This window comes from Malania oleifera, chromosome 5, assembly GCF_029873635.1.
Source record: "Malania oleifera isolate guangnan ecotype guangnan chromosome 5, ASM2987363v1, whole genome shotgun sequence".
Taxonomy (NCBI): Eukaryota; Viridiplantae; Streptophyta; class Magnoliopsida; order Santalales; family Ximeniaceae; genus Malania; species Malania oleifera.
In genome coordinates this window covers 102,877,111-103,021,289 of record NC_080421.1, presented here as the reverse complement: position 1 = coordinate 103,021,289, position 144,179 = coordinate 102,877,111, and the positions used below count along the sequence as shown (strand labels likewise).

At 34.5% G+C, this 144,179-nt stretch overlaps 1 protein-coding gene across 1 annotated transcript; it reads right to left on the bottom strand.

The window, feature by feature from the left end:
- Window positions 1–49,354: 49,354 nt before the first annotated feature.
- LOC131156084 (uncharacterized) lies at window positions 49,355–110,014 on the bottom strand. Its single transcript, XM_058109533.1, has 2 exons — window positions 109,804–110,014; window positions 49,355–49,851 (listed from the first exon to the last, which is right to left on the bottom strand). The coding sequence occupies exons 1-2, from the start codon at window positions 110,012–110,014 to the stop codon at window positions 49,355–49,357; spliced, it is 708 nt and encodes a 235-aa protein (XP_057965516.1).
- Window positions 110,015–144,179: the final 34,165 nt, after the last annotated feature.

Genomic DNA, 144,179 nt, shown 5'->3' with positions numbered 1-144,179 from the left:
TTTATTTTCTCTCCTACTTGTCTCTCATTTTTCAGTTTTCTTTTTATTAAACTTTCTAGAAACCTTTTATTTCTTCTGTAGGAGTTTCTTAGTCTCTTAGTAATGAATGCCAACTCATATTGGTCTAAGTCACTTGTTTCACTTTCTTCTTCACTAGTACTATGGCTAGATGCTTTTAGTACTTGACTCACTCGAAAAATGAGTAGCTCGGAAGCTATCCCAAGTATAGGAGTTCTGTCGTGTAATATTAAGCCCAAGGGCTAGATCGTCTCCTCAGGGAATGGGTTTAATCTCAGATTTTACGTTCGTCCAATTGAAAATAAAAATGCACTGAACTTGGTTCAGATTCAGAGTTTTCAAGATTGTTCAATTTCACTTTTGATGAATTAAATGACACGTAATTTAAAACTCTAAACTAACATGCACTAAATAAAAGAAAACAAGAATAGAAACCCTACGTCTACTTAAAGAAACATTGGGACACGCGTTAATAAAAACTGGAAACATAAAACATGGAACTAAAACATGCAAAAATGGAAACTCTAATCTACCTAAGGAAACATCGAAACACGCACTAATTAAAAATGGCAACTTTGGACATGGAATTAAAACACACAGGAATGGAAACTCAATCAACACATACGCACTAACAATCAAACCTTTAATACGGATCAATAATTCAAACCGAGAACTTGAACAAAAATGCAAATACATCAAAAATCTAAACTTTGAATGATGCCGAAAGATAAAAATAAGAACTTTAACAAAATTGAAAAATACGACCTTTGACGAAATTGACCCTAACTAACCCAAGATTCAATAAAAAGACTAAATTTTGGAAAAACAACTTCAAACAAAAATTCTTTTTTTTTTATTATTATTATTTGGCTAGAAGTAAAACAGAATTTAAATTAAAAGAACGATAAATAAATAATTGAAAGAAGCTAAACTAAACTCTACCAATCTAATGACAATATTAATTGACAAATCTCAAATAATCAAGAACTAAACATTGATAAAATAAAATAAAGTAAAAGTACTTAACAATCACTCAAACAAATTTTCAACACTCTATTTAACTAACTAATAATTTAAAAACAAAACACATTCAATTGCAATAAACGGAGAAAGGGAAAAAATGCCATAGCAGATGGTTCTCAGGTTGCTGCTGCTACTGGTTGTGATGGAGACTTTCGGCTACTGTGGAGGAAGGCTTGCTGTGCTCGAATAGGGGGCTACTGTGCTCGTGTTGTTGCAGCTGCAGCGACACACGGCTGCTGGTGTTTCACGGGTTGCAGCAGAGAATGGCTTGGCAGCAGAGTGGAGAAGATGTTGGCTTGCTCTTGGGTGTTGCTGCTGTGTCGTCGAAGGTGGTTGCAGCTGCTGTGTGGAACTGCTGCAGAAGAGTCTCCACTGGAGTGGCTTCGGGGATCTGGTATGGTGTTGCTGTGATGGAGTAGCTTCAGGGAGCGGGTGCTGGCAGCAAAGCAGAGGGAAGCTGAGGGAGTTTAGGGAGAACAAAGAGGGAGAGGAAGAGAGTAGGGGAGAATTCAAGGAGAAAATTAAAATAAAAACAGAGGTTCGGTTGCAGTAGATTGAAGCACAGTAAGAGGGCTCGGGGCAGGGGTTGAAGGCAAGGTAAGGGAGAAACAGACAAGGGAAGGAGAAGAGGGAAGAGAGGAAGAGAAGAGAACAAAGCAGAATTGAAAGAAAAAAAATACAAAACCAAAGAAGAAGAAGAAGAAGAAGAAGAGCAAAGGAGAGGAGAGAAAAGCTTGGTGCGTAGGGCACCCGCTGGGAAAGAGGGGAAGAGAAGAATAAATAGAGATTGGGGAAGAAAGCCCTAGACCCGGATTAGAGATTTGACCCATTTAGAGGACCCGAATTATTATATTTTTTAATTCTCTGTTCATTACAAATTCTGCTCTTCTAAAGCCCGTATCTCACAAAACTCAAAACATGAAAGTTGTAGTTAATCATTTTCTCTTTCTCTAGAAATTTGAATCGTCTCGATTGGAGTTTGAACAGAAAAGTTATACATAAAATACGAACAGGTGTCGATTTTGGTTCCTGGGAATTTTCCTGCGACAAAAAATTACCAAAACTTCATAAATAGTGCAATAAAGTTCAAGAATGATGATTTTGGAATTTTATTAAAATATTGGACAATTTTAGATATTTAATTAAAAATATAAACCGTAAAGCTCGGGTTAAACATCCAATTACGCAATTTTGACGCGTAATCAGTACTATGGATCTTTTATGCTTTCGTTCAAGATTCCTTTCTTTCAAGGCCATTTCATATGTAAGAAGTGAACCTATAAGTTCATCCAAAGAAGTAGTCTTGAGGTTTCTACCTTCCGTGATAGCTGTAGTCTTTGGTTCCCAAATAGAGGGTAGGCGTCTTAGAATTTTTCTGATCATTTCATATGTAGTATAGGTTTTTCCTAAGGCACTTAAGGAGTTTATTATGTGGGTAAATTTGGTGTACATGCTTGATATTGTTTCATCATAATTCATTTTGAATGCTTCATATTTGCTTGATAACATGTCTATCCTATTATCTTTAACATCAACGGTTCCTTCATAAGTTACTGCTAGTTTGTCCCAAATCTCCTTAACTATTTTGCAAGCCATGACTCAGTTAAACTTATTAGCATCTAATGCACAATATAACGCATTTATAGCACTTGCATTTATTTGTAGCATTTTATAATCTGAGTCAGTCATATCTTTTTTTTTTCTTTTGGAATATGTTTTCCATCAACTATCTTAGTGGGGATAAGATTTACATCCATAAGGACTTCCCATGCTTTCCAATCCATGTGTTGGAGATATATTTCCATTCTTTTTTTTCCAGAAGGTATAAATGTGTCAACAAAAGATTGGTGGACGGGTTGAGGATTGTCCTTCCCCGAATGGTGCTACTCCAATATTTTCCATTAGATCTTTTTATAGTTTCTTCTTAAGAATTTCTATAACTAGGCACTGATACCAATTGAAATTAGGAATAACTTCCCAAGAGGGGATGAATTCGATTCTTTTTTATTTTAATAATTTTTGAGTTTTTGCTTAAGATACTAAGAAAAACACAACTGATAATTGATAATCACACTTAAGAATATTGAAATTTAAATTAACAAGCCAATTAATAAAACCAAAGCAATTCAATCACTTAATTAAGAATATTTGTGCTTTTGTTATTTTCCTTGTGAATGTTTACCACCTTCTCTTAATAAGCTCCTGGTATGCACTTCTCTTGATCAAGATTTCCGCAGATTAACCAACGTACTCCATTTTGGGTTTCCGCAAATGGTTAATCAAAACGTACTTTCTAAATAACAAGAGTCTTTGTTTCTTTCTTTCTTTAAAACCTACAACCTGCACTTTTAAATCATACAACACTAGTAAGTACAAAATATAAAGTAAAGAGTTGAGAAAGACGCAACATTTTTACGAGATTCGGCTTCAACACATCCTATGTCCTCGCCCTTGGCAAAACGCCGAAGGGTTCCACTATAGCAGTTCGGTTACCTACTGGAACAACGCCTGTTTACAACCACTCCTTGGCTAAGGCTAGAGCCTGCCTTCTCCAAACAATATACCCTTGTTTGGTCAATGATCCAACAGCCTGGAATCGTACAAAATCTACAAGAGAAATATCAAAAGTTGGTGTACAAGAGAGGCTCACACAAAGAGCAATTTAGTACAAATTCAAATTATGTACTTCAAAAGATAAATATGAACAAACAAATACACTTTTGAAGCTTTACAAGATTTTCACCAAATTCCTTTTCTCCAGGTGAGAAATTAGTAATCTTTCTTCAGGAATTGATGAGCAAGAGTATCATAACAACAATACTTTTAGCTTGCAAGTGAGTGATCAAAGAGAGATTTTGAAAGCAAGAGAACTTGAGAGATTTTCAACGCTTGGTGTATTTTTTTAATTAACATGAACCATGTATTTATAGGCTTTCAAGCAAGCTTCCTTGTTGCAAGAGTTTCCTTAACGAATTTCCCAAGTTGTTAGAAATTTTGGGGTTCAAACTGCTATAATTTAGAAAATAAGATTTTTAAAATTTTTGCTCGTTGAACAGTGTTCAGATGTCTAAGGATTCAAGGTCAGACGTTTGAAGTTCCTGAAACCCTTCAAAAATAGAATTAGATACAGGGTCAAACATCTGAAGATAAGGTTCAGACATCTGAACTGCTACTGTCTCTTTCTATTTTGCTCCATAAAATCTTCAGACGTCTGCACTTAATCTTCAGACGTCTAAAGTAATTCTTCAGATGTCTAAATATGAAGTTCAGTCATCTAAAGTTGTCACTTTAGTCATCTGAATTGAAAAGTTCAGTCATCTAATCTTCCAAGAACCTGTTTTTAGAAAATATTTTTCATTAAAAACTGATTTGCTCTCTTATGATTTATACAAGACTTATTTCAGAATTCTTAAATAGATCTTTAAGTCCACATAATCTCTTTGAGAAGCTTCAAAACATATTTCAAACGATATTTTAGCTTTTGAAATACTTACAAATATGTCTCCTAAGCCTTCATAAGACATGCTTGAGTTCTTTCTCATTCTTTGCTCTTGAGGTTCTTTGAAAAATTTGCTTGATCTTCAAATATCTCAGTTTCTCTTTGGATTATTGAATAGTTATCCCATACTTTGTTCATACTTGATCTTCACTTGAACCACACTTGAACTTTTCTTGAACCATACTTGAACTTTACTTGAACCATACTAGAACTTCACTTGAACCATACTTGATCCATATTTCCTGAAACATAAAAACTCAACCTTTCCAAGTTAAATAATCCTTTCTTTGTTATCACCAAAACCAATTGAAAACCTTGTTAGGTCAACAATGTGCCTTGAACATCCGTTGTCCAAGTGCCATTTATCCATTGACGGAGCAGTGCTAAAGCATACCTACAATGAGGAATTCATTGTGTTAGTCTTTGGAACCCAAATTCTTTTAACTTTCATTGTATTGTCTTTAGTTCCATTATTGACTTTCCATTCTCCTTGAGCTTTAACTTACTTTCTCTTTAGTAGGCAATTGAACATTACATGACCTTTAGTCTTGCACATGTAGCAAGTGGTATGTTCATTTTTGTTGTTTGAAGAGGTACTAGCATAGTGCTTGGCTTCTTTGACAAAGTATCCCATGTATAATTTTTCTCTTTTTATTTTTTTTACCATTATAATTTTTTCCTTCTTTATTTCCATGTAGTCTTTGCTGTCCAATCATTTTTTTCAAAATTTTATTTTCCTTTGGTGAAGTCATATATAATTTTCTCCTTATCCTCTACTAATTTCTTAAGTTCATTTATTTCTAAAATCTTTTTATTCAGATCATCTACATGAGTTTTTCCTAACTCTTGAGTTATTTCATTTACTCCCTCTTCTAACTTTTTAATACAAGAGTCTTTTTCTTTTTCAATGAATTGAAGGATTCAAGTTGCTTCATTAATTTTTTATTTTGATCTTTCAGAGTTATATTTCTCTTAGAAATTTTTATGAATCTTTTATGTAAGGAAAACAACTCATCTTGCAATTCCTTATAGGAAGGCATACTGATAGTTATGGTGCAACCCCAAGAGGGAGGGGGGTGAATTGGGTATTTAAAAATTTGTTGCCTAGGTATATAGATTTTAACAGCAATGTAATTTAGCTAAGGGTTACTCTATACAATCATCAAACACACATACATGTGCAGTAAATGTAGATTGCAGAAATGTAAAGAACACGCACGATATTTTATCAGGGTTCAACCAACAGTGCCTACGTCCCTGCCTTGGCCACACAAGCACAAGGATTACCACTAAAATGCTATTTTAAATGGGTGGAGCGGCACCTATACAATCAGGTGAATTTAAGGGGCTGACCTTAACCGACAACCGGGTTTAAGCCAATTCAGGACTATTCAACCCCTCTTCAGGCCCGTGCCTAGAATACAACCAATATGTATGAAATTGTTTGTACACGGAAATGCGCTTCAACACAAGCAGATGTGCGCACCAATATATCTCAGTCAATAATGCAAGCATGAATGATATGTAAATATGCTCAGTGCTCTAATGTGTGCTAAACACTCAATCACGTATATATTTTCAATCCAGATCTATAGTGTATATCTAAGCAAGATTTGAAACACATTATTTGAATATCACAAAATCAGATTAGGGTTTCAAATATGCTAAGCAAGATAAATCAAACAAAATCAATAGAATATTTCAATGTATAAAGCATAATGAAGTTGTTTGAAGGACTAGCTTTTGTAAAGGATTTTTGCACACAAAATCTAGATTTAGGTAACTTGCAACAATAATGCAAGAACCAAAACCCTTAATTTTTTTCCACACTAGATTTATCAGATGAAATCAGTTGAAGAACTTTAGGCTATACTCTCAAGTAAAATCAGTTAATCAATATATCAAGAGAGAGTATAAGCTAGAGAGATTTAAGCACAATAGCCTTGTAGAGATACTCACAATGCTTAGAGAAAGAGAATGAGGAGTATGTGAGTGTTTGCAAGAAATATTGGACAAATATAGGGTTTTTAGGGTTTTGAGAGCTGAGAGAATTTTTGCCGTAATCCAGTTTGCTAATCCTTGCTAATTAAGACAAGTGAATTGATATATATAGGCAAGGAGGATTTTTTGACCGTTGGGGACACAATGGGTATAATTAGAATTGTTGAAGACATCATTAAGAAAATTAACCCAGTTTACCCCATTTAAAAATCAGTAAAAATTATTTCAACCCGCAAGGTTTGGGTGCCCCGGCCTGAGGTTTAGGTGCCCGAATAGACAGTAAAAAAATCAATTTTAAGAGGTTCGGGTGCCCAAGTTGAGGTTTGGTTGGCTAAATCAAAGTCAATAGCCAAATGTCTAAGGTTCGGGTGCCCGAAGCTAAGTTTGGTTAAACGAACCAGGTAGTTTGATCGCCCGAGCCTCTAATTGAACGTAAACAGATGGTCGCTCGAGTAGTTGAAAAGTGTTATGAGGAGCACTCGGGTGCCTGAGGGAGATATGATCAAAAGAGGTTCGGTCGCCCGAAGCTAAGTCAACATGTTGACTTTGATCGGTCGCCCGAGCCACTTTACACGATATAGGTTCGTTCACCCGAACCCTCTCAACCTTTTCAATTTAAGTTCATATTTTGGCCAAATGTAATTCCCCATATTTGAAGATGATAATAGGGACTTTTGTGCATTTAGAGACCTAAGGACTTTATATTTTATCGAGAAAAGAATCCCTACAGTTTGTGTAGGTACCTAAAGTCCAAATGTGGTCATTTTGAGCATACTTATTTACCATGCATGATGCAAATTGTTACAAGCCATACACTTGCACAATTCATAATAAATTACATCTCAAAATGAAGAAATAATCAAATGAATGCAAAGTACAACACATATATCTTCATTCTTCGGCACAAACACCTCACGCCATCATGATGTCTTTCAGTCGTAAAGCGCGCACAAGGTGAACCTGCATGCAATTCTTAGTACAACCATTAGTACCAAGAGTATTTGTCATAATCAAAACTAGGTGTGACCAATGTGGTCAACAATCTCCCCCTTTTTGACGATGACAAATACTTTATGTAAAAGTGGATTCAGTCAAGAAAGGCTCCCCGCGACTTTATGCATAAGGGTGATTAAAGTAATGAGTAATAAGAGATGGAAGTATAATTAAGCACAATATTACCCACTTTTGTCTCTTCTCCCCCTTTTGGCAACAGCAAAAAGGGTTAAACAACAAAGCGCGAAGGCAAAACACATCAATTAGATATAAGAAGTATATTGGGAAGATTAAAAGTTTTGGCAGCATGTCGTTTGAAAGTAGACTATTCCCAATCATAATTCTGTACTTAAGTGACCTTTTTGAGGTTATAGTGAATAGTATATAGCATGTTTCAATTAATTAACCCAAACAGAATATGCATCGAGGAAGTATTAGTAGCATGCAACACGTCAACAATCTTAATGTTCTATACTCTCGCCAATGGATGATTATGCAAGGATGAGGATTAGTCTTTCATTTGGTTTTCACTCATCCTTTAAAAAATGTTTTAAAGTTAATTTTATCATAATCATCTCTAGTTTCCAAAACAAACATGTATACCCTACGTGTGAGTCTGATACCAATCATTATAACTACGTGGTAGAGAAGATACCAATTGTCTAGTTATAAGGACATATTGTTAGTTTTGAAATGACCATGATATCAAATATAAATTTACCAAGATGTACACATTGATACTAGTTGATATTATATTTTTCAAAAGATATAGCGGTGAATGCAGGATATATATATATATATATATTTGTATATTTATTTTCTCAGAGCCTAATGATTTTGAAATAAAGGACTCCCCCTAAGAATATGCATTTTCTTTATAAATTAACTTTAGAAAAATTCAAATTTTCTTAGAAACGCACTCAAGTTTTAATAAGTTTAGCATTAAGAAAATGATATTAAGTTAAGTGCAAAGGATTCAAAAAAATTTGGCAGCATTTTGTCTAAAAAAGTAAACAAACCATATGAATCTGCTAGTATTCTATATAAATACGCACAACCAGCCCCAAGGAGTTTAATCAAATAATGCAAATAAGACAAGCGCAAGAATTTAGATTTTATGTGTAGATCATATTTGCAAAGCACATCATCTCAATTATTTTGGGCAAATATCTACAGAAAATTCGGCAGCATGCTGTCTGTAAATAGGACATTTCCTAAAATTAACATACACAAAAATGATTCTCAAAAAAGAAGTATTTCAAGAGTAAGGCATGCGAGAACCTATAGACTACCAGCAGACAATTCTCAACCACTGCATCTGCCATACAGGAGGCATTCTATACTAAGCATGTATTTTTACAGAGTAATCATTTAAATACAAACACATGCAAACCAAAGTACTGCATATATATATCATAATCAAATAGGAGAGTCACCATATATATATCATAATCAAACAGGAAAGTCACCATATCATAGTATATGTGTGTGTGTGTGCGGTGAATAGGAACAGACATATAAGCTATTTTAAGTATAGGTACAGAGTCAATAAAAGAAATGTATCTGAATAACATAGATGTTAAAATATGAAGCTGTAGAATGACGGACTAGATCCTCATGAAGCACTCCTAGGTTTCTCCGTCGTCATGGTCATCCTCATCGATATCCTCATCATTCATCTCATGCAGTTGCTCACCAAGGATGTGGAAGTTAGCCCGCACCTCGGACCAGAATTCAGTGAATTAGTTGTAAAAGGAGTCAAGTCTAGCCTGAGAAGAAGATTCCTGCTCAGTCATGGAGACTCAGAACTCTTGAAACGAGGCAAAGAGATCGGTGATGGCTGCCATGATCTCGGCGGTAGATGGTATATGAGGCAGCTCTTGCGGGACCTCCTGAGCTCCCAGTTCTCTCTCATATGTGGTAAGCAACCACATGTTACCAGTCAGCTCGCATCCCATCAAATTTAAGGTGGTGGAATTGAAAACGTCAGATGGTCGTACTTTCTTGATGGTGGCAAGTGATGACCTATTCAGTCTCTCCCTAACAAGTATCCTAGATAAAATCCCACCATAGGGTAAAATGATCCTCTTTCCCATGGTTTTGACAAACATCCACCGTAGGATCAATCTAGGCAAGTCTAGCTTCTTCCTGGTGAAGAGGCACCACATGACAAAGCAGTCCAAGTAGCACACATGATCCCTCGATCCAGACTTGGGCAAAATGTTATAGGAGATCAGGTGGTGTACCACCTTTGCCTCTAAAATCAAGTACCTGTAGCTGGGGGTATAGGTCAAATTAGCTACAGGACGGGCTATTACCAAGTTAACGAAGGTACTTATAGTGAAGTCCTACTCGACTATCTAGGTGGAGGAAGAATCGGGGCAGATGAAGTCGCCACGCTAAATATCAAACGTCTCCGCTAGGTATGCATAATCAAAGTGGGTGTCTGTCTCCAGCACCTTGGTGTAGTAGCCCTAGCCATCCTAGGCAAGGTTGGCATAGAAGAGCCGAACGAGCAGCAGGTACATCCCCCTAGGCTGAAAGGCTATGAACTCGTACCATCCATGATATCGAAACATGTCTAGAACATTGTTGAAGTGGGTTTGCATGAATTCGATATCGAAGATTTTTCCTAGAATGGGATCCTTCAGACGAAACACCCTCTTATATTGTATTTGCTGATCGGGTGTGGGAAACCACTGATCCAATGGAACACCCACGGCAACACGTCTCTCTTCCCTGGCCATGGAAATGAATCTAACAGAAGGTTGGGGAAGGATATGAGAGGAAGAGCAAAGGAGGCTCTCAAAAGTATGGAGACAATGAACCATTTTTCACGGAGAACCATATATATCAGTGCAATTCGGGCAACTGAGCATTTGTTTAGTCACCTGAACATCTTTAATTATGAAGGGTCACTGATTTTGTTCGGCAGCATGAAACAAGGTTCGGTCGGCTAAATTTGAAGCGCCAATTTTGTATTTTCAAGGGTCGGCCTCCTGAAAATATTTTGAACTAATTCAATCGGTCACCCAAAAGTCTCAGTTTGGTAGCCTGAATATATAGTCGGGGACCCGAAGATGGTTCGGCAGCCCGAGCTAATTTGAACACAAAGATTTAGCCACCCGAAATGTGGTCAACGGCTAGGTCAACTTTGTGGTTCAGTCGACCGAAGTACAAATGTACCTAAAGGTTCCGTCCCTCGATTTGGGTCTATTTATTCTTATTTGATCTGTTTCTTGAAGCAAGAGACCCTATAGATTATCTGTAGGGGCTAGGACACTAAAATGGCTTCAAGGTAAGATTAGGGCAGGATTTATGACTTTAATTCCAAATCTCAAAGCTGAACATTGGACTAAGTATGCTTAACGTAATATGTTCGAAGGGGTTAAGCAATTTGAAGTTTAAATGCAAGGCACTCATGCCATGTCCATTTAGGAGAGGACAACTAACAAGAATATTCATTCAAGCCAGATCGGTTTATGCTTCAATTTACATATTGGCTTAATTCTCCAAGATGCTTGGTATGCTTTTGAATGGTGAAAGTACAAGATTTCATATTAATAAGCCCCAAGCCACTATCTAACCTTTTAGAAAATTCTGCACCCTACAGCTAATCCTTACTACTAAGGAAGAGCTATGTGATCATATAATTCCTATTTGAGCAAGTCCTTCCTCTTCTTTCTTAATCACCCATACCATTTTTCTTCCTTTTGTCTTTGATGGGTTAGGAGTTGGTGATTCTTTGACTTTCCATACTTGTTTGGGTTTCACACCTTTTCTTTTAAATGGGCAGTTAAATTTTGCGTGCCCCTTCTTTTTACATAAGATACATGTGGTGTGAGTGTATGGACTAGAGGAGGTACTAGTATAGTATTTCGAGTCTTTTACAAAGTACCCATGTATAGGTTCTTTATTTTCTTATTTTCAATCCCATTATAACCTATACCTTCTTTATCTAAGGTCATCTTTTGTGCACCTAACATTTTATCAAAGTTTTCCTTGCCTCTAGTGAATGTATAGATGATCTTAGATTGGTCTTCTATTTTCTTCTCTAGATCATGAATTTTTGAGTTTTCCAAATTTTTGCAAACATTCTAAAGTTTCAAGAGTTCTTTAGAGATATTGTTTGCTTTACTTTCAAGATCTGCAATCAAGTGATCTTTACTATCATCATTAGAAATTTTAGATTTCAAAATAGTTATCTCATTTTCTAATGATTCATTCTTGCTTTCTAGGCTATTAATTTTTAAAATATTTTCTTTTTCAGCAAGAACTTTAGAGTCACGTTCTTTCATGCATGCTTCATACTTGTTTTCCAAAGTAGAATATTTCTTGTTACATTTAACAAGTAACTTATGAGTCCTGAGATATTCAATTTGCAATTCCTCACAAGCAGGCATGCTTTCACTATTAGTGCTATCATATGATTCAGTATTAGATGCAATATTCAAATCAGCAAAAGAATCATGCTCATATTCATCTACTAAGATAGATGGAACTGAAGTAACCTCATTATTGGTTCAAGCTACATAACATTGGTTACCTTCCTTAAGGTCAGTGGAGGCTGAGTCGCATGAAGAGATGATCCCTTTTTGCATGGATGCACCATATTTCTACTCAAGTTCATCCCAAATCTGCTTAGCACTACTACAAGCCTTATCCTTACATAAAATATTAGAATCTAAAGCATGTGGTAAGGTATTCATGGCATCAAAGTGTAGTTGTACTAAGTCCCCATCATGATCATTCATTTCAAACTTAGATTTAGGAACATCAGTACACCCAATAAACTTCATAGGCACACAATCACCCTGATCAATGACTTTCCAAAATTTCCAATTTAGAGCATTTAAATTCATAGTCATTCTAAATTTCCATACAATATAATCAATACCACAGAATACAGATCGAAGTGTGACTAATCTTCCCTCATAGGAAGGGGATGCACTAACACAAGCCATCTTGATCTTTAACTAAATAACTTCTAAGTCTAAGTAACGAGGCTCTAATACAAATTGATAGTTACGTTGCAACCCCAAGAGGGGGGGTGAATTGGGTATTTAAAAATTTGTTTCCAAGGTATATAGATTTTAACAACAATGTAATTTTGCCTAGGGTTAGTCTATGCAATCATCAAACACACATACACGTGCAGTAAATGTAAATTGCGAAAATGTAAAGAACACGCACAGTATGTTATTGGGGTTTGGCCAACAGTGCCTACGTCCCCGCCTTGGCCATATCAGCACAATGATTACCACTAAAATGCTCTCTTAAATGGGTGGAGCGGGACCTATATAACCAGGTCAATTCAAGGTGTTGACCTCAACCGACACGCCTTAACAGGATGGCGCACCTATTTTTCCTAATCAGGTTTAAACCAATCCGGGACTATTCCACAGGGTTAGTGTCCCTCTTCAGGCTCGTGCCTGGAATACAACTAATGTGTATGAAATTGTTTGTACACGAAAATGTGCTTCAACACAAGCAGATGTGTGCACCAATATAGCTCAGTCAATAATGTAAGCATGAATGATATGTAAATATGCTCAGTGCTCTGATGTGTGCTAAACACTCAATCACGTATATATTTTCAGTTTAGTTCTAGAGTGTATATCTAAGCAAAATTTGAAACACGCTATTTGAATATCAAAAAATCATATCAAGGTTTCAAATATGCTGAGCAAGACAAATCAAACAAAGTCAATAGGATATTTCAATGTATAAAGTACAATGGAGTTGTTTGAAGGACTAGCTTTTGTAAATGATTTTCACACACAAAATCTAGGTTTAGGTAACTTGCAACATTAATGCAAGAACCAAAACCGTTAAAGTTTTTCCACACTAGACTTATCAAATGAAATCAATGGAAGAACTTTAGGCTATACTCTCAAGTAAAATCAATTAATCAATATATCAAGAGAGAGCATAAGCCATAGAGATTTAAGCACAATAGCCTTGTAGAGATACTCACAATGCTTAGAGAAAGAGAATGAGGAGTATATGAGTGTTTGCGAGAAATATTTGACTATTATAGGGTTTTTAGGGTTTTGAGAGTTGAGAGAATTTTTACCCTAATCCAGTTTGCTAATCCTTGCTAATTAAGACAAATGAATTGGTATATATAGGCAAGGAGGATTTTTTGACCGTTGGGACACAATGGGTATAATTAGAATTGTTGAAAACATCATTAACAAAATTAACACAGTTTACCCCATTTAAAAAGCGGTAAAAATTATTTTAATTCGCAAGGTTCGGGTTCCTGGTCTAAGGTTCGGGTGCCCGAATAAACGTATTTAAAAAATTAATTTTAAGAGGTTCAGGTGCCCAAATTGGGGTTCGGTTGGATGAATCAAAGTTAGTAGCCAAATGTCCGAGGTTTGGGTGCCCGAAGCTAAGTTCGGTCGCCCGAGCCTCTAATTGAACGTAAACAGACGGTCGCCCGAGTAGTTGAAAAGTGCTCTGAGGAGCACTCGGGTGCCTGAGGGAGATACATTTAAAAGTGGTTCAGTCGCCCGAAGCTAAGTCAACATGTTGACTTTGATCAGTCGCCTGAGCCGCTTTACACAGCATAGGTTCGGTCGCCCAAACCCTCTCAACCTTTTCAATTTAAGTCCATATTTTGGCCAATTGTAATTCCCCAGATTTGAAGATGATAATGTGGAGTTTTGTGCATTTAGAGACCTAAGGACTTTCTATTTTACTGGGAAAAGAATCCCTATGGTTTGTGTAGGTACCTAAAATTCAACTGTGGTCATTTTGAGCATACCTACCTACCATGCATGATGCAAATTATTACAAACCATACATGTGCACAGTTTATAATAAATTACATCCCAGAATGAAGAAATAATCAAATGAATACAAAGTACAAAACATATATCTTCATTCTTCAGCACGAACACCTCACGCCATCATGATATGTCTTTCAATTCTAGAGCGTGCACAAGGTGAACTTGCATGTAATTCTCAATACAAGCATTTGTACCAAGAGTATTTGTCATAATCAAAACTGGGTGTGACCAATGTGGTCAACACATACTATCAGAAGACTCGTCACAAGACTATTGTAAGATTATGTTGAAGAGTAGTAGGAATTTACCTCTTCACCATTTGCCATGAAGCATATATTTGCCATCTCTTGTCCACTTGATTCATTTTTTATCTCACTGGATCTTGAATCATCCCACGTGCCCTTCATAGCTTCCTTCTTTTTCTTCTTGTTTTTCTTGAGCAACGGGCAGTCCGACTTGATATGCCCTGATTTCTTGCAGTGATAGCATATAGGAGGTTCATTCTTACCTTTATTTTCTTTTCTACTTATCTCTCCTTTTTTTAGATTTCTTTTTGTTAAATTTTCTAAGAAACCTTTTATTTTTCTTATAAAACTTGCTTAATCTCTTAGTGATGAATGCTAATTCATCCTAATCTAAGTCGCTTGATTCACTTTCCTCTTCACTTGAGTTGTTACTAGAGGCTTTTAATGCAATGGATCTTTTATGTTTGGGTTCAGGATTCCTTTCCTTTAAATGCATCTCATAAGTGAGTAGTGAACCAATGAGTTCATCTAGAGAGGTATTCTTAAGGTTTTTACCTTTTGTGATAGTTATAGCCTTTGGTTCCCATATGGAGGGAAGGCCACTTAGAATTTTTCTAATCATTTCGTAGGTAGTATAAGTTTTTCCTAAGGCACTTAGGGAATTGATTATGTGGGTAAATCTGGTGTACATGTTTGATATTGTTCCATCTAAATTCATGTTGAATGCTCCATATTCGCTTGTTAATATATCTATTCTATTTTCCCTAACATCTATTGTTCCTTTATATGTTACTTCTAATTTGTCCCATATTTCTTCAGCCATCTTGCAGGCCATGACCCTATTAATTTTGTTAGCATCTAAAGCATAGTATAAAGCATTTATAGTACTTGAATTGATTTGAAGCATTTTATAATTTGAATCACTCATATCCTTTTTCTCTTTTGAAATCTGTTTTCATCTACTATCTTAGTGGGAATAAGGTCTCTATCCATAACTACTTCCTATGCTTTCCAATCCATGTGTTGGAGATAGATTTGCATTCTTTTTTTAAAAAAATGTGTAGTTATGTCCACAAAAGATTAATGGACAAGTTGAGGATTAGGCCTCACTGAAGGGTGCTACTTCTATATTTGTCATTCGATCTTTTTATCTCTTCTTGTTAGGAATTACTATAACTAGGCTCTGATACCAATTGAGATTGGAATAGCTTCCTAAGAGGTGGGTGAATTAGGATTTAAAAAATTTATTCCCCTTTGTCTTAGTTCTTTTGAGTTATAACAATGATCAAAACTTAAACACAATCACAAAATTTATCTTGAGTAATCACAATCAAAACTATATAATCAATCACTCAATCCTTATAACAATAGCCCTGTATTAATATGAAAATTTGTTGAACTTGTTATAAGCCTTGTATCACAATTATTCTTCTTCCTAATGTTCAGTTTTTAAATAAACTTTCAGATTAATAAGTCAAGGATGATCAACCAACGTAGTCCCTTTCAGTTTCCGCAACCAATGCTGATCAATCCAAAACAAATTACCTTTCCGATCTATTTAACAACCAAACACTCAGAATTGAATTTTAAAGCAACCACACAGATTATATCTTTTGCTGAAAAATAAAGAGTAGGGAAGAGAAAGAAAAAAAATAGGGTTTTACGAGGCTTGGCTTCAACACAGCCTACGTCTTCGCCTTTGGCAAAACCACCAAAGGATTCACTATCACCGTTCCTTTACCAGGCGAAACAATACCAATTACAACACTCCTTGTGTAACGCTAGAGCCTGCCTTCTCCAAACAATATCCCCTTGTTTGGTCTAACGATTCAACACTCCAACCCTCAATCAATCTGTTACAAAGATATAAAACAAGGCGTAAAAGAACTTGCTCCTCAAAAAGCTGATTTGTACAAATTGAAAAACTATGTACTTCAGTAAATTCAAAATATGAATTTTAGAATGGAGCTTTAGAAATTTATCACTGTAGTATCTTTCAATGGATGAAAGAATCAACAATCGATGCATAAACATAGTGAGAAACTCAACAATACTTTAGAGATTTTCGTGAGTGATGAGTGCAATGGAGAACTTTCAGAATTTCAGTAAGCCTTAAGAGAGTATGATAGCTGAATTAATTTCTTGATGTCTAAAATAATGAACCTTGAGGGTATTTATAGATGTAGAAATACTTCTTGCTTGTTCTCCAAGTTTACTTGGAGTAGGGACCAAGTTGTAATTAAATTTAAGCTTCAAATAATTTGAATTCCAAAAATATGCTCGTTGGAAATTTTGAAAAATTTTGTGAGCCAGACGACTGTGTAGTCACTGGAAGTCGTCTGTCCATATATATCATTCATATTTTTCCAAACAGAAAGGCGACAATCACCTATCCTCAGCTTGGTAGTCGTCTGTCACCAGAACAACTCAATTTTATAACAAACTCATAAGGGTGATAGTCTGTTGTCCTCATATTGGCAGTCATTTGTCACTGAATAAAGTTATTTTTAAAAAACACCCAGAAGGTAGGCAGTCGTATGGAAAAACACACATAGATGACTCACTTATCACTGGCAGTCAGTTGTCAGCTGTTTGATAGTCGTCTGTCAGGCTTCTGTAACATGTTTAAACCCTTTCAAAAATATGTCAGTCGTCTGTCATGTAACAGACAGTCGTCTGTCTGCAGACTTATCTTCTTTTAAAGACATTTTTATGTCTCTAATTTTTTCTTAGTTATTCTTGGAGTATAAACTTGTTTAACTTCGAAAAATATGTTCCAAGATTTTAAGACTTCAGATTTCTGAGTGTGTCTTTACCTAATGAGCTTCAATATGAAAATTCATATTTGAATAAACTTAGATTACTTACAAAGCTTTGTTCTAAAAAACAAATGTAAAACTTCTTTGCTTTGAGTCATTTTGATGCTGCTCTTTAATCTTCTAAACTTCTATGAGCTTTCATTATTAATCTCTGGTATTCATGTGTGAATTTCCTTGTTCTTTGATCCTTGTAAGCTTTCATGTCAGGGTATATGATTTTGATCAAATCATCTTTGCCTAGAATAATATCATTTAAAAACATATTAGATAACTTTACTTTGTTGTTATCAAAATCAAGAGTTTGTAAGCCTAACTAGGTCAACAGGAGAGTCTAGTAAAAGAAAGGAGAAGTCAAATGCTCCCACGTGTTACAATTGCAACAAAGTTAGGCACATCAAACCGGACTACCCATTGCTGAAAAAAGAGGCTAACAAAAAGAAGAAAGCCATGAAGGCAGGTACTTCATGGGATAAATTAAGCAGCAGTGACTCAGACTCAGACCGCAGTGACTTAGAGGTTGCGAATTTGTGCTTGATGGCACATGGTGATGAGGTATCGTCCTCTTGTTCTTTATCTTCATATTATTTTTCTAATGAATTTGATTCTGATTGCATGTCTAAGTTTAGAGAATTACAATTTGAATATATTCGTGAATCTAAACTATTGAATAAAATGACCAAAGAAAATGATGATTTGAAAAAGCGATGTGAAAACTGGTTAAAATATTTTGGAATTGCAAAACCCTCTCATGCTTTGATTTTAAAAGAAAAAGATGTGACTATTGTTGAGCTTGAGAGGAAATTAGAGGATAGCTCCAAGATTGTTTTTAAATTCACCGAGAGCAAACGCAATTTTAAAAAACTACCTGGTGCCCAAAGAAATTCTCTAAGTAAAGAGGGTCTAGGTTTTCATGGCGTTGAAAATTTTTGACGACCTAATCTTTACTTGGAACATTTCACACGTGAATCAAAACCTCAAGTCCCACCTAAAGATCCTAAGTGTAAAATGAAATGTTTTAAATGCAAACAAATTGGCCATATTCAATTTGATTGTCCACTTAAAAATAAGCATGCCAAAATTAGAAAAGTGTGGATAGTTAAGGGTGATCCACTTACTAACCCCCATGGACCCAACAAAATTTGGGGACTAGGATCTATTACTTTGTCTATTTTTAAGGTGTGTTTGAGATCTTCATCATCCAAGGACAGGTGGTACTTGGATAGTGGGTGCTCCGGACACATGATTGGCAATAAGGCAAAATTTTTGTCAATGATTCCCAAGAATGGAGGGTATGTGACATTCGACGACAATGCAAAGGGACACATCATCGGTGTAGGTAAGGTTGGTAAGGATCCTTCCCTGATTATTGATAATGTTTTATTAGTTGATGGGTTGAAGCATAACTTATTGAGCATAAGTCAATTGTGTGATAAAGGATATAAGGTATCATTTGAAAATGATGAATGCATAGTTGAAAGTAAATCAGATGATAAAGTACTTTTTACTGCAGATTGCCATGAAAACGTATACCCTACCACCTTTGATAACTTAGCTTCACAACAAGTAACTTGTTTTTCTGCAATAAATGAAGCTAGTTGGTTGTGGCATAGGTGCTTAGGACATGCTAGCATGCACTTATTGTGAAAACTAGTAAGAAAAGATTTAGTAAAAGGCTCGTCTAAAACATCATTCGTAAAAGATAAAATTTGTGTTGCATGTCAAATGGGTAAGCAAATAAAATCAAGTTTTAAGAAAAAGAAATTTATATTTACCACTAGACCACTTGAAATGCTTCACTTGAATTTGTTTGGCCCTAATTCTGTGCGAAGTCTTGGTGGTAAATCATATGTTTTTGTCAATGTTGATGACTTTTCTAAGTTCACATGGGTGTTATTTCTCTCACATAAAAATGAATCATGTGAACAATTTAGTAAGCTTTGTAGGAGAATTCAAAATGAAAAAGGCTATAAGATGACTCATATAAGAAGTGATAGAGGTACCAAATTTAAAAATAAAGGCATAGAAAATTATTGTGACCTAGAGGGCACATCACATAACATTTCTGCACCTAGGACTCCTCAACAAGATGGCGTGGTAGAAAGAAAAAATAGGTCATTATAAGAAATGGGTAGAACTATGGTGAATGTACATAACTTACCTAAATATTTTTGTGTCAATGCCATAAATACTGCTTGTTATGTCATGAATAGGGTGTTGATTAGACCGTTACTTAATAAAACCCCTTATAAGTTGTGGAACAACCGTAAACCTAATATTTCCTATTTTCATGTTTTTGGTTGTACATGCTTTGTGCTTAGGGATAATCTACATCTAGGGAAATTTGATTTTAAATCTGATGAAGGCATTTTCCTAGGCTATGCTCTTAATAGTAAAGCAGATAGGGTTTTTAATAAATGAAAATTTACTGTCATTGAATCAATCCATGTTGTGTTTGATGAATCTAATCCATTTTATAAGAAAGATGATGAAGATAATATTGACATTAGAAAATGCTTAGATAAATTATCTATTGAAAATAATGCAAGTGAAAATTCAGAAGTAAATGATAAATCATTTGAAAATAATGACAATAAAAATGAAGTTCAGGAGTTTCCTAGAAATTGAAGATTCATTAGGAACCATCCTATAGATCAAATCATAGGTGAACCATCCCATGGTGTAGCCACAAGATCTTCCTTGAAGAACCTAGTGAGTCATTCTACTTTCCTGTCCCAAGAAGAACCTAAAAGTATTAAAGAAGCCATAGAGGATGAGTCCTGGGTGATGTCCATGCAAGAAGAACTTAATCAATTTGAAAGAAGCAAAGTTTGAACCCTAGTTCCTAGGCCTAATGATTATACAATTATTGGAACTAAATGAGTATATAGAAATTGTAGCGACCTCCCAGAGCGTGGGTGCTCTGGGGTGGCGAGATAAAAATTATGGTTTAAATTTTTAGGAAAAATGGTGTAATGAAGTCACCACTAATCTTTTAGTGCGGTTAGAAACACATGATTACTACCCAAGTAAGAGTAGAATTGGTCTGCGTAACCAAAGTCGGGAACGGGAGTTCGGTTACACGAGGGGAATGTATTAGCACCCCCTACGCGCTCGTTCTTACGAACGGTACCAAATTAATTACAAAATTATCCCAAAGTAAATTTAAAAGACATTTTAGGTTACTTTTTCTGTGACTTTATAAATACACATGCAAAATAATAAATAAATAATCATACAAAAATAAACATAATATATATATTTCCTTATATCTAAAGATACGTGAAGCCTAAAAGCTCACACCCCTTTTTGAAATCATAGAGATAAAAATCAATAAAATATTTAAGAAAGTACACTCCCAAATTTTGAAATTGTGAAGAAAATTTTTATAGGAAAATACTAGTATGGGAGGTTTTAATATATATTAATAGGATAATAAGTTAAGATATTAAACTATCACAATGCATATAATATTAATAATAACACATATCTACTACCATATTACAAATGTCAAAATAGGTAATAAAATACCATATATATTACAATACTAAAGATACTATAAAAAGTAATACCCTATATATTAAAATACTAAAAATACCGTAAGAGGTAATACTAAATATCCTAAATATACCATATTAAGTAGTACCCTATATATTGAAAAACTAAAAATACTCTAATGAGTAATACTAATGTACTAAAGATACCATAATAAGTAGTACCTTATATGTTAAAATACTAAAAATATCCTAATAGGTAATACTAAATATCCTAAAGATACCATATTAAGTAGTACCCTATATATTGAAATACTAAAAATACCCTAATGATTAATACTAATGTACTAAAGATACCATAATAAGTAGTACCCTATATGTTAAAATCCTAATAGGTAATACTAAATATAAACATAGTAATAATATTGTACTAGATACCATATAAGCCTATAAAAGTTACAATAATCAAGGACACAAAAATACAATAATAATATCATGACAATGATCGAAATTTAATAATATTAATATAAATAATGTTAACATGAAAGCAATCAAATCACTAGTACTTCATAAGCATAAACACCATAGTATAAAAAAAAAATCTAAAAATGATGTCACATACTATACAATAATAATAATGTGCAACTTATCAAAACCCTAAACATAAATATAATAAGAACATCTAATTGAAACACAATAATGACATGGTAACCACATCAAAACCTTACAAATAATATCAAGATAACCATAACCGACACCCTAATATAAAGCCATAAACAATAATATCTCCTAAATACATATATGATAATAATAGCAACATAGCATAATAATAGGATATCCGCGTGATAACAATACATAGCTATATTACATAAGTATGTATATTATAACTATATGAAAATCAATAATAAAATATATACATTCTAACAATACAACATAAAAAGGAACTTACTGTAATAATAAATAAAAAAAATTACGACAAAAATTGATATTTTAAACGTTGGAAAGAGCTCCAACAAAAACCCTACAAAAATGAGAATAACCCAATTAATATTTGCAATGAGACAAAACTACATAAATAATAATAATAATGATAATAATAATAGTATATATATATATATATATATATATACTATTATTATTATTATTATTATTATTATTATATTATTATTATTATTATTATTATTATTATTATTATTATTATTATTATTATTATATGCAGAACATCCTTACCATGAATCAAAGTTTATTTATTTATTTTTTTGTCTTTTTTTTTTTTTTACAATGAAATAACATAGTAGAAAAAAAGAAAACAAATACATGCGAGCGTGTGTGAGCGTATGCGTGTGTGCAGGCTTACCAAGGGACTATGGGGGTCTGGTAGGTGGTCGGAGTATAGCAGGAGGGGTGGTGGCTGAAGGTCAGAGCCATGAGGGTCAGAGCTGATGGGGTTACCAGAGTGTGGTTGTGTTGGTCGGCGAGGAGCGACGGTGTGGTGGTGCTGCGATGGTGGTTGTGTTGCTATGGATGGCCTGGAGTAGCAGCAGGAGACCTCTTCGACTTGGGCAGCGACTTCTGTTTGGGGAGGTTCACGAATGTTCTGTGAGTGGTGGCTGGTGGTCTTCTCGAGTGGCAGCAGACACGGTGGTTGCTAGAGGTGGATCACGGTAGCAGTGGAAGCAGCCGACCGCTGTGGTGACGGCCAGGTGTGCTGATTGATGTGGGTATGGTGTTTGTCGATGGTGACAGTTAGAGCTTCTGCTACTGCTACGCTAGTAGGGTGGTCAGGGACGATGGTGTTGAGGAGTCAGTTTTCCGAAGGCTGGAGTGACGATGACGATGACGACTGAGCCAAAGGATAAGGGTGATTGCGACGGATGCCTGCTGAGCACTAAAGGTTGTGTTGTGAGGTTTTACTGGAGGCAGGGGAAGATGGAGGGAAGAAGCAAAGGCTGCTCTATAGCTGTGTGTGCATGACGATGGATAAAGAGGGATGGTCGTAATGAAAGAGAGACTGAGAGAGAGAGAGAGAGAGAGAGAGAGAGAGAGAGAGAGAGAGAGAAAGAAAGCTCTAGTGATGGAGAGAGAAGGCGAGAATGAGATGGAGGGGAGCAGAGGGTGTGCGGGGGCAATGTTGTAGCAAAAAAATAGGGTTTTTCTTTTCTTTATATGCCCTTGGCTCTCAACTCTTTATGTGTGAATGTGTGTTTTTATAGGGAAAAAGGGAGGTAGAGAGCCTAGGGTTTCCGCCCCTCCCCCCTCTTACTTTCTTATCTTCATTATAATAATAATAATAATTACAATGAGAACAATAATAATAGTAATAATAAAAATAATAATATATAATAATAACAATAATAATAGTAAAATGATCATAACAATAATAATAATTGTAAAATAAAAATAATAAAAATAATAATAATAAAGTAACAATAATAATATTTAAAAATGAAGATAATAATAATAATAATAATAATAATAATAATAATAATAATAATAATAAAGATAATAGAAATAATAATAATAATAACTTTTGTTATATTGGGTCTGGAAAAAAATAGGGTGTCTACAGTTGCCCCTCTTTGTAGGCTTTGTTGTTTCAATATAACGATAGGAACTCTCCTATCTTTTTGTAGCAACAAGCTTGCAAAGATAAAAGACGCGGATTTTGGATTGGGCGAAATATAACAAAAGAGACAAAAATGATTTGTGACAACTGGTTTGTACTAGGTTTGATAGCACAGGAGGATAACTTACACCAAGTGTAGGAACCTGTGCATTCACGGAGGGTGACTTGCACCGGGCGTAGGAACCCAAGAATTCACATAGGGTGACTAGCACAGAGTGTAGGAACCCGATTGTTGACGGAGGATGACTTGCACCAGGTGTAGGAACCCAAGCATTCACAGAGGGTTACTCGCACCGAGTGTAGGAATCCGAGCGTTCACAGAGGGTGACTTGCACCGGGTGTAGGAACTTGAGCATTCACGGAAGGTGACTCGCACTAGGTTTAGGAACCCGAGCATTCTTAGAGGGTGTTTTGCAATGGGTGTAGGAACATGAGCATTCACGGAGGGTGACTCGCAAGAACCCGAGCGTTCACAAAGGGTGACTTGCATTAAGTGTAGGAACCCGAACATTCACGGAGGTTTGCATCGGGTGTAAGAACCCGAGAATTCATGGAGGGTGACTTGCACCAGGTGTAGGAACCCGTGCTATCATGGAGGGTGACATGCATCAGGTGTTGGAATCCGAGCCTTCACGAAGGGTGACTTGCACCGGTTGTAGAACTCATGCTATCATGGAGGGTGACTTGCATCGGGTGTAGGAACTTGAGCGTTCACAAAGGGTAACTTGCACCAGGTGTAGGAACCTGTGCGTTCACAGAAGGTGACTTGCATGGGGTGTAGGAACCCAAGCATTCAAGGAGGGTGACTTGTACCTGGTGTAGGAACCCGTGCTATCGCGGAGGGTGACTTGCATTGAGTATAGGAATGGAGCTTTCATGGAGGGTAACCTGCACAAGGTGTTGGAACCCATGCTATCACGGAGGGTGACTTGCATCCGAGTGTAGGAATCTGAGCATTTACAGAGGGTGACTTGCATCGGGTGTGGGAGCCGGAGCATTCACGGAGGGTGACTTGCACTAGGTGTAGGAACCCGTGCGTTCACGAAGGGTGACTTGTACTTGGTGTGGGAAACCAAGTGTTCGTGGAAGGTGACTTGTAGTGGGTGTAGGAACCTGAGCCAATTGCCCCAGTATTCAAGCATTACTGAAATAAGGGTTGCTTGGACAATGATGAAAAGAAATTTATGACAAAACAAGCATAACTGGATAATGTTATATGATGCATGAATGTTGCTGTCTGTGATGCTAGAATGCAAGGGTGCATGCATGTTGTTTGATGTGATGCCAGAACATGGGGATATGTATGCATGTTGCATGATATGACATGTATGCATTTTTTATTTTTTATTTTGCAATGCATGAAATATATGATAATGCGTGAACTTTCTTTATCCAGTGTGCCTATAATCAACAACCCAATCTCTGACCTTGACCAGATTTTCAAATTTCAAATCCAATATTAATGCCCCTAAATTGGCTCTCTTGAAAGTCAATCTGCCACGATCACTTTTATCTGTCATGTTTTCAATTTCTACTTCTGATAGGAAAGCCCCTAAATTGGCCGCATTAGAGCTAGATATGGAATGCCCCTGTTGCATTTATTTAACGCTAATCTTGGGTAGGTTTTCAATCTACACTCTGATATGAGGGTACTTGAGCATGAAATTGGCCCAAGTCAAATGCATCTATAACTGCCATGTTGTTAAATTCCTCTTGAATAAGCAAATCTCTAAATTAGCTTGCGTGAAATTTATCATGACATTTGCCCTGGTTAGATTGACTGATTTTACCAGCATCGTATATTCCCAACATGGACCTTCTCTACAAGAAGCATACCGGTGATTTCGAAACTTTTCGACTATTTGTCCTCTTTTCAAGCTTGGAAGAGTAAGAAGGTTTTTTTTCTTTTTTTGAAACGAGGAATGATTATGCAATTATGACATCAACTTGTTAAATCAAAAGGTCACTCGCACAAAATAAATGTTTTACCATGTTTCAATGCTATTACAAGGAAAATTCATACCAATATTTAAAAGCCATATTACATTGATGTTAATTTACCATATTGAATGACTGATCTTCTCTTCAACTGCCCCAGTTTTATCGACTACCACTTCTCCCCTTTTTGTCTCATCCTGTTGTGAAACCATTAGAAACTTCTTATGTTTAATCGTTGCCTTTAGTCTAGTCAAGTTCAGTGCATGTTTTGATCTCAAGATGGTTTTCAAAACTCAGGACGAAACGTAGGCTTAAGAATATAGGTTTTCAAAAAAAAAAAGGAAAACTAAGGCTCAAAAATCCTATCCCATAATAACACTTTTTGCCCCAGTTTGAGTTGAGGCACTTTGCAAGATATTGACCGAACTTGTCATTTAAACAAGCTGCATACGTACCTTTGCAAGATCAGGTCATTACATAATTCAGACTCAACATTGAGTCTAGCAAATCATTACAGACAAAAAATATATATACCAATCTGGTCAAAACTTTCATTTGAACCATAATGTAGGCTGGGGTTATAGGTTAAAGAAGAAAAATGTTAAATAAGGCTCAAAATTATCGATTTTATCAAGGGTAATTTGGTCAAAGATCACATATGTAGTATGTCCCTGATTTCTTTCTTTATTTTTGTCTTCTTCTTTTTTTCTCCTTTTTTCTATATCTTTTGCTTTTATTGCTCCTTTTGCTTTTCCTTGGATGAGGGAATTTATGTATTTTATTTGGACCTCATTTGGGACTAATCCTTTTAAAACTGCCCCAGTGTGGGGTGTCATCCTTTGACGGGTTAATAAAGAATTAAATTTTCCAAGATAAAAAAGGCTTACAAGGAATTTCTTTTTTGGTTTTCTTTTGAGTAGTAGAAAAATGGCTTGCCATCATTTCGATAGCCTATTGTTGTCTCATATGACTTGCCAAATGCTAGGAGACCCAACCCAAGTTAAATTTTTGGTGAACTGATTTTTAAGAAAGATGAGTTTAACAATCAAGCTCAAATGGCAAATCAATATTTGGTTCTTTTAGGGATACTGGTAGGCCAAGGATGGCCATTTATCATTTGATCAAAACATGCATAATGAATTGACGTGAAATTCTTAGCACAACATAAGTATTTTACTGAATTCCTTCAAGATTCTTTACTTCTTCACTACATCTGAATTCATAAGGTGAGGGAAATTGTTTCGTCTTCCTCTCCTTCCGCCTCCCGTATTTGGTTTTCAAAATTAACATCGCTTTCTGGCTCATGAATATTGGTATTATCATTTTCCTTATCTTTGCACGAAACATCAACAAACAGATTTTTGGCAACTGAACTCATGACACAAATGATATGAGAAAATGCATAATTCATTTTATTGATGAAAGGGAAATTGTCTAAGACAATAGTGTCGATAGACTCCAAGAAGAAAGGGAATTATCATTACATGAAATAAGCTAGGTAATAAAAAACTTGCCCCTTATGTACGTTTGTTCCTGTGGTCAAAGAATAAATCCATCCATTCAAGCTTCTTACTAGAACTCCAGGATCCATAACTGACATATTCTTTTTCTTGACCTCGGCTCCTAGATCTTCTTACAACATATTAACCATTTCTTTCCCCGTGATTGGGTAGAAGATTCCCCTGGACTTCTGGATGCTTATCCTCGAAGGCTAACGTTCTAGCATCTCTCAATGATTGCACTTTATGCTTAGAGGTCCAAAATTTTTCAATTGAATAACTTGTTGTCTCAACGTGATATTCACATCGAGCATTTGGGTTGTACCACCTTGGGTAAGGGGGTTGTATCAACACTCCAAGTGTAGGTGCAACTAAATGCCTTTCAACCAACTGTGGGAATAATTCTGCATAGGTTATCGAGATATGCTAAATTTCCTTTCTTTTCCTTTGGAGGCATTCCTGGCATCTGTAAGTTACATTGCTCCAAAGTTCATAAAGGACTGAAGGAATCCATGTGCTATTCTACAGCCCTGGGTGCTACGTTACTTGTCCACTTTTTTTCAACCCCTTTCGAAGAACTTTGTCCTAGCCATGTATATTGAACTCCTTTTATTTTGACTGCTTCCATAACCTGCTTTTCGGTGATTCTCAAGTTAGAAAAATTATGAGAAATACCTCTAATTTGGTGGTCAACACCTGGATCTTTGAAAAAGTCATTAATTGAACAAACTGCTTTTCCTTTTTCCACCCGAGGATAACATTGTGTTGTCATTTTTTCTTGATCATTAGAGTACTTGCTCTCCTTCTTTTCCATATTTTGTAAAGTCCGCTTGTCTGAAGCTGTATCATTGTTGTATTGAGCGATAAAAGCGCGAGTTAAATCCTCCCTTGTGCGAATCTTTGCTTGATTATTCCATCTTAGGGCTTCCCTTGTCAAGCTATCTTGGAAATACTAGATGAACAGATTATCATCGCTACAATGTGCAACCATGTTTTGTAAGTATACCCTAAAGTGAGCTAGTGGACATTCTGACCCACTAAATTTATTAAAATTTGGGACTTTAAGCTGTGGGGGTAAGATCAAATTCAGCATCAAACAAGGATTGAAAACATCTGACGAACCAACCATGTTTGCTTTCTACATAGCTTGCAGTGTCCCTTCCATACTTCATTTTCCTGATACACTTCTGCACTAGGTATCTACTCTTTGCCCATTTCTTCAGCTATTCCCTCTTCTTGAATATCAAGATTGATAAAGGGTGCAACTTGGACATTTCTCTCTAGTTGGGGTCTCAGATCCTGAGTTGATAAAATAAATACGTGTAGGCTTAGGCCTAGACCAGCCAACGACTTCATCGGTCATGGTTGGAACAAAGGCTTGTTTTCAACTGCCTGCTTTGGATGTTGTGTAGTTTTGCTCCACGAGGGGGCTGCCACTTCCTTCTGATCCTTAATTTTTCAAACATCTTAATGGACATCTTCATGATTTCGTGCAGAAGATCTTATCTGACCTTCTAGATCCTTCAACATGAGTCTATTTTTTCGTCGTGAATTTAAAAGGATGTATAAAGACCATTATTCCGCTTGCTTTTGGAATACCGGATCTTGATTTCACCACCTTGGCACACTAGTTTTATAGAAAATTTGGATATGATTACCGACTCATTAGAGTTGACTATGCATGCATGGCAATGGAATTGAGCATGGAATGCATGATTAGGTTATACAATGGGTGTTTATGCATGGGTGTAACTAGTGTAAAAGTACATACAAAGAGAGATATGAACATCCATGTAGCCTATCGTGCATGGTTATGTGTGAATTGTATGAATGCAATGTAACTTAAATAACTACTTTGCCAGAATTCTGAAAAAAATCTCTATCGACTAATGAAAGGTTTATAGATGGATCACTAATTCAATTCAATTCCTCCCTCATCCATTTCTTTCCTTGATGATGGTCCATGTACCTTAGATCCTATGAAGGATCAGGTTATGATCTAGGTTTGGGATTAACTCAAGCGAGTCAACCTTTTGGGTTGGTTCAATGTAGGCTTATAGACTTTGATGTGCACTTGGACCTCAGGTGTTTCAAAATATGGGCTTCAAGTTATTTTATGATGGGTTGAGGCCCGAGTTTAAAGAGAGTTGGGCCTGGATTGCTTTAGAAATGTTGCTATGGATTTTTAAGTAATAGATCCGAAGCCTCCTTTTGAAATATGGGTTTGGCCTTTTTTCAAAATCAGGCTCGAGCCTAGTTTTAGAAAAAGGTTGGGTTTGGTTTGTTCTTTTAAAAAAAATTGGGCCTGAGTTATTTGAAAAGGGTTGGGTCGACCCATATTTTAAAATGCTTAGGCCAAGTGCTTTACTTTTTTGAAAGGATAGGCCATGGTCTCATTATTGGTCTTTTCCAGAATAATGGCTAAGTAGTATGCATGTCTAAAATAAATGCAAAATGCATAACACAACACTAAACATATATACAAAAGATACAGATTAAGTTACATGGAGAAGGATGAGGATCCTATCCCAACCCAAGGTAAATACACCTATTTTATAGGGTTTCTTCATGACTCTATCCTAGTTAGGGGAAAACTATGGACAAGTACGTGTGGATAGGCTCTAACCCCTATTAACAAAAAGGTCCCTAGTTTGGAATTCCATCCTCCCCTATAAGGGTCCGAATAAAGCCTGCACTGAGTGAAGTGGTTCGCGGGTCTCATTAAGCTCTGCCACGAAAGGACTGACACTATTTCACTCCTATCTAATCCTAGCAGGGAAAACCTGGGTATAGAGCGTGAAAGTTTATGCATCCAAGTTTAGCTTGATCCCCTACCCCACATGCATGTCATATGCTTATTCACAATTAATTACATGTTTATTCAAGCAACAAAGGAAAGTATTTACAATCAATCACATGCTTATGGAAACCAAATATTTATAATTAACACACATAAGCTAAAAGTTGGAAATAACAATTAATATTCTTAGAAAATTTGGAAAGAAGATATTTACAATTAGTATTCTTATCTAAAAATTTGGAAAGAAAATATTTACAATTAATATTCTTATCTACAAATTTGGAAAGGAAACATTTACAATTAATATTAAAAATTTGGAAAGAAAATATTTACCATTAATATTCTTACCTACAAATTTGGAAAGAAAATATTTACCATTAATATCCCTACCTACGAATTTGGAAAGAAAATATTTACAATTAATATTAAAAATTTGGAAAGAAATTATTTACCATTAATATTCTTATCTACAAATTTGAAAAAAAAAAATACTTACAATTAATGTTAAAAATTTGGAAAAAAAAAATATTTACAATTAATATTAAAAATTTGGAAACAAATTATTTACAATTAATATTCTTATCTAAAAATTTGGAAAGAAAATATTTACAATTAATATTACAAATTTGGAATGAAAATATTTACAATTAATATTCTTAAAATGAGGAGCAACTAAAAGATCTATTAAATTTGAACATGGGATAATTTCTATTTAATTACTGGCTCGACTCTCTAAGTCCCCAGCGGAGTTGCCAAGCTATCGCGATGTCTCAGAGCGGGGGTGCCTCGAGGTGGCGAGATAAAAATTGTGATTTAAATTTTCAGGAAAAATAGTGTAATAGAGTCGCTACTAACCTTTTAGTATGGTTAGAACACATGATTACTATCCAATTAAGGGTAGAATTGGTCTGCGTTACCAAAGTCGAGATCGGGAGTTCAGTTATGCGAGGGGAGGTGCTAGTACCCCTACGCGCTCGTTCTTACGAATAATACCTAATTAATTACGAAATTATCCCACAGTAAATTTAAGAAGCCTTTTAGGTTACTCTTTTGTGAATTTAAAAATACACATACAAAATAAATAAATAAATACTCATACAAAAATATACATGTTGGCCTTACAAGGCTTAATATCCTATTTTAATACTAACAAACAAGTAGAACTTAACATGTTTTGTTTAAGTGATATATTTTCAGGACTCAAGGATAGAACGTTAAAGAATTGATGAAAGCTTGTACTACAAAGAATGAATTCAATATGAAGCTTGAAGCATAGATTCAAAACTTGATTTAAAGATAAATCTTGAAGATCATGAGAGCATGAGGATTAAAGAGAGCTTGATGAAAGCTCAAAGAATGATGAAGCAAGCATAAAGACCTCAAGGAATTCAAGAATTGGAAATTTGAAGGAGTTTATAGGAAATTTCATGTAAGTACTTCAAATAATTTCAATATGGATACATGAAACTCTTAGGCTAATTTATTGGACCTAGATACCTTTAAACATACTTGGAAATTATTTTTATAAGGTCAAAAATTATTTCAAAAAGGTTAGAATCATTTTTGGAATGAAAAACATCAAAAAGAGGATTTTCAAAATGCTGATAATTTTTCTATATCTGCATTGAGGTACATTTTTCTCTATTAAAAACTCTTTATTTTAAAAAGTATTCAACGTGAAAGTTGTAGGATTTTCTCTTAGATTTCATTTAATACTAATATCATCAAATTTGGATTTATAAAGAAAAAGTTATGACTGAAAAACAAAAGGGTGCGCGAAGCTTACAGCAGCATGTGTGCAACCAGTAGACTGCCTAAACAGGACAGGCGCCTGCGTGAACATGACAGGCGACTGCCTTAGTTCTGGCAGGCGATTGCCAAGCTACTGCCCTTGTTGTTTCTTTCAATAATTTCATGGCAGGAAACTGGCGGAATGGGTAGGCGACTGCCACGCGGCTGTTCTGATTTTTCTCATAACGGTCAAATTTTTAAATAAGGTTATTTATGGCTCGAAATTTATGGAATCTTGGGGGATATTTCAACACACTTGGGGACCAATTTACTCACCTTTTAAAGTTTATAAATAAGCCTCAAAGATGATTGAATCAAATAGATCAAGAATTCAAATTCAGCAAAAATTCAAAATCTCTCAAATTGCTCTCAAATTTTCAAGGCTCTCTTTTGATCTCAACTTGCACGAAGCTTACTGAGTTCTTGTTGATTTTACTCACAAAGTTTGTGCTACAATTCTGAAATCTTTCATTCATTGAAAGAATTAAATTTGTGATATACTTCCCTGAGCTTGAATTTGAATATTCATATTGTTATTTACTTTGAAGTATATAGTTCTGAATTGTTGTACTAATCAGCTCTTTTAGGAGCAAATTATTTGTACAAAAATGTTTAATTTTTTTCTTTTAGATTGATGATTCCAAGGGTTGTTCGGATCGTTGGCTAAGTAAGGGGATATTGCTTAGAGAGGCGGGCTCTAGCCTATGTAAGGAGTGACCGAATGAGGGGATATCGTTTGGAGAAGGCGGACTCTAGCCTTAACCAAGGAGTGTTGTAATCGGTATTGTTCCACCCATCAACGGAATTGAACTAGTGAATCCTTTGGTGGTTTTCCAAGGGCGAGGACGTAGGCTGGGTATAAGCCGAACCTCGTAAAAATTTCCGTCTCACTTTCTCTTTCTTTATTCTTTATTTTTAGTACATATTTAAATTGCGTGGATGATTTAAATTGAAAATCAAATATACTACACATATTTGGAAATCAAGTAAACTTAAAGATTAATTTTGATTTGGGTTGTAGAAACCTAAAGGGAGTACGTTGGTGAAACCATATCTTGCGGAAACCATACGGGAATACGTTTCTTGGTTAAACACTCAAAGATAAATTAACTGAAAGTTTATTTGAGTTTTGAATATTTGGAAAGAGTGATTGAATGTTGTATTGAACATCATATTAAGCAAAACCATATATATAGGGCTTGATTAAAATTTATATCTAGGGCTGACTACAAAAGCTTTATTGTGTTTGTGAAAAGATTGTTGAATATTAAATTATATTCTTCACAAGGTTTTCAAATTCATAATCACGGGGCTTATATAAACAAACAAACAATCTCAAGATCTTATATTACCAAAGTGCTAAATACTTTATATCTTGGTTTGGTTGTTTGATGTTTAACTTGTACTTGGCAATTAAATTGATTGTTTGGTTTGAAGATTGTGTTTAATTGATTGGTTGTTTAATTGTATTATTGATTGGATAAAAGAATTAAGTTCTTGTGTGATTGGTGAAATTAAACAAACAAGTTAAAGAATTGGTTAAGTGTTTAAAGAAGTTAAGGATTCTTAAAAGAAGTTAAAAGAAATTTTAAAAGCCAATTCACCCCCCGGTCTTGGGAAGCTATTCCTAATTTCACTTTTCTCTTTCTGCAACCTTAAGGAATTCTAACTCTTTCATTATTCTTTCATTCATATTTTTCAATGAAGTATTTTGTTTAGTTACTTTAATTAGCATCTTATGAACTTTGAATAAATCATTTTGAAGTTCTTCATAAGATGACATGCTCTCATCTTCAGATTCATCACTACAAGAATTATTTAAAGATTTAGATGAGGAGCTTTCCTCACTGTCCCAACCCATGAATCATGTATAAGCAACCTCTTGGTCGCTTGATTTATTCTCTGAACTACTTGTACTTATCATGTCCAAAGTAGTGGGTTTCATGACCTTTTTCTTTTTCTTCTTAGATTCTTTTTTTAGTAGTGGACATTCTGGTTTAATATGTCAAACTTTGTTATTCCTAATTTCAATACATAATATATATTCCCTCAGATCTAAAGGTACGTGAAGCCCGAAAGCTCATACCCCTTTTTGAAATCATAGGGATAAAAATCAAGAAAATATTTAAGAAAGTACCCTTCCAAATTTTGAAATTGTATAGAAAATTTTTATAAAAAAATACTAGTATGAGAGGTTTTAATATATATTAATAGGATAATAAGTTAAGATATTAAACTATCACAATGCATATAGTATTAATAATAACACATATCTACTAAAATATTACAAATGTCAAAATACATAATAAAATTCCACATATATTGTAATACTTAAGATACTATAAAAAGTAATACCCAATATATTAAAATACTAAAAATACCCAAATGAGTAATACTAATGTACTAAAATATCATAATAAGTAGTACCTTATATGTTAAAATATTAAAAATACCCTAATAGGTAATACTAAATATCCTAAATATACCATATTAAGTAGTACTCTATATATTGAAATACTAAAAATACCCTACTGATTAATACTAATGTACTAAAGATACCATAATAAGTAGTCTTATATGTTAAAATCCTAATAGGTAATACTAAATATAAACATAGTAATAATATCGTACTAGATACCATATAAGCCTATTAAAGTGACAATAACGAAGGACACAAAAATACAATAATAATATCATGACAATGATCAAAATTTAATAATAGTAATATAAATAATGATAACATGAGAGGAATCAAAACACTAGTACTTCATAAGCATAAACACCATAGTATAAAAAAAAATCTAAAAATGATGTCACATACTATATAATAATAATGTGCAACTTATCAAAACCCTAAACATAAAGATAATAAGAACATCTAATTGAAACACAATAATGAAATGGTAACTACATCAAAACCTTACAAATAATATCAAGATAACCATAACGGACACCCTAATAAAATGCCATAAACAATAATATCTCCTAAATACATATAGGATAATAATAGCAACGTAGCATACTAAGATATCCGCGTGATAACAATACATAGCTATATTACATAAGTATGTATATTATAACAATATGAAAATCAATAATAAAATATATACATTCTAACAACACAACATAAAAAAGAATTCACTGTAATAATAAAAAAAAAAAATTACGACAAAAATTGATATTTAAACGTTGGAAAGAGCTCCAACAAAAATCCTACAAAAATGAGAATCGCCCAGTTAATATTTGCAATGAGACAAGACTACATAAATTATAATATATATAGAACATCCTTACCATGAATCAAAGTTTTTTTTTTTTTTTTTTTTGGTACAATGAAATAACATAGTAGAAAAAAAGAAAACAAATACATGTGAGTGTGTGCGTGTATGGGTGTGTACAGGCTTACCAGGGGACTTTGGGGGTCTGGCACGTGGCCGGAGTATAATAGGAGGTGTGGTGGCTGAAGGTCAGAGCCGTGAGGGTTAGAGTTGATGGGGTTGCCGGAGCGTGGCTGTGCTGGTCGGCGGGAGCGACGGCATGGCGGTGCTGCGGTGGTGGCTGTGTTGCTGTGGATGGCCTAGAGCAGCAGCGGGTGACCTCTTCGGCTTGGGCAGCGGCTTCGGTTCGGGAAGGTTCATGGATGTTCTTTGAGTGGTTGCCCGTGGTCGTCTCGGGAGGCAGCAGACACGGTGGTTGCTGGAGGTGGCTCACGGTAGCAGTGGAAGCGGTGGGCTGCTTTGGTGACGGCCAACTGTGCTGGTTGAGGTGGGTATGGTGTTCGCCGGCGGTGACGGCTAAGGCTTCTGCTGCTGCTGCGCCAGTAGGGTGGTCGGGGACGATGGTGCTAAGGAGTCAGTTTTCCGACGGCTGGAGCGACGACGACAACGACGACTCAGCCAGAGGATAAGGGCGATTGCGATGGCTGCCTGCTGGGCGCTAGAGGTTGTGCCGTGAGGTTTGACTAGAGGTAGGGGAAGATGTAGAGAAGCAGCAGCGGCTGATTTACAGCCATGTGTGCATGAGGATGGATAAAGTGGGATGGCCGTATTGAGAGAGTGACTGAGAGAGAGAGCTCTGGTGATGGAGAGAGAGAAGGCGAGAATGAGATGGAGGGGAGCAGAGGGCGCGCAGGGGCACAGCTGTAGCCAAAAATAGGGTTTTTCTTTTCTTTGTACGCCCCCGGCTCTGTGTGTGTGAATGTGTGTTTTTATAGGGAAAAAGTGGGATAGAGGGCTTGGGGTTCCCCCTCTCCCCCTCCTCTCTCTTACTTTCTAATAATAATAATAATAATAATAATAATAATAACAACAATAATAATAGTAATATTAAAATAATAATATATAATAATAACAATAATAATAGGAAAATAATCATAACAATAATAATAATAGTAAAATAATAATAATAATAATAAAGTAACCATAATAATATTTAAAAATAAAGATAATATTAATAATAATAATAAAGATAATAGAAATAATAATAATAAAAACTTTTGTTATATTGACTCTGGGAAAAAATGAGGTGTCTACAGAAATAAGAAAGATGAGAATGGGAAAGTAACTAGGAATAAGGTTAGACTAGTTGCCCAAGGTTATAATCAGGAAGAGGTGATAGATTTTGATGAAACATATGCTCCTGTAGCTAAGTTAGAAGTCATTCGTATGCTACTTGCTTATGCCACTTTAAAAAATTTTGAATTGTTTCAAATGGTTGTCAAAAATGCTTTTCTAAATGGCTATATTAATGAAAAAGTATATGTAGAACAACCACCCGATTTTGAAAATCATAAATATCCAGATCATGTTCACCAGTTGTCTAAGACATTTTAAGGATTGAAACATGCTCCTAGAGTTTGGTATGAGAGGTTAAGTGGTTTTCTGCTAGAAAATGGGTTTACTTGTGGCAAGATTGACACTACACTCTTCATCAAAACCAAAAATGATGATATGCTTATAGTTCAAATTTAAGTTAACGATATCATTTTTGGAGCAACTAATGATAAGTTGTGTAATAAGTTTGTCAAATGCATGCAAAGTGAATTTGAAATGAGCATGATGGGTGAGCTTTGTTTCTTTTTAAGGCTGCAAATTAAACAAGCTGAATATGGAACTTTCATATGTCAATCTAAATATGTAAGGAACTTGTTAAAGAAATTTAATATGGAAGATTGTAAAATTCTTGATACCCCTATGAGTTCTTCCATTAAACTTGATAAAGATGAGCAAGGGATCCCTATTGATGTGAAATTGTATCGTGGCATGATTGAGAGTCTTCTATATCTCACTGTTAGTACGTTTGATATTATGTTTAGTGTGTACATGTGTGCTAGGTTTCAAGCCGCTCCTAAGGAATCTCATCTAATAGTAGTTAAACGAATCCTTAGGTATCTAGTTGGAACTAAAGAGTTAGGCTTATGGTACTATTAGCTTTACTGTGATCCCAAGAGGGGGGGGTGAATTGGTATTTTTAAAATTTAACCCCTAGGTATTCCTTCTAACAGCAGTATGTTCACAACCCTATGGTCAATCTAGTGCAAGTAATATAAATATATCAGAATTGTATGAAGCAATTTAATTAACAACACATGCACTAGAAAAACAATAAAGTAAGAGTGACATACAGAAATTTTATCGAGGTTCGGCCAATTTCCTACGTCTCTGCCTTGGCTAACAAGCACAAGGATTGCCACTATAGTTGCTTACTTTAACGGGTGGAGCAGCACCTATACAAACCAGGTCAATTAGTACAGGGCTGACCTTAACCTTTACAACAATACTTACTGGGCTGGATTACCGCCCCCCAGGCCATGCCTGGAATCACTCAGATTTTACAATTAAATGGTACAGATAAAATTGCTTTCAAGTAAAGTTAAGACGTACCCAAATGCGTTCAATCACATAAACCACAATGATTTAGTATGTAAGCTCAATGTGGTCCAATAGTTCAACTCTCAAATATATTTTCTATCAGTGTAATGAGTACATGAGAGTGTCAACAACAATCTATGTATCTCAAAATATTCAATCAAATGTGTTCACACAGAATATCAAGTGAGTTTCAAGTATGTCAATGAGTAGGATGTCTTAATCACGAATATAGTGTATATGCTTGGTTTGCAAAAGTTATGCAATCTTTGTATTCAGCAAATGATATATACTTGAATAAATGTTGCCACAAAGATTAATATAACAAATACAAATATCTTTTCACAAATATATTAATATAGATTCCATAAGATATTTGAGTAAGTTTTAAAATATTTTTGCAGGACAAAACAAATGCAAGCTTCCTAAGATATTGCAATACGAATGCAAAACTCAGAAGCTTAAATAAGTCTTCTTAGGATAGGCTTATGAGCAAAGCCCCCTAAGAATACTTAGGTTTAGCCCTCAATGAAAAATCATTTCAATCACAACCAATGAGAGAGCAAACCTAATTACAAAAAACTCAAGACACTTACAGAGGATTTATGAGCTAGAGAAGGTAAGTTTGAGTGATTTTGAGAAAGATTGTGAGTAGTAGAACATATATTGCTTGAAAGAAAATTTTGGATTTTTGTTTGCTAATCAAGTTTCTAATTTTCCCAAATGAAGGGGTATTTATAGATACCCCAAGAATTATAACCATTGGGGACATGACCGGGATTATTAGAAAAGTTTAATGATGTATTAGCCATTTTAACCCTGTTTTAAAATTATTAACCACGGTAAAAATTCACAGCAAGCTGAGAGTTCTAGTCAACCATAACCATTTCGGTCGACCGAAGTTCATGTGGCTTTGTCGACTGAGACAAATTTGAACTAAGGACTCGGTCGACCGGACGTTCATGTCCAAGACGATTTTTCCATTTTACCGAGGTTTGGTCAACCAGACCATTTTGAACTGAATGGTTCGGTCGACCAGACAATTGATATTTCTCTCGAGGACCCTTAGTTGACCAGATAGTTGGTATTTTATTTTGGCTCGGTTGACCAGGTGGTCAAATTGTTGACCTTAGGAGGTTTTAGTCGACTAAGGGATTTGAACTACAATGGTTCGGTCGATCGGAGCATTGGTCAACCGTTGACCTGGACTTGGGTTCGGTCGACACGGGCACAAATGAATTATAGGGTTCGGTCAATCGGGCTGAGGTCAAATTGTTGACCCAGGCCGAATTCGGTTTACCGGGGTAGAATGAACTGCCAAGGTCGGTCAACCAAAAATGCACAAAGTGTGCATTTTAGTCCTGTTTTGATTCACAAACACCCTATTCAATGTGCCTAACATATATGAGCATGAGTGAGTGTCCTAGGGTCACTTTTGGGTCCTTTTGAAGACACTGAAAATATCCGGTGTCAGTCAACCTTCGGTCGACCAAAGGGAAAACCCTAAGGTCTTTCTAAGGTCATTTTGCATTATGAGCTTACTTATTTAACCACACATGTAGGGTGTGTGATTATTACATACAAGAGCCTTAATTACTATTATAGACCAATTTCACAAATGAAATATATTACAATGTAGAGTAATTAAGTCTTCGATCTCCATTGGCTTTTTGTGCATTAAAATTTGACAGCTGAGGTTCCTGCACATAATCTCAAATACCCATTAGATATAATGACTGTTTGTCATAATCAAAACCGTGCGTGACCTATAAGGTCAACATTCTCCATTGTTTTGATGATGACAAATACAACAAGCAAAAATATAGGGTTAAGCCTAAGAAGGCTCCCCCTCTCAATATGCATCCAACTTATTTTTGAACAAATTCATTGTACCCATTATTTTTGCCCCTTTCCATCTCCCCCTTTTGGCAACAATAAAAAGGGCCATATGAGTTAATAACCTAGGCAATGGGTAAGTATTATAGTTATACATAAAGAATTTTGGAAAGATTTTTAAAAAATTTCGACAAAGTGCCGTTTGTAAATCGGACTTTCCAAAATAAAACCTATAAAAGTGTAACCTATTTGAGTTAAAATATGTCCTTGCAGTTTATCCACAACTACTCAAACAGTTTAGTATGGTCCAATAAGTAAATAAACTTTCAAGATGATCATGAAGTGGCCAAGTTGTGCATCACAAATGATAATCATTATTCATTACATTCAATACGATCATTCAATAGATATATATTTGACATGTACACACAATCAATAATCAACTTTCACAAATTCTAAATCAAGAAGATAAGTCAACAATAGTATTAGTAGCTAAGACTTGGAAAATTTTCATTTGAGAGCTCCCCCTAAATTTATGCAAATTTTGAAACATTTAAGTTTAGGAAGCTTCTCTACTATGCATTAAGCCTAACTCACGTCTAATTTGTATGAACCTATCCTCGGGTAGTGGTTTAGTGAATATGTTAGCCCATTGTTCATTAGTGCATATAAACTCAAGTGCAACATCTCCTTTTTGCATATGATCACAAAGGAAATGATGTCTAATCTTAATGTGTTTAGTTCGTGAATGTGAGATAGGATTTTTGAATATGTTGATTGCACTCGTATTATCACATTTAATAGGTATTGTTTCATAGTGCAATCCAAAATCCACAATTTGTTGTTTCATATAAAGAGTTTGGGCACAACAACTTCCAGCCGTAATATATTTAGCTTCGGCTGTGGATAAAGCAACTGAGTTTTGTTTCTTAGATAACCATGAAACAAGAGATTGTCCAAAGTAATGACAAGTACTACTAGTGCTTTTTCTATCAACTTTACTACCGACAAAGTCAGCATCAGTGTAACTCACAGTCTCAAAGGTAGTATGCTTAGGGTACCAAAATCCTAATTCAATATTCCCAACTAGATTCCTAAGGATTCGTTTAACAGCTTTTAGATGAGATTCCTTAGGGGCAACCTGAAACTTAGCACACATACACACACTAAACACAATATCAGGCCTACTAGCAGTGAGATATAGGAGACTTTCAATCATACCACGATACAATTTTACGTCAACAGAGATTTATTTGCTCATCTTTATCAAGCTTAATGGAAGAGTTCATAGGTGTACCAAGAATCACTACAAAAAAATTGGTTTTTAGTGACGAAAGTATTAGTGACGAATTCAATTTCATCACTAAAAGGTGGTATTAGTGACAGTTTTTAAAAACCGTCATTAATAGTCTAAGCATTAGTGACGGTTTTAGCAGTCGTCACTAATACGACACTATTAGTGACGATTTTAAAACTGTCACTAATACTTTCGACACTAAAAACAGTATGGTAAACAATTTTTGCACAAACATTTTGCCGGAAAAATATTAGCGACGATTCTAGGGTATTAGTGACGGTTTTGAAACCGTCACTAATAGTCTTTTCATTTAAAATTATTTTTTAAAAAGAAATATTTAAGGGTATTAGTAACTGTTTGGGTAACCGTCACTAATAAGGGGTATTAGTGACGGTTTTGAAACCGTCACTGCATGTGTTTTCATTTAAAAAAATTTTAAAAAATAAATAGTTAAGGGTATTAGTGACGATTTTGGAGAACCGTCACTAATAAGGAGGTATTAGTGACGGTTTTGAAACCATCACTACTAGTGTTTTTATTTAAAAATTTTTTTAAAAAATAGTTAAGGATATTAGTGATGGTTTGGGATAACCGTCACTAATAAGATGTTATTAGTGACGATTTTAAAACTATCACTACTAGTTTTTGCATTTAAAAAATATTAAAAAAGAAATAGTTAAGCGTATTAGTGACAATTTGGGAAAACTCTTACTAATAAGGTGGTATTAGTGATGGTTTTGAAACCGTCACTACTAGTATTTGTTTTTTAAAAATTTTAAAAAAGAAATGATTATGGGTATTAGTGACGATTTTGAAGTACCATCACTAATAATAGGGTATTAGTGACGGTTTTGAAACCGTCACTACTACTTTAGACTTTAGTTAACACAAAAAAATCCTAAGGGCCCCTAACTCGCACCACGACTCTTACCCTTTCCTCATCCCTGACCTCTCAGCTCTCACTCTCTCAAATCTCAATCCTCTCCTCTCTTGAGTCACCTCTTCTCTTCCCTGGTACGCTACTACATGCCGAACCTGCCCGTGTTACGAGCCTGCGAAGTGCGAACGATCCCCAGCTCAACTCATCGTCTCCTCCAGGCTCCATGGACCACAGCCACAGGCATCTGTCATCCCTATTCTAATTGTAAGCAGGCTTATCAGGCAGCGACTACGACAATTGACCTGGCTTACCATGTGATTTTTGAACATACCCTTGCAGAGAGGGAGCGTAGGTATCTGTAGGACATTATTTTTCAATGATGCATACTTGATGCAGCTCTAATGGACCTTATCTTACTAATAGAATGCTACAACTACACCCTATCCTATTATACATGAATTTATGTATTGATAATTATGTGTAATTGTTTTGTTAGAAAGTATTAATTTTTTTCCCAGGTGGCTGAGTAGAGTTGAATGCTAGTGATTAGGTGGCCTAGTACATTTCTGTTTATGAATTTGTCAAACTAAAATACTTGTTAGCCATAAAAAATTTGTGAAGCAAATTTTTGGAGGGGCATTTCGGAATAGGGGATAATAGTGTACATTATGGATTTGTCTGTGAGGTTCTGATTGTTGCATCAGTCAACGAAATATTAATTCACATAGATAGTGATGATTGATAATGCTGATCTTAGTTGAATGATGGCAATGTAAAAGTTAGTTCGAATGGAAATAGAGATCATGATGAGGAAATTGGCTAAGACCATTCCGTCCTATAAAATGAAGGCCAATGAATGCACTTGTAAGGTAGATTGGTTTGTTAGAAGTTGAGGTGCCACATGAACAAGAGGAAGGTTGTAAAATACTTGCATCAAGAGTGTGAGAAAATATTTAATTGGTAGATTGCACAGTATGATTGGCAAAAAGACTTCATGTAGTTGTTCCCAAGTTGTTGAGTTTAAGCCTATCTTGAGTTGGGTTGAGTAGATTTCATTAGATGTGACGGTTGAGGATGACTATTGGGGGTTGAATGAAACTCACCACTTAACTAAAGGGTGAAGTGGTCCACTAATAAACACCAAGGTGAAGTGGTCAACTGATAAACCCCTTATTAAGCACTTGGTTTTCTTGTGTGAGTGATGTTGTAATTCCATAATAAAGTTCCCAAGGAGATTGAGTTAGAGGATTTTTTTTTTCTTTTGTGAATTGTTGTAAAAATTAAATTTTTTGCATTCGTTGAAACTTATGTGTAAAAACATATGGCATACGTAGTGGGACATCTGTCACTTATTTCTTTCTCCTATGTACAAGTCTTCATTGTCAAATATTTGATATTTGATGGCTTCAAGGATGAACCGAGCCAACAAAAATGTCATTGCTGCCACTAAAGTCGTTAGCTTTATTCATGTTAGCATTAGCTCAATCAATGCTACACTTGAGGGACCAATGACTTGTAGTTAGTTGCAATCCCTTATCCAACAATTCTAGCGCAAGAAGTACAATCAAGTTCCGCCATATCTCTTGATTTCTTGGTAGGAACAAAGGCTCACAACTTTATCAATTTAGATGCTCCATAATCCTTTCAATACTAGTATGGAGGGAAAACTCCATGTATAAGCAAATTGCTCCCCCTAATCTATTTATATTCTAGGTGATCGAGAGCCTTAGGGATAAGATCATTCATGTAATTTTTATAGCTCATCTTGTAATTAAGGTGATTTCAATTATGAAGATCGATAGAATGACATTTGAAGAAAATTTGGTTTAAATGGAATGAAGGATTTCTTTTTGCATAAAAATTTTGGAAAACAAAGATTTGTCAATTGCAACTCTGTTAAACAAATTTGAGATTTTGAGTCAAAATCCTATTTGTTCACCAAGCTTAACTCTTGTTGTCATGTTATTAGAGCTACAAACGAGCCAAGCTGAGCTGAGTTGTGGTGAGCTCGAGCTCAACTTAAGTTTAAAATTTTATGTTCTAATTCGACTTGTTTAGCATATATATATATATATGTTGAGCTCAGCACAAGCTCAACTTGACTAAAGCTCGTTTCACATATAAATGAGAAGAGCTCAAGCTCGAGCTCCAACTTGGCTAGACTAAAGTTTGTTTCAAACTAATAAACGAACCAAGCCACTAACTAATTAATTAATATAATTTGAGAAAAATATATTTTAAAATAAAAAAATTAAAATTAAATATTTAATGTGATTAGTTTAATATTGAGTTTAAACTAATTAGTTTTGTTGTTATCTAATACATTTTATAAGGTTGTGCAATTTTTTTATTTTTTTAATTTGAAACCATGTCATTTTTTTTTTAGTGGAAGCTCTTAACCACTATTGTACCCATTAATAATCACAAAAAATAAACATTAACCATTAGATAAATAGCCCCCTACCCAATTGCTCCACGTAACACCTAACCCCTTCCTCAAAGGCACTTTATCCAAGAACTCCCAACTAGCTCAATCACGTGCCTTCTCAAAATCAGAAAATCTAATTTGAACACAATGCCCTTTTTCTTTGTACGATGAACATCCTACCACTTCAATGTCTACTAAAAATAGCATACACACTCTCTCCCACAAAAAACACTTTGAGCAAAAGAAATAGTATTACTAAGGAAGAGGTTAGACTTCATGTTCAGAGTCCAGTATTCCAAACTTCAATTCGTGCTGATCGAACTCTGGTACATGTCCAAAATAATAATAGTTTGGAGCTAGAAGTGTTTGAAAAATGGGGAGGTAAGATGCAAAAATCCAGGAGCAACTATGGGAGAGATTGGGGGAGTACATAACTTTATTTTTACATTGCATTTATAATTTTGTAGTTTTTTCCTTATTTTTAAAGTACATGTAATTTATTTATGTATTTTTATCTAAAAATTGAAATTCTCAAAAGGTTTACACCTTAATGACATAAGGCTTATGCCTTGCCTACTAATCATGGGCTTGTTATGCAAAATTAATTATTGTCATTTCATGTGTGCATCGAAGCTTAGACCCGTTCAAGAATGGTTACTATACATTCATGCCTCATCGTACATGTGGGACAAATCAATTGTTAAAATTAAATTGATTATTAGTCATATTATGTAGATCAATAATCAATTGAACATCTCGATTGTTTGTTTCACTTACGATTAGTGATGTTTGTATTTCAACCATTATTGAATTGTCCAATGTGGACAGTTTAGGAAGTTGTATTTACATTCTTGTCATCGTTCACACTTTCATCATTGTCATTATATATTTTGATTCTGTCTCTACTTGTGTTCTCTGGGTGCATAGTGGGGTGTGGTGACAATTTTTTAGTGATGGAAAACTAGCAGATGATATGCACTTCCCCCATCTCTTGTACTTGAAGAGCCATGGGGAGATGCTGCTGAAATTTATAATGACTACGACGAAGGAATTTGAGTGATTGATCGCAATGTAATTGCAACATTCCTGAATGGGATAGGATCCGTACCCTTTAGACGGAAGGTGGATGATTATAGGATTCACAATGCATGCGTCATAAACATTCTGACAATGTAATTAACACCATTTACTTGAACATGTTATAGGGAATTAATGAACATGGATAAGAGTTGGATGAATGCTCGGGGTAGGTTTTTGCTAGAATACGTGAAAGGGGTACATGATTTCATAAAGTTCACGCATCCTCGTGCTGACGGTGCTAGTAGAATAAGGTGTCCTTGCAAGAAATGCCAAAACATAACATTCAAACACATTGATTTGGTCCATTCACATTTATTAGACTTTGGAATGGAGAAAAGATACACAAGATGGGTGTTCCATGGTGAAGATTACGTAGTTCAGAGCGATGATAATGATGATGAAGATGAGGGGGCAAATATAGTAGGTGGTGATACACGTTCAGAAGGGTTAATTGAAATGTTAGGTGACTTACAAAGGGGGATTACAGTGGACATGGAAGACGTCAGTGTGTCGCGTACTGGTGATGAATCTACTTCAGTAGATACCATACTTTGTGATCTTAGTACATTAAATTGATTTGGTAAACCATTTGCTAATCTCGTGAGAGATGCACGAGTGCCTCTATATCCAAACTGTACAAAGTTCTCAAAATTAGAGTTCCTAATAAAGTTGTTTCATCTAAAGACAATGCATGGGTTATCTCAGAGTGCATTCAACATGCATTTAAGCCTCATTAAGGCAGCACTGCCTAATGGTGAAACACTTCCAAAGTTCTTTTATGAAGAAAAGACATACATGCATGAATTGGGTCTTGGTTACACTACAATACATGCATGTTTATATGATTGTGCACTCTTTTATGGTGAACATGAAAATGCGAATGAGTGTCTAGAATGGTGAACCGAGGTATACCACTAATCAGAATAAAGGTAAAAAGATCACCCAAAAAGTTTTGCGATATTATCAATTAATCCTGTGGCTGCAACAATTGTATATGTGCAAAAAGACTGCTATAGATATGAGATGACATAAGGAGAAACATCTTCAAGATGGAAACACCCTTAGCCATCTAGCAGAATCCGAAGCTTGAGTCGAGTTTGATAAAATGCATCCGTGGTTTGTTAGTGTTCCTCACAACATCAAACTTGGCCTTGCTTCAGATGGGTTTAATCCTTTCGGTAACATGAACAACCCGTATAGCATGTGACCAATTAGGATGATGCCATACAATATGTCGCCATGGCAATGTATGAAAGAACCCTTCATTTATATGTCTCTGCTTATTCCTAGATCGAGGGCACCTGGTAATGATATTGATGTTTACTTGAGGCCATTAATTGATGAGTTGAAAGAACTATGGGAAAAAGGAGTGGAAACATTTGATGTTGAAATCGGGACAACATTTTGGATACATGCTGTACTTTTGTGGACAATTAATGATTTCCCCGCCTATGGCAATATGTCGGGCTGGAGCACAAAGGTTACTTAGCTTGCCTAGTGTGTAATAAAGATGCTGGGTCCTTATCCTTAAAGCATGGACGCAAGTTATGTTTTATGTGTCATCGTCATTTTTTACGACCTAGGCATCCTTGGAGGACTCGTGGTGTCAGAAGATTTAATGGAAAACCTAAATGAAGATTGCAACCAAACCGACTAAGTGGGGAAGAGATATTAAACCAGCTCAGGTTGATCAAAGATATGAAATTTGGGAAATCACCTACTAGTAGAAAAAGGAAACGTGCTAAGTGGGAGTTAAATTAAACAAAGAGAAGCATCTTCTTTGAGTTGTCATTATGGAAAGATCTTCCACTGCGCCACAACTTGGACATCATGCACATCGAGAAGAACATTTGTGAGAATGTCATTTGTACATTTCTGAATATAAATGGGAAGACAAAGGACAATGCAAATACTCGTCGGGATATGGAAGATATGGGAATATGGCTTGAGTTGTATCTGATTCGTGATGGGGACAAACTTCTCATGCCATCAGCTTGTTACAAATTTTCGAAAGAAGAGAAGAATAATTTCTTCGAATGGTTGAAATCAGTGAAATTCCCTGATGGATATGCATTGAACATATCTCGATGCATAAGCACGAAGGAATGGAAGATCTTAGGAATGAAAAGTCTGACTGTCACATCCTTTTTCAATGAGTTATGCCCGTTTTCCTTCGTGGACACTTGACCAAAGATGTTCGCTCAGTGCTGATTGAATTGGGGATCTTCTTTCGACAGTTGTGCTTCAAGAAATTGAACATAAATGTATTTGAACGGTTAAAGGAGGACATTGTGATCATACTATGCAAGTTGGAGAACACATTTCCGCCAACATTCTTCGATGTGATGGTCCACCTAGTCGTCCATTTACCAATGGAGGCCATAATTGGAAGACCGATCCAATGTCGTTGGATGTATCCTATTGAGAGGTAAATTATAAAGTCCTACAATGTTCTCGTGATTTCTTTGCTTTTTTTTTTGTGTGTACAAGTCACTAATGCTCTGTAAAATGCACAGGTTTTTATCCACTTTGAAGGGGTATGTGTGCAATAAGGCATGACCGAAAGGTTCAATCATTGAGCATACATTGACAATGAATGTCTTGAATTTTGCTTAATTTATCTACATGATATTGAAACAAGGTTCATTAGTGAGGAGCGAAATGCAAATGTTCATGCTATTAATGTCGAAGATGAAGAACCGAGGAGCTTTATATTTCGAGGAAATGTTCGGCCGTTCGGTGCACGGGTTTACGATTTCATTGATATGGACAACCTACGAAAGACACATTTTTATGTCCTCAATAATTGTGATGAAATTATTCCATATATCGAGTACGTTGTTCAAAACTCCTTACTTTGCATCGTATTTACATATGCATATATACTTAGTTGACATTAACATGTACTATTGTTGCATATAATGAACATAAAGCTAAACTTTTGGCTCAAAATGAAAGGAATGTTGACGAAAGATATAAGAAGGAATTTGTCAATTGATTTGGGTGCTGTGTAAGTAACAACTACTACTTGAGTTCGCTACAATGTACATTTTGAATATTGACGATTTACTCATCTAAAGTCCTTTGTAATTAATAGATGAAAGTCATGTATTATAATAAAGAACCAACAACAAGTAAAGATTTGTATGCGTTGGCATGTGGCCCCGATCAATAAGTTAGCCGCTACAGTGGTTGCATTGTCAATGGCTTACGCTTTCATACGATGTCCCTCAAACTGCATAGAAGAATCCAAAATTGTGGAGTTGCGGTGCTAGGCATAGAAGGAGATGAGGAAATTGACTATTTTGGTGTGTTGGATGACATTATAGAGCTTCACTATGGAGTTAACGGACTTGTCCACATCTTCAAGTATACCTGGTGGGACATTAGCAATAAAAAAAGTGGGATAAATACAAATGCCTACTTTACTAGTATCAATTTTAGTAAAACATGGTATCAAAACGACCCTTTTGTGCTTGTGACGCAGGTAGAACATGTGTTATACCTTAAGGACACAAAATTAAAGGGTGAATGACATGTGGACCAAAAAATTCCTTCTCAAAGTTTGTGTGTTATTACAGAAGTCGCAGATGGGGAGAAGAGTGTTAACGATGATGCTTTCCAAGAAGGTCTGCCATTTGATCCCGTTGCAACGCAATGTGTTAACAATGTTGTCGAGGAAGGATCCGATCCTACACCATTAAATAGGGTGGGTGCCACGGCAGAACACGTTGGAACTGTTGACATTAGAATTGAACGCTCTGTACACGTTGACTTCATCGACAGTGATGAAATTGATGGGGAGGATGAAACTATGGCTAAGTACGGCAGTGAGGAGGAAGACACTCTAGAAAGTGAGGATGATACTGATATTGAGGACGTATAGGGGTTAAGCATGTTATGTTGTCACCGTGTATTTGACATGTGAAAATAAGTGAAAATATATTTACTATGCATCCATCTAATATCCAATCTTTTTATATTTACTTGTCAATTATTTTGTAGACAATGATAGAAAATTAAGTCAGAGAGGAAGTACATGAAAACTATCAAATTCACAACAGTAAAGTATTCATTTCATAACAATGTTCCTGAATTAGCAAACTATTGAAAAAATCAACAAATAGCAAATAGTTCATCAATCTCGCTTAATAAGCATGCACATCCAAACAAACTGCAGCAGCCACGGAAAGAACCCTAGGATAGGTCCTAGCTCGTCTAAAAGCCTCTTATAGTTTTGCCTGAAGCATGAAGAACAAACTAAACCTCATATAAACATCACCAACTCATGCCTACTGTATATGTTGCTCGCCTCATCCTACAACAGAAGATAAGCGGCCACCAGTGCATCTTGAGCTCCATTATACAGTGAGTTATAAATCTTCCCATAAACTTCCCTAACCTTTTTTGCAAGATGGAAAAGCCCCTACAGACAATAGTTCAAGACTGCAGCTGCACCCAAGGCAACCCTCATCCCTTCCATGGCTTCCATGACAGCATTAATAACATGCGGAGAAGTCTCAAATATGTTTGGCCATACATAATTCAGCAAGTGTTTTAAAGCATCCTCACAACCTAAACCAGCCACTCCCAAAGCCATGTTCTTAACAGCAGATGCAGTAGTTTGCCTATGTACCAAATCTCTATCCATGAGAGCATCCTCAAGTAGTGGAGTGACTGCATAAATATAACCTTTACCCATTTCACCAATGTACTCAAAAAGAAAAGAGAGTGATATTAAATCACCATTTTGCACATTGAGTTCTGGTACATGATCCTCATTCATTAATGCTGGAAGTATTGTAGAGGGAGAACATGTTTCTACAACTACTGCAATTGCCACAGTAGTACACACGCGGTTCTGACGCTTCTGCACTTTGAGATTGTTCAATAATGTTGCCAAGACATCTTGTGGTCCAATGGCTTTTGCAATGTAGCCAATCGTGTTCACAGTTGCTCATCGGATACCTTTTTTATGGGCTTTAAGCATCTCAAGAAGTTCAAAAAAAATCCTCATCCATTATCTTGCTGGGACAAATTCAGCCTCACAGTCAGCAATTTGACCAACAAGATCAATACAATTTTCCTGCACCTTCTCATACCAATTCTTCAAGATTGGGGTCAGTCAAGGAAGCAAATCCTTTATTGGAGGAGTCATTTTTTTCATACCAATAACATTGAAAATAGCTTTGAGAGCCCCCAGTATTGATCCGAAAACTTATAGATACTCTTCTCCCAGATATTCATACAAGACAACCCCAAGATGATCCATCAGTTGTTCTTCTTGGCACTATTTCATGACAACAACAATCCTTGAAATAAGATCAGCAACTTTCTGCCTCACCTTAGCACTCTTGTTATTCAAGCGCCACTTAATGGTTCCACAAAGTACAATTCTATGTAAGAATCCAAATGACTTGTGGATTGCTATACTCCTAATTTAGAACCCTATAAGTGTGAGCGTGTTTTGTTATGGTTATGGAAGTTAAACCTAAAAAGAGAGAAAACTTGGGTTTATGACCATTGGTTGTAGGTTTATTGGATATGTAGAACATAGTGCAACTTATAGGTTCCTAGTACAAGATAACAAAGCATGACACATGCAGTCTTTGTGCACAGCGGGTGCAAATGTCAGTATCAAGCATCACAGTTTGCTTGAAGTCCAGCTCAATTTGGATGTCTTGGCTTTTGATTCTTTCAATTCTATTGTTGCCTTCACTTACCTCCCAAAATATTTTCCATGTTATTTTGTACTTGGTGAATGGCGCTATTAGTTGACGACTTTTATTATTATTTTATGTCATTAATTAACTGTTATCAATTTCTTGTGAGGCAGCAAGAAATACCAAAAATTCAGTGAGGCAGCATGCAATCAGTCTTGAAAGGGGCTTTTACTAATAGTGCCTTAAGAGTTTTTTTGCCTCGCAAAGCTAGCCTATTGGCCTTGAGCATATTAGGCTTATCACTAAATTAAGGTATGGATTTTGAGCTGAATAATCCTATACATAAATAGTCCCTACTTCTAAGCTGACTGCAGTCTATCAAGGCTAATTCAACCTTATTAAACTAGCCTATAAATGGTTCTTATTCAAGTCTATTAAATGAGTACAAGCAGTTGAGCCACTCATGAACTGAGCCCATCCATGTTTAGGCTTGGCTTGCTTAGTAAACAAGCCACAAAGTTGGACTTGGGAGTTGCTCCTTTACATAATGAATGAGTTTGAGCGTGCCCTTGTTGAGTAGAGCTTCCAAGTGGCTTGGTTCATTTGCAGCCCTAGCCTCTGCACGCCTTGATTTTTCAGTAATGTTGATTGTATATTTAAAAGTTTTCTTATAGAACCAAGACTTGTATCTTAATAGATAGTTTATTGATTCCCCTGATAAAAAAGAAAGTAAGCATCATCAAATTCTTTTAGCTAGGGTTCCTATAGAAAATGTAATTTGAGCTCTAGAAAATTGCTGTGATTAATATAAACACTACTGAGTTAAGAGATCACACCAAAAAGTAGCACAATGAAGCACACAACATATAGAGTGTTGCACCATCATAACATGTGATGGGAGTTTAAAAGACCTAGCAAAAGATTCAAATACATGACATAAGATGAGTTTGATTAGCTGTTACAACTAGAAATGTCCAATCCTATCACACCCAAAATCCTTTCCCTTCTCACTTGAGATTGAATCTATTCAACATACACACAACAGAACCAACCCTCGAAGGCTGACAACAGATGGACCTCACATCACAATTTCTATTAACACATGCCATGAGAACACTCAAGATTATCTTTACTTTACTCATAAATAAACCACCATGAATAATAATTGTCTTGACCCTTTCAAGTAGGAAAACTTTAGAGGAAAAAAACTAGAACAATTAAATATGCATAAAGGTCATCCTAATGCACAAAGTTCCTGCAAATGTGTGGTTTGAAGAAGGATCTGATCATGATGAATCTATAACATGCAACCAAGAATGAACAACTTCTCCACTTCAATAAATAAATATGCATATGGTATCAAAATCACCAACCCATCCAACAAACTGCTTGCACTTCATGACATTCTCCACCTCAACCCACTAGCCATTACCATGAATAAACACATCTCAATGTTTGGGCCTAGAAAAAACCACCATTATCATGTTTCTTTTGTTTTGTAGAATGTACTGCATTTTTTAGAGCATTTGTTCCAATTCATGGTTCACTAGGTTGTTGCTTTTTGGTTAGTATAGTCTTGATCTTTTTGCTTTACTAATAGATGAACTCTATTAAAAATATCCAAGATGAGGTTATGTGGTATATTGTTTGCAGGCAACTGGATAAGAATCTGACTTGGAGTTATTTTTTAAAAACAATTTTATAAACAAATAAATTTATGAGAGAGAGACGGCAACGAGGAAAAAAAAACTAGAAAACCAGACAACAAGTATTACAAAATAGCTCTGCTCCAGCAAGGAACCCAATCACACTGATTTGCCAAGGAAAAATGCTGAAAGAAACCATTCCCAAACCCATAGTGATGTGGGAAAGACTACTCCATTCTAAAGAAAGTTAAGAGGAGTATCCAAGTACACCAGAAAATGGCCATTGAAAAAGCCTCCCTATCATTCTCCTTTCCAAACCCCTTGTCAGTGAAGTGCAAAACATCTCCAAGAGGAAGGATATACCAAACTCTGTCAGAAAATACCAAACAATTTACTCCAAAGGGTCCAAGAGTACTAACTGTGAAAGAATTAATGTGAACATTCCACCCTTAAAACATAAAACAAACACATCAGGCAATAAAACTTAAAAACATGTTATAGGTTTCTGAAGCAAGTCATTGGTATTAATTTTTTCCAAGTTCACTGTCCACGAAAAGGCAGTAGCCCTAGAAAGAGTTTTGGCTTTCCAAATGAAAGTGAGAGGGGCCAAAGGAGTAGAAACAATGTTTTAGAAGACTCAATCAAGGCTCACCTCATGATGAGACATACCTAAAACACACTCAATCTAAAATACTAAATTCCTAAAAATACTGACACATTACACGCCAAGGCTTAAGCATTTGAACAAAGGGCTCACCTTTTTCTCTTTAGTTGTGAATTTTGCATTTTGGTTGTGTGGTTCTTGAGTTTGATTGGTCAGAAAATTTTAGCTACATATTTATATAAAAGGGAATGCCATAGATGGGTTGATTTCTAAAACTTTGTAATTTCAAGCTCGCCAAAATAACTGAGAGTTGTATCATAAATATTGAAAATATTTTGAACGTTGTATTGTTATGGCTATCTCTTGTCATGATTTACTTAATCAATTCAAGCTAATATTTCATGAGTGGCCAACAAGTAATTTATAAATTATATTTCATGTTTCAAAATTTTTATTTGTGAATTTCTTAATTTTTCTTTATTTTTAGTAGTACTTGTAATTTATTTACATTTGTATCTGAAAAAAAAAATTCTCAAAAGGCCATGCTTCAACGCCATAAGTCTTACACCTCACCTCTTAAGGATTAAAACGCCTTGCCTTATGTTTGCATTTTAAAATGAGTAGAAATAAGAAAAAAAATACAAGAAATATAAGTTTAGTTATTTTAGGAGGAATATTGACAAAAAGATTAAAACTTGATGAATTCTTGGCGCTAGTATATTTTTCGATATCTTGGATTTTTTATGCAAGTTGAAGGAGAAATCGAGGATGCCACTCATAGAGTTAAATTGGGTTGGGTAAAATGGAGAAGTGCTTTTATGATCATATAATACCATTAAAATTAAAAGAGAAGTTCTATGGAATGGCCAAAATACTAGCTATACTATATGGATAAGAACGCTCGGCAACTACAAACAACATATCTAAAGAGTAAAAGTTGTTGAAATGAGAATGGTACGGTGGATGAGTAGTATAACTCCAAAAAATAAATTTAAGAATAAACATACCTGTAAGGGGCAAAGGCATATCTGTGAGGAGTGAACATATTTGATTGTTTTCTTTTGGGTTAATTGGAAGCCCATACTGAGCTTGGGCTACACAACAGAAGTTAGCTTATTTACCATCTCATATCCCTTTCCACCCCTCCTAGGATTCGAACCCGAGATCATCAATAAGGATGTCTCAAGTTTTGACCACTGGGATGTTTCCTAGGAGACATTATGTTTGATTGTCCTTGATAGGGAGATTAAGAGATCGATGCTATTAGGATTTAGGATTGAAGTTGGGTGGACAGAGTGGATTGGCTTGTTTTGTATCTGTGTTTTGAAACTTATTTTGAAGTCCAAGGAGGTCTTGTCGTTTCTAGTTATTTTACAGAACTTGTGTGTGACCCCAAGGGCAATTACTAGTGCTATGAAAATTTATGGGTTTAACACAAGTAATGAACATTGTCTTCTTCCAAGGTCAAGCGCATGTGCTTTTTAGATATCGGAGATAGAATATTGTTGCAAATATTTGGAATCTGTAATGGGTCTTGCATTGAGAATCTTGGAAAATTCCTTGCCATTTTTCTTAAGGAGAAGTCATTGGTTTATTAAAAATAGAATTGTATGATTGAGATTTGAAATCTACGAATTAATTGTCATTTTGCTATCCTTATTTGCTTTATAATTGGCAGTCTAAATTAGCATAATTGCTTTTGTTGTATGATTGTTTGATAAGTTAATGTTGGATGATATGAACACTTACTTGTGTAGTGAAGTTTCTTTTGAGCTTCTGGCGTAAACAACACTGATTCCAAATGATGGTAAAATTTTGAAGTTATCCTTGAACTTGTGTTAAAGTTAGTTGATATGAGGATTAGGTTTGTGATAATACCCACTTTTGTGTAGAGCATTTAATTATGATAAAATAGATAAATAATTGGGATCTTTCATGGCCAACCTGATATATTCAGTTTGAGATGAGACTATGATGGTTCTCAAAATTGATTTATAGACTCACCATGGATATGCTTTGTTGGTTGCCCAAAGGTGAACCTAAAGAAAAGTGGAGTTCAAATTTTGGAGCATCCTTTCCAATGCTAAATGGTTGTTGGATTTTAGGTCTTCTTTATTTATTGCCTCCACCTTTAATTTGATTCTCATTCTATTTTGTGGAAAATTGAAAATACAATTCCAATTGTTAGATTTTAGAATAACAAGTTCAAACCACACTCTGCAACCTTTATGTAAGATTTAATAATATTGGAATTTGTCTTTATGCTTTGGCGTGTTGACACTGGGATTGATTCTGTTTCAGGCTGCAGATGCGTTGTTTGGCGTGAGTGACTCTTATGGGTGTTGGCTGGCTTATGGTAGTTTGTTGATGTAAATACTAAAGACTATTACATACTACTTCTTGTAATTGTTGTTGTTGTTCTGATTCTTCTTCTAGTTGGTTGTCAAGTGAAGATACTGTAATGATGTTGTGTGTGTATGAGATCACCTAGCCCTGCTTGCAAATGCTTCTAGCTGCTGCTAGATTGTTTATTGAGTGTCAACACGGCTGCTTAAGTGCCTGCAGTTATTTGTTGTTGACTATATAGTCAAAGAGAACCTTGGAGAGGCTATTTATATTTGTGATTCCTCCTAGAATACTGAATTCTATAGTTGTGACTACTTTTTGAACTTAACCTTTGAAGTTCTATAGTGTTGCTTTGTGCTAGTGTATGCTGCCTAATTTGTATTGTTGCTGTGTTTTTCATTCTTTGTATTGGTGTGTACTGTCTATATTGAGGGGTGGATTTTTTCGTCCTCTACAAAGAAAACTTTGCTGATATTGTTTACATTTAAATCGCTGCAATCAAACTGATTGTGGAAAGTGGAAACTTAAAAGGGTTAGGTGGGTAGAGCTATGAGCTTGTCTCGTGTCAATGCTCTCTAGATCTCCTCACTTTCTACATTGGCATTGGCTGGAAAGTAGAAAGTAGTAAAAAATAAATTTAAATCAAAATGATATATAAATATAAGAATTTGCGACCATAGGGCTTAGAAGAAGCCTATGCTACTATTTGTCACCATGGGAGAAGAAGAAAGAGACTACACTTTTGGCAGACTGTTGTGATTTATTTTTTATGCTTGTATATGTGATAGGTAGTGATTTATTTTCAAAAATCGTATACTAATTTTTTTAACTTTCTTAATTTGTAGGGTTTGCAATTGTGACAACATTAGGACGATGTCATGCAGCTCGGATGCAGCTTTTCACTTTTTTTGTTATCTCAACAAATGAAATGTATTTAAATTTGAATTTTTATAATGTATTTGTATTTAAATTTGAATTTGTGTAATATATTTGTATTTGTATTTGAATTTGTGTAATATATTTGTATTTAAGTTTGAATTAGAATTTTGAATAATTTATGAATTTTATTGCAATTATGGTTTAATGTTATGCATAAGAAAATGTAATTTAATTACAGTTTTTTACAAGAATTAATAATTGGAAAAAAATTTAACTTCACTGTTAATTGTGCAATTTAAGTATTAGTTACGATTTCAAATCGTCACTAATACTATGGCTTTAGTGTAGGTTTAAAACCGTCCCTAAATCTATAAGTGACGGTTCCGCAAAGCAATAGTGATGGTTCTAAAACCGTCACTAATAATAGACCAATAGTGGTAGTTTTAAAATCGTTACTAATAATGAGTAATAGTGACGATTTTAGAATCGTCACTAATAATGAGTAATAGTGACGATTTTAGAACCGTCACTAATAATAGAGTAATAGTGATGATTTTGAAACCGTCACTAATACTATGGTTTTAGTGACGATTTTTGGTTGATCTGGTGCAAAATCTATAGTGACGGGCTTAGGTCTTTAGTGACAGTTTTAATCCGTCACTAATACTCTATTATTAGTGATGGTTTAAAAAATTGGTCACTAATAAGTATTAGTAACGGCAGGTATAGGGACAAATTGAAAATCGTCACTAATAACCTTATTTTTTGTAGTGAATTTTGCAATCTTCCATATTAAATTTTTTTAGCAAGTCCTTGATATATTTAGATTGGCATATGAAAGTTCCATGATTAGCTTGTTTAATTTGTAACCTTAAGAAGAGACTAAGTTCACCCATCATGCTCATTTCAAATTCACTTTGCATGCATTTGGCAAATTCATTACACAACTCTTCATTGGTTGCCCCAAAAATGATATCATCCACATAAATTTGAACAAGGAGCATATCATCATTTTTGGATTTGATGAAAAGTATAGTGTCAATTTTGCCACGGGTAAACCCATTTTCTAGTAGAGAACCACTAAACCTCTCATACCAAGCTCTAGGGGCTTGTCTCAATCCATACAACACTTTAGATAATTGGTAAACATAATCGAGATATTTATGATTTTCAAAATTGGGTGGTTGTTCTACGTATACCACTTCATTAATGTATTCATTTAGAAAAGCACTTTTAACATTTATTTGAAACAATTTAAAGTTTTTAAAAGAGGCAAAGGCAAGTAGCATACGAATGGCTTCTAACCTAGTAACAGGAGCATATGTTTCATCAAAGTCAATCGCTTCCTGTTGGTTATACCCTTGAGCAACTAGTCTAGCTTTATTCCTAGTTACTACCCCATTCTCATCTTTATTATTTCTATATACCCATTTAGTTCCAATGATGGTGTCCTCATTAGGCCTAGGAACTAAGGTCCACACTTTGCTTCTTTCAAATTGGTTAAGTTCATCTTGCATGGATATCACCCAAGACTCATCTTCTATGACTTCTTTAATATTTTTAGGTTCTTCTTAGGGTAAGAAAGGGGAGTGATTCACTATATTTCTCAAGGAGGATCTTGTGGCTACTCCACGGGATGGTTCACCTATGATTTGATCTATAGGATGACTTTTAATGAATTTCCAATCTCTAGGCACTCCTGATTTCGATTTTCATTATCTTCAAGTGATTTTTCATTTGCTTCTTGATTTTCACTTGCATTGTTTTCAATAGACATTTTCTCTAAGCATTTTCTAATATCAATATCGTCTTCATCATCTCTATTAGAAAATGGATTAGACTCATCAAACACAACATGAATAGATTCACTGACAGTTAAAGTTCTTTTATTGAAAACCCTATATGCTTTACTATTTAATACATATCCTAGGAAAATACCTTTATCGAATTTTGATTCAAACTTTCCTAGATGTTCGTTATCTCTAAGTACAAAGCATTTATAACCAAACACATGAAAATAGGAAATATTAGGCTTATGGTTGTTTCATAATTTATAAGGGGTTTTATTAATTGATGGTCTAATCAACACCCTATTCATAACATAGCATGCAATATTAATGGTCTCGGCTCAAAAATATTTAGGTAAGTTATGCTCGTTCAACCTAGTTCTACCCATTTCTTGTAGTGACCTATTCTTTCTTTCTACTACACCATTTTTTTTAGGTGTCTTAGGTGCAGAGAAGTTATATGATATGCCCTCTAAGTCGCAATATTTTTCTATGCTTTCATTTTTGAATTTTGTGCCTTTATCACTTCTTATGCGAGTGATTTTATATCCTTTCCCATTCTGGATTCTCCTACAAAGTTTGGTGAACTGTTTACATGATTCATTTTTATATGCAAGAAACAACACCTATGTGAATCTAGAAAAGTCATCCACAATTACAAAGGCATAAGATTTTCCACCAAGACTTTGTACAGAATTAGGTCCAAACAAATCTAGGTGAAGCGTCTCTAAAGGTCTAGTAGTAGATATGAATTTCTTTTTCTTAAAACTACATTTTGTTTGCTTACCCATTTGACATGCATCATAGATTTTATCCTTTACAAAAGACATCCTAGGCAAACCTTTAACCAATTATTTTCTAACAAGTTTAGTCAATAAATCCATGCTAGCATTTCCTAAACACCTATGCCATAACCAACTAGTTTCATTTAGAGTAGAAAAACACGTTACTTGTTGTGAAGCTAAATTATCAAGAGAGGTAGTATAGACAATTTCATGTCTATCAGCAGCAAAAAGCACTTTGTGATCTGTTTTATTTTCTACTATGCATTTGTCGTTTTCAAAAGATACTTTATATCCTATGTCACACAACTGACTTATGCTAAGTAGATTATGTTTCAGTCCATCGACCAACAAAACATTATAAATAGTAGGAGAGGAATCCTTACCAACCTTACCTACCCCGATGATGCGTCCTTTGGCATTGTTGCCAAATGTCACATAGCCTCCATCCTTGGGAACAACTGAAGTGAATTTTTCCTTGTCGCCGGTCATATGCCATGAGCATCCACTATCTAAGTACCACCGGTCCATGAAGGAGGACGATCTTAGACTTACTTACATAATAAGCTAAATAACTGATGCTGGTCCCCAAATTTCGTTGGGTCCACGGGGGTTAGTAGCAGGATCTCCCTTAACTACCCATACCTTTCTAATTCTAGCATGCTTATTCCTAAGTGGACAATCAAATTGAATGTGACCAATCTGTTTACATTTAAAACACCTTAATCGACACTTAAGTTCTTTAGGAGGAATATAAGATTTTGACTCACGTGTAAAGTGTCATAAGTAAAGATTAAATTGTCTAACATTTTCAATACCATTAAAACCAAGACCCTCTTTACTCACGGAATTTATTTGGGCACCAAGTAATTTTTTAAAATTTTTTTTGCCCTTAGTGAATTTAAAAATGATTTTGGAGCTATTTTCCAATTTCTCTTAAGCTTAATAATAGTAGCATCCTTTTCTTTTAAAATAGAGGCATGAGAGATTTTTGCCATATTAAATAATTTTGACCAATTTTCACATTTCTTTTTCAAATCATTATTCTCTTTGGTCATTTTGCCTAACAATTTTGAAATACGAATATATTTAAGCTCTAATTCTCTAAATGTAGGCATGCAATCAGAATCACAATCATCGGATGAATAACAAGAAGATGATGAACTAGAAGACAATACCTCATCCTCATGTGCCATCACGCATAGATTAGCGACCTGCGTGTCACTATGATCTGACTTCGAGTCGCTGCTGCTGAATTGGTCCCATGAAGTCCCAACCTTTATACCTTTCTTCTTTTTCTTAGCCTCTTTTTTCGGCAGTGGGCAGTCGGGTTTGATGTGCCCCACCTTGTTGTAGTTATAGCACATAGGAGCATATGATTTTTCTTTTCTTTTACTGGACTCTCCCTTCTCATTAGTAGAGTCTCTATATTTTTTAAATGGCTTCCTGTTCTTCTGAAAAATATACTAAACTTTCTAGTTAGCATGGCCATTTCATCAACAGTGTCAGAGCACTCACTAGATGTGTTGTTAGATGCTTTCTGTGCAGTCACTTTCTTAGCCCTATTATGCTCATTGGGTCTTTCATTTATGGAAAATTCATAAGTAATCAAGGAACCTATCAATTAATCTAAGGTCATGGCCTTAAGGTCTCTACCCTCAACAATGGTCGTAGCCTTGGCTTCCCAAATAGGAGGTAAGCCTCTAAGGATCTTCCTAATCATCTCATATGTGGGATAGGTCCTTCCTAATGCATGCAGTGAGTTTATGATGTGTGTGAATCTAGTGTACATGCTCTGAATGGACTCACCTACATTCATCCTAAAAGCCTCATACTCACTGGTCAACATATCTATCCTACTGTCTTTCACATCTCTAGTACCCTCATACGTGACCTCTAACTTATCCCATATTTCTTTTGCAGTAGAACATGCCATAATCCTATTAAATTCATTTATGTCAATACTACAGTATAATATATTCATGGCAGTGGCATTAAGACTAATAGCTTTCATATCATCATCATCATATTCATCCTCAGTCTTAGGAACCCGAGCTGCACCCTCAGTTTTCATAGGGACATAGTTTCCCTTTGAGACAATCCTCCACACCTTCCAATCAGTATTCTGAAGGTAGATGCGCATCCTCTGTTTCTAGAAGGTGTAATTAACACCACTGAAAACAAGAGGTAGTGTGGAAGATGGTCCCTTATGGAAAGGGGTTATGGAGTTATGAGTCATATGTGATCTTTTTTGCAAAATAACAACTAGTCTATGCTACGTGGCTCTGATACCAATTGTTAGCTTTACCATGATCCCAAAAGGGGGGGGGGGGGGTGAATTGGTATTTTTAAAATTTAACCCCTAGGTATTCCTCCTAACAGCAGTATGTTCACAACCCTATGATCAATCTAGTGCAAGTAATATAAATATATCAGAAATTAAATGAAGCGATTTAATTAACAACACATGCACCAGATAAACAATAAAGTAAAAGTGACACACAGAAATATTATCGAGGTTTGACAAATTGCCTACGTCCTCGCCTTGGCTAACAAGCACAAGGATTACCACTATAGTTGCTCTCTTAAACGGATGGAGCGGCACTTATACAAACCAGGTCAATTAGAACAGGGCTAACCTTAACCTTTATAACAATCCTTACCGAGCTGGATTATCACCCCCTCAGGCCACTCCTGAAATCACTCATATTTTACAATTAAATGGTACATATAAAACTGCTTTCAAGTGAGGCAGATATGTACCTAAATGTGTTCAATCACATACACCACAGTGATTTAATATGTATACTCAATGTGGTCCAATAGTTCAACTCTCAAATGTATTTTCTATTAGTGTAGTGAGTACGTGAGAGTGTCAACAATAATCTGTGTATCTCAAAATATTCAATCAAACGTGTTCACACAGAATTTCAAGTGAGTTTCAAGTATGTCAATCAGTAGGATGTCTCAATCACAATATAGTGTATATGCTTGGTTTGCAAAAGTTATGCAATCTTTGTATTCAAAAAATGATTTATATTTGAATAAATATTGCCGCAAGGATTAATATAACAAATACAAATATCTTTTCACAAATATATCAATAAAGATTCCACAAGATATTTGAGTAAGTTTGAAAATATTTTTGCAGGCAAAAACAAATACAAGCTTCCAAAGATATTGCAATACGAATGCAACACTCAGAAGCTTAGTGTTAGAATTGGTGTATTTCCAAGAGGGGGGCGAATTGGAATTTGAAAACTTTTTTTCCTAGGTTAATCTATCCAACAACAGTATATACACAACCTAGGGTCAATCTATGCAATTTTCAAATGCGTAAATAAATATAATGTGGAAATTAAGTTATATGCATCATTCACCCATAACATATATGTGCGGTAAAAATAAAATACAGAAATGTAAACAAACTCATGATATGTTATCGAGGTTCGGCCAACTGTGCCTGAGTCTCCGCCTCTAGCTCGCAAGCCCGAGGATTCCACTAATAGCTCACTTAAGGGTCGAGCGGCACCGATTACAACTAGATCAATTAGCACAGGGCTAACCTCGACCTTAACCAAGTCAATTAGTGGGGCTGACCTCAACCTACACGCCTTAACAGGACGATGCACCTAGCTTTCCTAACCGGGTCTAAACCAATCCGGGACTATTCTAGGGTTAGTTTTCCTCTTCAGGCCCGTGCCTGGAAATACAGCAATATTTAAAGTACAACCAAATAGTACAATGAATATGCTTTCAAGTAAAGCAGATGTGTACCTAGATACGCGCAATCACAATCACCACAATATGATTTAATATATAAGCTCAGTGTGGTCCAATATATAAACTCTCAAAATATTTGCTATCAATGTAATGCATAGGTAAGAGTGTCAAACAATATGATCTTTGTATCACAAAATGCTTTCAATCTAATAGCTCACACAAAGACACTAGCTAGACAATATATATGCATATTTCAATCAACAGATTTTCTTAGTTGTATGATGCTCAAGTAAGTAATATATATGCTTTGTTTGCAAAAAGAGTTCAATCTTTGTATTCAACGAATGATGCAAATCAATGAATATTGCAACAAAGATTTTTGGCACACAAACAAATATCTCTTTAAAGATTTATCAAATGAAACACACTAGATATTTGAAAGTGATTTAGAAAGTATTTTTGCAACCAAAATCAAATATAAACTTCTCAAGATATTGCAATGACAATGCAATACTCAGAAGTTCCAAATAATCCTTCTTATGAAAGACTTATTGATAAAGTCACCTAAGAACACTTGAGGATGTGCTCTCAAATAAAATGAATTTCACACGAGCACAATCTTGAGAGAGCAATACTTAATGAACAACGACATTTAAATCACTCTTAAAAAAATATTTGAGAAGTAAGATCTGGTAAGAATAAGTGTTGGAGGCTCAAAGATGAGTATTATGGGTTTTAATATTTTCAGAGAATTTGACAATAATCAAATATGCTAATCTCATACTAATCTTAGCAAATGATAGGCTATATATAGACATTGGAAGAATTATAGGCATTGGGGACCTATTGGGCATTATTAGGAAAGTTTTAAATCATTTTAAAATAATTAACCCTATTTAAAAATGTTTAACTGTGGTAAAAATCAGGGCAACCTGAGAGGTCTAGTCGACCAGAACCATTTCGGTCGACCAGAATTCATATGATTCGGTCGTAAAATTAAGAATAGCTTCCCAAGAGGGGAGGTGAATTAGAATCTTTTTTATATTTTGATGTTTTTTAATCATTTTCTCTAGATATTGAATAGATCACAACAGATAATTTATAAATGCTCCTTAAAATACTTGTAATTTAAATAAACAAGACAATCAATAAAGCTAAGACAATTTAATCACTCAATCAAAGATAATATTGCTTTTGTTGATTTCCCTGTGAATATGTATCACCTGCTTTGAATTAACTTTTAGTATGCACCTCTCTTGATTAAAATTTCCGCAGATTAACTAACGTACTCCCTTTTGGGTTTCCGTAAATGGTTAATCGAAACGTACTTTCTAAACACCAAGAATCTTTATTTCTTTCTCTTTAAAACTTGTTACCTGCACTTTGAAATCATACAACACAGCAAGTAAAGTATATAAAATAGAGAGAAAGACACAAAATTTTTACAAGGTTCGGCCTCAACACAACCTGCGTCCTTGCCCTTGGCAAAATACTAAAGGTTTCCACTATACTAATTCCGTTATCGGGTGGAACAACGCCTGTTTACAATCACTCCTTTGGTCAAGGCTAGAGCCCGCCTTCTCCAAACAATATGCCCTTGTTTGGTCAACGTTCCAATAGCCTGGAATGGTCCAAAATCTACAAGAGAAATATCAAAAGATGGTGTATAAGAGAAGCTCACACAAAGAGCAGATTAGTACAAATCAAAACTATGTACTTCAAAAGATAAAATATCAAGAATGAAATAAACTTTTGAAGCTTTTCAAAGAATTCACCCAAATCCTTTTCTCCAGATGAGAAATCAGTAATTCTTTAGGATTTGATGAACAAAAGATCAGAACAACAATTCTTTCAGCTTTGCAAAAGATGAAGTAAAGAGATTTTGAGAGCAAGAGAGCTTTGAGAGAATTTCATTGCTTGGGATAAATTTTTCATTCACAAGAACCATGTATTTATAGGCTTTCAAGTAGGTTCCCTTGTTGTAAGAGTTTCCTTAAAGAGTTTCCCAAGTTGTTAGAAAATTTGGGTTTCAAACGACTACAATTTAAAAATAAGAGTTTTAAAATTTTTTCCCGTTGAACAGTGTTTAGTCGTTTGAAGTGTCGAGGTTAGTCATCAGAAGTTCCTTAAACCCTTAAAAAATATAACTGAATACAGGGTCAGATGTCTGAAGTCAGGGTTCAGACGTCTGATGTTACAGGTTCAGATGACTGAAGTCGCAAGTTCAGTCGTCTGAACTCATTGCTGCAACTCTCTGCCTGTTCTGGAAATTCTTCAGTCTTCTGAACTTAATGTTCAGTCATCTGAAGTCTCTACTTCAGTCATCTGAACTGAAAAGTTCAGTCAACTGAACTTACTAAAATATGTTTTATAAAAAGGCTTTCTTTAAAACTGTTTTACTCTCTTATGAATTTTATAAAAACTTAATTCAATATATTTAAATAAGTCTTTAAACCTTGATAATCTCTTAAAAAAAAACTTCAAAATATATTTCAAAGATATTTTGCCTTTTGAAATACTCACAAATATGTTTCCTAGGCCTTCAAGCTTGAGTTCTCTTTGCTCTTGAGATTTTTTTGAACAATTTTATTGAGCTTCAAATATATTAGACCCTCTTTGGATCTTTGAGAAGATATCTTCATGCTTGACTTTTACTTATTCTTCTCTTGAACCATACTTGAGCTAAATTTGATCTTTACTTTGAACCACACTTGATCCATATCTCTTGAAACACCAAAGCTCAACATTTTTCAACTTAAATCATCCTTTGTTTATTATCACCAAAACCAATTGAAAGACCTTGTTAGGCCAATAGGTCGACTAGGACATTTTTGAACTAAGGGCTCAGTCGACCGAAAGTGGGCGATTTTCAACTTTACTGAGGTTCGGTCAAACAGGCCATTTTGAACTGGGTGGTTCGATCGACCAGACCATTGGGATTTTTCCCGAGCACCCTTGGTCGATCAGGTAGTTGGAGTTCATTTTTTTCTCGGTCGACCAGATGGCCAAACATTTGACCCCAAGGGGTTTTGGTCAACCAGGAGTTTTGAACTGCAATGGTTCGATCAACCGGGACCTTGGTCAACTGTTGACCCAGGCCAGTTTTGGTCGACTAAGGCATCGAAAGTGTACCAAGTGTGCATTTTGGTCCCGTTTCAAAACATACAAACCCTATTCAAGTGCCTAATAAATGCAAGTGCAAAGGTGAGTGTCCTAAGGTCACTTTGGGTCCAATTTTGAAGACACCGAAAAAATCCGATGTCGGTCGACCAGTGTTCCCTATGGTTTGTCTAAGGTCATTTTTATTTTGAGCTTATGTATTAAGCCATGTTGGTGATGCATGCAATTATTAGAATCCAAGCCCTTTTTACTATTACATACCTTTCCTACTTAAATATTACAGACCCGAATATAAGTTACAACAAATAAACTATATCTTAGGTCTTCGGGGTCTTCGTTTTCCTCTGGGTCTCTGAGTGCCATCATAGGATACTATCAAGATAAACCTGCACATCAACTCGGCAGTCATTAAATACCTGAGTATTTGTCATAATCAAAATAGGGTATGACCCATAGTGTCAACAATCTCCTCCTTTTTGATGATGACAAATACTTGCCTACTTCTCCCCCTTTTGGCAACAGCAAAAAGGGTGTAGATAAATATTTAAGTTTATATAGGCAAATAAGAGGAAAATATCATTTTTATAACAGTAAGTTCGAAAAGTTTTTTGAAAAATTTCGGCACCATGTCGTTTGAAAATGGGACTTTCCAAAACAAATTATTTATAAAAAGGACTTGTTTGAGTTTATAAACTTAGCAAGTTATCCAGAACTACTCGAACAGGTCAATATGGTCCATCAATCAAGTATAAATTTCAATATCATCATGAAGTGGACAAAGGAAGTGGCCATTACAAGTCATAATCAATACTCATTAAGTCCAATATGATAATGCTATAGATATAAGAAATGTGCACACAGGCAATAATCAATACTCACAAAGTCTAAGGCAAGAAAACATGACAACAATGAAATTAGTTGCTAAGACTTGTTAAATTTTCTTTGAGAGATCCCCCTAAATTTATGCAAATTATGAAACATTTAAGAAGCATCTCAACTATGCATTAGACCTGTTAGCTACTTATATTGATATTAATTATAAGAGTTTATTAGGTTTTTAACATAGTATAGGTAATGAAACAAATCAGACTCACAAAGTAAAACCTGTTAATAGTATAAGCCTAATGAGCTTGGTGAGTTATAATTCTCTTCTTAAGAATGGGGCTTAAACTCCCCGATATAGTCTCAGGCATACATAAGTGCGTTTATGAACAAGAATGAATTTCATTTAAGCACACCCATCATATGTTCATTCTTCTTAATATTACTTAGCATGCAAGAGATTTTAGGCATTAAGTTCTTACTAATTTATTATAAGATTGGGACTTAAATTCCCATGTATATTTGCATGCACACTTACTTGAATTAAGCTCAAGGATGATGTTCTCTTAACTACATTTCTTATATACTCATCCTATCAAATAAATTCAGTATGCAACAAATATTAATCATTCAGCGCATATGCATGACATATTGTATTTCATTTTAAAAGCATGATAGTCAATTAAGACTATACTCAAAGTTATGCAATTTTGAAATACATGTATGTATATAATAATAATGAGGCAAGAGGAAAAAGAGTTTGTTTTGAAATTTGATCTTGCTAAAAGTTAATGTAGATAAATATATATACATATATAATTATAATATACATCCCCTTTTAATATTTGCAAAATGGTGCTGGGGGTGCTTGCAGAAATAGAAACTTTAATTTAAAAACTTATGCAAGCGAGCAACAAATTTTTTGGTTTGTCAATAAAGCACATACTAAAAATAAACAAAAAACCAAAACCATAATGATCCTAAAAGTTCAACAATCACATGCAAGATCATATGGAAAGTACAAAAAGTTGTGGCAATATAAACATGCTTCAGATTATGATTTTCAATAAAATCTTTTCATTCAAGTGCATGCCACAATGAATTCATTGAAGATCTAAGCTAAACATATGGGTAAGCAAAATAGGGTAGTAATTTAATTCTAGATGCTCCCCCCTATCAATTTGAATATGTGCTTAGATTCTTTAACTACTTATACTAACCAAAGAATAATTTCATTATGCTTAGTAGCATAAACCATCAATCCAAGTCTTTAAAATCAACTATACTAAGTATTTTTCAATTGCATGTCATCATTTGATTAGTATAGTTGTCTCTATAGACCATGGATGCATCAGAAGATATATATTAAGGCATGCAGTAATGTTCATGACCCAAGAACATTTCATATCAAAACATAAGCCTTTAAGCACTAGATATAATGTTTTGGGTATTCCTAAGAGCCTCGATATTCAATAAATGAAGGTGATGCATATGGATCATTTATGCGCTTCCTATAAGGATGGATCTGAGCCTTTCTAAACAATTGATGATTATGCTGGGATGAAGATTAATTATCTACCTGAGTTTTCACTCATCCTTTCAAAAGTATTTTAAAGTTAATTTCATCATAATCATCTTTAACACAAGGTTTTGGTTTGGGAAAAATTCTGTCAAAATTTCGGCAGCATGCCATCTGCAAATTGGACATTTTCCAAATTTTCATATACCAAAACTTGATAGATTCAAGCAATCAATTCAATATAGTTCAATTTGAGCATGCAAGAACATATAATCCACTACCAGCATGCATTTCACATCAACTGTGTTGACCTTATTGGTCACGCCCGGTTTTGATTATGACAAATACTCATTGTATCTAATGAGCATTTGAGTTTTTGTGCAGGATTCAAGAATGATAAGATCAAGATGTGCACAAAGCAAAAGAAGCCCGAAGACCAAAGTTTTATTTCATAATGTAATATATTAAATTGGTCTGAAATAGTAAGTAGGTATTTGGTTTGTAATAAGCTCACACACATCACACGTATGATTTACTACGTAAGCTCAAACCAAATCATGAATGAGAAAGAACCATAGAAAGACCTTAGGGTGCACCTTCAGTTGACCTTCGATCGACTGACACTGGACTTTTTCGGTATTTCCAAATTGGACCCCAAGTGATCTTAGGACACACACATATTCACATACATTTGTTAGGTATTTGATTAGGACTTGTTTGGTTCAATACGGGACCGAAATGCACACTTGGTGCACTTTCGGTCGACCGAACCAGTCCTGGGTCAACAGTTTGACCAAGGCCTGGTTAACCGAGACCTTATAGTTCATTTGACCCCGGTCGACCGAACCACCAAGGAGTCAACATTTTGACCTCCCAGTCGACCGACCAATTTTGTACTCTAACTACCTGGTCGACCGGAGGGTCCACGGGAGAATTCCCAGCTGTCTGGTCGACCGAGCCCTTCAGTTCAAAAAGGCCCGGTTGACCGAACCTCGGGAATTTGGAAAATCGCCTTGCCTCGGTCGACCGACTACTCTGTTCAAAATACCCCTAGTCGACCGAGCTATTTGAGTCCTGGTCGACCGAACCATTTCTGGTCGACCAGACCTCTCGGGTTGTCCTGATTTTTTTTTTACCGCAGTTAATATTTTTAAACAGGGTTAAAATGCCTTAAACGTCATTAAACTTTTCTAATAATACCCAAAAGGTCCCCAACGGTCATATTTCCTTCCATGGCTATATATATATGTGTTCATTTGCAAAGATTAAGAGAGATTAGCCACTTTGATTAGGGAAAATTCTTTGAAAACCCAAAATCCTATAATACTCATTTCCAAGCTTCACACACTCAATCTTACCTTCCCATATTGCCTACATCATTTGTAAGTTGGTTTTGAGTGCTTGTCTTGATTGGTTTGCTCTCCCATCTTTGGATTGTCTAACGTATTTTGAGAGCTAAACGTTAAGTATTCTTAGGGGACTTTGTTAGTAAGTCTCTCCTAAGAAGACTTATATAAAACTTCTGAGTATTGCATAGTCATTGCAATATCTTAAGAAGTTGGTATTTGCATTTTGGTTGCAAAAACATTTTCAAATATCTACTGTGTTTTTATCTTGAAAATATTTGATGAGATATTTGCTAGTGTGATAAAATCTTTGTTGCAATATTTGTTAACTTATATATCCCTTGCTGAATACAAAGATTGAATATCCTTTTGCAAACCAAACTTATACGTTGCTAGAGCTTCATATACATATATGTATTGAGAAAACTTATTGATTGAAATATATGAAGTTTGGATAATATCTTTGTTTGAGCACTTAGATTGAATATCCCGTGATACAAAGATCATTTATGTTTGCACTCTCACGCACTCATTACAACGATAGTAAATCTATTTGAGAGTTGACATCTTAGACCACATTGAGCTTACATATTATATCATATTGTGGTGTATGTGATATTGCGCGTATCTGGGTACACATCTGCTTTACTTGAAAGCTTATTCATTGTACCATTTGATTGTATTTTCAAATACTGTTGTATTTCCAAGCACGGGCCTGAAGAGGGAGACTAGCCCTGGAATAGTCCCGGATTGGCTTAGACCCGGTTAGAAAAGTTAGGTGCGTCGTCCTGTTAAGGAGTGTAAGTTGAGGTCAGCCCCGCTAATTGACCTGGTTAAGGTTGAGGTCAGCCTTGTGTTAATTTGACCTGGTTGTAAACGGTGCCGCTCCACCCTTAAGTGAGCGTTTAGTGGAATCCTCCAGCTTGGGAGCTAGAGGCGGGGACGTAGGCACAGTTGGCCGAACCCCGATAACATATCGTGTGTTCATTTACATTTCAGCACGTTATATTTACCGCACATGTATGTTATGGGTGAATGATGCGTATGACTTAATTTCCATTTTATATTTATCTATGCATTTGAAAATTGAATAGATTGACCCTAGGTTGTGTATATACTGTCGTTTATCTGGTTTAAGCTAGGCGATAAATTTTAAATTCCAATTCACCCCCCTCTTGAGAATACACCAATTCTAACAAACTGCATCTGCTATACAGGAGGCTTTCAGTAACAAGTAACAAGCATGAAATCAGGTAGTTCAAATATATGCAATCCAACAATGATATAATCATTAGACAAACAATAGATATTGGGTTGCAGAGTTATTATCATGAAGGCACATAAGCAAATAATAATGTGAGAGCATTAAATTTATTTAGACGTGAAAGAGAGATGCTCCCCCTGAGTTATGCACTCAACTTATTTAATGCCTTTTTCATTTTCTACTTTCTTTAGCCAAGTGTTTTAAGATTTTTGATGATATATGCTTGGCTTTGGATGAATAGGCTTAAAGGACCAATTAGTCACAATTGATATTTCTTTAAGTGAGTTAAGCCAGTATTGCCTCTATTGATATGAATTTCGATATGTGTGAGAGGCACAAGTTAGAATGACTTTCAATTTAAACTGCTTGTGCATAGGTCTACTTGAATATTGTGCACTTATCTAGATTGAGACCTACTACAATCAACATAGCCATTCAACTCATCTCTAAGGATATGAAGCTCTAAAGGATATGACTTAACGTTTTGAGAGCTATGCGTGTGAAGTAGATTAAATACTCTTAAGGATTATAATTTCTGTTAAGTTCGAAGAGTATTCAATATAAATGGACATGACTCAAGATATTTTCATGGAAGTGGATATGTCCAAACCATTTAGACAAAGAGTGACTAGAAGTATATGAGTTTTTGACTACTGCTCTTTGGTGATTGGAAAGTATCCTTTAGATATGATCACACTTTTGGACTTAGGATACGAACCAATGAGAGGGTGGATCTTTACCTGATGTGATCGTGGTTTGGTAAAGATTTCCTATGGAGCAATTTATCCAAAATTAAAGGTTTTAAGATTTAAACTCAAAGGGACTAATCTCCTAGTGGATACCTCTAATTTGGTTGTAGCTATGAGAAGCAGTCAATATATATTAGTCATTTATGATCAATAGTGCTTTAACCCTAGAGTGATGACTTGATTTTGATTTAGGCTTTTCATATTCAAAAGTGAGTTTAGGGTATAGTGATATATGATATAAGATAGAACCCTAACACTCAATTTTGTGGAAAGTATAACAGCTGCTTAACTTTGTTATTTTCAAGTTAGTATGAGTTAAGCATTTAGAATTAAGTACAAGGCATAAATGTCATGTCCATTTGGAAGTGGATAGAAGGTCTTAGTATAATAAGATAGTTTAGTGAATGTGTATACTAAGATTTTCATTTTAAGCAAAAATCACTTCCCAAACCTACAGTCATCACAACCCATTAAACCTAATCTTAAGATCTAAGAAAACAAAAATAGTTCAGAAATTTCTATTTGACTCCGGTCTTCTTCAGATCCTAAGGAGTTTTCTTTCATGATTACCCACATCATTTCTTTTTCTAACCCTTTGGCACTTATGGATGAGAAAATAAATCGGTTGTGCCCTTTTCCTTTATAATGTAAGCAGGTTTTGTAAATGCGTGAAAGGATATGCCTACAATTCTTATGATTGCTTGTTGAAGCATGATAGTGGGAATTATGTGATAATCCTAAATCTTTTTTGAAAAGATTTTTCTTTTTAATCTCTAAGGATTTATCATGATTATTCTTCTCATTTATAACTTTGAATGTAACTCTAGAATAATCATCCAATTCTTCTTCTAAGCAGATAATTTTTAAGATCTTCTTAGTCTTTCCCTTTTCAAGGATAGCATGATAATCTTTTAATTTTTTTAATTGTATAGCTATCCCTTTATTCTCGATTTTCAAAAATGATTTCTACTTAGATATCATAACTAGAAATTTATTCATTTTCAATAAAGTCTTTTCTAGTTTTTCAATGACGGCATGCTTTTATTATTTAATTCACTGCATGATTCATCATAAGAATTAAGACAATAGCTTTCATATGAATCATTGCATGCATGTTCAACAGGACTATCACAAATATTCTTAGATGATTCATCGTATGATATGCTGCAATGCTTTTCACACGAATCATCATATACATCATTAACAATATTATCAACAGATGATTCAGCATGAGACACAACATAACATTCAGCATAAGAATCATCACACGTATCATCAACAGAATTATCATGGTATTTAAAAGATGATTCACCATATGTAGCAACATTGCATTCAACACATGAATCCTCAAACAAGCTAAAGTGAGAATCATATACCTTATGTTCTGTTGATGCACTATCCCTATCACTTACCACTCCTTGAGCATCTAAACATGACATATCCGGAGTGATGGTTTCCTTTTTCTGGGACTCTCCATATTTCTTTTCAAGCTCAACTCAGATCTCCTGTGCACCACAACATGCCATAAACTCATGAAGAATATTAGTACCTAAAGCATAATATAGCATGTCCATGGCATGTGAATTTGCATGCACCAAATTAATATCATTTTCTACAGGCATACAAATTCCATTTACAGTCGCCTGCCAGGCCCTCCAGTTCATTGATTTTATAAAAACGCTCATTATGATTTTCCACATGGTGTAATCGACACCACAAAACACAGGAGGACTGAAAGGTGACTAACCCTCAATGAATGGGGATATACCAATTTCACCCATTGTGATCTTTTTGCAAAAACGTTTAAGTCAAGTGCAACGAGGCTCTGATGCCAATTGTTAGAATTGGTGAATTCCCAAGAGGGGGGTGAATTGGAATTTAAAAACTTTTTCTCCTAAGTTAATCTATCTAATAATAGTATATACACAGCCTAGGGTCAGTCTATGCAATTTCCAAATGCGTAGATAAATATAATATGGAAATTAAGTCATGTGCATCATTCGCCTATAACATATATGTGCAGTAAAAATAAAATGTAGAGATGTAAACAAACACAAGATATGTTATCAGGGTTCGGCCAACTCTGCCTAAGTCTCTGCCTCTAGCTTGCAAGCCCGAGGATTCCACTAATAGCTCACTTAAGGGTCGAGCGGCACCGATTACAACCAGGTCAATTAGCACAGGGCTGACCTCGACCTTAACCAGGACAATTAGTGGGGCTGACCTCAACCTACATGCCTTAATAGGACAATGCACCTAGGTTTCCTAACCGGGTTTAAGCCAATTCGGGACTATTCCAGGGTTAGTTTCCCTTTTCAGGCCCGTGCCTAGAAATACAGCAGTATTTAAAATACAACCAAATGGTACAATGAATATGCTTTCAAGTAAAGCAGACGTGTACCCAGATACGCGCAATCACAAACACCACAATATGATTTAATATGTAAGCCCAGTGTGGTCCAATATATCAACTCTCAAAATATTTTCTACTAGTATAATGCATACGTGAGAGTGTCAACCAATATGATCTTTGTATCACAATATGTGTTCAATCTAATAGCTCACACAAAGACACTAGCTAGACAATATACATGAATATTTCAATCAGCAGATTTTCTCAGTTTTATGATGCTCAAGTAAGTAATATATATGTTTTGTTTGTGAAAAGAGTTCAATCTTTGTATTCAATGAATGATGCAAATCAATGAATATTGCAACAAAGATTTTCGTGACAAAAACAAATATCTCTTCAAAGATTTATCGAATGAAACACACTAGATATTTGAAAGTGATTTAGAAAGTATTTTTGCAACCAAAATCAAATATAAACTTCTCAACATATTGCAATGACGATGCAATACTCAGAAGTTCCAAAGAAGCATTTTTAGGAAAGATTTATTGATAAAGTCACCTAAGAACACTTGAGGATATGTTCACAAATAAAATAAATTTCACACAAGCACAATCTTGAGAGAACAATCCTTAAGGAACAACAACACTTAAATCACACTTACAAAAATATTTAAGAAGTAAGATCTGGAAATAATAAGTGTTGGAGGCTCAAAGGTGAGTATTATGGGTTTTGAGATTTTCATAGAACTTCACCCTAATCAAATCTACTAATCTCATACTAATCCTAGCAAATAATGGGCTATATATAGATATCGGAAGAATTATAGTCGTTGGGGACCTATTGAGAATTATTAGAGAAGTTTTAAATCATGTTAAAATAATTAACCCTGTTTAAAAATGTTTAACCGTGGTAAAAATTAGGGCAACCCGAGAGGTTCGATCGACCAGAACCATTTTGGTCGACTAGAGTTCATATGATTCGGTCGACCGAGACATTTTTAAACTAAGGGCTCGGTCGACTTAAAGTGGGTGATTTTTCACTTTACCAAGGTTTGGTCGACGAGGCCGTTGGGATTTTTCCCGTGGACCCTTGGTCGACTAGGTAGTTGGAGTTTATTTTTGTCTCGGTCGACCAGATGGTCAAACATTTGACCCCAGGGGGTTTTGGTCGATCTGGAGTTTTGAACTGCAATGGTTCGGTCGATCGAGACATAGGTCAACTATTGACCCAGGCCAGTTTCGGTCGACTAGGGCAAAATGAACTGCCTTGGTCGGTTGACCGAAAGTGCACTAAGTGTGTATTTTGGTCCCGTTTCGAAACATACAAACCCTATTCAAGTGCCTAATACATGCAAGTGCAAATGTCAGTGTCTTAAGGTCACTTTGGGTCCAATTTCGAAGACAACGAAAAAATTCGGTGTCGATCGACTGGTGTTCCCTAAGGTCTGTCTAAGGTCATTTTTATTTTGAGCTTACATATTAAGCCATGCAGGTGATGTATGCAATTATTACAATCAAACCCCTATTTACTATTAGAGACCTTTCCTACTTAAATATTACAGACCCAAATATAAGTTACAAAAAATAAACTATATCTAGGGTCTTCATTGTCCTCCGGGTCTCTGAGTGCCATCATAGGATACTACCAAGATAAACCTTCACATCAACTCAGCAGTCATTAAATACCTGCGTATTTATCATAATAAAAACAGGGTATGACCCATAGGGTCAACACTTAGATAAGTCTTCTTAGGATAGGCTTATGAGAAAAGCCCCCTAAGAACACTTAGGTTTAGCTCTTAATGAAAAATCAATTCAATCACAAACAATGAGAGAGCAAACCTAATTATACAAACACTCAAGACACTTATAGAGGATTTAGGAGCTAGAGAAGGTAAGTTTAAGTGATTTTGAGAAAGAGTATGAGTAGTAGAATATATTTTGCTTGAGGGAAAATTTTGGATTTTTGTTTGCTAATCAAGTTCGTAATTTTCCCAAATGAAGGGATATTTATAGACACCCTAAGAATTATAGCCGTTGGGGACATGGCCGTGATTATTAGAAAAGTTTATTGATGTATTAGCAATTTTAATCCTGTTTTAAAATTATTAACCATGGTAAAAATTCACGGCAACCCGAGAGGTACGGTCGACCAAAACCATTTTGGTCGACCGAAGTTCATATGGCTCCGTCGACCGGGACAAATTTGAACTAAGGACTTGGTCGACCATACATATATGTTCGAGGCGATTTTTCCATTTTACCGAGGTTCGGCCGACCAGATCATTTTGAACTGAATGGTTTGGTCGACCAAACAGTTGGGATTTCTCCCAAAGACCCTTGGTCGATTAGGTAGATGGTATTCAATTTTGGCTCGGTCGACCAAGTGTTTAAATTGTTGACCTTAGCTGGTTTTGGTCGACTAGGGGATTTGAACTACAATGGTTTGGCTGACCGGGGCATTGGCCAATCATTGACCTGGACCTGGGTTCGATCGACCGGGGCACAAATGAACTATGGGATTTTATCGACCGAGCTAAGGTCAAATTGTTGACCGAGACCGAATTCGATCAATTGAGGCAGAATGAACTGCCAAGGTTAGTCGACCGAATGTGCACAAAGTGTGCATTTTGGTCCTGTTTTGATTCACAAACACCCTATTTAATGTGCCTAACATATATGAGCATGAGTGAGTGTCCTATGGTCATTTTTGGGTCCTTTTGAAGAAACCAAAAATATTTGGTGTCGGTCAACCGAAAGTCGACTGAAGGGTAAACCCTAAGGTCTTTCTAAGGTCATTTTGCATTATGAGCTTACATATTTAACCATGCATGTAGGGTGTGTGATTATTACATAGCAGAGCCCTAATTACTATTACAAACCAATTTCACAAATGAAATATATTACAATGTAGAGTAATTAGGTCTTCGATCTCCACTGGCTCTTTGTGCATTAAGATCTGACAGCTGAGGTTCCTACACATAATCTCAAATACCCATTAGATATAATGATTATTTTTCATAATCAAAACCGAGCATGACCTATAAGGTCAACAGGTACCCTAAGCACACTACCTTTAAGATTGTGAGTTATATTGATGCTAACTTTGCTGGTAGTAAGGATGATAGAAAGAGTACTAGCGACACTTGTCACTCTTTAGGACGATCTCTCATTTCTTGGTTCTCCAAGAAATAAAGCTCATTTGCCTTATCCACAGCCACAGCACAATATATTATAGCTGGAAATTGTGCTCAAACTCTTTATATGAAACAACAACTTATGGATTTTGGGTTGCACTAAGTTGCAGTACCAATTAAATGTGATAATACTAGTGCAATTAACATCTCTAAAAATCCTATCTCGCATTCACGAACAAAACACAATGAAATTAGACATCATATCCTTCATGATCATGTGCAGAAAGGGGATGTGGCTCTTGAGTTTGTATGCACTAATGAGCAGTGAGCAGACATTTTCACTAAACCACTTCCAAAAGATAGGTTCATACAAATTAGATGTGAATTAGGTCTCATACATAGTAGAGATGCTTCCCAGATATTTCATAGTTTCTATAAATTTATGGGGAGCTTTCAAATAATTTTAGAGTCTAACAACTAATATAACTATTGATATCTTTCATTAACTTTATGAAATTGATTATACTTTACAATGCACATTTCTCATATCTACTGCATAGTGATGATTGCATTTCTTTTTTATGTATTGATCATATTGGAACTGTTTGAGTTAAGTAGTTGTGATAAATTGTTAGTTCTTAAAAACTCAAAACATGTCATTTTTATACAGGAATTTTTGAGAAATGTCTTATTTTCAAACGACACGCTGCCAAAATTTTTAAAACTCCAAAAATTCTTTTGTGTACCAATGTTCTATACTAAATGCCTAAGGCTATTAGTTTCATGGTCCTTTTTGCTGTTACCAAAAGGGGGAGATGGATAAGAGGGCAAAAATTGAGTTCACATTGTTAGGGGGAGCCTTCTAAGGCTATACCCATTTTTTGCATGATGTATTTGCCATCATCAGAAAGGGGGAGAATGTTGACCTTATAGGTCACACTTGGTTTTGACAATGACAAATACTTGTTGTATTTGATGGCTACCTGAGGATATGTGCAGGTATATAATTGGAAAATCAAAATGATGGCACAAGAAGTAGAGGTTGAAGACCTTGAAGACTTCTGAAGACTTTATTTGTATTGTATTTCAATTCATTATTTAATATGGGTATGTAATAGTAAATAGGATCTGGGTTGTAATAATCAAATGCATCCCATGCATGATATGATAAGCTCAAATGAAAAGACATAGAATGACCCTAGGACACTCATACATGCATAAACATAATGGGTTTATACAGTTAGGGTGATTGTACAAGGAAATAGAATCGAAATGCATTAAAAATGCATTTTCGGTTGACCGCACCTTCACAAAAAAAATCTATCAATCGACCAAATCGATCACCAGTTCAACAGTTTGATTATAGCATGGTCGATCGAAACTTGCCCAGTTCAAGTTACCCGGTCGACCGAACTCTCTCTAGGCTAATAATCAGTCGACCGCACCAAATGACTAAGCCAACCTCCTGGTCGACCAAGTCCCCACATAGGTTTAGCCAACCACCCCGTTGACCGAACCACTTAGTTCAAATCCACACAGTCGACCGAACCGCGCAGAAGTTAAAAATCGCCTTTTGGAACCCTAGTCTGGTCAACCGAACTTTCAGTTCAAATTTTACCTGGTCGACCAATTTTCGTCACTAGGTCAACAAAACTTCAAGTCTGATCGACTTGTGCTCTTGGGTTGCCATATTATTTTTACTGCGGTTAAATTTTTTAAACAAGGTTAATTGGGTTAAAATGGTTTAAAACAATACTAATAATACCCTATGTGTTCTGGACGGTTATAATCATAGGGCAGTCTATATATGCTCCCTTATTTGAAAAGATTAGCAACTGATTAGAAAACTTGATTAGTGAAAATTTTCTAAAATCCAAAATCTCTCCTACTCACTTCCAAGTTTCCTACACCCATACTTACCTTGCCATATTGCCAAAAATCTATTTGTAAGTGTGAAATGATTGTTCTCACCTTAAAGGTTTGCTCTCTCCAATTTGTGATTGATTGAGATTATTCTGTTTGAGAGCAAGACCTTAAATTTTTCTTAGGAGACTTTATCCATAAGTCTTCCCTAAGAAAACTTCACTTGAGCTTCTGAGTGTTGCATTATTATTGCAATACCTTAAGGAGTTCTCATTCGATTTTTGTTGCTAAAAATATTTTCAAATCATTTTCAAATATCTCATGTGTTTCATTTTGAGAAAAATTCTTCGAGAGATATTAGCTTATGTTATAAAGATCTTTGTTGCAATATTCTTTCATTAGCCTTATCTTTTGAACAAAGATCAAACCATTTTTACAAACAAAATCTGAATTTCTCTTGAGGCTTATACTTTGAGAAAAGATCATTTGTTGAGATATCTGAAGTGTGGCTAGTATCTTTGTTTGAGCATTGTGATTGAAATCATTATTTTGACACAAAGATCATATTATTTTCACTCTCATGCACTGATTGCAACGCTTGCATAAATATTTAAGCTTACTTCATTGTATTATTTGATTTTATATGTGATTGTTTATATTGGGTACATATATGCTTTACATGAAAGCATAATAACTGTACAGGTTTCATTATTGTGAACACACTGTTGTATTCCAGGCGTGGCTTGAGGAGGCGGTAATCCAGCCTGGTAAGGATTGTGTGTACAGGTTGAGGTCAGCCCTATGCTCATTCACCTGGTTGTTTAGGTGCCGCTCCACTTGTTTAAGTGAGCATTATAGTGGTAATCCTTATGCTTGTTAGCCAAGGCAGGCACGAAGGAAATTTTCCGAACATCAATTACACTTCTTGGTGTCACTTATTTTTACTGCTTTCCGGTGCATGCTTGGTTGATTAGCTTGTGTTATTTAATTTCTGCTACATATTGCAATTGATTTAATTTACATGCACTGCATTGACTTTAGGGTTGTGAAAATACTGTTGTTAGGATACTAACCTAGGGCATCAATTTTAAAACACCATTTCAGCCTCCTCTCTTGGGATCACGGTAAAGCTAACAATAAGGTTATGAATCCCTATAAAATTGACAATCCTTTCTTTTTCCTAGAAATTGTATTGACAAAAAACAAATTAATATGTACTTTCACAATTAACTAGCATGCACAGTACCATTCATATGCATTTATAATAAAATTAATTAATATATGCACCCACTTTTATGTACATTCTATTTTTAAAATTGCATTTGAATAATTTAAAAAAATTACGTGAGTAATTTAGTAAAATATTTAAACTATGAGTTGCATACCCTTGCCTTTTTTTTTTGTATATAACGATGAAAAATTATAAGAACTTCATAGAAACCTCTACAAATATCGATTGTGTTTCTTGTGTTCATATTGAGTTTTACAACCAACTTGAGCATATAGCCACCAATGGCACTTCAAGTGTCTACAATGTTTGTATTCATATGTCTCTTTCTTTTTCCACCCATTTTCTACTACACTTTAACAAACGTAAAGAAATGGGGCAAAAAAAGGCCAGATCCAAAAGATTGTTAGCACTCCATTATAAGCATCTAACCTAGCCTCAAAACAATGAAGCAAAAGTGTGACTTTTTCAAGTTGTCATTACAAATTGCTCTCAATAAAACCTTTGACTTAAATTTTGAGAGCTTGCGAAGGGAATACAAATGAATACTCTTAGAGATGAAAACTTTTCATTATGTTCAGAAGAGTATTCAGTATAGGCAAGACATTTTCCACTATAAGCAAGTAAGAAGGTATGTCCTAACCATTTAGCAAAAGAGCATTTAGGAGTATATGAATTTCTCAAACACTGTTCTTTGGACATTTCTATTCGGTCATTACTAGAGGGTATCCTTTAAATATGATCACGATTCATAACAAGGATACTGATGCAATGGGTGTGTTCCCAAGAGGGGAGTGAATTGGGTATTTAAAAACTTCTCCCTAGGTTAGGTTCAAATCAGCAATCAATATTTTACAACTTAGGGTCTCTCTAAGCAAATACCAATGGTTTCTCGCCGTCACTAATAGTATAAATCCATCACTCTACAATCAATATTTTTTGGAGTCAAAATTTTCACTAGAGGCCAAATATTTTCTCGGCTCAATTTCATCACTAAAGCCCAAGTATTAGTAACGATTTTAATAACCGTCACTAAGATGACTGTATTAGTAATGGTCAATAAACCATCACCAATGTTATGGTTTTAGTGACGGTTATTAAAACCGTAACTAATAATATACTATTAGTAAATGTCAATACTTGGACTTTAGTGACGAATTTGAGACGAGAATATGTACAATTTATTGTGACGTTCATAGGCTATTAGTGGCGGTTTTTTTTTTGCGACTAATACTCCACTAGTAGTGATGGTTTGTCCAATTCGTCACTAATTAAGTATTAGTCGATGTAGATATGGTGAGTAGTTTAACACCATTATTAATACTGTTTAAACCGTGAGTAATATTATTAGTCAAAGTTTTTTAATTATTAGTGACAGTTTTAATAATCTTATTTTTTGCTTTGTTTTTATATATTGTGATATAATTGCTTGTATCTTACAAAGATTTATATTTTGTAGAGAAAAGCAAAAATACGCAAAAGAGCCTATTTTCCCCCCTCTAGACTCAACTCTAGGGCCATATAGTAGCTTAAAGGGAAAAAAAGATTAGAAATGAAAAAGTTCGTATTGCACCATTCAACAAATAATACGTTAGGAATTGACATTCACTTTGCAAAACACAAGATTGAAATACTTATTCATCATCTATTCCATATTACGCACTAATAAAAAAATTAATACATTGTCATTTTCTTTTTAATGAAAACAAAATTTCTTTTGTATGCTATCGAATTCTTAGGAATAAATATTTTATGAATTAGTGTGAGCTAGGGAATTCCTAGTTGTTGGTTTTATTTTCAAAAGATTATCTTACCAAGAAAATACCACGTGCAACCCACCCTATACTAGATTTAGAGACACATTGCTACCATCCCTAATTATTGCTTCCAAGATAAATAGGTCTGACTAAGTAAGGTTATGCATCCCTATAAAACCCACCACTCTTTCTTTCTCCAAGAAATTGTATTGACGAACAACAAATTATTATGTACTTTCACAATTAACTAGCATGCATAGTACCATTCATATGCATTTATATTAAAATTAATTAAAATATGTGTAATGCCCCGAACTCACCATGTGGGGCCCAAAGTGTTATGAGAATGACATGCATCTCTGGTACCAATAACGCAATAGATAAAAATAATAAAATACCTTGAACATAAAAAACCAAAGTTCTATATTTACTCATCAACAACTCATATCATACAATAACATTTTCCATATTACAAAACCTGAAAGAAATATAAAGATCTATAAAAGATAAAACATAATTGTTCTAGTTTCACTCACAAAACTACCCCACCCTGGAGCTATCTAAGCTCGATCTTCTGGATAACCTGAAAAAATTTAACATTTAACGGGGTGAGACACCTCTTAGTAAGGAAGAAATAGTTTACAATGGTGTGTGACTAAAGTGTTTATTTTACAATAAAAGTATACATCTAAAGTGCACACACCATTCCCAAGAAGCTTAGATAACATGCCCATAATCACACAAAGTCAACGACTTTGCCAACCAATCACATTCCACAATCATCAATATTTTATTGGTAATTCCCAAGAATAGAGAAATCTACTCGCCCATATCAGTAGTTTCCCTCTGCTCTAGTGCTAACACTAGGGCACTCACCTTTCTTAGTAAGCCCTTAGATTATATATTCTGACAAATTCACCGAGAATAGGGAAGACCACCCGCCCATACAAATGGCTTCCCTATACTCTGGTATCCACAATTAATTACCAGAGTACTCGTCTTTCTCAGCAAGCCCTTGGGTGGAGTAATCTACTTTACCCAAACTACTTAATTAATTAAATTCACATTTATACCCATATCATAATCAACCCACATAGAATATTCATATGGAATCACAGCATAAATGTCCACACAGGACTAATCAAATCACAGCATAAATGGCCACATAGGACTGGTCCACACAGGACTAATCAAAACACATCAGAAATGTCCACACAGGACTGGTCAACACCGGACTAATCAAATCATAGCATAAATGTCCACACAATACTAGTTCCACAAGACTAATCAAACCACATTTGAAATATCCACACAAGACTGGTCAACACAGGACTAATCAAATCACATCAAAAATGTCCACACAGGACTGGTCCACACAGGACTAATCAAACGACGTCAGAGATGTCCACACAGGACTAGCCCATATAGGACTAATCTAATCACAGCATAAATGTCCACACAGGACTCAAAATGACAAACAACACTCCATTCATAATAAATAGGTAAACAACCTCCTCATACCACTGCCAACGTTATATGACAATTATACCAGGTACGATACAACGACCTCCTTATACCACTGCTAACGCTATATCGTAATTTACATGAACCACACAACTGAATGAATAGAAAGCAACCATACAACATGCCCAAGATTTCACCACAACATACCCAACATCAGCATATTCAATCAACCAAAATTTCACAATATACACCACATCAGCATATTCAACTAGCCAGAATTCACAATCAAACCTCACATTCTCAATAATTCTTCATTCCACAACCCCCACAATCATTTTATCACCAAAAATGATTTCAACCACACGGTTTTTCCCAATATAATTTATCTACCTAAAAACATTATTTTCAATGCCAACAAGGTTTAGAAAATTATACCTGTATATATATATATATATATATATATATATTTATACTCAAAACTAGTCATTTAAAATTATTAAATGGTTACTATAATATATTTCCCCTTACCTGCTCCTCGAAATTTGACCCAAATCAACAAAACGAGACCCTGTAATTCAAAAATTCCAAATTCCTCAAATCTTAGTATAATACTCCAATAGTACTTCCTAAGCTCCAAAGGACATAATTTACGAAAGAAATTCCAAAATAATTCACTTACCTTGGTTTTGGGATGTTTCCCAAACTACTCAAATCAAAGATCCACTCCACCTATATTGCAGAGAATCTTCCCAAGAGTCTCATGGTAGCTTCTAATCATCGAATTGAGCTAAATCCGGCCCGAAATAGAAGAGAGAATGTGGAATGGTCGAGGTTTTAAGAGAGAGAAGGAGAACATGCAAAAATTTTGCACTGGAATGAAAGAAATCCACTATTTATATATAGGAATTCATCGACAAGACACGTTGATTCGTTGACGAGTCCTAGTACACAGTTCGTCAACGAGACAGCCAACTCGTTGATGAATTTCAGTCATGCAAAGAACCCCCTCTAGGTAACTCCTCGTCGACGAGACACGTACCCTCGTCGATGAGCTAAGAAGAACTTTCTTCAACGAGACTAGTATATTCATCGTCGAATGTTTGCTGCCACCTTTTCAAATTTATTCTTCCTTCGCTTCTATCTTCCTTATTATTTGAAATTACTTAAAATTTTATGAGTTGTTACAATATGCACCCACTTTTACGTACATTCTATTTTTAAACATGCATTTGAGTAATTTCCAAAAATTGCGTGAGTAATTTATTAAAATATTTAAACTCTGAGTTGCATACCCTTGCTTTTTGTTTTGTATATAACGATGAAAAATTATAAGAACTTCATAAAAACCTCTATAAATATCGATTGTGTTTCCTGTGTTCATATTGAGTTTTATAACCAACTTGCGCATATAGCCAACAATGGCACTTCAAGTGTTTACAATGTTTGTATTCGTATGCCTCTTTCCTTTTCCACCCATTTACTACTGCACTTTAACTAACATAAAGAAATGGTGCATATAAAGGCTAGACCCAGAAGATTGTGAGCACTCAATTATAAGCTACTACCCTAGCCTCATAACAGTGAAGCAAAAGTTCAACTTTTTCAAGTTGTCATTACAAATTGCCTCTCAATAAAACCTTTTGCTTAACGTATGAAAAATTTTCATTATGTTCAGAAGAGTATTCAGTATAAGTAGGACATTTTTCAGTATAGGCAAGCTGGAAGTTATGTCCTAACCATTTAGCACAAGAGCATTTAGGAGTATATGAATTTCTTAAACACTGTTCTTTGGACATTTCTATTTGGCCATTACTGGAGGGTATCGTTTAAATATGATCATGATTTAGAACAAGGATACTGATGTAATTGGTGTATTGCCAAGAGGAGCGTGAATTGGGTATTTAAAAATTTCTCCTTAGGTTATGTTCAAATCAGCAATCAGTATTTCACAACATAGGGCCTCTCTAGGAAAATACTAATGGTTTGTCACTATCACCAATAGTCTAAAACGATCACTATGCAATCAATATTTTCTAGATTCAAATTTGTCACTGAAGGCCAAATATTTTCTTGGCTCTAATTCATCACTAAAGCCCGAGTAATAGTGACAATTTTAATAACTGCCACTACTATGACTGTATTAATGACGGTCAATAAACCATCACCAATGTTATGCTCTTAGTGGCGGTTATTAAAACCATAACTAATAATATACTATTAGTAACTCTTAATACTTGGACTTTAGTGACAAATTTGAGCTGAGAATATGTAAAATTTATAGTGGCGGTCGTAGGCTATTAGTGATAGTTTTTTTTTTCCTTTCTATCACCAATACTCTACTAGTAGTTATGGATTGTCCAATTTATCACTAATAAGTAATAGTCTCTGCAGATATGTTGACTAGTTTAACACCATTTCTAATACTAATTAAACTGTGACTAATACTATTAGTGACGTTTATTGATTTTTGATGTTTTTTTAAGCCCTCACTAATAATCTTATTTTTTGTGATGATTTTATATATTGTGATACAATTGCTTGTATCTTGCAAAGATTTATGTTTTGTAGAGAAACGCAAAAATACACAAAAGAGCCTATTCACCCCCCCCCCCCTCTATACTCGATTGTAGGGCCAATATAGTAACTTAAAGGGAAAAAATTTTGGAAATGCAAAAGTTTGTATTGCACCATTAAACAATTAATACGTTAGGAATTGACATTCACTTTGTATAACCCAAGATTGAAATACTTATTCATCATCTATTCCATCTCATGGACTAATAAAAAAAAAAAAATTAATGCATTGTGATTTTCTTTTTAATGAAAACAAAATTTCTTTTGTATGCTATCGAATTCTTAGGAATAAATATTTTTATGAATGAGAGTGAGCTAGGGAATTCCTAGCTGCTGGTTTTATTTTCCAAAGTTTATCTTACTAGGAAAATACCATGTGCAACCCACCCTATACTAGATTTAGAGACACATGGCTACCATCCTAAATTATCACTTCCAAGATAAAAAGGCCTCCTAAATAAGGTTATGTGTCCCTATAAAACTAGCAACCCACCCTTTTTTTCTCCTAGAAATTGTATTGAGGAACAACAAGTTAATATGTACTTTCATAATTAACTAGCACGCACAGTGCCATTAATATGCATTTATATTAAAATTAATTAATACATGCACCCACTTTTATGTACATTCTATTATTAAACATGCATCTAAGTAATTTCAAAAAATTACATGAGTAATTTAGTAAAATATTTAAACTCTGAGTTGCATACCCTTGCCTTTTGTTTTATATATAACGATGAAAAATTATAAGAACTTCATCAAAACCTCTATAAATATCGATTGTTTTTCTTGTGTTCATATTGAGTTTTATAACCAACTTGAGCATATAGCCAACAACGGTGCTTCAAGTGTTTACAATGTTTGTATTCATATGCTTCTTTATTTTTCCACCCATTTACTACTGCACTTTAACCAACATAAAAAAATGGTACAAAAAAAATGCCAGACCCAGAAGCTTGTGAGCAAGCTACTACCCTGGCCTCATAACAATGAAGCCAAAGTCTGACTTTTTCAAGTGGTCATTACAAATTGCTCTCAATAAAACCTTTGACAAAGTTTAGAGCTTGTGAAGGGAATATGAATGAATACTCTCAGAGACGAAAATTTTTCATGATATTCAAAAGAGTATTCAGTATAAGCAGGACATGTTTCAGTATAAGCAAGCTGAGAGGTATGTCCTAACCGTTTAGCAAAAGAGCATTTAGGAGTATATGAATTTCTTAAACGCTGTTCTTTGGACATTTCTGTTTGGCCACTACTTGAAGGTATCCTTTAAATATGACACAATTTAAAGCAAGGATACTGATGTAATTGGTTTATTCCCAAAAGGGGGAGTTAATTGGGTATTTAAAAATTTTTCCCTAGGTTTGGTTTAAATCAGCAATCAGTATTTCTCAACTTAGGGTCTCTCTAAGCAAATACCAATGGTTTCTCACCATCACTAATAGTCTAAATCCATCACACTACAATCAATATTTTCTGGAGTCAAATTGTTAACTAAAGGCCAAATGTTATCTCGGCCCAAATTCATCACTATAGCCCAAGTATTAGTGACGATTTTTAAAATCGTCACTAATATGACTATATTAGTGACGGTCAATAAACCGTCACCAATGTTATGCTTTTAGTGACGGTTATTAAAACCATCATTAATAATATACTACTAGTAACTGTTAATACGTAGACTTTAGTGATGAATTTGAGTCAAGAATATGTACAATTTATAGTGACGGTCATAGGCTATTAGTGATGGTTTTTTTCCACCACTAATACTCCACTAGTAGTGATTGTTTGTCCAATTCGTCCCTAATGAGTATTAGTCACTCAGATATGGTGACTAGTTTAACACCATTACTAATACTGATTAAACCGTCACTAATACTATTAGTGAAAGTGTTTTGATTATTAGTGACGGTTTTAATAATCTTATTTTTTGTGATGATTTTAGATATTATCATATAATTGCTTGTATCTTGCAAAGATTTATATTTTGTAGAGAAAAGCGAAAATACGCAAAAGAGCCTAATCACCCCCCTCTAGACTCAACTCTAGGGCCAAAATAGTAACTTAAAGGGAAAAAAATATTAGAACTGCAAAAGTTTGTATTGCACCATTCAACAAATAATACGTTAGGAATTGACATTCACTTTGTAAAACATAAGATTGAAATACTTATTCATCATCTATTCCATGTTATGGACTAATAAAAAAAATTAATACATTGTCATTTTCTTTTTAATGAAAACAAAATTTATTTTGTATGCAATCGAATTCTTAGGAATAAATATTTTATGAATTATTGTGCGCTAGGGATATCCTAGCTGTTGGTTTTATTTTCCAAAATTTATCATACCAAAAAAATACAACATGCAACCCACCCTATACTAGATTTAGAGACACATGGCTACTGTAATAACCCCAAAAAAGAATATAAAAGATTAGTTGAGCGATTTCGAAAAAAAAATTAATTAAAAAAATAAAAAAGTTAAATATTTAAAAAATTAATTAATTAAATAAATAAATAAATAAATAAATTATTATTGAAATAATATAGTATAATATATTAATATAATATGATATAAGTTATAATATAAAACACATATATAATCGTAAAGCTTCCGGAAGCTTTTGCTTCAAGAAGCATCCTATTCTAAATTCAAGTAGAGAGAGCCACGCAGGTGCCCCTGGATTTCTCTGTTGCTCTCCGTCTCTCTCTCCCTCTCTTCTCATTTTTTTTTATGAATACTTGCCTAATTGAAAATTAAAAAATACCACTAGACACCATTCTCCGCTGCCGTCATTTCTACCGGAGCAGATTGGTGGTAGGAGCGGCGTAGACGTATCTCCTGGGGTAAGCCAATTTCCCATTTTTCTTTAATTTCTGGAAAAATATAAGCCAGATCGATGAACGGACACCACCACGAGAATCTAAGGATGATTCACTACAAGTCTAGCGGGACAGAATTCTCATGGGATCGTCATGGACAAAACCCCAAATTTGGGGTACATGGGTTATTAAGGGGCTTATTTTTAATTAATTAGGATTAATTTAGGAATGCTAAAATGTTGAGCATTTGGAGTTGAAGTAGGATTTCTGAAATTTAGGATCCAAGTGAGCGCCACGGGTGTAATTTTGGGACCCACAGGCAAGATTCATAAAATTAAGTAGGACTGTTAAATGTCAGTTTAAATATTAATTTGAGGTATATGGAGCCTAGGGAAGGTTAGATGGGTATTATTTTGGAGAAATAAATTAAGTAATTTGGGAAAAATGTAAATTTCAGGAGTTTAATTTCGGGCATCAAGGGCGTAGGATTTAAGGTTCTAGCGAGACTCTCAGTAAGCCAGGTAAGAGGAATAAATGATATAAGTGTTTTTAGAATTATTATTTGAATTAATATGTGAAAATGAGCATATGATATTTTGTCTGAAAATTATTATGATATAAATATCAGATAAATTGTGTGGCATTTGAGTAATTGTAAATTGTGATATTTTGGAGTGTAAAATATAACGATAAGTAACTTTTGAGAAAAATATTAAAATGAAATTTTCTAATGTGATTAGTGAAAAATAATGAAATACGGTATTTATATGTGAGTATAAATGTTTTTCCTGGAAAATGAGACTTTGTGAATTATTGATTTTGGAAAATAATGAAATGTGGAATTTATTTGTGAGTGGAAATTATTTGCATGAGAAGTGAGTTTGAGAAAATGTGAAAAATACGTGAAATATGATATATGATATTACGAGATGATGAAATGTGCGCAAAAAATGATGAGAATATTTATATTGAACTGAATTGTGATATATTGGAATATGATTGATGAAATGCCAATACCGCATAATGAATATTGAGCACGGTTGGATAGTTATGATATTGAGCACGGTTGAATATGTGGTGGTAAACCCTGTTGGATAGTTATGATATTGAGCACGGTACCATTGCTAGTGGTGTTAGTGCTACCACACAGACTCTTGGAGCATGTGGCGTGACAGTCGATTGTGCCATTTTGTAGGGTTGGGGGCCCCCTGAGTTCGGATCAGGGTTATAGGTCGGCCAGTCGTACTACAGACGCGATATGTGATATGATATTTGATCTAACCAGGTCGGCCAACCGCGGTTAGATACAGCCTTTGGGCCACACAACCTTGACCATGGAGGGAAGCATGGTGTGGATAGAAAGATCCTTAGGTGGCCATGAGATACAGACGCGATGTTGGTATTTGATACCAAGGATACTCATGAGCCAGAAAGTAAAATGAAAAATGGAAAGTGAAAGAATGATAAAATTGGTTAAAATGAGAAATGAAAGAGAGAATTGAATTTGAGAAATAAAGAATGTTAAAATTGAGAGATGGAACCGTGTGAATTAATAGTATACATATTTGAGGCGAAGTGAAACTCTCCACCTGAGGGCTTACTGAGTAAAGTGAGTCCCCTGATAGGTATTAGATGTGGCCATATGTGGCTACATAATGTGTTAGGGTAGAGGGAAGTTACCTGTATGGGCGTGTAATCTTCCCTATTCTTAGGAACTTCCCAGGTAAAAATGTGTTGGAATGATTGATTTTGAGAAATGATTTTAAAGCTTATAAAAGCTTGTGTTGTATATCTATATGACTATGAGAATATATTTTCTAGTATATTTTCTCAGGTGAAATGCTATTTTTAAAAGTAAAGCATGTTATAATTAAACTCATATGGTCACACACTGTAAATAATTTATTCATTCTTATTGAGATGTGTCTCACCCAAATTATCTAAATTTTTCAAGAAACAGTGATAGATCAGGTGATGGAGCTCCGTGATTATAGGGAACTAGAACCCTGATATACAAGGTGAGTTTTGACTAGGGAGGTGTGATTCCCTAGGGTTGTATTTTTTTTTATATGAGATAGTATTGTGTATTTATGTATGTCGATACTCTGGGTATTGTATTCTAACTGATATGCATATATTGTCTTTCGTTGTTAGGTTGTATAATAAAATAACTTTTTACCTGGTACCCAATGAGGGTCGGGTCGTATGAATGATGGTAGGATTGTTGATGTGGCGGATTTGTGGATGTTATGGATGATGAATGATTATTTATTTATTGATTTTAAGAAAAAGAAATTTGTACAAAAATCGGGGTGTCACAGTTTGGTATCAGAGCCTAGGTTACTAGGTTCTGTAGACTTTAGTAGACAGCGGAATGCAATACCAGAGTATAGGAGTGGATTTTGAGGAAAATAGGTGATGAGTAGACTAACATGTAAGTTAGTGGTTGTTTAAGGATGAGGTGAGAATTTAGGGTTTGATCTTGCAGCCTAGAGACAAGGGTACTGGGGTTGTTTCTGTGTTTTTTCTGGAGTGACAATTTTAGGAAAATCATGGATATTACCACTAGGTCTTTTTTCAGAGTGGTAGGACTGAATCTTAAATGGGGATTTAAGATGTGGATAGAGGAATAATTTATGAGTTATTGTAGTGTATGGGTTGCGTGATAGTGATTGTATGTTGAGTGTTAGCCTTACAAGGCTTAAAATCTTATTATCTTGTTTTGATGCTAACAAACAAGTGAAATTTAATGTATTTGTGTGAGTAATGATATTTCAGGGTTCATATATGTGAAACTAAGGTTAAAGTGCCCACAAGGATCAAATATGATGGAAGTAAGGTCAAAGTGCTCACAAGGATCAAATAAAGCTTAAATGAGCCAAGACATGATTTGCTTGTTAAAGAACATGAGGACATGAATAAGTTGTTAAAAGTCAAGGCATATTAAAGTCAAAAGATCCAAAGAAAGGAAAATTAAGAAAGCTTAAAGAATATGGAAGCTTGAAGGAAAGATGGATTCAATCCAAGGACAAAGCATGAAGACTCAAGAACTTAGAATGTTAATATTTTAGAAGTCTCATGTAAGTGCTTTAATGTTTAAAATATCGTTTGAAATATTTTGAAGCTCTTAGGTTAACTTCTTAGACCTAGATACTTTTTAAAATACCTAAATAATATTTTTATAAGTTCAAAAATTATTTTTAAAAGGTTAGAATCATTTTTGGAATAAAGAGCACCAAAAAGAGTTTTTTGTCCCAAATGCTGTCAGTTTTTATACAGCCACATTGAGGTGATTGTTTCTCTATCAAAAGCTCATTATTTTAAAAGGTGGTAAACATGAAAGTTGTAGGTTTTTCTCTTAAATTTTTTTTTTTACACAGAGAACACCTAATTTGGAGTTATACATAAAAAGTTATGGCCAAAACACTGAAATGGGGTCACTATTGTCAAACATTTAAAAAATGTTCAACGGGCAAATGTTTAAAATTCTAATGTTTTAAATTATAGCCGTTTGAACCTTAAATATTCTAATAAATAGCGAAATTCTTTAAAGAAACTTTTTCAAGTTTGAAAGCCTATAAATACATAGTTTTTCAAAACAAATAAAAATTCTAAGAATTGAAAAATCTGTTTTGAGGAGCTGAAAGTACTCTTGTTCTTCCTAAGTTCTCTTGCTCACTCATTGAAAAATTCTTTTGTTGAGAATTCTAAAGTGCTGATCCTTCTTCCTTTGAATTCCTACTGCTAATCCTCTTCTAAGAAGGATATTGGTGAATTCTACACTTGAGCTTCATTCTATTTCCTATTGATATTTTACATTTAAGTATATAGTATTGAAATTGTACTAACTTGCTCTTTGAGAGAGTATACTTGTACGCAGATTTTATCTTATGTTTCTTGTAGTTCATTGACGTTCCAAGGTGTTTGGATCGTTGGCTAAGTAAGGGTATATTGCTTAGACAGGCGGACTCTAACCTATGTAAGGAGTGATCGAACGAGGGAATATCGTTTGGAGAAGTTAGGCTCTAGCCTTAACCAAGGAATGTTGTAATCAGTTTTGTTCCACCCGTCAACGGAACAGGTTTAGTGAATCCTTCGGTGGTTTGCCAAAGGTGAGGACGTAGGCTGGATATAAGACGAACCTCGTAAAAATCTCTGTCTTACTCTCTCTTTCCCTATTCTTTATTTTCAATACATATTTAAATTGCGTGGATGATTAAAATTGAAAATCAAATATACTACGCATATTTGGAAATCAAGTAAACTTAAAGATTAATTTTGATTTGGGTTGTGGAAACCGAAAGGGAGTACGTTGGTGAAACCATATCTTACAGAAACCATACGGGAGTACGTTTTTTGGTTAAACACTCAAAGATAAATTAACTGAAAGTTTATTTGAGTTTTGAATATTTGGAAAGAGTGATTGAATGTTGTATTGAACATCATATTAAGCAAATCCATATATACAGGGCTTGATTAAAATTTATATCTAGGGCTGACTACAAAAGCTTTATTGTGTTTGTGAAAGGATTGTTGAATATTAAATTACATTCTTCACAAGGTTTTCAAATTCATAATCACGGGGCTTATATAAACAAACAAACAATCTCAAGATCTTATATTACCAAAGTGCTGAATACCTTATATCTTGGTTTTGTTGTTTGATGTTTAACTTGTACTTGGCAAATAAATTGATTGTTTGGTTTGAAGATTGTGTTTATTTGATTGGTTGTTTAATTGTGTTATTGGTTGGATAAAAGAACTAAGTTCTTGTGTGATTGGTGAAATTAAACAAACAAGTTAAAGAATTGGTTAAGTGTTTAAAGAAGTTAAGGAATCTTAAAAGAAGTTAAAAGAAATTTTTAAAAGCCAATTGACCCCCCCTCTTGGGAAGCTATTCCTAATTTCGATTGGTATCAGAGCGAGTTATAGTAATTCTTAACAAGTAACTATAGAAAGATCCTAATGGCTCACATAAGCATAGCTCCCTTTGGAGAAGGACAATCTTCAATTAGGGTCACCTATCTTTTGTGGTTTGAACTATACCTTTTGGAAAAAGAGAATGCAAATATATCTTCAAACTATGAATTGGAAAGCATGGGATGTTGTCAGGGAAGGTGATCAAATTCCCATAAGATAGTTGATGGAAAACAAGTTCCCAAAGAGAAAAATGATATGACCAACCTAGACTATAAGATGCTACAAGTTAATGCTAGTGCTATGAATGCGTTATATTGTGCTTTAGATGCTAATGAATTTAATCGAGTAATGGCTTGTAAATCAGCTAAGGAAATATGGGATAAGCTAGAAGTTACTTATGAAGGAACAACGGATGTTAGGGATAATAGGGTTGATATGCTCACAAGCGAGTATGAAGCTTTTAAGATGAACCCGGATGAATCAATTACAAATATGTTTACTAGGTTCACTCATATAATAAATTCCCTAAATGCCTTAGGAAAAACTTACACTACTTATGAGATGATAAAAAAAATTCTACGAGGCCTTCCCTTCATGTGGGAACCAAAAGCTACTGCTATCACGGAAGGTAGAAATATGAAAAATACATCCTTAGATGAGCTTATGGGTTCCCTCCTCACATACGAAATGGTAATGAATGAAAAGAGTGGGAAAACCAAAGCCCAAGAAAAAATAGCCTTTAAAACTTCACAAGAAAACTCTAGTAGTGAAGAGATGGATGAAGATGAAGCAGCCTTTATATCTAAAAAGCTAGCAAGGATACTAAGAAGGAAAAATAAATTCAAGAGAAGAATTCAAAAATCTGAATCAGATGAAGAAGAAGAAGAAGTTAGTAAGAAATCAAAGAATAAAACTCCTATGTGTTACAATTGCAACAAATCTGGACATATCAAATCGGAATGTCCACTACTAAAGAAAGAATCTAAGAAGAAAAAGAAGAATGCCATGAAAGCCACTACTTGGGATAGTACAAGTAGTTCGGAGAATGAAATAAGTGACCAAGAGGTTGCTTACACGTGCTTTATGGCATGGGATGACAAAGAAAGCTCCTCAACTAAATCTTCAAATAATTCTTGTAGCGATGAATCAAGTGATGAGGGTATGCCATCTTATGATGAATTTCAAAATGATCTATTCAAAGTACATAAGATGCTGATGAAAGCAATTAAACAAAACACCTCATTGACGAATAAGAATGAAAGTTTAATGAAAGAGTTAGAATTCTTGAAGAATGCTGAAAGAGATAAAGACTCAAAACTCAAGCAATTAAACATAAGTATGAATCAGGAAAGAAAGAAATAGAATCCAAAAAATTTGTTGAAAAAGAAAACAACTTGAAAATTGAGAAACTAGAAATCAAGAATGAACAAATGATAGAAGACCTTCGATCTCTATCCTCTATCGTATATGAGAAAGATATGTATATTTATGAATTAGAGGATAGAATAAGAAAATTATCTCTAGAGTTAGAGAAATCACAAAAGAAAGTTGATAACAAGAAAGAGATAGAAAATCTCAAGAGTTAGATTGAAGAAAAAGATAAGATCATTCATAATTTCACTAAAGGAAAAGAAAATCTTGATAAAATGATTGGCTTACAAAGAATGTCTTTAAATAAAGAAGGCATTGGTTTCAATGGAATTGAAAATAAAAAGAAAAAAAATTCTTACATGGGATATTTCTTGATAGAATCCAAAGATTATACTTGCACATTTTCTAATGCTTACACAAACATCATATGCTATCAATGCAAGAAAAAGGGGCATATAAAGTTTGAATGTCTGTTTAAGAGGAAAAGTGTTAAAATCAAATAAGTATGGAAAATAACATAAACCTCCCTTGAAAAATCCTCTGGACTCAAGAAAATATGGGTACCAAAAAATGAAATAATGACTTCACACATATATATAAAATAGAAAATGGCATTGTTGGCCAAAATCATAGGATGACTTTTTACAAGGCTTAACTTAAGAAAATATAAAGAAAATATCTATTATATAAGCACCTTGATGTTACATGCTACATGCTTACTTGCCTACAAATGATGTATTAATATGCTACATGTGTATTAATTAACTTGACTTGATTTATATTTAAAAGTATGGCTCACTATGTTGAAAATTGAGAATGAGATTATTGAGCTTAAGTATAAATTTTTGATATAAGGATAATTCTTGAACATGCATGATTTTAAATGAATCACATGGATAAACATACTACTTTTTATCTATGAGCTATGAAAGATAATAGTAGTTATATTGGTATCCATGAACTATACATTATGTAATATTAAGCTTTAGTATCTATAAAGTATTTTTGGTTTCACATGTTAAAAATTTCAATAGATATCAAACCTAAAAGCTTACTTGGTATCACAAAGTCAAATTATTCATGAGCATGATTATGTCTATGAGCATGATGTGACATTGATGATCTTAGCATGATATTGATATTTGATATGTGATATGATTCAATATTTTACATGAGAGGATAAAAGCAAAATTAATAACAAAGTGATGAGCATGATCGATGAAATTAATATTGATTTTATTAAGATGAAGCTTAATGAAAGGGGGAGCCTTTTTTTTTTTTTTTTTTTAAGGGTTACTCAAATTTTTGTTCCTTATTTATCATCATCAAAAAGGGGGAGATTGTTAGCCTTATAAGACTTAAAATCTTGTTATCTTGTTTTGATGCTAACAAACAAGTGAAATTTAATGTATTTGTGTGAGTAACGATATTTCAGGGTTCATATATGTGAAAGTAAGGTCAAAGTGCCCACAAGGATCAAATATGATGGAAGCAAGGTTAAAGTGCTCATAAGGATCAAATGAAGCTTAAATGAGCCAAGACATGAATTACTTGTTGAAGAACATAAGGACATGAATAAGTTGTTGAAAGTCAAGGCATATTAAAGTCAAAAGATCCAAAGAAAGGCAAAGTAAGAAAGCTTAAAGAATATGGGAGCTTAAAGAAAAGATGGATTCAATCCAAGGACAAAGCATGAAGACTCAAGAACTTAGAATGTTAATATTTTAGAAGTCTCATGTAAGTGCTTTAATGTTTAAAATATCGTTTGAAATATTTTGAAACTCTTAGGTTAACTTCATAGACATGGATACTTTTTAAAATACCTGAATAATATTTTTATAAGATAAAAAATTATTTTAAAAAGGTTAGAATAAATTTTGGAATAAAGAGCACCAAAAAGAGTTTTTTTCCCAAATGCTATTAGTTTTTATATAGCCGCATTGAGATGAATTTTTCTCTATCACGTACTCATTATTTTAAATAGTGGTAAACATGAAAGTTGTAGGATTTTCTCTTATCTTGCGTTTGACACCAAGAAAACCTAATTTAGAGTTATATAGAAAAAGTTATGGCCAAAACACTGAAATGGGGTCACTATTGTCAAACATTTAAAAACTGTTCAACGGGCAAATTTTTAAAATTTTAATGTTTTCAATTATAGTCGTTCGAACCTTAAATATTCTAATAAATAGGAAAATTCTTTAAGGAAACTTTCTCAAGTTTGAAAGCCTATAAATACATGGTTTTTAAAAACAAATAAAAATTCTAAGAATTGAAAAATCTGTTTTGAGGAGCTGAAAGTACTCTTGTTCTTCCTAAGTTCTCTTGCTCACTCATTGAAAAATTCTTTTGCTGAGAATTCTGAAGTGTTGATCCTTCTTCCTTTGAATTCCTATTGCTAATCCTCTTTTAAGAAGGATATTGGTGAATTCTACACTGAAACTTCATTCTATTTCCCATTGATATTTTACATTTAAGTATATAGTGCTTAAATTGTACTAACTTGCTCCTTGAGAGAGTATACTTGTACACAAATTTTATCTTATGTTTCTTGTAATTCATTGACGTTCCAACATGTTTGGATCATTGGCTAAGTAAGGGGATATTGCTTAGAGAGGCCGACTCTAGCCTATGTAAGGAGTGACCTAACGAGGGAATATCGTTTGGAGAAGTTAAGCTCTAGCCTTAACCAAGGAATGTCGTAATCGGTTTTGTTCCACTCATCAACGGAACAGGTTTAGTGAATCCTTTGGTGGTTTGCCAAAGGCGATGACATAGGTTGGGTGTAAGCCAAACCTCATAAAAATCTCCGTCTCACTCTCTTTTTCCCTATTCTTTATTTTCAGTAGATATTTAAATTGCGTGGATGATTTAAATTGAAAATAAAATATACTATGCATTTTTGGAAATCAAGTAAACTTAAAGATTAATTTTGATTTGGGTTGCGGAAACCGAAAGGGAGTACGTTGGTGAAACCATATGGGAGTACATTTCTTGGTTAAACACTCAAAGATAAATTAACTGAAAGTTTATTTGAGTTTTGAATATTTGGAAAGAGTGATTGAATGTTGTATTGAACATCATATTAAGCAAATCCATATATACAGGGCTTGATTAAAATTTATATCTAGGGCTGACTACAAAAGCTTTATTGTGTTTGTGAAAGGATTGTTGAATATTAAATTTCATTCTCCAAAAGGTTTTTAAATTCATAATCACGGGGCTTATATAAACAAACAAGCAATCTCAAGATCTTATATTACCAAAGTGTTGAATACCTTATATCTTGGTTTGGTTGTTTGATGTTTAACTTGTACTTGGAAAATAAATTGATTGTTTGGTTTCAAGATTGTGTTTAATTGATTGGTTGTTTAATTGTATTATTGATTGGATAAAAGAACTAAGTTGTTGTGTGATTGGTGAAATTAAACAAACAAGTTAAAGAATTGGTTAAGTGTTTAAAGAAGTTAAAGATTCTTAAAAGAAGTTCAAAGAAATTTTTAAAAGCCAATTCTCCCCCCCCCCTCTCTTGGGAAGCTATTCCTAATTTCACTAAGATTAGCTATTTCCTTTGTAGGATGGATCTAGGAAACAACAACACGAATGCGGGAGGTGATGGAGCAGGACCTTCCAGTATAGGTGGTGTAGACCCTGATGCAATATTGCGTAGCATCACTCAGCAAGTGATGATTAAGATGGCTAGGAGCTTGGGGGAGCGGAGCTGCACGATCGAGCAATTCATGCGTATGCGACCCTTATATTTTGCTGGAGAAGCGGGCCCACTAGTAGTAGAGAACTGGGTTCAGGACATAGAGGATATGCTCGCAGTCCTCTCATGTACACACGAGTAGAGGGTGTTATTTGCCACATTTAAATTGATTGGGGAGGCAAAGCGCTGGTGGAGGTCAGTGGGAGTATTGGAGGAGAAGAGGTCGGATCCTATAGTAATGACATGGAGTTGCTTTAGGGAGATTTTCTTCGAGCGGTACCTTCCCGCTATGATTAAAAGTGCGAAGGCGTCAGAGTTTTTGTATTAGACACGAGGGTCTATGACTATGTAGTAGTACGCCGCGAGGTTTGTTGAGCTGTCCTTGTTCACCCCATATATAGTGCCAGATGAGGAGAGGAAGGCAAGGAGGTTTAAGGAGGGCTTAAGGCAGAACCTGTATAAGCAGGTGGTAGGTTTCCAAGCTCAGACTTTCTCGGAGATAGTGGACAGGGCTATGGTGATTGAGAGTAGCATACAGAGTGGCACAGTAGCCCAGAGCCAGAGGAAGAGGCCCGCACCTTCTGATTTTTAGGCAGGGCTCAGTCGAGGACCGTGGAGGAGATATGATAGCAGAGGGGGATGATGACAGGGAGGAGGAGATTGAGCAGTACAGGGCAGGCAAATGCCCCCTCTTTGTCTCATATGTTTGAAGAGGCACCCAGGGGAGTGTCGAGCGAGGGAGGTTGTCTAGTATTAGTGCCATAAGCCTGGGCATATTGCAAGGAACTACCAGGCACCATTAGCGGTACCGACTGCTCCTCAACCATACATAGGAGGCTAACAGGAACCTCGAAGTGGACAGCAGAGGAATACTACTCCGACACGAGTGTATGCACTGACGCCAGGAGATGCTGAGGCGGCAGGAGATGTGGTGACAGGTACTGTTTCAATACTGTCATTTAAAGCTATCGTCTTTTTCAATTATGGGATGACACATTCTTTTATCACCAGGGATTATGTCAAGTTGTGTGGATTTGAGCCTCAACAGTTAGAAATTAGTTTGTCCATTGGTACGCCGACTGGGGCTGTAGGGGTATGTAGAAAGGTACTTAGGAACTGTCTAGTGGATATTCAAGGAAGGCCTTTATTGGCTAATCTGGTGGTTTTAGACATGCATAGGTTTGAGATAATCTTGGGTATGGATTGGCTAGATGCCCATTATGCTAGCATTGATTGCCATCAGAGAGTGGTAGTATTCAGACCTCCATAGGGATAGGGGTATAGATTTGTGGGATCACGTATGCGCACCCCACCTTAGTTACTATCCGCTATTTAGGAACATGGATTTCTATCAAAAGGCTGTCAGGGATATTTAGCCTAGGGGAAGGCAGTATTAGAAGGGGAGCTGAGGGTGGAGGATATCCCAGTGGTGAGGGACTTTCCTGATGTATTTCCCGAGGATTTAATGGGACTACCTCCTGATCATGAGGTAGAGTTTGTTATTGATTTTGTTCCAGGGACAACGCCGATTTCAAAGGCGCCGTATAGAATGGCATTTGGTAGAGCTGAAAGAATTAAAAGAGCAGTTGCAGGAACTGTTAGATAAAGGGTTCATTCGGGCCCAGTATGTCACCATGGGGAGCACCGATTTTGTTTGTGAGAAAGAAGGATGGGTAGATGAGGTTGTGCATTAACTATCGGGAAATAAACAAAGTGACTACCAAGAATAAATACCCGCTCCCACGAATCTATGATTTGTTTGAGTAGTTAAAGGGGATAGAGATCTTTTCAAAGCTAGACTTATGCTCCGGGTACCATCAGGTGAAAGTCAGGGCAGAAGATATTCTGAAGACGACATTCAGAACACGATATGGTCACTATGAATTTCTAGTTATGCCGTTTGAGTTGACGAATGCTTCTGCAGTGTTTATGGATATGATGAATAAGGTCTTTCACCAGTACTTGGATTAGTTTGTGGTAGTATTTATTGATGATATACTGGTGTATTCGAAAAGCCCAGTGGAGCATGAGGAAGATCTAAGTATAGTGCTTAAGGTATTGCGAGAGAAGAAGCTTTATGCGAAGCTCAAGAAGTGTGAGTTCTGGCTGGAACAGGTTAACTTCCTTGGACACGTTATATCCAGGGGTGGTATTTTTGTTGATCTGAGTAAATTTGAGGTTGTAGTAGACTAGGCACAACCAAAGAAAGTGCACGAGATCAGAAGTTTCCTAGGATTGGCTACATACTACCGCAGGTTTATTGAGGGCTTCTCTAGACTATCAGGCCCATTGACCAAATTGACCAGGATAAAAGCGAGTTTGAGTGGTCTGATGAATGCGAATAAAGCTTCTAGGAATTGAAGCAGCGACTCATCACTGTGCTTGTGTTGATGATTCCTTCAAGAGAAGAGGGGTTCATAATTTATAGTGATGCGTCCCATAAAGGGCTTGGATGTTTATTGATGCAGCGGGGGAGAGTGATAGCCTATGCCTCCTGACAGTTGAAAGAATATGAAAAGAACTACCCTACCCATGATCTGGAATTGGCAGCGGTTGTTTACGTGCTGAAGATTTGGAGGCACTGTCTATATGGGGGTAGGTGTGAGATATTTACTAACCATAAAAGCTTAAAATATTTATTCACGCGGAAGGAATTGAATATGAGCAGAGGAGATGGTTGGTGCTAATAAAGGATTATGATTGCACTATCAGCTACCACCTAGGAAAGGCTAATGTGGTCACTGATGCTTTGAGCTGAAAATCAGTGGATTCATATGTATCTATAGTGGAGATTAAGCATCCGATCCAGATGGATCTGGAGAGGCTGGGTGTGGAGTTGGTAGAGGGTGATCACTAGGCGCTCAGACTTGGTTTTGCAGCTGGCTTCATAGGAGATGATTAAAGCAGCTCAGAGGAATGATGCAGAACTAGTAGAGCTTATGGGAAAGGTACAGGATGATCAGGAACCAGAGTTCAACATCTCAGATGATGGAGCCTTGAGGTTCTGTACCAGGTTATGTGTTCCTGCCGACCCTGAGATCAAGAAGGTTATCTTGGAGGAAGCGCATCGGTCCTTATATACTGTACATCAAGGTAGCACTAAAATGTACGGGGATCTTCGAGAGTCCTTCTAGTGGAGCAACTTGAAGAGGGAGATAGCCCAGTATGTGGATCAGTGTTTGACATGCCAGCAAGTGAAGGCTGAGCATCAGAGACCAGCGAGATCATTGCAACCACTTCACATTCCTAAGTGGAATTAGGAGCATATAGTGATGGATTTCATCTCAGGATTGCCGCTAGCATTGCATGGACAGGGCGCTATCAGGGTAGTGGTGGATCGACTAACGAAGACTGCCCACTTTTTGCCGATCAGAGTTAGCTACACCATGGACAAATTGGCTGAGCTATATATCCAGGAGATAGTTAGGCTCCACGGCGTCCCAGTGTCCATAGTTTTAGATAGAGACCCACGGTTCACACCTCATTTTTGGAAGAGTCTGCAAGTGGCCATAGGTTCTCAGTTGTCTTTCAGCACTACTTTTCATCCTCGGACAGATGGATAGACGAAGAGAACGATACAGATTTTGGAGGATATGCTTCAAGCATGTGTGTTGGACTTTGGAGGTCATTGGATGCTATATCTGCCACTGGTTGAGTTTGTGTATAACAACAGCTACCAGGCCTGCATTGGAATGGTACCGTATGAGGTGCTTCATGGTAGGAGGTGCCGATCCCCGTTGTACTGGGATGAGGTTAGAGAGAGACGGGTATTGGGGCCAGAGCTGATACAGTAGACTCAAGATAAAGTCAGACTCATCAGAGACAGTATCAGGACAACGTAGAGCCGGCAGAAGAGTTATGCTGATACTCGTTGGTGAGAATTGGAGTTTGACGCAGGAGATGACGAGTTCTTGAAGGTGGCGCTGATGAAGAGAGTTATGAGTTTCGGGAGGAAGGGAAAGCTAAACCCTAGGTATATTGGACCATTCAAGACTCTTGAGAGAGTGGGTCTAGTTGCCTATAGTTTGGCATTACCACCGGTTCTATCTAGGATCCATGACGTATTCTATGTTTCTATACTGACGAAATACGTCCCAGACCCCTCCCATGTGATCAGATATAAAGCACTGGAGTTGAGAGACACTTTAGCTTATGAGGAAGTGTTAGTGCAGATTCTTGATTGGAAGGAATAGGAGCTATGCACGAAGAAGATTCCATTGATAAAAGTTTTTTGGCCCAATCACGCCATTGAGGAGGCTTCCTAGGAACTAGAGGATGAGATACGGCAGAAATATCCACACTTATTCAGTGCAGCATAGAGTTGTGCTAGTCAGAACAAAAGGAATAATATTATATATTTTTATTTGTATAGTATAACCTAGGATGGATATGGTTTTTAATTTTGAAATATGAATGGTTTTGGGAGAATTTTGGAAAATTTGTAATCTCCTAGAACCCTCATTGTAACCACGGTATTCCTCCGCCATAAGTGAGGGTAATTAATAAAATTGGGTTGTTTTCTCTATCATGATGGAAAGCGGATGAATAAGAAAATTTCGAGGACGAAATTTTTATAAGGAGGATAGAATGTAATAACCCCAAAAAGGAATATAAAATATTAGTGGAATGATTCCCAAAAAAATAAAAAATAAAAAAATAATTAAAAAAATTTTAAAAATTAATTATTAACAAATATATAAGAAATATTAAATTAAATTAAATTATTAATTAATTAAAATAAATAAATAAATATATTATTATTATTTAAATAATATAGTATAATACATCAATATAATATAATATAAGTTATAATATAAAATACATAAATAATAGTAAAGGTTCCTGAAACTTTTGCTTTAGGAAGCATCCTATTCTAAATTCAAGCAGAGAGAGCCACGTAGGTGCCCCTGGATTTCTCTGTTGCTCTCCGTCTCTCTCTCTCTCTCTCTCTCTCTCTCTCTCTCTCTCTCTCTCTCTCTCTCTCTCTCCCTCTCTTCTCATTTTTTTCGACAAATACTCGCCTGATCGAAAATCAAAAAATACCACTGGACTCCATTCTTCACTGCCGTCATTTCTACCCAAAGCGGATTGGTGGTAGGAGCGGCGTGAACATATCTCCTGGGGTAAGCCAATTTCCTCTTTTTTCTTTAATTTCTTATAAAATAAAAGCCTAATCGGTGAACGGACATCACCACGAGAATCTAGGGATGATTCTCGACAAGTCTAGTGGGACGAAATTCTCGTGGGGTCATCGTGGACAAAACCCCAAATTTGGGGTACGGGGGTTATTAAGCGGCTTATTTTTAATTAATTAGGATTAATTTAGGAATGCTAAAATTTTGAGCATATGGAGTTGAAGTAAGGTTTTTGAAATTTAAAATCTAGGTGAGCACCACGGGTGTAATTTTGGGATTCGCAGACAAAATTCAGAAAATTAAGTAGGACTGTTAAATTTTAGTTTAAATATTAATTTGAGGTATATGGAGCCTAGGGAAGGTTAGATGAGTATTATTTTAGAGAAATTAATTAATTAATCAGGGAAAAATGTAAATTTCAGGAGTTGAATTTCGGACACCAAGGGCGTAGGATTTGGGGTTCTAGCACGACTCTTAATAAGCCAGGTAAGGGGAATAAATGATAGCAGTGGTTTTAGAATTATTATTTCAATTAATATGTGAAAATGAGCATATGATATTTTGTTTGAAAATTATTATGATATAAATATTAGATAAATTGTGTGGCATTTGAGTAATTGTAAATTGTGATATTTTGGAGTGTAAAATATAATGATGAGTAATTTTTGAGAAAATATTGAAATGAGAATTACTGACGTGATTAGTGAAAATTAATGAAATATGGTATTTCTATGTGAGTAGAAATGTTTTGCCTAAAAAATGAGATTTTTTGAATTACTGATGTTGGAAAATAATGAAATGTGGTATTTATTTGTGAGTGAAAATTATTTGTATGAGAAATAAGTTTGTAAAAATTGTGATATGAGTATTTTGGGAAAATGTGAAAAATACCTGAAATATGATATATGATATTACGAGATGATGAAATGTGCACAAAAAATGATGAGAGTATTTATATTGAACTGAATTGTGATATACTGGAATATGATTGATGAAATGCCAATACCGCATAATGAATACGTGTATGTGGTGGTAAACCCTGTTGGATGTTTATGATATTGAGCATGGTACCATTGCTAGTGGTGTTAGTGCAACCACACGGACTCTTGGAGCGTGTGGCGTGACAGTCGACTGTGCCATTTTGTGGGGTTGTGGGCCCCCTGAGTTTGGATCAGGGTTATAGGCCGGCCAGTCGTACTATAGACGCAATATGTGATATTATATTTGATCTAACCGAGTCGGCCAACCGCAGTTAGATCCAACTTTCGGGCCGCACAACCTTGACCATGGGGGGAAGCATGGCGTGGATAGAAAGATCCTTAGGGTGGCCAAGAGTTACGAACACGATGTTGGTATTTGATACCAAGGATACTCACGAGCCGAAAAGTAAAATGAAAATGGAAAGTGAAAGAATGATAAAATTGGCTAAAATGAGAAATGAAAGGTAGAATGGAAATTGAGAAATAAAGAATGTTAAAATTGAGAAATGGAGCCATGTGAGTTAATAGTATACATATTTGAGGTGAAGTGAAGCTCTCGTTCTGAGGGCTTACTGAGTAAGGTGAGTGCCTTAATAGGTATCAGATGTAGCCATATGTGGCTGCATAACGTGTTAGGGTAGAGGGAAGCTAACTATATAGGTGGGTAATCTTCTCTCTTCTTTGGAACTTCGTAGGTAAAAATGTGTTGGAATGATTCATTTTGAGAAATGATTTTAAAACTTATAAAAACTTGTGTTGTATATCTATATAACTATGAGAATATATTTTCCAGTATATTTTCTCACGTGAAATGCTATTTTGAAAAGTAAAGTATGTTATAACTGAACTCATATGGCCACACACTGTAAATAATTTATTCCTTCTTACTGAGATGTGTCTCACCCAAATTATCTAAATTTTTTAGAAAATAGGGATAGATCGGGTGATAGAGCTCCGTGATCATAGGGAGCTAAAACCCTGATATACAGGGTGAGTTTGGACTAGGGAGGTGTCATTCCCTAGGGTTGAATATTTTTTTGGATATGAGATAGTACTGTGTATTTATGTATGTTGATACTTTTGGTATTGTATTTTGACTGATATGTATATACTGTCTTTCGCTGTTAGGTTGTATAATAAAATAACTTTTTACCCAGTACCCAATGTGGTTCGGGTCGTATGAATGATGGTAGGATTGTTGACGTGACCGATTTGTGGATTTTTTGGATGACGAATGATTATTTATTTATTGATTTTAAGAAAAAAATTTGTATGAAAATCGGGGCGTCACAGCTACAATCCTTAATTATTGCTTCCAAGATAAATAGGTCTGACTAAATAAGGTTATGCATCCCTACAAAACCCACCACCCTTTCTTTCTCCTAGAAATTGTATTGACGAACAACAAATTAATATGTACTTTCACAATTAACTAGCATGCACAGCACCATTCATGTGCATTCATATTAAAATTAATTAATATATGCACCCATTTTTATGTACGTTCTATAGTTAAACATGCATTTGAGTAATTTCCAAAAATTATGTGAGTAATTTGGTTAAATATTTAAATTGTGAGTTGCATACCATTGCTTTTTGTTTTATATATAACGATGAAGAATTATAAGAACTTCATAGAACCCTTTATAAAGATCGATTGTGTTTCGTGTGTTCATATTGAGTTTTATAACCAACTTGAGCATATAGCCAACATGGCGCTTCAAGTGTTTACAATGTTTGTATTCCTATGTCTCTTTCTTTTTCCACCCATTTACTACTGCACTTTAACTAACGTAAAGAAATGGTGCAAAAAAAAAAAAACTGCCATATCCAGAAGAAAGTGAGCACTCCATTAAAAGCTACTACCATAGCCTCATAACAATGAAGCAAAAGTTTGACTTTTTCAAGTTGTCATTACAAATTGCCCTCAACAAAACCTTTGACTTAGAGTTTGAGAGCTTGTAAAGGGAATATGAATGAATACTTTCAGAGATGAAAATTTTTTCATTATGTTCAGAAGAGTATTTAGTATAAGCAGGACTATTTTTAGTATAAGCTAGTTGGAAAGTATGTCCTAAACATTTAGCAAAGGAGTAGTAGGAGTATATGAATTTCTCAAACACTATTCTGTGGACATTTCTATTTGGCCATTACTAGAGGGTATCCTTTAAATATGATCACGATTTAGAGCAAGGATACCAATGTAATTGGTGTATTCCCAAGAGGTGGGTGAATTGGGTATTTAAAAATTTATTCGTAGGTGAAGTTCAAATAAGCAATCAGTATTTCACAACATTGGGTCTCTTCAAGCAAATACCAATGGTTTCTCGCTATCACTAATAGTGTAAAACCGTCACTGTACACTCAATATTTTCTGGACACAAATTTGTTTCTAAAGGCCAAATATTTTTTCAGCTCAAATTGGTCACTAAAGCCCAAGTATTTGTGACGATTTTAATAACCATCATTAATATGACTATATTAGTGACGGTCAATAAACCATCACCGATGTTATGCTTTTAGCGATGATTTTTAAAACCGTCACTAATAGTATACTATTAGTAACAGTTAATACTTGGACATTAGAGATGAATTTGAGCCGAGAATATGTACAATTTGTAATGACAGTTGTAGGCTATTAGTGAAAATTTTTTTTTCTATCACTAATAATCCACTTGTAGTGATGGTTTGTCCAATTTATCACTAATAAGTATTAGTCGCTGCAAATATGTTGACTCATTTAACACGATTACTAATACTGATTAAATCGTGATTAATACTATTAGCGATGGTTTTTTTATTATTAGTGACGACTTTATGCTATCACTAATAATCTTATCTTTTGTGATGATTTTATGTGATATAATTGCTTGTATCTTGCAAAGATTTATGTCTTGTAAAGAAACACAAAAATACTTAAAAGAGCCTATTCACCCCCCTCTAGACTCGACTCTAGGGCCAATACAGTAACTTAGAGGGAAAAAATATTAGAAATGCAAAAGTTTGTATTGCACCATTCAACAATGAATACCTTGGGAATTGACATTCACTTTGTATAACACAAGATTGAAATACTTATTCATCATCTATTCCATGTTATGGACTAATAAAAAAAATTAATACATTGTCATTTTCTTTTTAATGAAAACAAAATTTCTTTTGTATGCTATTGAATTCTTATGCATAAATATTTTATGAATTAGAGCAAGCTAGGGAATTCCTAGCTGCTGGTTTTATGTTCCAAAATTTATCTTACCAGGAAAATACCATGTGCAACCCACCCTATAATAGATTTAGAGACACATGGCTACCATCCTTAATTATTGCTTCCAAGATAAAAAGGTATACTAAATAAGGTTATGTGTCCTTATAAAATTGAAAACCCTTTCTTTCTCCTAGAAATTGTATTGACAAACAACAAGTTAATATGTACTTTCACAATTAACTAGCATGCTCAGTACCATTCATATGCATTTATATTAAAATTAATTAATATATGCACCCACTTTTATGTACATTCTATTGTTAAACATGCATACAAGTAATTTCCAAAAATTACATGAGTAATTTAGTAAAATATTTAAACTGTGAGTTGCATACCCTTGCTTTTGGTTTTGTATGTAATGATGACAAATTATAAGAACTTCATAGAAACCTCTATAAATATCAATTGTTTTTCCTGTGTTCATATTGAGTTTTATAACCAACTTGAGCATATAGCCAACAATGGCGCTTCAAGTGTTTAAAATGTTTGTGTTCATATGCTTCTTTCTTTTTCCACCCATTTACTACAGCACTTTGACCAACGTAAATAAAATGGTGCAAAAAAAATGCTAGACCCAGAAGCTTGTGAGCAGTCTATTATAAGCTACTACCCTTTTCACATAACAATGAAGCCAAAGTCTGACTTTTTCAAGTTGTCATTACAAATTACTTTCAATAAAAGCTTTGACTTAAAGTTTGAGAGCTTGTGAAGGGAATATGAATGAATACTCTCAGAGATGAAAATTTTTCATTATATTTAGGAGAGTATTCAGTATAAGCATGACATTTTTCAGTATAAGCAAGCTGGAAGGTATGTCCTAACCATTTAGCAAAAGAGCATTTAGGAGTATATGAATTTCTTAAACACTGCTCCTTGGACATTTCTATTTGGCCATTACTTGAAGGTGTCCTGTAAATATGATCCCAATTTAGAGCTAGTGTACTGATGTAATTGGTGTATTCCCAAAAGGAAAGGTGAATTTGGTATTTAAAAATTTGTCCCTAAGTTAGGTTCAAATCAGCAATTAGTATTTCATAATCTAGGGTCTCTCTAAGCAAATACCAATGGTTTTTCATTTTCATTAATAGTCTAAAATCATCACTACACAATCAATATTTTCTGGACACAAATTTGTCACTAAAGGTCAAATATTTTCTCCACTCAAATTCATCACTAAAGGCCAAGTATTGGTGACAATTTTAATAATCGTCACTAATATGGTTGTGTAGACACCCTATTTTTGCCCTAGCCAAATAGAATACGGGGCCCCCTCTTATTATTTTCATTATTATTATTATTATTATTTTCCTATATTATTAGTATTTTTATTATCATTATTATTATTATTTTTCATTTTTATTATTATTACTAGTACTTTTATTATCTTTATTTTATTTTTACTTTACTATAATTATTTTTGTTTTCCATTTATTTTATTGTTATATTATTATTATTATTATTATTATTATTATTATTATTATTACTTTTTGTATTATTACTCTATTTTTATTAGCATTATTATTATTATTATTATTATTATTATTATTATTATTATTATTATTATTATTATTATTTTACTGATATTATCTTTATTGTTTTACCATTATTATTTATTAGTATTTACTATTAATAGTAGTAGTATTATTATTATTATCTTATGGATACTTATATTATTATGATAATTATTATTATTATTATTTCCTTTTTCATTATTACCATAAGAATAAAAGTAAAAAAAAAAAAAAAAAGGAAAATCAAAGAAGGAAGGTGTATTAGGGTTTTCATTTTTTTTTATTATTATAAAGCAAAGGGGGGGCGCTGCACATAGCCTGGGGGCGGAGCGCGCACAGCACAGCCGGAGAGCCAAAAACACAAAAAAAAAAAAAAATCATCTTTTTCCTATTCTTCTTCTTCTCCTTCCACCCGGGGACTCTCCCCGGCTCCAGTCTACACCAGCACAGCCCTTCCTCCATATCTTTCTCACGGCCTTTTGGGAGGACAGCCCAACCTCTGGCAATCACCACCAACTGCCGGACCACTCACAGCCGAGGCCAGCCACCCCTGCGTCGCACCAACTCCAGACTGCTGCAACCACCTCTGCTCCAGGCCCTCCTCTGCTTCTCTGCATCACCAGAACAAGGCCCCGACCACTCTCCCCTGCACCAACCAGACGAAGGCTTCCCCAACAACTCCCTACTCCAGCCACTGTACTCACTGCCACCGAGAACCTTCCAACTCCGGCCACAGTAGCCATCATCCCGATGAGACCCACCAGGCCACTCTGCAACTCTCTTGCAGTCGTCTTGGAGAACTAGGACACCCAGCATCAGCAGCAACAAGATCTCTCCGGCAAGTCCCTCTGTAAGTACCCACTGCCCTCTTCCCTACATACACACACACACACACACATGCCTGTTTGTGGCGTTTTGACATATAAAGTTTAATTTTAATTTTTATTTTTTTTGTACATTTAATTGGAGCTTTATATATGTGTATATCCAACATTATTCTATATTAATTCAGGTTTCATATATGTATATATATATTTGACTTTGATTTATTTTATTTTATTTTATTTTTTTTGCAGGGTTTGTTTTTGTCATAGTATTAATTCAGGTTTAAATTTTTATTGTTTATATTAATGTATGTTAAATAATGAATATGGTTGTCTTTTATTGTAGTATTTTCATTAGTATTGGACATGTAAAGTTTAATTATTATTATTATTATTTTCTTTTTGTACATTTAAGTGGAACTTTATATATGTGTATATCTAACATTATTCTATTTTTCGCAGGATTTTTCCACCTTTTGCAATAATATTAATTCAGGTTTCATATAAGTATATATATATATATATATATATATATATATATATATTTGAAGTTGATTTATCTTATTCTATTTTATTTATTTATTTATTTTTATTTTTATTTTTTTGCAGGGTTTGTTTTTGTCATACTATTAATTTAGGTTTAAATTTTTATTATTTACATTAATGTATATTAAATAATGAATATGGTTGTCTTTTATTGTAGTATTTTCATTAGCGTGTGATGTTTTGGTATGTTGTTCATTATCATGTTTATATTGTTCCTATGTTCATCTAATATATATTGTGGTATTTATAGGTATTACTATGTTTATATATATTATTATGTTTATCTTTAGGCGTAGTTTATTAGGTTTATCTTTATCATTATGTTTACATTATGCTTATGGTGGTATTTATAATGTAGTTTATAATTTTAGTTTATTATTATGGCATTTTAGTATTATTATTATTAGTTTATATGGTATTTTTTTTAGTATTTAAGTTCATATTATATGTTTATTGTCATAATTATGAATTATATGGTATTATTACTATGTTTAGTATCACCTATTAGGGTATTTTTAGTATTTTAACATATAGGGTATTACTTCATATGGTATCTTTAGGATATTTAGTATTACATAATAGGGTGTTTTTAGTACTTTCAATATATATGGTATTTTATTATTATTATTATTATTATTATTATTATTATTATTATTATTATTATTATTATTTTTTGATATTTTAATAGTTGTTGATTATCCTATTATCACGTATTGAAACCTCCCATGTTAGTACTTTTCTATTAAAAAAATCTATAAGATTTCCAAATTTTGGGAGTATATTTTCCTAAGTATTTTCTTGATTTTTAATCCCTATGATTTTATTGCGGGGGTATGAGCCTTCGGGCGTCACGTACCTTAAGCTCTGAGGGAATATATGTATATATATTTTATTTATTTATTTATTTATTTATTTTTCATGTGTATTTATAAATTCATAAAGAGGAGTAATATAAAGACTTATTAGATTAACTTAGGGATAATTTCAAATTAATTAGGTACCGTTCGTAAGAACGGGCGCGTAGGGGGTGCTTGTACCTTCCCCTCGCGTAACCGAACTCCCGAGCCTAACTCTGGTAACATAGACCCATTCTACCCCTAACGGGGTAGTGATAACGTGTTCTAACCACACTAAAAGGTTAGTGGCGACTCCGACATTCCATGTTTTTCCATGAAAAATTTAAAAATGATTTTGATTTTGCCGCCCGGGGCACACCCGCTCCCGGGACGTCGCGACAGGTTGTATTAGTGACGATCAATAAACCGTCACCAATGTTATGCTTTTAGTGATTGTTTTAAAAATTGTCACTAATAATATACTATTAGTAACTGTTAATACTTCAACATTAGTGATGAATTTGAGTCGAGAATACGTACAATTTGTAGTGACAGTCGTAAGCTATTAGTGACAGTTTTTTCCTCCACTGATACTCCACTAGTAGTGATTGTTTGTCCGATTCATCACTAATAAGTATTAGTCACCGCAGATATGGTGACTAGTTTAACACCATTACTAATACTGATTAAACAGTGACTAATGTTATTAGTCACAGTTTTTTGATTTTTAGTGACAGTTACAAACCATCACTAAAATTATTATTTTTTGTGATGATTTTTTATATTGTGATATAATTGCTGGTATCTTGTAAATATTTATATATTGTAGATAAAAGCGAAAATACGCAAAGGAGCCTACACACCCCCTCTAGACTTAACTCTAAGGCCAATATAGTAACTTAAAGGGAAGAAATATTAGAAAATGCAAAAGTTTGTATTGCACCATTCAACAATTAATACGCTAGGAATTGATATTCACTTTGTAAAACACAAGATTGAAATACTTATTCATCATCTATTCCATGTTATAGATTAATAAAAGAATTAATACATTGTCATTTTGTTTTTAATGAAAACAAAATTTCTTTTGTATGCAATCGAATTTTTAGGATAAATATTTTATGAATTAGTGTGAGCTAGGGAATTCCTAGTAGTTGGTTTTATTTTCCAAAATTTATCTTACCAAGAAAATACCATGTACAACCCACCCTATACTAGATTTAGAGACACATGGCTACCATCCTTAATAATCGCTTCCAAGATAAAAAGGTCTGACTAAATAAGGTTATGCATCCCTATAAAACCGACCACCCTTTCTTTCTCCTAGAAATTGTATTGACGAACAACAAATTAATATATACTTTCACAATTAACTAGCATGCACAGTACAACTCGTTTGCATTTATATTAAAATTAATTAATATATGCACCGACTTTTATGTACATTCTATAGTTAAACATGCATGTGAGTAATTTCAAAAAATTACGTGAGTAATTTGGTAAAATATTCAAACTGTGAGTTGCATACCCTTGCTTTTTGTTTTATATATAACAATGAAAAATTATAAGAACTTCATAGAAACCACTATAAAAATCGATTGTGCTTCCTATGTTAATATTGAGTTTTATAAACAACTTGAGCATATAGCCAACAATGGCGCTTCAAGTGTTTACAATGTTTGTATTCGTATGCCTCTTTCTTCTTCCACCCATTTACTACTGCACTTTAACTAACATAAAGAAATGGTGCAAAAAAAGGCCAGACCTAGAAGCTTGTGAGCACTCCATTATAAGCTACTATCCTACCTCATAACAATGAAGCAAAAGTTTAACTTTTTCAAGTTGACATTACAAATTGCTCTCAATAAAACCTTTGACATAAGGTTTGAGAATGAACACTCTCAGAGATGAAACATTTTCATCATGTTGAGAAGAGTATTCAGTATAAGCAAGCTAGAAGGTATGTCCTAACCATTTAGGAGAAGGGCATTTAGGAGTATATGAATTTCTTGAACACTATTCTTTAGACATTTCTATTTGGCCATTATTTGACAGTATCATTCAAATATGATCGCAATTTAGAGTAAGGATACTGATGTAATTGGTGTATTGCCAAGAGAGGGTGAATTGGGTATTTAAAAATTTCTCCCTAGGTTAGGTTCAATTCAGTAATCGTTATTTCATAACCTAGGGTATCTCTAAGAAAATACCAATGGTTTCTCACCACCACTAATAGTCTAAAACCATCACTATACAATCAAAATTTTCTAGACTCAAATTTGTCACTAAAGGCCAAATATTTTCTCGGCTCAAATTTATCACTAAAGCCCAAGTATTAGTGATGGTTTTAATAACCGTCGCTAATATGATTATATTAGCGACGGTCAATAAACCATCACCAATGTCATGCTTTTAGTGACGGCTATTAAAACAATCACTAATAATATACTATTAGTAACTATTAATACTTGGACTTTAGTGAAGAATTTGAGCCGAGAATATGTATAATTTATAGTGATGATCGTAAGCTATTAGTGATAGTTTTTTTCCACCACTAATGCTCCACTAGTAGTGATAGTTTGTCCAATTCGTCACTAATATGTATTGGTCACCACAGATATGGTGACTAGTTTAACACCATTACTAATACTAATTAAACTGTGACTAATACTATTAGCAATGGTTTTTCTTATTATTAGTGATGGTTTTAAACCATCACTAATAATCTTATTTTTTGTGATGGTTTTATATATTTTGATATAGTTGCTTGTATATTGCAAAGATTTATAATTTGTTGAAAAAGTGAAAATATGCAAAAGAGCCTATTCACCCCCCTATAGACTCGACTCTAGGGCCAATATAGTAACTTAAAGGGAAAAAAAATTAGAAATTCATAAGTTTGTTGAAAGTTTAGGTTTTATCCTAAAAGGGGGGTGAATTGGGTTTATAAAAATTCCCTTAAGTGTTTTTACAAATTTTTTAACTTTTTATGTATTTAAGCAAACACACAAAAATGACTTAAGTTTAAATCAACCAGAATCCAAACACAAACCAAATACCAATCACAAACCAACAATTAAACAATCAAACAATCATTCAATGCTTAATCAATTTATGAAAGCTTGCAGCTCTTTTTTATTTCATCTTGTAGCCTTATATGAATGATTTTTTAAGCACTTCTCTTAATCAAGATTTCTGCAAGCGGTTTATAAACATATTCCCTTGAAGGTTTCCACAAAATATTAACCAACGTACTTTCTTAGATTAAAAGTTCTTCTCAATCTCAAATTTTTAGCTACCCTACACTTTGAAACACAATTTGTGTATATGTTGAAATTTAAATAGAAAAGGGTAGAAAGAGTGAGACCAAGGTTTTGTACGAGGTTCGGCTTTTCCCCAGCCTATGTCCTCACCTTAGTCAAGACCACCTAAGGATTCAACTAACTCGTTCCTTTGTAGGCGGAACACACCTATTACAATCCTCTATTAGGGTAGATCCCCCACTCAAAGCGATACCCCACGCTTGGTTACAACGATCCAAATACCTGAATCATCAAAGAAACAAGAACAAGAAAACAAATTCTTTTGTACAAAGAATGCTCTCAGATAGTGCTGGTTAGTATAATTGAAATCTATATACTTCAATAAAAAATACTGAATGAAATAGAGTTGAAGCTCAAGAAAAATATCACCGAAATTCTTCTCTAGATAGAAATCAGTATTTCTGAATGAAAAGTTCAGAGAAGAGTGATCAGCAGCTAAGAACTTCTCAGTAATTCAAATTACAAAAGTGAACAAGAGAGAGCTTTGAGAGAATAAGTGAGCTTTCAACTTTAGAACAGATTTTTCAATTGCTTGGTGTGTGTTTGATTTGTGAAAGTATGTATTTATAGGCTCATAAAGGTTAATTCGGGTTGTCCAAGTTTACTTGGAGTATTTTCCATGTTTTTACAAAATTTGGGGCACAAGAAGCTTAATTTTGAATTTTAAAACTTTAAAAAAATATAATCACTAACAGTGTTTAGTCGCCTGAGGAGTCGAGGTCAGTCGCTTGAGGTTCATTAAAACTAAAATTGTTGAACTGAAAACAGGGTCAGGTGCCTGAGGCGACAAGGGTCAATCGCATGAGGTTACACTGCCTCTTCAGAAATTCATCAAGAAAACCTTCAAGCCCCTGAACTTATTCTTCAGTGGCTTGAGGAAATTCTTTAGGTGCCTGAGCTTTGACTTCAGTCACCTGAATAAACAAATTTTCTATTTTTCTATTCAGTTTTCAAAAATACTTAGCTCCCTTGCTTTGTTACTTTACAAAATCGTTTTCCAGGGTTTTAAAACAAGGTATCTAAGTCTAAGATAAACCCTAATGAGCTTCAAACCATTTCACATGATATTTGAATATGAAGTACTTACAAAGTTTATCCTAAATCCTTAAACAATCTAAGCTTTGAAGTCTTCATATGAGTTTTTGCTTTGAGTCCTCTGAAACTTTGAGCTTGAGTAAACTTTAGGTTTCCAAATTATTTTGGTCCACTTGAGCTTCATTTGGATCACTTTGAAGTGAAGTGTGACTTTGTGGTCCTTGGTGATCTTGAATTTGCTTTTCCTTTGATATTTTGCTTTTTGTCAATTAGGCATTCCTGAAACATCATCACTTAACAACACATGTTAAATCAACCTTCATTTGTTATTATCAAAACAAGATTTGAAAGCCATATTAGGCCAACAATATCCCCCTTTTTTATGATGACAAATAAGGAGCAAAGATGAGAGATCCTTTGAGCAAGGCTCCCCCTTACAATAAGCATGCTTTTAAAACCAAATATGAAAAATGATGATATGAGTAAGTTTAAAAGTAAGGCACAATTAAGTATATTTCATTTTTGCTCATTGCAGGTACATATTTGCATTGTATTTTAAATCATCAACACCTCTTATGTCCATATTAGTATTTATGCTTTTACTCCCCTTTGCTATATGCCAAGATTCATATATTTGTTGTATGCTCATGCATTGTATACTCATGTTTGATCTCAAAATTTCTCCCTCTTTGACATAATTCAAAAAGATTTGAGGAGCATGAGAAAAAGTGGTTTAGCACATTAAAAGCATAGGCATATTAAGAGCAAAGTCATAGTACACAAGGTCATAAATATAGATTACAAGCCCAACCAAAAACAAGAACAAATAAAGCAACATAAACAAATACACAGAAAGTGCTTAATACATCCCAAAATGATAAACTAAATCAATTATCAGCATAATCATCTTCCTCTTCAACTTCTTCTTCATCTCCTTTCTCTTCATCACCTTCTTCTTCATCTCCTTCCTCATTGCCTTCCTCTAATTCTTCATTATCACTCTAAGGAGTAGAACTATTGTCCATAGAATCAACACCACGGGAGGAGGTAGCTTGATACTTTTCAATTCGAGTGAGGCGCTGATCAAGTGAGGAATAGGTAGTGTGAAGTGAAGAGACATTCTCCTGAAGGGATTGAAGTCTTGATCTCATGTCTCTGCTGAAGGTGGAGAATTCATAATGAAAGGGAATGAACCATGAAGGCGTATCAACAAGAGGTCCTTGGTCTTGAGCTGGAGAAGGAGGAGGAGGTACAACTGCTGGTGCTCTTTGAGGTCTTCCTCCTTTCAAGAACCAACCCTGATTGTGCTTTTCATAGCCTATCTTCTTGAGGGTTGTGAAGGTGAAGAGGTCATATTGACTACGTTTTATGAACAACTCTGAAGGTGTGGTTATATTGAGCTGAGCAAAGATAAGATTCAACACACCTCCATAAGGAAGTGTGGCACGAGTGGCTTCTAACTTAGCTCGTATCCATTTCAAGATAAGGCTGGAGTCATCAAGCTTCGTTCCCTTAAGTAAGCACCACAAAAACGAAACAGATGACATAGGAAAGATGATCATAAGAGCCGGCCTTAGGTAGGATGTTATTGGGAATGATTTTGTGAATAATTTGAGCCTGTAGGTTCAATTGTTTATAAATGGGTGGATGACCAAAGTATACGGGTTCGTTTATTATAATTAAAGGCAAAAACTCCTCTGGTGTGAATCTTTGCTGTACGATCCACAATTGAGGAAAGGTGAGACATTCGAATTCTCTCAGAGTGATATGCAAAATGGGAGCTAGAATTTAAGGAGTCAAAACAATTTTCTTGCTTCTTACTTCAGTAGTGAGAACACTTTCTCCATAAATCATGTTGGCATAAAATATTTTGACAAGGTCAGGGTACATGCCTTTGGATTGATAGAGAACAAAATTTTTCCAACCAATGTTTCTAAACATCGGTAGCATTTCAGGGAATTCGGTATCAGAAAAGGTGGTGTCGATTACCTTGCCAAATATAGGGTCCGTAGAGTGGAGAGCAGAACGATAATGATGCTTTGAGTGGGGAGTGACTAGCCATTGCTCTATATTATTATCATCCCTTCCGGAAGATGATCTTCGGTTTGTCGTGGTCTTACTGCGTGGCATTGTTGTATTCTTAGAGATTTGAGGAATCAAGCAAAGAGGAACCTTGGAATCTGAGAGGAAGAGAGTAGGAGAAGGGGATTGAAGCTTTGATTTGAAGGGTTTTGAGTGAAAGAGCAAAGAAGACGAAAAGGTAAACTTTGGGTGAAGGATGGAGTAGGAGCCAGTAGCCTCAAGTTAGGGTTTTGTGCTTTAAAATATATAGATCGACTTTAGGAGCCTGAAAATTAAGTTCAGTCACCTGAAGATTTACAGAATTGGAATCTCAACAGGCAGTAGCACCTCAATCGCCCGAGGTCTGCTGGCTCAAGTGCCTGAACCTCTAATCTACAGTGCTTAGTCGCCTGAGCTTCCAAGCTTAGTCATCTGAAGTCCCTAATTTCTTAGTTTTCTGATTTTGCTTACTATGAAACCTACCTAAATCACTTCCTTGCTATGTAACAGTCCAAGTTCTCTTCTTATGGATATAAATCGTTCTTCGGAGAGAGGTTTTGTAAAGATATCCACCCATTGGTCATTTGTGTTTATAAATTCAAGTATAATATCTTCCTTTTGAACATGAACTCTTAGAAAGTGGTGTCTTATGTCAATGTGTTTTATTCTTGAGTGTGATATAGGATTTTTAAAGATGTTTATAGCACTCATGTTATCACACTTAATTGGAATGGTGGAATATTATAAATTGTAGTCCTTTAGTTGTTGTTTCATGCATGAGGTTTGTGCACAATAACTTCCAGTTGCTACATACTCAGCTTCAAATATGGATAAAGTCCATAAAGCTACGAGGTTTTGTTTCTTAGAAAACTAAGACACTCGAGATCGTCCTAGAAAATGGCAAGTCTCACTCGTACTGTTTCTATCTATTTTACACCCAGCATAATCGGCATCCGAATAGCTAATCATTTTGAATCTGGTGTCCTTAGGATAAGAAAGTCATAAATCCATTGTTCCTATCAAGTACTTTAGGATTCTTTTTATAACTATTTGATGTGATTCTTTAGGTGCTGATTGGAAACGTGTACGCATGCAAACACTAAATATTATATCGGGCCTACTAGCTGGTAAGTATAGCAAACTTCCAATCATGCCTCTATAGTGTTTCATATCTACCGGTTTCCCTTTTTCATCTTTATCAAGGCTTATTGAAGTACTTATAGGAGTACCTATGGGTTTACTATTTTTCATATTGAATTTCTTAAGCATATCTTTTATGTATTTGGATTGACTTGTGAAAGTTCCATTTTTTTCTTGTTTGACTTGTAATCCTAGAAAGTAGTTTAACTCTCCCATCATGCTCATTTCAAATTCTTCTTGCATACGTTTGGCAAATTTTTTATATAGATTATCATTAGTTGCACCAAAAATAATATCATCTACATAAGTTTGGATTATAAGCATGTCATCTTTCTTAGATTTGATGAACAAAGTACTATCAACCTTATCTCTAGAAAATCCTTTATCCAGTAGGAATCCACTAAGTCTTTCATACCAAGCCCTAGGGGCTTGTTTCAAACCATATAGGGCCTTAGTTAGTTTGTACACATATTTAGGTTTTTGTATGTTTTTAAAGCCCGGTGGTTGTTCTACATATACTTCTTCAATAATATAACCATTTAAAAAAACACTCTTTACATCCATTTGATATAATTTAAATTCCTTATGAGGTGCATAAGTTAAGAGCATCCTAATTGCTTCCATTCTAGCTATGGGAGCAAATGTTTTGTCATAGTCTATCGCTTCTTCTTGGTTATATCCTTTAGCTACAAGTCTAGATTTATTTCTAACTACAATTTCATTTTCATCCTTTTTATTTCCAAATACCTATTTAGTTCTTATAATTGAATGATTATCCGGTTTGGGAACTAATTTCCATGCTTCTTTCAAATTGATTTAACTCTTCTTGCATGGCAATTATCCACGAGTCATCACTTAAAGCTTATTTTATATTCTTTGGTTCATCTTGAGATAAGAAAGCATAGTGATTGCATAAATTTTTCAAAGAGGATCTTGTAGTTATTCCTCTTGATGGTTCTCCTATTATTTGATCTTTTGGATGATTTCTTATATATATATTTCCATTCTTTTGTTTGTTTAATATTTTCAACAGCATCATTTGGTTTTTCTTTATTTTCTTCTTCTTTTGCTTCTACTATGTCTAAGTCTTCTTGTTTTTAAGTAGTTTGTACTTCATCAATTTTTATTGTTTTATTGAATGAGCTTTTTTCATCAAAGGTTACATGAACTCATTTCGAGATTGTAAGAGTTCTTTTATTGTATATTCTATTGGCTTTACTTTTTAATGAATATCTTAGGAATATCCCTTCATCAGCTTGTGCATCAAATTTGCCTAAGTCATCTTTATCATTAATTACATAGCATTTACATCCAAAAACATGAAAATAAGAGATGTTAGGCTTTCCTCCTTTCCAAAGTTCATAGGTAGTTTTATTCAAATTTGACCTTATAAAACCTCTATTTATTACATAGCATGCGGTGTTTCTTGCCATTTCTTGAAGTGTTCTATTCTTTCTTTCAACAGTTCCATTTTCCTGTGAAGTTCTAGGTGCTGAAAAATTATGACTAATTCCATGTTCATTACAAAATTTATCAATATTTTTGTTGTTGAATTCTCTTCCTTGATCACTTCTTATGTTTAAAACATTATATCCTTCTTCATTTTGAAGTTTCTTGCATAGATTTATCAACAAATTACAAGCTTCATCCTTGGAGGCTGAAAACAATGCTCAAGTAAACCTAGAATAGTCATCAACTATTACAAAGGCATATTACTTACCTCCTAAGTTTTGAGTTCTAGTAGGACCAAACAAATCCAAATGTATAAGTTCTAAGTGTCTATTGGTTGATATATGTTTCTTCTTTTTAAAGCTTGTTTTGATTTGTTTTCGAAGTTGTCAAGCATCACAAATTTTATCTTTAATGAACTTTGTGTTTGGTAAACCTTTAACTAAATTCTTTCTAGATAGGTTTGATAATAGGTCCATGCTTTCATGTCCTAGACTTCTATGCTAAAGCCAACTAGCTTCATTTATGGCAGCCAAACATGTTACATCTCGAGAGACTAAGTTTTCAAGGTTTATACAACATACATTGCTTGCTCTATAGGTTGGGAATAGAATTTCATGATTTCTAGGATTTTGAACTATACACTTATCTTGCTTAAAGATTATGGCATAACCTTTGTCACTAAGTTGAATTATACTTAAAAGATTATGCTTTGGTCTATCAACTAACAAAACATCATCAATAGTAAGTGAGGGTTCTTCACTAATTTTACCTATACAGATGATTTTACCTTTGGCATTGTCACTGAAGGTCACATATCCTCCATCTTTTTGAACTAGTGACATGAACTTTGTTCTATCTCTTGCCATGTGTCTTGAGCACCCACTGTCCAAGTACCATTTTTCTTTTGATGGAGTAGTCCTAAAGCATACCTAAAAGGAAGGATTCATCGTGTTACTTTTGGAACCCAAACCTTCTTAATTCTTTTTAAGTCATGCCTAGTTTTAGTGTTTACTTTCCATTCATTCTTGATTTTGACATATTTCCTTTTAAGTGCACAATTGAACTTTATGTGTCCTTTATTTCTATACAAATAGCAAGTGCTATTTTCATGTATATTTGTAGAAGATGTGCTTGCATAATATTTAGCCTCTTTTACAAAATATCCCATAAATAATTTTTTCCTTTTTTTGTTTCCTATTCCATTATAGCCTATTTCATCTTTATTACTTACCATCCTTTATTGACCAACCATCTTTTCAAAATTCCCTTTACCTCTAGTAAAGTTGTAAATGATTTTATTTTTATCTTCAATTTTTCTTTTAAGTTCACTTATTTCTCAATCTTTCTTGCTTTCATCATTAACTTGTAGTTTACTAACACTTGAGATATATTGTTATTTTTTTATTAGATCATCAATATGAGAATCTTTTTCTTTTTCAACCGATTTAGAACTTTTTAGTTGATTTTTAAGATTTTCATTTTATTCTTTTAAGGCTAAGTTTCTTTTATATACCTTGATAAACCTATTGTGTATGTTGAATAGTTCAGCTTGGATTTCTATGTAAGAAGGCATACTTTACATAAATTATTACTAGATTCTTTTGATGAACTATAATAAGAATTTACCTCATGTTGACTTTTTGAGTCCGATCCCTGGTTTTGATAATGACAAACTGCAAGTTACTTATGTGTGCACTCAGTACTTGAACAAGTCTTTAATTCAAACACACACATAAGATAAGGAATTGGAAGCCAGAAAAGACTTAAAGCTCACATAATTTGGCATACTCCATGGAGAATCCGAAGAGCAAAAGGAAGAAGAAGAAGATTCTTATTGTAAATGCATTTTTGTTTTATATTTTGGGTCTGTAATATTATGGACTATAAAAATTAATACATGTCATGCATGGTAGGAACTATAAGCTCAAAACGACCTTAGCGAGACCTTAGGTCCTTGCACAAACACTTAGGAAATTCCCCTCTAGTGTCTATGCAATCAGAGGTAAAAATATGACTTAAGTTCTAAATTGGAAAGGACTTACGACGACTGAACTTGTGCGTTGAAAATGCTCTGGTCAACCAAAAGTGTGGAAATTCAAAATGTTGACTAAAGATCGGGCGACCGAACCGAAATGAACTGAGTGTTCTTGGTCGACTGAACTTTTATTGAGGACTTTTTCACCGTCTACGAGCACCCAAACTTCACGTTTATTTTAACCTCGGGCGATCAAATGTTGAAGTTTTGCAGACCAAACTTAGGCTTAGGAGACCGAACCTTGAACAGGTTGGAAAATCACCTAGACTAGCCAATCGAACCCTTCACCGGGCACCCAAATTGATAAAATAAAATTTTCATTTTGTGAGTGTTCGGGCGACTGACCCTATGGATCGGGCGACCAAAACTCTTGGGTTGACCTATTTTTACCGTGAGTTATTAAGGGTAAAACATGGTTATTTGGGTAAAAAAAAAAAAAATTAATTATTACCCTTATATCTGTCCCAACGGTTATGTTTTTGAGTGAGCCTATATATATATATGTGTGTGTGTGTGTGTGTGTGTTCATAGCCTTGTCGACGAGTGTTCTTCAGTAATTCGTCGATGAGTCCTATCTTCTCATCGACGAATCTATGTGGCAGCTTCAGGTATATAAAGGAATGGGGAAGCTTCTTGGCAAAGAAATTCAATTTTTCTTAAACTCGTCTCTCTCCCTTCTCTCTAAGAATCCAACTTGCATTTAGCCTAAATCGACGATTGGAAGTCGCTACGATGTTCTAGGGAAGATTGTCTACACATCTAGTGGATCATTTTTCTAAACTGGGCTTTGCGGGAAAAACTTCTAAGTTGAGGTAAGGGTCTTGATTCTCAGTTTTGGGTTTTTAAAAGGTTATTAAATTGAGAAATTGCTAAAATAGTAGGTTATTTGGGGTTTATCTCATCTAACTAGGGTTTTTGAACCAAGGTCTAGGTAAGCATCACATGCATCAACTTGGGATACTTGTTGGTGAATTTCAAGGACTCAGGTAAGGGGGAATTTATATATATTAAATTAGGTTTTTGACTCACTCAAAAAATGAGCAGCTCGAAAGCTATCCCAAGTATAGGAGTTACGTAGTGTAATATTAAGTCCAAGGGCTAGATCGTCTCCTCAGGGAATGCATTTTAATCTCAAAATTTACGTTCGTCCAATCAAAAATAAAAATGTATTGAACTTAGTTCAGATTCGGAATTTTCAAGGTTGTTTCAATTTTACTTTTGACAAATTAAATAACACGCGAATTAAAACTCTAAACCTAGCATACACTGAAATTGAGAGCAAAAACGAAAACTCTAATCTACTCATGGAAACACTGAAACACGTGTTAATGAAATATGGCAACCCAGAACATGGAATCAAAGATGCACAATGGAAACTCAATTAAACACTCACACGCGCAATAAAAACTGAACCTTTAACAAAACTACAAAATTGAAGCAAGGACCATAATTTGAATGCAAACAAGATCTCAACAAGAATTTAAAATACGCAAACAATAATGGAATACAATAAAAACATAAACTTTAATGTTACTAAAATAAGACAAGGATGAATGCAATTTAAATTAAATAATAACAACCAAGAGAGGGAATTAAAAATTAATGCTTTAATTAAAATTTCCAAAACAAAGTTTAACAATTATTCAATGCTAAAAAAACTGGAAAGAAAAGAAAACTAAACAAATAAAAGGAACGAAATAAGAGAGAGAGAGAGAGAGAGAGAGAGAGAGAGAGAGAGAGAGAGAGAGAGAAAAGCTGGCCGTGGTGGTCTGGCTGTTGGAGGGAGTTGCTACAAGCTGAAGGAGGGCTCGGGGCTACTGTTCCTGCTCAGAAGAAGCTGGTGTAGTGGAAGATGGAGGATTTTTATGGCAAAGGAGTGCTGTGGCAGAGGAGAGAAGCACTGGTGATCTTGAGATCGCTAGGCTATGCAGCGGCGGTGCTGGGAGCTTCACGGCGGAGAGGCTGGAGTCGGGGGCTTCAGGTCTGTGCTGTGGTGGTGAGGCAGAGGAGAACCAGAGAGAGAAAATAGAGAGGGTAACCCAAGAAAAACTGAGAGAAAGAAAGAAAGAGAAACTAAAAAATATGGCAAAGAGATAGGTAAAGGGAGAGATACAAGAAGAAGAAGAAGAAGAAGAAGAAGAAGAAGAAGAAGAAGAAGAAGAAGATGGAGATTGATGAAGAAGAGAAAAGAAGAGCTTGGCTGGGGCAGCACCCAATAGGGAAAAAGCATGAACAAGAGAGTATTTAAATGGTAAAAAATTGGCTTGCCCTAAACCCACGAGACCAACTTGACCCGGCAACTTGACCCAACCCGAATTGTTATATTTTTTTTTCATTTTTTTAATTCTCTATTCATCACAAATTTGACTCTTCTGGAGCCTATTTCTCATAAAACTAAAAACATGAAAGTTATAGATAATCGTTTCCTCTTTCTCTAGAAATTTGAATTGTCTCTATTGGAGCTCTGACGAAAAAGTTATACACAAAATATGAACAGGTGTTGGTTTTGGTTCCCGGGATTTTTCCTGCAAAAAAAAATTACCATAAATTCATAAATAGTGCAATAAAGTTCAAGAATGATGATTTTGGAACTTTATTAAAATATTGACTAAATTTAGATATTTAATTAAAAATATAAGCTATGAAAACCGGGTTAAAACGTCCAATTACGCAGTTTCGGCGCGTAATCAGTTTTCATGAATTAAATGAAAATGAATTATGTTATATATATCTAAGTTTTCATGTGGATATAAAATGCCAACAATTTAAATTATGTTTTTTGAACTTAGGACTACTTGTTTAGCTATGTATATGTGAAAGTGAATTGATGAAAGTGAATAATATTTTTAGGGTAATTATGTGAGAAATGAAAGGTATTTTTAGAATATGAATGTTAAATGTTTGTTGGCTTATTTTATAGGTAATATATGAATTTTACTACAAAATTGTGTGGCATGAGTAGATAGTAATGCAGTGTAAACATATGCCATATGTATGAGATGTAGACTATGTAAGAAATGCATTGATAATGAAATGTATGAGGATTATGTCGCTTGTGTTTGATAATGCAACCATGAATGTAAGGACATCTAAAAGGAGTTGTAGACTAATTAATGATAGCTAAAAGGAGTTGTGTTAGCAGATTCTAGCATATATCTATGTGGACTAACTGATGTACAGCTAAAAGGAGTTGTAGTACGAATGAATGAAATGAAATGGAAATGAGAATGAAATGAATATGGAATATGAAATGTGAATAATGTAAAAGGTGAAAGTTTACATAAAGTGAAATGTTATGAAATACTAAAGTTATGAACATGAATAGTTATGGATGGTTGAATAATGACAGACATAATAATGTATTATGATATTGTCAGTAGGTATACTAGTAGAACATGTTACGTTAGGGCGAGGCAAACTCTTCTCCTAAGGGCTTGCTGAGAAAGGTGAGTGCACTAGTAGTATCAGATGTAGTAGTAGGCCGCATAACGCACTAGGGAAGAGGAAAACTATTTGTATGGGCAGGTAGATTTCCCTATTCTCGGGGGCCTTTGCTATTAAACGTTTGTATGAACTGTGTGAGTATGTGATTAATCTATCACTTGAGGGCTTAGTGAGGAAGGTGAGTGCTTTGGTATGCTTTAGTTGTAACCTTTGGGTTGCCTAATGTATCAAAGCAAGGGGGTGCTACATGTAAGGGCGAGTGTTGACCCTTATCCTCGAGTAGTCTCGTGGGTGAATGCTTTGCATGTGTTTGCATAGGATCAGGAAATGTTTCTCAGGAATCTATGTTAATGGTTTGCAAATGATATTAATATGTTATTTATGAATCTCATGTTGACCACACGCTTTTTTTAATATATATTGTCTCTTCCCTTAATGAGATATGTCTCATTCGAATACGAATTTATCTTTTCAGGACCTCTATGAAATCGAGCTTAGGGAGCTCCAGGCTAATATCATTTTTGGTTTATAGAAAAAGAAAGGGCATAAACACTTTGATGAAATTTTGGGATGTATATAAGTTATGTTTTACGTTTTATGTTTTAAGTCTTCTAGACTTTATGGATGTGTTGAAACATACTAGTGTTGTGAATACTGAATATTTTTGGAGATATATATATATATATATATATATATATATATATATATATATGGGAGTATAGGTGATGGATGGCTATTGTAGAATATGGATAGAATGAGTAAACTCTGGTATTTATTTTTATGATTAAGGATCATAGTTATGTTCTCCATTGCATATGTATGATTTATTTATGGAATATCATGAAGTAATAAGGTATAACGCACCGGATCGGGTTTAAGGGTTTGAGGTGTTACAGTACATTGATTGGTGAACACCCAAAAACAAATTAACTGAGAGTTTATTTAAATTCTGAGTTGTTTGGGATTTGAATTGTGGTTTGCATTAAATCAAATTACATTCACTACATGGCTTAAATCAATCATACATATAGGGCTATTAACAAAAGCTGAAATTACAGAAGTGCTGAAAATTATATTTGCTTGAGTATTTTGTTTTTGATTACTTAGATGTTGATTGGTTATGTGGATGTTTAAATTTTTGATCACTTTTTCTTGGTGAATCAATTAGTTTGGTTGATTGGTTTTGAGGTTTGCTCGTTCATTCAAGTTTTTGTGGTTATTGGATTGAATAAAGAATTAAGCATGTGTTGTGTTGTTCATAAATCATCAAGAGCTTAAGAATTCATTAAAAGATTTGAAAGAAATTTTAATAACCTAATTCACCCCCTCTCTTGAGACTACACCTTGGTTTTCAATTGGTATAAGAGCGGGTTTATAACAAATCCTAACAAATAGTTATATAAAGATCTAGATGACACAAATAAGAGTAGCTTCCTTTGGAGAGGGTAAATCCTCAACTAGGCCACCCGTCTTTCGTGGTTTAAATTATACATTTTGGAAACAAAGCACGAGAATCTACCTTCAAACTATGGATTGGAAAGCATGGAAGGTTGTCACACATGGTGATTTAATTCCTACTAAGTGTGTAGATGGCAAGGAAATACCAAATGAAGAAAAAGAATGGACCGACAATGACCATAAGATGTTGCAAGTAAATTCAAGTACTATGAATGCTTTATATTGTGGCCTTAATATAAATGAATTTAATGTGGTCATGGCTTGCAAATCAGCTAAGGAAACATAGGACAAGCTGGAAGTTACCAATGAAGGAACCATTGATGTTAGAGATAGTAGATTAGGCATGCTCATTAGCGAGTATGAGGCTTTCATGATGAACTTGGATGAAACTATAACAAATATGTATACAAGGTTCACTCATATAATAAAATTCCTTAATGCCTTAGGAAAAACATACTTCACTTATGAAATGATCTAAAAAATTCTTAGAGGACTTCTACAAATTTGGGAACCTAAGGCCACAACAATAACTGAATGAAGAAATTTGAAAAACACCTCCCTAGATGAATTAATAGGTTCTTTCCTCACATATGAGATTAAATAAACAAAAGAAGTGAAAAAACCAAAGCACAAGAATCTATTGGTTTCAAAGCTTCAAAAGAAAACTCTAATAGTGAATATGAAGATGAAATGAATGAAGATGAACTAGCCTTCATATCTAAGAAACTTGCAAGAATATTAAGAAAGAAAAATAAATTCAAAAGAAAAATCCAAAACTTAAGTTAAGATGAGGAAGAAACTAGGAAGAAAGAAACAAAGAAAGAACTACCTACATGCTATAATTGTAAGAAAGTTTGACACCTAAAACCGAATTGTCCAAAACTTAAGAAGGATTCCAAAAAGAAAAAGCAAAAGTCAATGAAAGCCACTACATGGGACAATATGAGTACAAGTAGTTCAGAAAGTGAATCAAGTGACCAAGAGGTTGCTTGCTATATGACATGGGACGATGATGAAGAACAAAGTTCCTCATCAAAATCGGTTAATGAGTATAGTAGTGATTCATCTAATGAATCCAATGATATGAGCATGCCATCTTATAAAGATTTACAAAATGAATTATTCAAAGTTCATAAGATTCTAGTCAAAGTAACTAAACAATATACTTCATTGGAAAATAAGAATGAAGTTATAATAAAAGAGTTAGAATCAAAACATCTTGCTGAAAAAGAAAAAAGATTTGAAAACAAGAGATTAGAAAACAAAAATGAAAAGTTGATGAAGGAATTAGAAGGCTTAAGATCCCAATACTCTATGGAAAATGAGAAAGATCAATATATTTTTGAATTAGAGAATAAAATTAGAAAAATATCTCCAAATCAAGAAAAGGGCAAAAATATACAAAATTCAGAAATTTATGATCTTAAGATGGAAATTGAGGATCAAACCAAAATCATCTATAACTTCACAAAAGGAAAAGAAAATCTTGACAAAATGATTGGGGCTTAAAAAATATCCTCAAATAAAGAAGCCATAAGATTTAATGGGGTTGAGACTACAAGGAAAAAGAATCTTTACATGGGATACTTTATAAAGGTATCTAAAGATTATGCTAGCACATCTTCAAATTCTTACACTCACACCATATGCTTTCCATGTAAAAGGAAGGGACATATAAAATTTGAATGTCCATTAAAGAGAAAGGGTGTAAAACCTAAACAAATATTAAAAGTAAAAGAAACATCCCTTATTAAAACATCGGGACCCAAGAAAGTATGGGTACCTAGATAAAAAGCCTTTTTAAAGTAAAGAGAATATCTAAAAGAAGAGATCAAGAGCTTATTAAAACAAATAAAGACAAAAATAACATTGTTAGCTAAAATCATAGCATGATTCATACAAGTCTTAACCTGGAAAGTATTAAAGATGTGGAAAGCAATATGAATTTTAGGAATTTATATGAAATCAGAAGTAAGAAAATCTGAGTATATTGCATGAGTTTTTGATTAAGAAAAGATATTTGAGAATAAGAAACACTTGAGCAAAATTGTAGTACAATGCAAATAAAAATGATATGCTCCCTACTTATATGCTATGCTACATGCTTACATGCTGATATCTTGATAGTGCCAACGGCATGAAAATGATTTAACATATACTGATGATTTATGACTCATTATATATTGAAAATCCGAGCATGAAGTTATTGAGCATGATTTAAAAGCATGAATTTTGATATGATTTGACATATGAATCTGAAATTAATTCTTGACCATGTATGCCAATGATGGATCTCATTGATAAATTGAAAAATTGTCATCTAAATAATTTAGTATCCATGCGCAGTGCATAATGTGACATTAGCATTAGTGTCTATGAAGTAGATTGGTTTCCATGAATATATCAATTGGTATTTGAGCATGACAACATAATTATATTGTTGACCTTATAGGTCACACCCATTTTTGATAATGACAAATACTCTGGTATTTAATATCTGTCAAGTTTGTGTGCAGGTTCATAATAATAAGATCATTTGATGGCACGTGAAGAATTGAAGACTAAAGACCCTGAAGATTTATTGTAATTTGTATTTTGTGTAATTTGGGTCTGTAATAGTAATTAGGATATTTGTCTGTAATAATCTATGCATGGCATGCATGTAGGAACTAAAGCTCAACGACCATAGAGACCTTCAGGAACACCCTCGGTCAACCGACGCTACATTTTTTTGGCATACTTAAAAAGGCCTTAGAAAGACCATAGGTCCCAACACTAAGTGCACAAAGTCCCCAATATCACTTTTCATATTAGTGGAATCAAATCAAGGCTAAAATGAACTGAATGGAAAATGTTGAGAGGGTTCGGGCGACCAAACCCAGGCCGTATAAAATGGCTCGGGCGACTGAACTGGTCAACATGTTAACTTTGTGTTCGGGTACCCGAACTCATTTTGAGCGTATCGTCCTCGGGCACCCGAACCTGTGTTAGGGCACTTTTCAACTACTCGGGCGATTGAACTGGTCAGTTCAGTTAACCAAACTATAAGCCGGGCATCCGAACTATTGAACAAATGCTACTAACTTTTTTTCGGCCGACCAACTCACTCTTCGGGCACCCAAACCATTAAAAATTGAATTTTTGATTGAGTTTGTTCAGGCACCCGAACCTCTGGCTGGGCAACCGAACCTCGCGAGTTAAAATATTTTTTACCAAATTTTTAAATGGGGTAAACTGGGTTAATTTTTTTGAAGGCTTTTGAAACAATTTTAATTATACCCATTGTGTCCCCAATGGTAAAAAAATCCTCCTTGTCTTTATATACCCATTCATTTGTCACAATTAGTAAGGATTACCAAATTTGATTAGGGCAAAACTCTCTCAAAATTTAAAACTCTATTTTAGCCTATACTACCCAAAAACACCTATACACTTCATTTTCTTAGATCTTTCAAGTGTTGTGAGTATTTCTAAAGTTCTTGTGTCCAATCTAGCTTGCTCATACTCTCATTAGATTATATTGTTTGTTTGATTTTATTAAGAGTAGAAGCATCAAGTTCTTCCACTGATTTAACTTGATAAATCTTGTGTGGGAAGACTTAAAAGATTGTGGTTCTTGCATTTTCCTTACAAGTAACCTAAGCGTATATTTTTGTGTGCGAAAATCATTTTACAAAGTTAGATTTCAAACAACTCTTGTGCTTGCTACATTGAAGAAAATATTATTGAGTTTGTTTGAATATTATTGCTAATATCTTTGAAACCCTAATCTGAGACTGAGATATAGTTTATCTGGTTTTCAAAGAATAGCTAGTTTGATATATACTCTTGTACTTGATTAGATAAAGTCATTATTCTGAGTGTTGATTGCACACATAAAGCACTAAGCTTTTAGTTCATACATCATTGAGGTGCATTGATTAAGTATATTGCGCGTATTGGGGTACATATATGCTTTACATGAAAGCATAATCACTGTACCTATTTATTGTGAAAAATACTGTTGTATTTCTAGGCATGGCCTAAAGGGGTTTGATCTAACCCGAAAGGATCAGGTTGGGGTTAGTCCTGTGAATTTGACCTAGGGCCTTCTCTGCCCCGCAATGAGAGTTTGTAAAGGTTGAGGTTAGCCCTATGCTAATTGACCTGGTTGTAATCGGTGCCATTCCACCCTTAAAGTGAGTCATTAGTGGAATCCTCGGGCTTGCGAGCTAGAGGCGGGGACGTAGACACAGTTGGCCGAACCCCGATAACATATCATGTGTCTGTTTATATTTTTGCACTTTATATTTACCGTATGTGTATGTTATGACATGAATGATGTGTATGATTTAATTTTCACATTATATTTATCTGCGCATTTGGAAATTGCATAAATAGACCCTAGGTTGTGTATATACTGCTGCTGGATAGATTAACTTAGGGGATAAATTTTTAAATTTCCAATTCACCCCCCTCTTGGGAATACACCAAAGCTAACATATATCCATAAGCATGTTATGATGATAATGATATGATATTGGTATTTAATATTAGTATCCATGAGCACATACATGATATATTTAGCATAGGATGATAAACTTATAAGCATAATTGGTATCAAATCTGAATGTATTAAATTCAGGGGGAGTGATATGACTTATTGCTTGTATTAGTTTGTTTCCCTATTTTTAAATTGGTATCATAAATTAATGAAAGTTTCAATTAGTATCATGAATTATGAATGACAAATATGGGTTTTGAAGTATATTTAGCTAATATGAATTGTGCGCAACATATGCTTGTTTGTGAATTTAAAGATGTTACAATACATATGCAATATGAATTACAAATATGAAATATGCATGACTATTAAAGAAGTTTTTCAGAAAATTTTGAGCATGATGAATTTTGAGTTAATATGAACTTTCACTAAGATCTATACATTTTGCTTTTGGTTGCTCATAGCCCTAGTAATTATACATTTTTCTTGTTTATCTTACTCTTTTTGATATGTCAAAATGGGGAGAAGTTTTGGGCAAAAATTAAGCATGAACATGATATTAAAAATTGAACATGATATATATATATATATATATATATATATATATATATATATATCAAAAGAGGAGAAGAATTTGAACTTGAATGTTGATATTGATCTTGAATGATGTAATTTTGATATATGCGCATAATACTAAAATTTATATTGAAAGTGACCTTGATATTACAAATATTTTTAAGATGATGCTTATTGTAAGGGTGAGTCTCTTTAAAGCACACTCAAATTTTTGCTCCTTGTTTGTCATCATCAAAAAAGAGGAGATTGTTGGCTTTATAAGGTTTAAAATCTTATTTTGATGATAACGAACAAGAGGAACTTGGCATATTTGGTTAAGTGATGACATTTCAGAACTCAACTATGAGAAAGCAAGATCAAGTGTTCAGAAGAATTCATGAAAATTTATGTTTCAAAGAAGGATGATCATATGAAGTTTAAGGCATGGGTTCCAAGAGGATCTATTAAAGATTGAAGAATATGAGAGCATGGATATTAAAGAGAAAGTTCAAAGTATATTAAAGCTTTAAGACAAAATAGAGCCAAAGCAAGCATGAAGACTTAAGTGTTTAGAATATCAAAATCTTATGAAGTCTTTATGTAAATACTTCATGTTTAAATATCTTATGAAATACTTTGAAGCTCTTTAGGACGCTATATAGGCTTAGAGACCAATTTTTGAAAACTCTGAAAAATGATTTTGAAAAGTCACAATTAAGCTTTTCAAATAACAAGGCTTTAAAATCTTGAAAAATGAAAGTTTTGGAAAAATGGGCTAATTAGTCGACTAACCAGACTGCACTATGGTTCCATAGCCAAATGACCTTCCATAACCTTTAAAACCTTTAAACTGAAATGTCCAGCCGACTGACAAAATTGACCCGAGTTTAGTCAGCCAACTGACACAAGGACTGTCGAGCCGATTGACCATTTTTAACAATGTTCAGTCAGCCGATTGACATTTAAATGAATTAATTTCCGAGCAAACACAATGGTTCAGTTGAATGTCTAGCCGGCTAACCTATACAAAAACTAACCCAGTCGAGTGACTCAGCTAACTGACCCTACGGGAATTTAAATTTTGAACTTTAATGGAAAAATTCTAAAAATTAGTTTTTCAAATCTAAAAATTATAAAAACTTGGTGGACACTCCAAGTAACTTGGGTAACAAGGAAAATCACCCTAAAAATTCTATAAATACTCCTTTAACCCAAATAATCAAATCACCAAGAAAAAATCAACAATCAAACATCCTACTTTCAATCTTCTCTAAAGCTCACTCTTGCTCACACTCTAGCTGGGAGAATTCTACTGAATTGTTGTTGATCAATAGCCACGGTTCTAACTTGCTACTAAGTTTTTCAAATCCTAAGAAAGAACCTCTAGTGATATCTTATCTTGAGCTTCAATTCTATTTCATCTTGATATTTAAATTTTGAAGTACATAGTGTTGAATTTTTACTAATTTGCTCTGTTTGAGAGTGTTCTTATATGCAAACATTTATTTCATATTTCTTGTAGTTCTTGGACGATTCCAGGTTGTTGGATCATTGACCAAGCGTGGGGTATCTCTTGGAGAGGTGACTACTCTAGCTTATTGAAGGAGTGCCCAAGTGTGGGGTATCGCTTCGAGAGGCCTTGCTCTAGCCTACTCAAGGAGTGTGTAACCATTTTGTTCCACCTAAAAAAGAACTGGTATAGTGGAATCATTCATTGGAATTGGCCAAAGGCGAGGACATAGGTTAGGGATAAGCCGAACCTCGTAAAAAACGTGGTGTCTCTCTCTTTCCTTTACTCTTTTAAATTCTAGCAAGCATATAAACTGCGTGGATGATTTAATTTTTTAATCATATACACTACATAATTTGGAAATTAAATAATCTAAAGCTTAATTTGGTTTTGGGATTGCAAAAATTGAAAGGGAGTACATTGGTTGATTAATACTTTGCGGAAACTTCAAAGGAAGTACGTTGATTGGTTAGCACCCAAAGAAAAATTAATTGAGAGTTTATTTAAATTCTGAGTTGTTTGGGATTTGAAATGTGGTTTGCATTGAATCAAATTACATTCACTACAGGGCTTAAAACAATCATACACACAAGGCTATTAACAAAAGCTAAAATTATCAAAGTGCTGAAAATTATATTTGCTTGAGTATTTAGTTTTTGATTACTTAGATGTTGATTGTTTATATGGATGTTTAAGTTTTTGATCACTTGTGCTTGGTGAATCAATTGGTTTGGTTGATTGGTTTTGAGGATTGCTTGTTCATTCAAGTTTTTGTGATTGTGGATTGAATAAAGAATTAAGCTTGTGCTGTGTTGTTCATAAATCATCAAGAGCTTAAGAATTCATTAGAAGATTTCAAAGAAATTTTAATAACCCAACTCACCCCCTCTCTTGGGACTATACCTTGGTTTTCAATCTGCTATCAGTTTTATTTTCCCCAATTTAATTTCTGCACCTATTTGTTAATACTTATTGCTTTGAGTGTTTGATACACTGAGAATGCTATAAATTTATAAAATATCTATTAGTAGAACATTTGTGATATTAGGATATACATAGACAGATCCTAGGTTGTATATTACTGCTCCTGGCTTAGCTAAACCTAGGAAGAATTTTTAAATACCCAATTCACCCCCTTGCCCCTCTTGGAAATACACCAATTCCAACAATTGGTATTAGAGCCTCGTGGCATTGAATTAAACGTTTTTTCTAAAAATCGAGATGACTCACATTGGTGTATCCCCATTCGGAGAGGGAAAGTCACCTACCAGTCCTCCATTTTCTTGTGGTGTTAACTACACCCAATGGAAAATTTGAATAAGCATTTTTATAAAATCTATGTACTGGAGGGTGTGGAAGGTGATTGATAAAGAAATTTGTGTGCGAGTAGAAAATAATATTAGTTTAATACATGCAAATTCACATGCCATGGATTTACTATATTACGCTTTAGATTTTAATATTTTACTTGAGATTATGGCATGTTCCTATGCCAAGGATATATGGGAAGAGTTGAATAGGAAATATGGAGTGGAAAAAGAAAAAGAGACCATCACTCTGAAGGATTTAAACTTAAACGGTCCAAAGGAGGTAAATCATGCATCAATAATGCAAATCAATGAAGAAGTATATGATTCACCTCCTATTTCAGTTTATGATGCAGTTGATGATTTTTGTGTTGATTATTGGAAAATATCATGTGCTGAATCATCTATCGAACTTTGTGATAATACTGCTGATGTTGCATGCAATGATTCATGTGAAAACTATTGTATTAAATATTGTATTGAATCATGCAATGAGTTTTATGATGAAAGCATGTCATTGAATAAACAACTAAAAAAGGATTCATTTAAAATTCATAAGTCTCTAGTTAAAATGTCTTATCATCAAACTTTTCTGAAAAATCAAAACAAAAGGTTGACTAAACAATTAGAGGAATTAAAAGATTATCATGTCATTTTAAAGAAAAAAAAGATGAAGAAAATATTGAAAATAATCTGCCAAGATGGAGAAATGGGAGATGATAAACCCTTACGACTTAAAAAGAAAAATATTTTCAAAATTGGTTTAAAATCATTTAATAAATCCCATATAAAATTTCACACCTCATCTGGCAATCACAAGATTAGTAACCATGACCCTTAATGAAAATTTAAAACTTGCTTTTGTTGTAAGATCAAATGGCACATTCTATCTACTTGCCCATCCAGAACTGCCAGGGGCTTAGATAAGAAAATGAAATGGATTATCATGAAGGCAAACCCCATAGGACCTAAGGAAAATTAGATTTAAATTAATATTACTTAACTATTTAATTCTTCCTTAGTTCCTAGGTTTAAGGGTTGTGACGGCTATAGGTTCGGGAAGTGGTGCGTGCTTATAATTTCATATCTTAGTATATGCCTTCACTATTTGTATACTAAGAACTTTAGCGAAATCATACAAATACGAAAATTCAAGAAATTTATCCAATTTGAACCTAATGCATTTACATCTTAATGATTGGGTAAAATATGAAAATATTGGTCAAATTTTGTCAAAGTAAAATCCACCTCCACATGGACAAGGCATGTTTGCCTGGTAATTTATTTTAAATGCTTAACACATATTTAATTATGAACATCTTAACTTAAGCATATTATGTCCAGTACACATGTTTGGGACTTAGGAAATCCATTGTATATCATTTATCCCTAAGCTTATCTTTAAACCTAAAAGTCTAGATCAAAGTTTAGTCATCACTCTAGGCTTAAAGCACTATTGATCATGAATGACTAATATATATAGAGAGCTTATCATAAGACATTATTTGAACAAAAAGGCCTTGATAAAAAACTTAGTCATCATTTCAGACATAAGCACTGTCCTTCACAAATTCCTATTCTACCCAGTGCTTAATTTAAAAACATATTTGCAGAATCAAATTAGAGGCATCCTTTAAGGGATTCAAGTTTTATTATTAAATCAAAATATTCCCTTTGAACCATAAATATAAAAAACCTCTATTTTGATGCATCATCTCCTCCATAGGAAATCCTTACCAAACCACGATCATATTCGGTAGGGTTTCTCCCATTCCTTGCTCGTATCCTTGGTCATAATTATAATCATGTCTAAAGGATACTTTCCATCATTCAAAGAGCATTGTTCATGAAATTATTATACTCCAAAATGCTGTTTGGTAAGATGGGTTGGGTATATTTACTAGCATAAAAACATTTTAAGTGATGTCCTGCTTCTTCATGAATGCTTTTCCAAACTTAAAGGAGATTTAATCTTTAAGAGTATTCATTCAAATTCCCTTCACTAGCTCTCAAACTTTATATAAAATCATTTAGAGCTTCATCTTTGTGAATCAAGTTAAATGACTAAAATGATTGCCTAGGTTTCAATCCAGATAAATGAGTAAATTTTAAAGGAAACCTATGCACAATCACTAAAAGTCCAAAGCTATTTGAACTTGTCCCTCTCACGTTTTTAAAGATAATGAGAAAAGAGGCAGACAAAGGCATATCACCTAAATATAGATTCATTGTGACTTTTTGATTCAATGAGCCTAAAGCAATCAACACAAAGATTAAACCATTGTAAATCTTATAACTTTTGGCTAAAAAACTTGAAAAAACAAAAGGCATAAATGTTCAAGTGCATAACTCAGGCAAGGCATATATTTCTCATGGTCATATAAATTAAATTTCTCTCATCATCTTATATCATTTATGTCCATATGCCTTAATGAATAACAACACTTTATTGAACGCAAACCTATCCATTGCCCTTTACTATTTATATTCCTTGATGGATAGATTATATTTTATGAATTGTTGATTTGCTACTTGATTGCATGCTTAGTTTAGAATGCTTCCTGCATGATAGATGTAGTGGATGTAACTTGCATGCTGGTAGTGGATTATAGGTACTTGCATGCTTAAACTGAATTATAAATTGCTTGTTTGAACCTATCAGGTACAACGATTACGCGCTTAAATAGTGTAATTAGGAATTTTAATCCGGACATTCGGACTTATATTTTTAATTAAATACCTTATTACTCTCAATATTTTAACAAAGTGCCATATTTATAATCTCTGTATTTTATTGAGCAATTTATGAATTTTTGGCATTTTTTTATTGCAAAAAAATTATTGGGAGCTAAAACCAGCATTAGATCATAATTCATGTATAACTTTTCCGTCCGAGCTTCAATTGAGATGATTCAAAATCCTATAAAAAGATGAAAAGATTTCCTAAAACTTTTGTGTTTTGAGCTTTGAGAGATATGGGCTCCAAAGGGGTCATGATTGGCTTCGTTTGTAAAGGAATAAAAAGAAGAAAGAAGAAGAAATATATATATATATATATATATATATATATATATAATACCTTTGATGTGACCCAACCATGCAGCCGAGTCGAGTAATCTATGCACTGGGTCATAGGGCAGTTACCCCACTCCCTATATAACTCCTTCTTTTCCTTTTGTTCTGGCAAGCCCTCGGGGCTCTCCTCTCTTTCCTCCCTCTTCTTTACTTTAGTTTTTTTTGTCTGTCATAGCCAACTCGAGCAGCTTCCCTTCTCTCCATCTCTTTTCTTCAACTCTCACAGCATATCTCCCTAACTCTCTTTCTCTCCCTATCTCTCAGCCCTCTCTTTTTCTCAACCCCATCTCTCCAGCTATTTCCCTTAGCTGCTCTAGCCGAGACCTCCAGCCTATGCATCCACTAGCTCTGCTCTCTCTTGCTAGTTCTATTGAGTTTCCTCTCCTCTAGCTAACTATCCCACTATTGCACAGCATAGAGCAACACCACATAGCCACTCCGCTACTGTTGTTGGTTCTCCCCGATGGCCACCTGCTGCTCCAGCTAATCTCTACACCAACCACGGCCAACCGAGAGCCACCTGCTAGCAGCCACACTAGAAGCTCAACCTCCTCTGCTACTGAAGCCCATACTCAGCCACGGTCACCAGAAGCTCCACTCCTATTGTAGCCTCACCAACACCAATCGAGAGCCACTAGCTAGCCACAACTTTATCTCTCTCTCTCTCTCTCTTCTTTTCTTTTTTTTTATTGTTAGCTAACTATTGTTATTTTTATTATTATTGAGGTTTATTAAAAGATTTAAATTTTGAATATTACTTAAAGTATTTTATCATTGTTGCAGTTTATTTAATTATTTATTTATTTTCTCAATTAATTTCGCGATAGATTTAATTAATGCTTCGATTGATTTAATTAGTCTAGTAAGGTCCGGTTTGGTTCTAAACTATATATAAAAAAAAAAAGAATAAAATCCAAAAATAAAAAAAAAGGTGTTTTTGTTTTTAAGAAATTGAAATTAGAATAGCTTTCCCAAGAGGGGGGAGAATTGGATTAATTAAAAATTTAACCTTTTTTTTAACTTCTTACTTTTTTTAATGCAACAACATGAAAGTAAATCGATTAGCTTATAATCACAACCAAATCACACTACAAAGTACTGAAAAATTAAAAACACAATCCAACCAACCAAAGTATGAAAATCAATCAATCATTTAAGAATTTCTTGCTTTTTGGTAGCAGCCATGTAACTGTTTAGAAACCCTGTTTGGAATGGAATTTTATTGTGCTTACCTTAATCAAGATTTCTGTAAATTAACCAATGTACTCCCTTGTGGGTTTCCCCAAATGGTTAATTAAAACCTACTTTCTAAAATCAAGAGTCTTCTTTGAATTTGGATTTTAAGTCCTATAACTTGCACTTAGCATACACAAAATATATGGTGCCGAAAGTAAAGAATAAGGAAGAGAGAGAAACACCGAGATTTTACGAGGTTTGACATATCCACAGCCTACGTCCTTGCCTTTGGAAAACCACCAAAGGATTCCACTAGGTTGGTTCCTTTACGGGGCAGAACAACACCTTTACAACCACTCCTTCAAGTAGGCTAGAGCCCGCCTCTCCAAATGATTTTCCCTCGTTAGGTCAACGATCCAACAAGCCTGGAATCATCCAATAACTATAAGAGAAACAACAAATAGATGTGTACCAAGAGTGCTCACACATAGAGCTGATTAGTACAATTTAAATCTATATACTTCAGAATTTAAATATCAAAGATGAAATATAATTCAAAGCTCAAGATTAGAATTCACCAGTCCCCTTTTCTCTAGATGAGAAATCAGTATGTAGAACTCAGGGAGTGATGATTAGTACTTTTAGAATGTCAACACTTTCAGATTGCAAGTGGTTTAGTAAGTAGTGACTTTGAATGCAAGAGAGCTTAGAGTAGATTTTTCAATTCTTGGTGTATTTTGATTTGCAAAACCATGTATTTATAGGCTTTCAAAAGTGTTTTCGTGTTGCCCAAGTTTACTTGGAGTATTTCCCAAGTTTTAAGAAATTCTGGGGCACAAGCAACTAATATTTAAAATTTAATACATTTAAAAAATTTTCCCGTTAACAGTGTTCGGTCTTCTAAATATTAGGGTCAGATGACTGAAGTTCCTTACTGATTTGAAAATATTGAATTGGACACATGATTAGACGTCTGAAGTTGGGGATCAGACTTCTGAAGTTGCGGGTTCAGACGACTGAAGTCAAGGTTCAGTATTATGATATGCTTCTTCCAATTTCTGTGTTTCACCAATAAATCTTTAGACGACTGAACTTAATCTTTGGTCTTCTGAAGTAATTCTTCAGACGACTGAGACTAAACTTCAGCCTTCTGAGCAGTGACTTCGGTCTTTTGAACTTTCTATTTCTTGGGGGCTTTTTGTTTTTATTTTAGTTAAAGAATCTATTTTGCTCTTTTTCTTTGCTCTTTTATAAAATATTTTCTAGTGTTTTAAAATAGGTCTCTAAGTCCACATATTTCCCCTAAAAGAGCTTCAAATGATATTTCAATAAATATTCAACTTTGAAGTACTTACATTGTTCATCCTAAAACCTTATACTCTAAGCTTAAAATCTTCCATGACATGGTCACTTTAAAATCCCTTGGACTTTAGCTTGAGCTAGTTTTAGATTCCTCATGCATTGATCAATCTGGTGTTGCTTCGAGCTTCTCTTGGATTACTTTTTGATGAATATAGCTTGATGGTCCATAATGATTCATATTGTCAAACTTGAAACATTATTACTTAACCATTCCAAGTTAGATTATCTTTTGTTTGTTATCATCAAAACTTGATTATCAAACCCAGGTAGGCCAACAATTTCCCCTTTTTCGATGATGACAAACAATGAGCAAAGATAAGAGTTCCTTTGAAAAAGACTCCCTCTTACAATAAGCATTTTTTTTTAACATTTGATAAGAATAATGATAAAAATTTAAGTAAACAAATAACTTGTCATCCAACATATAGTAATATTTAACAAGTATGTCACACTCTATTCAATATGATTTCTTACTTGCATATTTGTATAACTTATTTATTTTTACTTGCATCTTTACAAGTTATGTGCCATGTTTCACTTTAGCATATTACCTTTTAGATTTTAGCTCTCATTTTGTATTTTCTTTGCTAACAATATTTTCTCCCCCTTTGTCACTATTCAAAAAGAAGCAAGGAATAGGAAAGCGAGTCATATGATAATATCAAGGATGTATTTACACATAGAGGGAATTTACATTCAAAAAGTGTCAAAAACAAACAACTTGAAAAAAAAAAAAAAAGACATTCAAACAGTATCATACAATGCAAACAACTTATAACTACATCATCAGCTAGTCATCTACTCTAGTTTCTTCATCTTCCTATTGTTGTTGTTCTTCTTCTTCATGACTTTCTACTTGACCTCCTTCTTATTCTTGTCCTCCTTCTTCCTCAGATCCTACTTCTTCTTCCTGTCCTCCTTCCTCAGATCCTTCTTCTTCTTCCTCAGTTTCTGCTTCAAAGCTATCAGCTTCAATGCGAGGAACTGAGTTGATGTCCATGGGATCTGTTAGCTTTACCGTGATCCCAAGATGGGGGGTGAATTGGTATTTTTTTTTAATTTAAGCACTAGGTCAATCACATAACACCGGTATATTCAAAACCCTATGGTTAATCTAGTGCAAGAATGTAAATATATACAAGAAAGTAAATAAACCAACTTAATCAAACACACATGCACCAGAAAGCAATAAAGTAAAGTCGATACACATAAATGTTATCAAGGTTTGGCCAATTGCCTATGTCCCCACCTTGACTAACAAGCAAAAGGATTACCACTATAACTTGCTCACTTAAACGGGTGGAGTGGCACCTATACAAATCAGGTCAATTCAAGGGGTTGACCTCAACCGTTACAACAATCCTTATCGGGTTGGATTACCGCCCCCTCAGGCCACGCCTGGAATCACTTAGATTTAAAATCAAATGGTATAGATAAAAGTGCTTTCAAGTAAAGTAGATATGTACTCAAATGCGTTCAATCACATACACCACAAATGATTTAATATGTAAGCTCAGTGTGGTCTAATAGTTTAACTCTCAAATGTATTTTCTATCTGTGTAATGAGTGCGTGAGAGTGTCAACAATAAACTTTGTATTTCACGATATTCTCAATCAAGGTGCTCAAACAAAGATGTCACTTAAGTTTCAAATATTCCAAAGAGCAAAATATATTAATCACGCAATTAGTGTATATGCTTGGTTTGTAAAGGATATGCAATCTTTGTATTTAGCAAATGATGTGTACTTGAATAAATATTGCAACAAAGATTAATATCACAAACACAAATATCCTTTCACAAATATATTAATGTAAATCCCACAAAATATTTGAGTAAGTTTGAAAACGATTTTGCAACCCGAAAACAAATACAAGCTTCCTAACATATTGCAAAACGAGTGCAACACTTAGAAGCATAGATAAGTCTTCCTAGGATAAGCTTATGAGCAAAGCCCCTAAGAACACTTAGGTTTATCTCTCAATGATAATCAATTCAATCACAAGCAATGAGAGAGCAAACCTAATTATAAAAACACTCAAGACACTTACAGAAGATTTAGGAGCTTGAGAAGGTAAGTTTGAGTGATTTTGAGAAAGAGTATGAGTAGTAGAGATTATTTTTCTTGAGAGAGAATTTTTTATTTTTGTTTGCTAATCAAGTTGTTAATTTTCACAAATGAGGGGGTATTTATAGACACCCCAAGAATTTTTACCATTAGGGACAAGATTGGTTTTATTATAAAAGTTTAATGATGTATTAGTCATTTTAACCCTATTTTAAAATATTAACCATGGTGAAAAATTCACGGCAACCTGAGAGACCCAGTCAACCAAAAACCTTTTCATCAATCGAAGTTCATATGGGTTGGTCGACTGGGCTAATTTTGAACTAGGGATTCGATCGACTGGATATACATGTTCGAGGTCATTTTTCCATTTTATCGAGGTTTGGTCAAGCAGGTTGATTTTGAACTAAGTGATTTGGTTGACCAGACCATTGGGATTTCTCCTGAGGACTCTCTTTTGACCAGAAAGTTGGAATACAATTTTGGCTTGGTTGACCAAGTAGTCAAACGTTTGACTCTTAGGAGGTTCGGTTGACTGGGTGAATTTGAACTAAATTGATTCGGTCGACCGGGATGTGGTCAACTGATTAACCTAGACTAGGTTCGGTTGACTGGGGTAGAATGAACTACATGGACCGATCGACTGAAAGTGCACAAAGTGTGCACTTCAATCCTGTTTTAATTCATAAATACCCTATTCAAGTGCCTAACATATATAAGTGCAAAGGTGAGTGTCATAGGATCTCTTTAAGTCCAATTTTAGTTACATTTTAGTTCTGAGCTTACCTATTAGACCATGCACATGGGGTGTGTGATTATTACAAGTAAAGTCCCCTAATTTACTATAATAAACCAATTCTGCAAATGAAATATATATTACAATACAATTTGGTTTTCAATCTTTTCTTGCTTTGTGCCCATCTTGATCTTGACAATTTTAGGTTCCTGCACAAAGTCTCAAACACTCATTAAATACAATGAGTATTTATCATAATAAAAATCGGGCATGACCTATAACGTCAACAGGAACACCACCCCTAGAGTATTTTTCCTGATGTTCCTCAATCCGAGTTATGCGTTGATCAAGTGAGGTGACTTTCTTCTTGATAGTCTAATTCTCGTATCGCACTTTAGATGAGAAAGTGGAGAAATCTTGCTGAAAGGAAAAAAAACCACGATGGTGCATCTTTTGAAGATCCCTGATTGTATGTATGAGGAG

What these genes read in the sequence shown, in the direction of transcription:
- LOC131156084 (XM_058109533.1), bottom strand. Translation starts at nt 110,014, where the DNA reads ATGGCTACTGTGGCCGGAGTTGGAAGGTTCTCGGTGGCAGTGAGTACA. An exon ending in AGGGGTGGCTGGCCTCGGCT is followed by an intron (nt 49,852 to 109,803) that starts GTGAGTGGTCCG and finishes ACATTGCAAAAG; the next exon opens with CCATTGGACCACAAGATGTC.